We start from the raw sequence: 144179 nt of genomic DNA, 5'->3' as shown, positions 1-144179 counted from the left end.
CTATAGATTTTAGTATTTTAATCCTATAGTGTATGACTAATATCCACATATAAGTGAGTATATACCATGAGCATCTTTCTGCTTCTGGATACCTCACTCAGAGTGATCTTTTCTAGTTGCATCCATTTACCTGCTGATTTCCTTGTTTTTAATTGCTGAATAGTATTGCATTGTATAAATGTGCCACTATTTCTGTTTCCATTCCACGGTTTGGGGGCCTCTAAGTTGTTTCCAGATTCTGGATATTTTCAATAAAGCTGTTATGAGTAGAGTTGAGAAAATGTCCTTGTTGTATGGTTGATAATCTTCTGAATATATGCCCACAGTTGGTATAACTGAATATTCTGTACCACTATTCATAATTTTCTGAGAAAGCACCAGATTGATTTCCAAAGTGGTTGTACAAGTTTATATTCCCACCAGCAATAGAGGAGGGTTCACTTTTCTCCATAGAAGTCCAGCTTGTGTTGCAGATGATGTGATAGTATATATATGAATATCCCTAAAACTTCAAGGGAACTTCTACAGCTGATAAACATCTTCAGCAAAATGGCTTGATACAAAATTAAATTAAAAAAAAAACTGAAGTCCTCCTGTATACAAAAGACAAATGGGCTCAGAAAGAAATTAGGGAAACAAAACCCTTTCACAAAAGCCACAAATAACATAAAGTACCTTGGTGTGACTCTAATCAAGCAAGTGAACAACTTGTATGAAAAAAAAAGAACTTCAAAGAAGATATCAGAAGATTGTCCATACTACAGAATTGGAGGATTAACATAGTAAAAATGGCCACTCTACCAAAAGAAATCTAAAGACTCAATGCAATTCCAATCAAAATACCAGCACAACTCATTACAGACCTTGAAAGAACAATTCTCAATTTCATATAGAAAAACAAAACAAAACAAAACAAAACAAAAAACAAAAAAAACAGAATTGATTTTAAAAGAATGCCTGTAAAGTAAAAGATTTTCTAGAGGTATCTTCATCCGAGATCTCAAGTAGTACTATAGCGCAACAGTAATAAAAAATGGCATGGTACTGCCATGGCACCTGTACTTTAAATCTTAAAGGGGTGTGCATCTACTCATTAATCATTTTTATTAAATCATATCAAGAAGCTAAGGGGAAAAACAAATATAGGGGAATCAAATGCTGTCTCAGTTTTAGACCCAGTTTGAAGGTCTAATGCTTCCTTGGGCTATTGTTTCAGCTCATCAACCTTAAAACATCCATGGCTTTACTATTAATAGTGTACTTTTCTTAACTTTAAATTGTTCTCTAAGATTTTTTACATCAGAGCCATTAGCAAAAACATCTTCCCTGACCTTGTTAAACAATCTATTTTTCCAAATTCTTTCTAAGTATAATGGTCATTGCTAACAATCTACATCTATGGTTCCTTTCAAGGGCACTGGTTAATTCATTAATATGCTCCAGTAAACATGTGAAAGGAGATCAAGCATTGTTAATTTTAAATGCCAGTGATATTGCCCAGTGATGGGCTAGAAGCCTCCTTAGAGTTTTCATACAACTCATGTTATGAGGTATATGGGCATCATAAGGGCAACAAGCAGAGATATGCTACATGAGAGCACAAAGTCCTCAGGAAAATCAGTTCTTGGGATTATGCTTCTCCAAGACAAACTCATCATGCCTATGCTCACAGGGAGCCACATTCTATGAGTTCTACAGCTGTTTTACTGTTGCTCCTGCATGGCTCTTGACAGGAACAGGTAGCCAAAATAGTTTGCCTATGGATGAGTGAGAGGGGAGTGAGGTTAGCTCAGGCCCTGGGAAGGAGAATTCAGGGTATTTCATGGGCTGTGCTAGTCTGGAGGACCAGATAACATGGATAGACTGAAGGATTGCTGGGAGAAAATGGCAGGTAGTTTTGACTTGAGATGTTAACTATGAAACTCTGGCATTAGTTCCAGGTTCAAATCCTACTTCTATGGTAACATAATCTTCAGAGAGAGAAGCATGTTCTCCATTGGATAATGATTACCAAGTGAGCCCACAGGGAAGAAAGGTGGCAAAGACAAAGATTCTGTTTTTCTTTTCTTTGTATATATCTTCTTTCTTTTCTTTGAAGGAGGGTGGTTACCCAAACTGGACTCAAATTTTTGCTCTTTTGTTTTGTTTTTCTTACTATTTTTTATTTTATTAATTGTTTTTATTTTTCACAATTTATTCATTATATATGCTGATTGAAGGTCACTCTGTCAACTCCTACTTGTCCGACCCTCCCTCCATCTTCCCCCATCCCCTTTCCCTAGTCCACCCAAAAAGGAGTTTCTTTCCTCTGCCATCCAACAATACGTTATCAGAACACTACTAAGCTATTAAAGACAAAGATAAAATTCCTGCACTTATTTATTTTCCATAGGCCACTGTACTCACTTTAGAAGATTTCATACTATGAAGCTTGCCTACAACCTTACAGTGAACTAAACACTAAGTATAACTCATTTTAAAGAGTCCCACTCCAAGACACTGTTTGATTGACCATCTCACATCCAGAAACATGTGAAATTTGAAATGCTATGAAGTCTGAGACATTTTATCACAGGCATTTCAAACAATGTGGTTCTCTTGCTGCCTGTAGGGCTGTTTCCCACCAGCCCAGGAAGGCATGAGGGGAAGAAGATGAGTAGTATAAAGCTTGGAAAGCCCGCAAGCATAACAGTGGTCAGCCACTCTGGGAACCACCTCAGAAAGTAAGTTCAACTTTAATTCCAGAAAACAGATAACAGAGGCTTATATCCCTTGGGGAGTGCCTGGGATGCTCCAAGCATAGGTGTAGATAATTGTTTAACGCTAGGCAATTCAAGGATGCCCAATTTGCATTAAACAGCACATTCCTATTATATGAATAAGAACAAGGACACAGAACCAAATTATCCTATATTTGAAGGGAGGGGAGAGTTATCAGGGATCTGTGTCAAAGGCCATCTATCAAATTTGATTGGTGGTGTCAATGTCTAAATCTAATCCAGAAACAGAGTCATACATGGAAAAGAAAGCCTCCTCCCTCATATCTCAAAATTCAGTGTGGGTTGTGATGTTTTTCAATAGAACCCCTGGAACAATAGTTATGTGTACACAAAGAAACTTCTACAGGCTACCACTGTTGTGATACTCTCAGAGAACTTCCTGGCTGGTGTTAGTTCACCATTCCCTACACATTCATCCACTGGACTAAAAGTTTCTTGTGTAAAGTGAGGCAACTGAAAATAGTAAATATTGAGAATCAGGATTATCAAGAAGTCTTCCGTAAACAACTTATTATATAATACTGCTGCATGTACTTGATATTCATCATTCATTGTATTCTTTTTAAAAATAAGTTTATTTACTTTAAATTCCAACTGTAGTCCCCCTCCCTTCTCTCCCCCCTGTACTACCCTCCATTCCTATTGCCCCTATTCCCTTTCCCCTTCAGAAAAGTGAGGTCATTTCAAATTGAGCTAGTTTTTCAGTTCTGTTGGATCTCAGTGGACCAAAGAACACAAAGACCTTTCCACATTGCTTATACTCACAGAATCCCTCTCCAGTAAGGATACTTTTATGATGACGATGACTCTAGATTTGTGCAAGGCCTCACCATTTTAACACATTCATAAGTTTTCTTGTCAGTATGAATCCTTTCAAGATGATGAAGATTATAATGTGGAATGGTTTCACCATGTTTAAAAGCACTCACAGGCTTTCTATCCATTAGGATTTCTTTCATGAGTGTGAAGATGATTCTGAAGTCCAAAAGTTTTTTTTTTACATTGGTAACAGTCAGACAGCTTCTTTCCAGTATGTGTTCTTTTATGTATTAGGAGATGTTATGTACAAAGGCTTTGCCACATACTTATATTCATATGGTTTCCCTGCAGAATGTGTTGTTGTCTTAGGAGATTACTGTTACATGCAAAGGCTTTATCACACTAATTAACCTCAGAAGGCTTCTCTCCAGTGTGTGTTTTTTTCATGTTTTCAGAGACTACTCTGTTGTGCAAGGGCTTTATCATGTTGAGTATATTTATAAGGTTTCTTTCCAGTATGTGTTCTTTTATGCCGTATGAGATTACTGTTTTGTGCAAAGGCTTTACCACACTGGTTGCATTCATAAGGTTTCTCTCCAGTGTGTGTTCTTTTATGGCTTAAGTACTGTTTTCTGCAAAGGCTTTACCACACTGGTTACATTCAGAAGGTTTCTCTCCAGTGTGTGTTCTTTTATGCCGTATGAGATGACTGTTTTGTGCAAAGGCTTTACCACACTGGTTACATTCATAAGGTTTCTCTCCAGTGTGTGTTCTTTTATGCCTTAGGAGATTATTCTTCTTTGCAAAGGCTTTACCACACTGGTTACATTCATAAGGTTTCTCTCCAGTATGTGTTCTTCTATTGTTTATGAGATGCCTGTTTTTTGCAAAGGCTTTACGACATTGATTACATTTGTAAGGCTTCTCTCCTGTGTGTGTTCTTTTATGCTATATGAGATCAGTGGTATAGGGGAAGGCTTTACCACAGAGAGTGCATTTAGAAGGTTTCTCTCCAATATGACTGCTTTCATGCCTGCAAAGATAATTGGAACATGTGAAAGATTTACCACAGTCATTGCATTACACTAATAAATATATTTATCTATATGAATTTTGTAATTCAGTCTAATGGCAAAGAAGAATAAAATTTTAAAGTTTTATCACTTTATTTACTTTCATGTTTTTTCCCTTCATTATGGGTATTTTTGAAGATCCCTGTGATGGTAAGATCATTTGTTATGTGATTCACTATTATGGCATCATTTTTTTTATAACAGGTTTTCTCATATATATGAAGAGTATTGTAAGAATTCAGAGTTTTACCACAGCAGTCCTTTTCACAAATTTTTGTACTGTATGAATGACACTTCATTTACAAAGTGAGCCAGGACAAGCAGAAGAAGTTCCAAATTCCTAGTATTCATAGGTATTTTCAGCAGTATGACTTTGCTGATGAATTCTCAGTGAAGTTGCAAAACCAATTAACTGTTACCTTTTATCACATTCAGAAAATCTACTCAAAGTGGGGACTCTTACAAAATTAATTATTCTTGGAGAAGCACAGGTACACTGCTTCTTTCAATATTTCTATGCTCATGTGTCTTATAAACATTGTGACATATGATATACCAATTTAAATTACAAGAATAATAAAAGATTCCCACATTGAATTAACACTTTTTTTTTCTGTTGTTGTTCATCATAGACATGTCATATAGGGATTAAGGTTTCTCCACAATTATATTCTTGACTCTCATAAGCTGCTCCTTTCACTAAACTTTACAGTGTTACTACATGCAAAACCAATTAACAGTAACCATTTATCACATTCAGCAAATCTGCTCAAATTGGGGATTTCTACAAAATCAACTGTTCTTGTAGAAAGACAGGTACACTGCTTCTTTCAATATCTCTATACTCATGTGTCTTAGAAACATTGTGACATATGATATACCTATTTAAATTACAAGAATAATAAAAGATTCCCACATTGAATTAACACAGTTTGTTTTTGTTCGTCATAGACATGTCATATATGGATTAAGGTTTCTCCACAACAATATTCTTGACTCTCATAAGCTGCTCCTCTCACTAAACTTTACAATGTTACTGCATGAATATGAGTAACACTAGTTGTACTATGAAATGTTTGCTTACCAGAAGGTTTTGGACACATACTGATCACCTATTCAATGGGTATACCTCTTACAATATCTGACTAGATAGAATGAGACTAAACAGATTGGCAATTCAACTCAGTAGCTGTAATGTCTATATGATGTAAAGGGCATTTTCTGTTACAACATTATATTATTTTCTTCTATCTTAGGGGAGTGCCTTGCAAACACAAATCAGATACCTCACATTGAGGTACATGGAATTGTGAGATTTTAATGAACATCAGTACACTTAGAAGCAGTGCTCTTTTTGCACTGTTGCTTTTCTTTAAAACCTCCAGGACACAGCTATGCTGGTACATTCCTTTAATCCCAGCATTTGTGGAGACAGAAGCAGGCAGATCTGTGTGATTTTGAGAGCACACTGGACTAACAAGCAAGTCTAAGTTAAGCCACAGCTACACAGAAAAAAAACTATTTCAAAAACAGAAAATAAAAAGCAGCCAACAAAGAAACAAAAAACAAACTTTCAGGACACATTAAAATTTCTTAAGATTTATATCTGTATGAGTGTGCACATAAAGTTACCTTTTATTACTTGTAGAACTTTGAAAATGTTCTTCAATGGTATGGTCTTCCCAATTGTAGCCTAAAATAGAGTACAAGAAAATATATATTACTGGAAATATCATGTTATTATTAAAGCAAAACTTAAATCACTATCTTCTATGACCCTTAGAACTATGCCTGACTTATTCACCTCATTCTTCCTCATTCTCAATTGGAATTATAGAAAAGGATCAATAACAAAGTAAGACTTGTCTCCTTATTTTAAAAGTGAAAGAAAATTTGCTGTCTTACCTATAGCAGTGAGGTTTTTACAGGTCTCTAGCATCACATCTTTGTAGAGTTGTTTCTGTGATGGTTCCAGCAAAGCCCACTCTTCTTGGCTGAATTTCACATGCACATCATTGAAGGTCACTGAATTCTAAAATATGCCATGCATTTGTACAACAGAAAGAGTGGCAACAATATAAATTTATACTTCATTGGCAATAGAATCATATAATTCTAGTGCTGCTTCCATTTATTTTCTGACACAGAAGTGCCAGTGTTAGATAGTTGGGTTCTGTGCATCAGGTGAAGGAGGGGAGAAGAAAAAGCCTAAAGGTTAGATCATAAGGAAAACCAAAGGCATGCTTTGGAAACCTGTGTTAAAGGAGTTTCATTAGTTTGTAAGGCATGAATATGAATTAGACATTAGTTGGGTTCTTGAGTAATGTATGAATCATCTTCAGTTACTTGAGCAAGTAGGTCAGAACCCTGTCATGAGACAGGTGGAAGGAAAAAACACAGTCATCATATTTTATCTAGCAACAAATGAGATGTGGATATCAGGGAACAGTGAAAAGATGGGTGACATCAGTCAAAAGACTACATGGTACTGAATATCATGTTTTCACCAGGGCTTAGAGATGTGGCATATCAGTATATGAAAAGGGGGGCTCATATATTTGTGGAAGGGAAAGTGGACTACAGTGAATAGATGGATAACTATAATGTGAGTGGCAAGCAACAATAATCATAGCTGATAACATCATATTTCTGATTAACCAAACAAAAGAAAAGGCATACAACACACAATTATTCTTTGATCATTGTTTTGTACACTTTCCTTTCTAAATTATGTATAGTCTATAGTTTAAAATAAAGATTAAAACTTTTCTATTAAAAAATAAGTGTTAATATTATCACTAAGTCACTTTAGAAGAAAACTCAATAATGAGGTTTAACTGTGTCATATCTGAACTTTTTGAATAGGATATAGCTTTGGAGTAGACATGCCAATTAATGTGGACAAAGACAATCAGAGAAGAGAGTGAAATAGAAATAGAGAGACAGAGACATACAGAGAGAAATTAAGAGATGGACAGTACTAAGTACACAGCAGAGAAATTTATGAACAGTTACTAATGACAAAAAATGATGGACAAGCTGGCTGTATTCTGTCATGCCTTAAATTCCATCACTCAGGAGGTAGAGGCAGGTGTATCTTATTGAATTAGATGCCAGCATGATCTATGCAAAGAGTTCCAGGACAGCCAGACCTATATAGTAAGACAGAGCTTCCCCTAAAAGTCAATCAAACGAACACAAAAGATTGAAAGAACTGAGAGGTCTTTACTGAAGCTTCTACAAGGAATTATACATTCACTCCAGTTGTATTCATTTTCCAGAAATCTGCACTGCCCTAGCTCAAACTGAAACTTTAATAAGATCTTACTATAAGGGAATGCATGCTTAAACAGCTAAAAATAGAAAGATGAAAATATTAGTAATGTAAATAATGATCATAAGTAAGCAACATAAGGCAGGAGGGATGGCTCAGCAGTGAGGAGCTCTTGCTGCTCTTGCAAGTAATTGGTCTCAATTGTCAGTGTTTAACTGGGACCCACTACTATCAATTGCTATAAGTTCATGAGTTCTGAACGCATCTTTGGACTACTGTGATAATCAGGCACACAAGAGGTTCATATTCATGCATGCAATCAAAATACTCATATTCAGTAAAAATTAAAAACAGATCCCAGATTGCAGAGCTGATTGCATACTGTGACTAATCAGCAGGGTAGCAGAGACTGCACAGTGACAAATAGTTGGAACTGTTGGCCCCCAAACACCATTGACTGTGTTTACCAGGTGATAAGAAACCCAATGATGAGAAAAAAAAATTGGGTTCAACCTCAGAGCACCCAGCTAATCCCTGGAAAATTTCCTGGGCTGTTTAGGCAGGAGTAAGGTTTTCAAGCAAATAGACCCAAGAGGCATGTCCTGATCACCTTCCCGGCTGAACTGTGCACTCCAGGGCACCAGAGACTGGGATCCCCAGTCTTGAGAAAACCCCACAGGGAAGGAAGCAAGTGGATCTGACCTCAGGTCACCCAGTCTATCGCTGGAAAAGGTCCTGTAGACTTGTGGGTGTACAGCAGCCAGCCCTGAGTGGGGCTCCAGCTGCCAGCTCTGCGCACCTGACTCTCTGTCACAGACAGAACTGTGTGCCCCAGGGCACTAGAGTCTGGGTTTCTCTGTTGGAAGAAAATTCCACAAAGAGGGAAACAGCAGGTCCCAGCTTAGAGCACTCAGATGACCCCCACCACCACTACCACCACCACACACAGGAATGTTCTCAGGAAAAGTTCTCAGGTTCCTGCCAGTCACCAGCTTGGAGCAACAACTCACAAGCGAGTGCCTACGCACTCTACACACCCCCGAACAGTATAGACTGGGTCTTCCTGTAGGGAGAAAACCCAAAGTTGGGGGAAAATATCTGGCCCTACCTCAGGGCCAGAAACTTTTCTAGCCCAGAATTTCTGGTTATCCACAGGCTCCAGACTCTAGCTTCCTGCTGTACACATGAGAGTGGTGCTCGCCTGCCACTGATTACCACTTGGGTACTGGGGCACAGAGCTCCAAACTCAGACCTACAGAAGCCTGGGTTCCCCAAGATCAACCCCCAGATACAGCTCCAAAGGACAACCAGTTTTCCCTAACTAAACTGATTAAACCACAAGGCAACCAGGTTACAGCAGCAGCTTACTAAATTTACAGCAAGAAACCCAGCAGCAGGGCAGCTGTCTCCAGGACTTCTCTGGATGAGAGGATAGTCCCCTTTACTAACAAAGGCCACAATTACTATTCAGGTCTGCATGCCTGTGGTGAGCTGTGGCAATTCCTGAAAATCACCTGCCATTCAGTGACCATACCCAAAAAGCTGAGGAGGTCTCCTTTGGGAAAAATCATCTTCCTGCCAAGGGGATTTGACCCACAACAGGATTCCAGGAAGTAACAGAAACAAACACCCAATACCTAAGATAGCCAAATGGGTAGAGGCCTGTGTAAAGGCTCAACCAACAAAAGACAGAGCAATGTGGCATCTCCAGAACCCAGTTATCCAGGAGCAAGCAGCCCTGGATACCCCAGTGTAAATGAAATTCAAGAAGATGACCTTACATCTGTGCTTATGAACAGGAAAATAGAGGAAACAAATACACTGCGTAAAGATCTAGAGGAAGATAAAGTCAAACATATTATTTCCATCTGCAAAGAAATGGAAGAAGATAAAGTCAAACAGATTATGGACATCCAAAAAGAAATACAGGAAGTTGCAGCCAAACAATTGTGTCCTTTAGAGAGGAAATATTTAAATCACTGAAAGAAGTTAAAGAAACAGATGATTGTTCAAACAAACAGCTGAAGGAATTGAAGGAGAATACAGTCAGCAAGGTGAAGGAAATCAATAAAAAAGGCTCAAGATATGATGATAGAATTGGAAAAATTAAAGAAAACACAAATGGAGGAAATTGTGGAGAGAAAGGAGTTAGGAAAGAAAACAGGAACTACAGAGGTAAACATATCCAATATACTCTGAGAGATGGAAGAAAGAATCTCAGGTGTGAAAGACACAATGGAAGAAATCAATCTATCCATCAAAGAAAATGTTAAATCTAAAAAAATTTTGACAGAGACCATCCAAGAAATCCAAGACAACATGAAAAGACAAAACCTAAGAAAAATAAGAATAGAGGAAAAAGAAGATTCCCTCCTCCAAGACCCAGAAAATATTTTCAGCAAAATCATAGAAGAAAATTTCCCCAACTTAAAATAGAGGCCTGTAAGAATACAAGAGACCTACAGAATACCCAATAAATTAGACCATAAAAGAAAATCCTCACACCACATAATAAACAGTAAGTATACAGAACAAAGAAAAACTACTAAAAGCTTCAAGGGAAAAAGGCCTAGTAACATATAATGGCAAACCTATCAGAATCACACCTGACTTCTCAACAGAGACTATGAACGCCAGAAGTGTCTGACCAGTTATCATGCAGACCCTAAGAGAACACAGATGTCCGCCCAGGCTACTATACCCAGCAAAAGTCTCAGTCATTATAATGGAGCAAACAAGATATTTAATAACAAAAACAAATTTAAACAATACCTACCCACAAATCCAGAGGTACAGAAGCTCCTAGAAAGAAAACTATAACCCAGGAAAGCTAACTACATTCAGGAAAAGACAGGGAATAAATAATGTCATTATAGGAAAACTAAAAGTAACCAAGCACACAAGCACAGTATCACAACCAATATCAAAATAAAAGGAACTAACAGCCACTGCAGGTTAATTTCCCTCAACATCAAATCACTTAACTCTCCAATAAAGACACAGACTAACAGAATGGATACGTAAACAGGACCCAACAATCTGTTGGATACAAGAAACACATCTAAGTCACAAAGGTAGACATTACATAAGAGTAAAGAGCTGGAAGGGTCCAAGAAAATGGACCTAAGAAACAAGCAGGAGTAGCCATTCTAATATCAAATAAAATATATTTTCAACCAAAATTAATCAAAAGACATGAGGAAGGTCATTTCATACTCATCAAAGGAAAATTCTGCCAAGAAGTAATCACAGTTCTGAACATCTATGCCTCAAATACAAAGGTACCCACGATTGTAAAAGAAACATTAATAAAACCTAAACCACACACAGATCCCCATACATTACTAGTGGAGGCTTCAACACCCTACTCTTAACAAAGTACAGGTCAACAAAACAGAAATTAAAAAAAATATATATATATCTCTAACAGAGGTCATGAATCAAATGGACCTAACAGACATCTACAGAACCTTACACCCAAACACAAAAGAATTTACTTCTCAGCACCTCATGGAACCTTCTCCAAAATAGACCATATCGTTGGTCACAAAGTGAGCCTCAACAGATACAAAAAGATTGAAATAATCCCTTGTATACTATCTAATTACCATGGACTAAAGCTGGACCTCAACAACAACAGAAATAGTAAAAAGCCTACACACACATGGAAACTGGACAACTCACTACTAAACGACAGCTGGGTAAGGGAAGAAATAAAGAAAGAAATTAAAGTCTTTCTAGAATTCAATTAAAATGAAGACACAACATACCCAAACATATGGGACATGATGAAAACAGTACTAAGAGGAAAGTTCATAGCACGAAGTGTCTTCAATAAGAAATTTGTAACATCTCATATAATCAACTTAATGATTAATAATTATTAATTTACTTAATAATCAACCTAAAAGCCCTAGAAAAAAAGAAGCAGACACAGCAAAAAGGAATAGAAACCTGGAAATAATCAAACTCAGGAGTGAAATCAGTAAATTAGAAACAAATAAAACATTTCAAAGAATCAATATAACCAAGAGCTGGTTCTTTGAGAAAATCAAGAAGATAGACAAACCCTTAGCCAAACTAATGAAAAGGCAGAGAGACACTATCCAAATTAACAAAATCAGAAATGAAAACAGGGACAAAACAAAAGACACTGAGGAAATCCAAACAATCGTTAGGATTTATTTCAAAAGTCTTTATGCCACACAATTTGAAAATCTAAATGAAATGGACAATTTTCTTGGTTGATTCAACTTACCAAGGCTGAATCAAGACCAGGTAAATCAATAAAATATTTCTGTATCCACTAAGGAAATAGAAACATTCATCAAAAGTTTCCAATCCACAAAAAGCTCAGGGCCAGATGGTTTCAGTGAAGAATTCTACCAGACCTTCAAATAAGAGGTAACTCCAGCTCTCTTCAATCTATTCCACAAAATAGAAACAAAAGGAACACTACCAAACTCATTCACTGAAGCCACAGTCACCTTGTAACCTAAACCTCACAAATACACAACCATGAAAGATAATTTCAGGCCAATCTCCCTTATAAACATTGATGCAAAAATACTCAACAAAATACTTTGAAAACCCAATACAAGAACACATCAAATATATCATCCACTATGACCATATAGGCTTCATGCCAGGTATGCCGGGGTGGTTCAATATACAAAAATCCATCAATGTAATCTACCATATTAAAAAATTGAAAGAAAAAAACACATGATAATCTCCTTAGATGCTGAAAAAGCATCTGAAAAACTCCAGCATCCATTCATGTTTAAAGTCTTGAAGAGATCAGGGATACAAGGCACATACCTAAACATAGTAAAGGCAATATACAGCAAGCCTATAGCCAATATCCAGCTAAATGGAGAGAAACTTAAATCAATCCCACTGAAATCAGGGACAAGACAAGGCTTCCCACTCTCTCCATATCTCTTCAATATAGTTCTGGAAGTCCTTGCTAGAGCAATAAGACACTTGAAGGAGATCAAGGGGATACAAATTGGAAAGGAAGAAGTCAAATTATCACTATTTGCAGATGATATGATAGTATACTCGAGTAACTCCAAAAATTCTACCAGAGAACTCCTACAGGTGATAAACACCTTTGGTAAAGGGGCTGGATACAAAATTAACTCAAAAAAATCAGTAGCCCTCCTGTATACAAAAGACAAAAGAGCTGAGAAAGAATTTAGGGAACCAACACCCTTCACAATAGCCCCAAAGGACATAAAGTATCTTGGTGTGACCATAACCAAGCAAGTGAAAGACTTGTATGAAAAAAAATTTCAAGTCTCTGAAGAAAGAATTAGAAGATTTCAGAAGATGGAACTATCTTCCATGTTCATAGTTTGGCAGGATTAACATAGTAAAATTGGACATCTTACCAAAAGCAATCAACAGATTCAATGCAATTTCCATCAAAATACCAACAGAATACTTTGCAGACCTTGATAGAAGATTTCTCAACTTCATATGGGATGAAATGAAAGCAGTCCTTAGAGGAGTGTTAACAGCACTAAAGGCCTTCGTAAGCTATTGGAGACATCCCATACAATCAACTTAATGGCACACCTAAAAGCCCTAGGAAAAAAGAAGCAGGCAAACCCAGCAGGAGTAGACCACTAGGAAAAACCAAACTCAGGACTGAAATCAATAAATTAGAAACAAAGATAATAATTCAAAGAATCGAAGAAACCAAGAGGTAGTTCTTTGAGAAAATCAAAAACACAGACAAACTCGTAGCCAAACTAAGTAAATGGCAGAAAGATACTATCCAAATCCACAAAGTCTGAAAGAAAGATCTAACAGACACTGAGAAAATCCAAAGAACCATTAACTCTTATGTCAAAAGCCTATATGACACAAAATTTGAAAATCTACAATTCTCTTTAGATTCCACTTACCAAAGTTGGATCAATTCAGGTAAAGATATTAAATAGTCTTATAGTGCTTAAGACAATAGAGGCAGCCACCAAAATACTCCCAACCAAAAAATTCCAAGGGCCAGATCATTTCAGAGCAGAATTCTACAAGACCTTCAAAGAAGAGCGAATACTGATATTCTCCAAATTATTCCACAAAATAGAAATGTATGCAACATGAACAAATTCCTTTTGTAAGACCACAGTCACCTTGATGAATCCTCAAAGCTCCCCAAAAAGAAAGAGAATTTCAGACCAATCTCTTTTATGAACAATGATGTAAAAATACTCAATAAAATACTCGCAAATCAAATCCAAGAACATATCAAAGATATCATCCACCATAACCAAGTAATCTTCATCCCAGGCATGCAGGGGTGGTAAAGTATATGGAATCCATCAATGTAATCCACCATATAAACAAATTGAAAAAAAAACACAACAACACAGGACCAGTTTCTTAGATGCTGAAAAAGCATTTGACAACATACAACAGTTATTCTTGTTTACAGTCCTGGAGAGACCAGGGACAAAGGCACATATCTAAAAATAGTAAAGACAGTATACAGAAATCCTATAGCTAACATCAAACTAAATGAAAAGAAGGTTAAATCAATTCTACTGGACTCAAGGACAAGACAAGGCTACACACTCTCTCCAAATCTCTTCAATATAGTACTCAAAGTCCTATCTAGGGCAATAAGACAACTAACAGAGATCAAGGGGACACAAATTGATAAGGAAGAAGTCAAATATCACTATTCACAGATGACATGACAGTATACAAAAATGACCCCAAAAATTCTACTGTAGGAAATGCCTACAGTTGAAAAACACTTCAGCAAAGTAGCTGGATATAAAGTTAACTAAAAAACAAAAATCAGTAGCACTCTTGTATACAAAAGACAAATGGACTGAGAAAGAATTAGGAAAATAACACAGTTTACAATAGCCAGGAAAAAAAAAACAACATAATATATCTTGATGTTATCCTCACAAGCCAGTGAAAAACCTATATGAAAAAAAAAAAACTTCAAGTCTCTGAAGAAAGAAATTGAAAAAGATACCAGAAGATAGAAATATCTCTCATGCTCATGGATCAGTAGGATCAACATAACAAAAATTGCCATGGTACCAAAAACAATATACAGATTCAATGATATTCCTATCAAAATATCAAAACAATTCCTTAAGGAACTCGAGAAAAACAATTCTCAGTTTTATATGGAAAAATAAAAAAGACAGAATAGCTAAAACAATCCTGTACAATAGGGGATCTTCAGTAGGTATCACCATTCTTCATCTCAAGCTCTACTATAAATCAATAGTAATAAAAACTGCACAGTACTGGAATAAAGACAGAATGGTGGATGAATGGAATTGAAGTGAAGATCCATAAATAAACCCACACACCTATGGACACTTGATTTTCATCAAAGAATCCAAAACCATGCAATGGAAAAAGGACAGCATCTTCAACAAATGGTGCAGGTCTAACTGGAAGTCCACATGTGGAAAAATAAAAGTAGATCCGTATTTATCACCCTGCAGTAAACTAAAGTTCAAGTTGATCAAAGACTTTCAACATAAAACCAGATATGCAAAATCTGTTAGAAGAAAAAGTGGGAAAGAGCCTTGATGTCATTGGCATAGAGGATAACTTCCTATACAGAATACCAAGAGCACTGGCTCTAAAATCAACAATTAATAAATAGGATCTCATGAAATGAAAAGATTCTATGAAGCAAAGAACTTTGTCAATAGAACAAAATGACAACCTACAGCCTGAGAAAGACATTCTCCAACACTACAAACAACAGAGAGCTCTCTAAAGAGCTCTATAAATAACAAACAAAATATATAAATAGCGCTATAAATTAAACTCCAACAAACCAAATAATGCACTTTCAAACTGGGGTACAGAACTAAACAGAGAATTCTCTACAGAGGAATATCAAATGGTGGAAAACACTTAAATAAATGCTCAATATCCATAGTCATCATGGAAATGCAAATCAAAACTACACTGACATTCCATCTTAAACCCATCATGGCTAAGAAAAAAACCTGAAATGACAGCATGTGCTAGTTAGAATGTGAAGAAAGAGGAACACTCCTCCATTGCTGGTGGGAGTGCAACTTATACAACCACTTTAGGAATCAATCTGATACTTTCTCAGACAATTGGAAATAGTATTACTTCAAGACCCAGCTATACCATTCCTGGGCATATAACAAAAAGATGCTCCACCATTTAACAAAGACATTTGTTCAACTATGTTCATAGCATCTATATTCATAATAGCCAGAATGGTGAAACAACCTACATGTCTTTCAACTGAACAATGGTGACAGAAATTGTGGTATATTTACATAATGCAATGCTACTCATGTATTTAAAATAGGAAACCATGAAATTTTCAGACAAGTGGATAGAACTACAAATGATCATCCTAAGTGAGGTAACCCTGAAGCAGAAAGACATGCATGGTATATAATCTTTTGTAAGTGGATAATAGCCAGAATACAGGATAAATGTACTGCAATCCACAGACCTAAAGGAGCTAAATTAAAAGGAGGACCCTATGAAGGATGCTCAATTCTCATTCAAAAGGGCAAATAGAATCGACACCAGAAGTGACTAAAGAGAGGGAACAGAGTGAGAGCTTAACATACATGTCCTCTGAAAGTCTCTACCAAGCAGGGGATAAAAGCAGATGCTAAGACTCACAGCCAAACTTTGAGCAGAGCACAGGGGGGTCATAGGAAAGTCTTGGGGGATAGAAAGACCCATATCTGACAGGACCTCCATAAGAAGACCAACAAGGACAACAAATCTGGGGCCATTGGGACTTGCAGAGACTGATGGACCCACCAAAGACCATTCATGAAGAGGAACCAGACCTCTGCTCAGATATAGCTGATAGGCAGCTCAGTCTCCATGTTCAATCCATAGTAAGGGGAGAAGGTGCTGGCTTTGACATGGACTCTTTTGTCTGCTATTTGATCATTTCTCCTTGGTGGAGGGGGCATTGCTACACCACAGAGGAAGAGGATGCAGGAAGTCCTAGTGAGACTTGATAGGCTGGGATCAGATGGTAGGAGAGGAGGGTTCCCTGTATCTGAGATATAGGAAGTGGGATAAGGAGGAAAGAAGAATGGATGGTGAGACAAGGAAGAGTCAAGGGAGAAGATTACAATTGCAATAAGTGGAGAAATTATTTTTTAGTTTAATTAATTTATTTATTACAATGTGTTCACTTTGTATCCTTGCCATAGCCCCCTCCATCATCTCCTCCCAGTCCCACCCACCCTCCTTCTTCTGCCCCTATGCCCTTTCTCTAGTCTCCCAATTGGGGAGGAATGCCTTCCCTTCTAGCTTATCAGGTCTCATCAAGGATGGCTGCATCATCTTCCTCTGTGGCCTTGCAAGGCTGCACCACCCAGGAGGAGGTGATCAAAGACTCGAGTTCATGTCAGAGAATTAAAAAAAAAAAAAACAAATTTAAATTAAAAATAAATTAAATGTGAATAAAACAAACAAATAAAATTAAAAAAAAGCAAATACAACAGGTAAGAAGAGTGTCACACACCTACTATTCAATGACTCGGAAAGCTCAGATCATGTTAGTGTCATGAGTAAATGGCATCCTAAGAATTTAAATATACTCCCTGTCAAATTTCAAATGCAAGATGTTGATGAAGATCAACACAATAACCTATGCTTACATACAAAACAAAAGAAAATAAATACCTAAAACTCTATATTCCATGCTCAGCAGCCAATGATGGTGATGTTGATGCCAGGCATGTTGGCCTAGATTTAAGCCCAACACTTGACTGGAGTTAGAGTTGTAAGTTCAAAACTAGCCTGGTCTACATACAAACTTTCAGGAAATATCCAGGAACTCTGGGACATTATGACAACACAAAACATGCTGATAATCAGATTAGAAGAAGAAGGATGAGATCAAAGGTCCAGAAGATATTTTCAACAAAATCATACAAGAAAAAATTCTTAACCTAAAGAAGAAGATGTCTATGGAGGCACAAGAAACCAAGAAGCATACAAAACACCAAAGAGACTGGACCAGAAAATAAAGTCCACTTGGCACAGAATAATTAAAATACAAAACATGCATAACAAAGCAAGAATATGAAAAGCTGCAATGGAAAACAAAACAAAACAACAACAACAAAAACAAACCAAACTAACCAACTAATCAGACAAACCAAAAAAAAAAAAAAAAAAAAAAAGGCAGATCTATTGGAATTAATCCTGTATTCTCAGTAAAAAATGCTAGAAGTTGAATGGCTTAGACAGAGTGCTTCTGACTCTAAAAAAACTACAGAAGCCAAGACAAATTACTAACCATGCCCAGAAAGTTTCAATCAGCAAATGAAGAAAATAAGATGTTTCATGATAAGGTCAAATTTAAACAATATGTATCTAAAATATAGCCCAACACAGGGTGCTAAAACCACCACCACCAAAATACCAGGATTTACAATCACTGTTGATATCTTTTAATACCATTGACCCAAATTCACCAATAAAGAGACACAGGCTCACAAAAATGGATGATAAAACAAAATCCACCCTTCTTCTAAATACATCAAACACAGCTTCACATCAAGATAGACATTATCTCAGGGTAAAGGGTTGGAAAAGATATTCCAAATAAATGGATTAGAGTATCAAGCTTGTAAAGCAATTTTAATATCTAACAAAACAGACTTCAAAAACAACTAATCAAAAGATGGCAAAGGACATAACATATTGAAAAAAGTATCCAGCAGTATAACATTTCAATACTTAACATCTATGCCCCAAACATAAGAGCACCCAAGTTATAAATGAAACCCTTCTGCAGCTTGCATCACATCCTGGCCCTTATAAACTGATAGAAGACTTCAATATATCATGGACAGGTCCTCCTGACCATACGGAACAGAGAAATGTTCCACCTAACTAACATCAAAAAACTAAATATACCCAAAAGATGTTTACAGAACATCCATCCAAGCACAAAAGATTGTTCCCTCTTCTCAGCAACTCATATATTATTCTCCAAAATTGATGATATACTTGAACAGTGGAAGTCTCAAAAGATATAAGAAACTTGCAATGACCTTCTACATCCTATCAGACCACTAAAGTTTAAAGCAGCACATCACCAATAACAAAAACAATAGAAAGCTTACAAACTCATAGAAATTGAACAACTATCTACTGAATAAAAATGCATCAAAACTGAAACAAAGAAAGAAAATAAAGGCTTTCTAGAAGTCAATGAAATGAATACACAACATATCAAAACTCATAATACACAATGGAAGTGTTGATCGGAAGACAGTTCATACCACTGAGCACATTCAGAAAAAAAATAGTCAGAAAGATCTCTTAGTAGCAACTTAACAGCACACCTAAATACTCTAGAACAAAAAGAAGTAAAAATAACTAAAAGGAGTAGACAGTGAGAAACTACTGAACTGTGTCTTCACTAGTAAAACCGAATGTTTCCACAGGAAAAAAATGGTGGATCCTATCAAAATTGATAATGATTAGATTTGAATAGTAGAGATTTCCCGAATAAGCAGAGGTAACTGTTCATCAGACAGCTTGGTCATTGAATCAAAAAAAAAAAAATTATCAAGACTAGTGTTTTCTTCTTAAATAAAAAAGATACTTTTGTTGTTTCATATTAAAAAGAGTTAAGAGGTTTAAAATGTTTTAAGTAAAATGAAAGGTATAAACTTGTTTGAGTTGGAATAATTTGGAGTGAATATAACATATTTGAGCAGTGTGGTGATAGACAGTGCCTATAATCCCAGCAGAGACAAGCAGTTCTCTATTAATTAGTTGTTTTCTAAATTCAGGAGTTACAATGACAGGGTGTTGGTGGTTCATAGCCCTAATCCCAGCATTTGGGAGCCACATGCCTTTTACATACTACCTGGGGGGCAGAGGCAGGCACATAGGATTTACAGTGATTTTATTTAAAAGCTGCTTGTAAAAGGCAGGCTGAAAATGAAAGTGAATGCCCTTTATTACCTAGAAATAAATACACTTTAAGGTATATTTGTAAACGTTCACAGATTTTTTAACTTTAATTGAGATATTATACTTTTTCTATTTCCAAAAAAACATTTTGCCCTATAAAAAATATCACATGCCTAAAAAGGTATAATCTTCACCCCTGAATTAGGGATGGGGCAGGGTTTTGATTTAATCTTTTCAGGAGAATAAAATCATACAGCTAAAGAATATGGAGACCACTAGAAACATGAAATTTCTGAAGAAAATGACAGATCACCAAAAGAAAATGTCAAAAGAGGAGTAAACTGGCCAAATAATATAACTCACCTTCATGTTATCTCTTCTGCATTCTATAGACATAGTGCAAATTGTATTTATGTGATTGCTAAAGAACAATCCAAAACTCTATCTCATATCAGAAAAGCCACCTGGTAAGAAACAAAGGAAAACAGAAAAATAAGGGATGATTCTATTGTCACAAATCTCATAATCTGGCATGATGTGACTTCTGTACTTACCACAAACTTCAATAATCAAGAATGTGTACAGTGTTTGTGAAAGAATGAGGGGGTAAGAGAAAAAGCCAAAAACATAAGCCTAAAATATAGTCAAGTTTACATGAAAAGACATAAGGAAACTCTAGTATGAAAAATGTGCACTGGACCAGAGATACCTTTTATTTCTAACTAATACAAATTAATTGAACACAGATTCCACAATTGTTACAAGACAAACATAAAATGACACCTAAACTGTTATATTTCTGACCCCCCACCTACTACTAACCTCCTTTACAGAGAGTCCTTTTGCTCTGAAAGTCTCTTGGAAAATGGAGGTGATCATAAACCTGGGTTATGTCTTGCAGTCCCTCATGTCCACTTGTGAGTTTAGGCACAGCCCAGCCTTGCCAACACTCACACACAAAAAAAGTTGAAGAATAATTTAGTATCTGTTTCTTGCAGCATGGATTATGTCACAAGATGTGTAATCTGCCCTATTCACTTACCTAAAACCAGGCACACCTGACACTGACAAAATTTTGCATCTCAGAAAATCCTTTTGAACCCAGAAATTGAATTTCCCTGAATCACATCATTGTGCCCAGTGGTAGTTGAAAGGTGAAAAATAAATTAAAAAAAAAAATAAGCAAGTGTTGCTTAATGATGACCACCACCACTTTTTTTTTTTACCAGTTTCAAAACTATTTATAAAATTTGTTACACAAAACCATGTGTGGAATATAGCATGAGGCATTTCTAGAAATGAGACTTTCAGTTTTCTAATCTATCTATCCAATGCACAGCAAAAGCAATGCCTGGGTGTGCACACTAGATAGTGATACCATAAGCACCACAACTTTCTATTGCCCAAGCCACAGGGTCCCCTCCTCCTTGGACAGTCAACACTCAAGAAGGGTCAGAGGACAAGGATCTCTGCTGAGGTCACCACATGGAAAACAACAAAACCAGAGTCTGAACCACAGCCCATCTCGGTCAAAGCATATCAGGCTGTAATAGCTCAGCAGACCTGCTCTGCCTGGCCTGGGAACAATGGCCCCACACTCACCATGGCATGGGCTCTGCTCTCATTCACAGTTCCCTGCAGCTACATCAGAGGACAATCCCAGAACAAACCCATAAGCTACCTCCTACTGTTGTTCCTGACTCCTAGTCCCATGCAGACTCCCTCATTAGCTTGTACAATACAGCTGAGTCTCAGGACAGTAGTAGCTCTTCTACCAGTTGATCAAAGATCAAATGATGCAGATAGCAGAGGTATTCTAGCTTTGTCCCAACCCCTAGGGTCTCACAGAACCCTAGTGTTGTTATAAAAAAAATGAAAATCCCAATTGTTTGAGTTTACCAATACAGACCCAGCAGCTAGGTACTGGGGAGAAAACCTGCTAGTTCAGTAAGTCAGATAAAGCACACATCTGACCCTGCTACTCACCTCACATCTAAGAGGAAAAAGCTCCAAAAGCTCACCAGTTTAGATGACAGCTCGGGGGGGGGGATAGGCCAAAAGAACCCAAGGCCAAAGGCTTTCTAGCTCAAAGCTCAAAAAAGCCTAAAAGCTACCAATCTAAAACTCCTTCTACTTTTACACTCTGTCTTAAATGCATTTCAGCTGAAACTTCCACTTACTCTTTAATCCCTGTCAGCTGGTTTCTTGCTTTTCCTCTTGACCTAGGGTTAACATTATTAAATCCTGTGCACAGAGAGCTTTTGTATTAAAGGTATATTCTAGGGCTGACGGAACTACACCATAATCACCTGTTTACGATAAACAGAAAGTTCTTGGACTTAAGGTTTATGTTAGGGCTCAACCAGACCAAACAAAGCATAGCATTTTACAGTTAACAATCTAAGGGATCACACTGGGATCAAATATCCTGCAACACCCTCATCTTGGAAATTTTTTAAAATACAATCTTCCACTCTCCCAGGGCACCTGTTTATCTTCCAAGATACAGGTCATTTATGTTGCACATTCCATTACATACTCAGTGTGCAGTGCAGTCATCTCTACCTCATAGATGAGAAGTCCTTCAGCCAAACTTCAGTCAAAGCCAAACAGTAACAACTATTAAAGAAATAAGTAGCCATTAACTTGAAAGCAAGGAGTAGTTATTGAGAGCTCAATGAAAATGAAAAATAAAAGAAAAAGAATGTGGCTATTGCTAGGTATGTTGGAGTAGAAAGTTTATTATAGGTAGAAGAGAGAACATAGTCAGACACAGGAACTTCTGGGACAGTCTAGGGTTGACATTACCCTGAGAGATGTGAGAAGAGAGGAGAAAGGGGAGTGGAGAACCAAACCAAAATACAAGAGAGTAGATGTAAATGAAAAAGACCAGGTAACCAACACAGTTGGAATACATAAGGAAGGAAAGCTGGGAGGAAGGCAGCTCAAATTCTGGGCTAGAGATCTGGGTATGATACTCATACCTTGTAAAAGGTAAGGACTGAGAGGTGCTGGGAGGACCTGACAGTCACATCTGCTTTGATTTGTTAAGTAGGCACCTCAACCATTCATCCCAGCTTTTGAGACATAAGAGTAGAGAGAAATTAGGAGGTTGAAACTATTTCATTGTAATCTCAAAAATAATTTTTAAAAGTTTAAAATTGCCTTATGGTCCAATATTCTTCTGGGACTTCAGTTATGTGTTAGGGAATATCAATTATTACTCACACCTTTTCTCTTAGGTTGTGCATTTTCAAACACGGGGGAAACATACCTGTTAGGCACTACCACATCAGTTTCTCCAGAACTTCTGTGTTGTTTTAACTGGTTCAACTATAGAAATTTGCTTTCCAGAAAAAAGCTCAGCTCCTAATCCATATAGTTGATATTGTTGTCTGTGAATCCTCTGAAATGTCCAGTTTTCACTTTTACTGACTGTCTAAAATTGATTACCTGACTCATTGCCATCTTCCCTCCTTCTCCTCCCTTTTTGTGTTGTAAATACACCAGCTGCAAAGTAGGTCAGTGAACTCAATTCTTACACAGGTCCCTCTTTATTTGTAATTGCCCACCTCAAAAACAAACAAACAAAAGCAGGAATATGAGTGGACACTCATTCACTGGTCTCTTTTACTTCACACTGACCAGCCAGGGCCCACCTGAAAACAGTTGCAGGACTATGTTCTAGGCACTGGCAGTACAGGTTGCATTCAGTGTTCAAATAAAGTCTAAACTACATAACATGTGGAAGGCTGATCTACAGGAGACATTGCTTTAAAGAAAAACAAATAGCAAAGCAGTAGAGAAAAAAATGAATGAAATTCTTAATGACTGGGGATTATCAGAGAATATTAAGTAACAAGAGACTAGAGCAATGATGCATTAGCAAAATAAAATTTAACAATACCAATAACTGGCTTTTTTTCCCAGAGCTGAGGACAGAACCCAGGGACTTGTGCTTGCTAGGCAAGCTCTCTACCACTGAGCTAAATCCCCAACCCCAATAACTGACTTTTTAAAAGATTTCTTTATTTAGTATGTATACAGTGTTCTGCATGCATGTACACTTGCACACCAGAAGAGAGCACAAGATCTCATTATACATGGTTGTGAGCCACCATGTGGTTGCTGGGAACTGAACTTGTGACCTCTGGAAGAGCAGCCAGTGCTCTTAACCTCTTAGTTGAAAAACACACTTTGAAAAAACACAGGCCATTCTCTTGTAGAGGGAAAGCCATTAAATGATACTGTTTGATGTTGTCCCTGTGTACAATATTAGCTGCCGAGACCTGTAACCTTACAGACACAGATTTAGCCCATAACCTGTGTCTCAAATTTGAACTGACAGAACTGTGTCAATGAGGATTGCACATGTGGGCATAGGAGAGTCAAAATTCAACATTCACTGGATCAAGTTATCTGACCTAAACTGTACACCCACCAATCTGGTCTGTTTTCACTCACATTCATAAATTAATAAATACACGTTGGGAAGTTACAAATTAAACAAACAAACAAACAAACAAACAAAAGCCTCACTCTGCCTTCTAGATAATCCTGGTGAGCAAGCATGCGTATCCCGGGATCCTAATCTCTAACAGGCCTGGTTAGCATATAACTTATCTGTGGAGTGTTTTACAGACAGTCTTCCCTCAGTTAAATTCTAACTGGTACCATTCATTTCTCAAGAATAGTAAATTCTTTACATCATCAATTCTACTATTCTATATCACAGCTTAATATTGGAGTGCTCTCTGACACAGGGCACACCATTTACAAACCCCACAAAATTCAAATGGATCTTTTAGAACTGAGAGAACCTACCTGACACCACCAAAGGTCACCAGGAACTGGGCCTAAAAAAGGCCCCCTAAAGGTCACAAGAATAGTGACTCTACCATAAGATCAGCAGGAACTAGGCCATGGGTCACCAATTCCAAAAACAAGGTCATAAGATTCCCTACCCAAGGAACACCCTAAGGATAACCACAAGGATGGGACGGTATCTTATCTCAAAGTAGGGCATTTGTGCTGAGCAGCCCACTAACCTTGTAGTAGAACATTCAATGACACAGAAAATACCTAACATTCCTGAGGCCTAGAGATATCTTGCTCAATGTTAGTTATGTTAGCTAGCCAATCACTTTGTAAAAAGCTTGCCCTTGCTGAAGGTCACCCAATCTTGTAACTGTTAAACTGGAACTTCCTGGTCCTTCCTGAAACCTCAATCAAAACCCTGCCATGCAGCTGCTCAGGGCTCTCCTCTCTGATCCACTGTGTTGGTAATGATGGAGAGACCCAGCTTAAGCCCAAATAAAATTCTTTGCTCTTGCATATATGGTCCAGCTCCTGATGATCTTTGGTGACCCTAAGTGCTGGCCATAACATATGGGTTCTCATATTGGATCCCCAAGTCTCCCAAACACCCTGGGCACATGAAGCTGAAGAAAAGCCAGTAAGTAAGCACTCTGTCAGTATCTGTCTGTTTCTGTCTCTTTGTTTCTGTAGTTTCTTTTTTCAGGGCTTGAGGCAAAATGTGTAATCTGTGTGGTCAGAAAGGTTAGAGCTGATGCTTTGGACAGCTGTGGGCCAGAGGGGTCCTGGAAGACTTTCCAGACCCCCCTCAAATGGGCACATTTGTAAAGGTAATTGAGCAGCGAGTTTTCTGTGATCTCTGGACCTCAGAGAGGATGATTGTGCTCCTATCTGTAAAGGGTGGTAGAGTACCCAATTTTCTGTGATCTCTGGATTGTTGGACAAGGACAATGCAGGTATATCTTGCAGCAGAAATTCCCTGATATCCTACTTTCATTTTCTCCACTGCAGGAGTGGTGGAATCTGCTTTCTGGCTCTGTGTATTTTTCTGCTGCACAAGCAACTGGATCTAGCTGTTTGTGTCTTGTTTAACTGTTTTGTCCCTTGTTGCCAATTTTTTTTTTGTCTTTGGGACTAACTGAGGACATGGGACAGAATCCTTCTATCCCTCTAGACTTGATTCTTTCCTATTTCAGAGAAGCTTGAGCCATGCTCCACAAGTTCCAGTGAGAGTGGTGAGGAGGTGCCAAGGGATGGATACAGTATGTGGAGCTCCAGGCTTGGCACCTCTGCCAATGTTCTCTGGTTTCTGGTTTGGCAGAGCTTAGCCATTACTCTGGCCTGGGGTCTGGCAGAGCTTGGCCACTGCTCTGGACTCTGATCTGGCCGAGATTTGCTGCTGCTGTGGTCTCTGGTCTGGCAGAGTTTGCCTGGTGTTTAGACTCTGGTCTGGTAGAGATCAACAGATATTTTACTGCTTCATTCACTGGTCTGGCTGAATGCAGGACACCATTCCAAACTTGGTGTAGTTGGGTGGAGCCTGATTTTGGGGTAGGTCACCAGTTATGGAACAGGATAGAGGGCCCATAGAGAGACAGGCCACTGTTTTGAGTTTTGGTATTTTCTTCTTCTTCATTTTCTTTGCACGCACTGTATCCAGTACATTTTTTCTTGTGTTGTTCTTTTGTGGTTTTGTTTGCATGTGTTGGTCTCAGTGGGCTGGTAACCAAACAGCTGTGCTCCATGGTGACTTTGCCTGCCCCATCCTCCCAGCACTACAAGCTGGGGCACTTCTAGTCTCCAGTGGGAGCACACATTTCCCCATGGATGGCTGGGAAAGCTAAGTTGGAGAAGGGTCTGTGTGCAGAAAATCCTGTTGGGCTGGACCTCATTGCCTCTTTGCTTCTTCTCTGAGGTGACCTGAGGTTAGCTCTGGCTTGGAACAATGATCATCAAATATGCTCTTAACCAAAATGTATTGTGGCTATTACTATTATTTTTATTTGGTTAGGGTCCCCTGTAGCCCAGCATGGCCTGAAACTAAACAGCTATAAGATAACCTTGAATTTCTGATCCTTCTGCTCCACCACTTATCAACTGTGCTACATCTCTAATCCCTCAAACTTCTTTTTGAGCCATAGGTGACTTCAACTAGGAAGTGGACAGAACTCAAAAGGAGAAGGCTTGGCTCCACCGAGTTCCTGGGTCTGTGCCAGTGTACTGGCACTGTGCCAAGAATACTCACCTGCACTCCTTGTCACATGCCTTATTAGCTGGGGTGCTCTTCCCTGCATTGTTACTTAAGAGACTGTCACCTGAGAATCAAGCCAATTATTTTTTCAAGGTCCCAGACTGGCAACTAGAAGAATTTTGTTAGAAAATCTTAGAAATCACATGTATGATTGTGGTTTGCATGGGTGAGAAACCTTTGTCAATGTGCTCCCCAAAGCACTAAAGTACATAAGGGGGGAATAAATGAGGAATTAAACATGTCTGGGTATCTCCCCTTCCCCCCAAAAAATGAGTTCCTTTACTTAATCACCAGTGCAAGAAAAAAAATTAGCTAGAATGCATTTGGGTTTCAAGGTCTAGACGTGACTTTGCCTGCCCCATCCTCCCAGCACTACAAGCTGGGGCACCTCTGGTCTCCAGTGGGAGCACAGATTTCCACATGGTTGCCCAAAGGGGTTCTTTGGGCAATGCTTTCACAGAATTGCATCCATTCAAGAGAAATGTTTGTAAATTCACACTGAGTAAGGAAGGAATGAAAGGGGAGGGGAGGGGAGGAACATGTTCAAAAATTTCCTGGCAAGAAAACAGAAAGGAAAAAAACCCTGCTTAACTAAGTTCCACTTAAGAATTCTTAAGTTGTGTTTATGTGTACATCCTTTCATCATATTTACATGCATATACATAAATATTTACTCTAAAAGCTTGTTGAATAATGGTGTTTCAATGTCTTCCTCACTTTTCAATTGAATTATTTTTGGCCCCTAAATCCAAAACTAATTCTTATCAATATTTGGAGGTTTTGCTTGTTTTGAATGTGCGGTTTTATTTTCTTAGTTAATAGTGTGTACACAGTTCCTTACAAGCGGGTCATCATACTTGGGTCTCTAGAAATCTAATGAAAAACAATGAATAGTACTAATAATGTTAATGACCAAAGTGAAAGTAACTGAGTGCATTGTATAATTATCTCAGATGCTCTTTTCAAACAAGAAATTTTATGATGATTTTTTTTTTCATTAGGCACAAAATGCCTGTTAAGCTTAGGGCATGTTTACAACATTTTGTTGAAAACAAGGTTCAAGATGCATCCTGAAGTCATAACATCAAATGATGTACAAAGAGGACATAATCAGCTTTGCATATATGCTCTCCTAGGGATAGGTATGGCAGGTTGCAAAGCCCAGGACATTTTCTGAGGACCTGACCTCTCATAAAACCTAATGAAAACATAGATTCTTCCCAGAAAATGAACATGTACATAAAACCAACTATGTATAAAGCAGGTAAACAGTGAATGTCAGGAGAGGAAACAGGTTAAAAACTAACACAAAATAAATAGCATTGTTGCTGTATCTGTAATTTCTATCTTGTTTGGAAGGCTGAGAAAGATAGACTCTTAACCCCTGTATTTAATGCAGAGCATCCGCATGAAGAAAAGCAATGCTTTGCTTCTCCTGTTCCTTTTCTTTCTCCTCCTCCTCCTTCTTTACCTCGTACATATGAAGCAAATGTTCTACCTCCGAGCTGCATTTCTAGCTTCTGTACAAAACAGGTAGATACAGATAGTCTTTGCATATGATAAAGCCAGATGCTAAACCTCACCAAAGCTTAAAGGAAGTAATTTGCTATGGGATAAATGAAAGAGAACACAGATAAGGCAACAAGCATGGAGTTGGCTGTCCTAGTAACACCAGTCACAGAACAAGATAAAAAGACTTCAGGAAATGTTTTTTACAGATGGCACAATGGCTGGCATTAACAAATAAAATGCTACATGCTCCCATCCTTTAGGTGGGAATTCTGTATTACTATCAGATTATGAAGACTTTGTTCAAGGCATTTACTATTTAAAAGGTTATTTGTCCTTCTGCATATAGTTACTGTTTGTGAATTAGATACCCAGTACTGTGCTAAATTCTGAACACACAGAAAATGATTTATGCAAACACCATTCTTTCTCTATAAGCTTACATTCTTGTGGGGTAATCCACCATAAGCAATCCTATAGACCATGCATAGAAATATATACATCACTATAAAATCCAATATGAAACCTAAAGAAGAGAAAGAGGGATCTAACACCCCAGAAGGGATAAAGAATATATGTATTCAATGGCCCAGAGTTGAGAACATTTTAGTTTCATAGGGGAAATGAAAGAATGTGAATTTGTTTGGAATATAAATGGGAAGAAAGTAATAATAACAACAACAATAATAATAGTAATTGCTGGAGCCCACCAGCAGAGTCGAACTGTTCTTGGTTCAGGAGTGAGGATTGAAATTAATAAACCAACAGACAACACATGGGACCTTTCTGAGAGGCTCTACTGGAAGCTAGATGCCTTGCTTTATTTCAGACTCCTTTTAAGCCAGAGTTAAAGCACTTTAGTACAATGAGTTAAATTCACAAGGGGGTGAAACAAGTGGTGTGATTTTGACAAGGTAACCCACATGCTGTCTCAAATAAAAGAAGCTAGACTTGGAAATTCTTCACTAACTCCAGTGAAGGCCTGGAAAAAGCAGTCTTTCTGCTGAGACTTAAATATCAGAGCATCTGGTAAAACAGTGGTTCCCAAAAAGAAATAACAAAGATTAAAGAGGAAGCCAGAGGGGCTGAAGAGATGGCTTAGTGATGAAAAATACTTTCTGTATTTTTCTGTATTTTCTGTGAGGCTGGAGGGATTCCTTAAGAGGACTGGCTGCTTTTTGTCATGAGTTCAATTCCCAACAACCACATGGTGGCTCACAACCATCTATAATGAAATCTGTCGCCGTCTTCTGGCATGCAGGTGTATATGAAAACACAACATTGTATACATAATAAATCTTAGAACAAAGCAAAACATTCTGTACTTTTTTTTGCAGAGTTCCTAGCATGTCCATGGTGGCTCACAATCTTCTTTAGCTTCTGTTACAGGGAATTTGATGCCATATGGCCTCCTGGGATATAAGGCACACATGTGGTACACTTCTACACATACAAGTAAAATATTCTTATCACTCATCTACACAAAAGATAAAAATACCCCGTCAAAAAAAAAGAGGTCAGCAGGCGTGGTGACATACACTGGATCTCAGTGATTTCGAGGCCATCCTGGTCAACAGAGCTAGTCTAGTCCAGGCACAGCTACATAGAAAAATCCTGTCATGAAAAGCAAAGCAAAACTACAACCAACCAACCAAACAAACAAACAAAACAAAACAAAAAAGATCATAAAACAAGTGTGGTGACACATGCCTGTAAATGGAGCATCAGGAAGGTCAGGAATGAAGGTCATCCTGGACTATATGAAACTCAGTCTCAAAAACAAAACAGCAGCAGCAACAACAAAACAGCACAAGAATCTGAGTGCCTGAGATGCTTTGGGACATTCAAATCTTTTATCTTAATTCTTGGCTACATAGGAAGCTATTGAGGAGTGTAATTGTTTGAATGAAAATGACCTCTACTATCTCATATGTTTGAAAATCTGGTTTCCCATTGGTGGAACAATTTTGGAAAAATTAGTGTGATCTTTTTGAAGAGGTGTGTCACTGTGGGTCGGCTCTGAGGTTTTAAAATTCCACACCATTCTCAGTTAGCTCTTTGCCTCATACTTATAGATCAGGATGTAAGCTCTTAACCACTGTTCTCTCTGGTGCTCTGTCTGCCATTACTGTCTGCCACTATGGTCCCTGCCATGATATTCATGGACTTATAATCTGAAACTCTAAGTACCCAAACAACTGTTTCTTCTATAAGCTGCTTTGGTCATGATATCGTAGCATAGTGATAGAAAAGTAACTAAGACAAGTGGTTTGAAAATAGGATAGAAATGATTTAGTGTACACTTATCTCAAAGATCTTTTTGTCCTATAAACTTAATAGTAAGATTACAAAAATTTAAACATACACACACTTTTATGCACTGCCTGTGGATGGGTCCATATGGTCTTGTTCTTGATTCCCAGCATAACTTAAAGGGGAAACTTACACAATGTTCTGAGCCCTTGATTTCCTGCAGATCAAGTAGGAGGATGTCCTCAAATGCCTTGCCACAGGAACCTAGTTAGGTGGCAGGAACCTTGACTTTCAGATGGAGCAATGCATCTACAAAAGGAAAGTGATGGTATCTACATCATAAATCTGAAAAGGAGCTGTTGCTTGCAGCTCAGGCTATTGTTGCCATTGAGAACCTTGCTGATGGCAGTGTCATTGCCTCCAGGAACACTGGTGAGCAAGCTGTGCTGAAGTTTGCCACTGCCACTGTAGCCACTCCAATTGCTGCCCCCTTCACACATGGGACTTTCACTAACCAGATACAAGCAGCTTTCAGGGAGCCATGGCTTCTAGTGGTAACTGATCTCAGGGCTGAAACCAGCCCCTCACAGAGGCTGCTTAGGTCAACCTACTCACCAATGCCCAGTGCAACACAGATTCTCTGCACTATGTTGATATTGCCATCCATGCAACAACAAGGGAGTTCACTCAGTGGGCCTGATGTGGTGGATGCTGGCCCAGGAAGCACTCCTCATGCATGGCACTATCTCCTGTGAGCAGTCATGGGAGGTTATTATGCTTGATCTTTACTTCTACATAGACCCAGAAGAGACTGAGAAAGAGTAGCAGGCTGCTGCTGAAAAGGCCATGACCAAGGAGGAATTCCAGGGTGAATGGACTGTGCCAGCTCCTGAGTTCACTGTCGCTCATCCCGAGGTGACAGACTGGTCTGAGGGTATGCAGGTGCCCTCAGAACCCATCCAGCATTCCCAACTGAAGACTAGAGTGGCTAGCCAGACACTGAGGACTTGTCAGCAGCTACCACAGCAAAGGCCACTGATTGGGTTGGAGCCACCCCTGAGTGGTCCTGAGCTCCTCTGCAGAAACCTGTGCAAACAGAAAAGGTGGAAGGAAAATAAAGTTCCTAAAAGCTGAAAATATGCACACACACACACACACACACACAAACACACACACACACACATTTTACAAACAATAGTTTTGAGTGTTAGGTGTAATGGTACACTTCTATAATCCTGGCTCTCAGGAGATTGGGGCAGAAGGATGGTGAGCTTGGGCTATGTAGTGAGAACATCTCAACAATAATGACAAGACTACAACAACCAGAGATTGTTTTGAGGCTGGGGCATGTAACTCAGTGGTAAATCATGTGCTAAGCATGCACAAGGTGGTTCTTGGTTCCACTGTCATCTCCAGAATACCAAACAACAAAAGCAGAATATTGGGGCTGGAGAGATGGCTTGGAGGCTAGTGGAACTGGCTGTACTTCCAGAGGACCTGAGTTCAATTCCTGGCAAACACATGGTGGTTCACAACTACCTATACTGGGATCTGATGCCCTCCTCTGGCATGCAGGTGTATATGCATGTAGAGAACTCATAGACATAAAAAACAAAAGAAAAAAAAGAAAAAAAATAAGGGCCAGAGAGATGGCTCAGAGGTTAAAAACACTAGCTACTTTTCTAAGGGTCCTGAGTTCAATTCCCAGCAACCACACCCCCTTCTCCACTCCAGCATGCACACACACTGCACCAACAGAGTCAGCTTTGTGGAAACACACCCTGTTCAGGTGCTAGGGATCTGCACTCAGAGGAGCCCACATTTGTTCTAATGTTCTGCTAAAGCTTTTGAAATCTTTAACTTTTGAACAAGGGATCCTTCACTTTTGTTTTGCACTGGACTCTGCAAATTATGTAGCCAAGGCCTGTTTACCAAACAGAAACCTCTCAGTACCACTGTGACCACTGCAGTCCCAGGTACTTCGAAAAAAATGTCAAGACCCAATGGCCTAAGACACAGTCTGTCAGCCATCTCTGGATTTCTCTTTCCTGCACCCCAAACATAGTTCAAACTGAAAATGTGTGCTTGGTACACAAACTTTTTTTTCCTCAAAACAGGGCTTTTCTGTGTAGACCAGGCTGGCCCTGAACTCAGAGCGATCCACCTGCCTCTGCTTCTCTGAGTGCGGGCTCACAGGTGTGTGCCACTGCTCCAGGCTTACAGACTTAATTTTAAGATGGGTCAATATCTTTCTTTTTGTCTTTAGGTTTTCTATATAAGGGCTTGGAATGTAGCTCAGTTGGTAAAGTGCTTGCCTTGCATCCATGAAACCTCGTGTTTTGTACACACCTGTAATCCCAATAAGGAGGTGCAGTCAGGGGCATCAGAAGTTCAACATCATCTTTATGTGCTTGGCATTTTTGAGGCTAGCCTGAGATACGTAAAACCTGATCTTAAAAAATGAGTTTTACATATAAAAAACCATTTTTTTTTTTACATACATGGAACCAATAAACAGGGAAAAGGGTAAGGAAGGTATTATAAACTATCAAGATGGGAGATGACAATGAAGTGAGTGTGAAGTGGACATGTGGGAAGTAGGAGCAACAGGACTAAATGACAAATGTGGGATTGAGAGAAAGGCCAGTATTATGGGTAGCAGTCATTAAGATTCTTGCTTAGGCAACTGAGTGGTCTGAGATGTGGTGATGTAACAGGGAAATTTCCAACACATCTCTCAGTCTCCTTTGTTATGGGTCGTGAGAAGGTATACTTGGGGGGATCCCACAATAACAATTTTAAAAGTCACACACATTCATGTGGTGTCTCTCCCCTTCTGGTAGCTTCAGAGAACATGAGGGCAGTTACAGTGGGCCAACTCTGACTTCATAAAGAAGGACTTTCTTAAAGGGCTGGCTGTTAAGCTGTGGAATAGGCTGTCTCTGGAGGAAGTGAGATTACTCTTTACTGAAAAAAGTGGAGAAAGAGCACCCAGGGACATGACTGGGAAAATGTCTACAGGAGGTGTGGTGGGAGGTTTTGTTTGCTTTAATTATTTTGAAAAACAATCTACTCTTCATCACTTATGCTGACTCCTCCATCTGACTAGGAACCATTTACAAAGAAGGTCCTGAGTTAAACGACCCCCTCAGTTTCAGTTTTTCTAGCATGGCCCAGCCTAACCCGCTCAGACCCCTGCTGAAAAAGTCCACCCTGTCACTGGGAATATAGCTTAATGGTAGAAGGCTTTCCTAGCATGTATGAGACCATAAGTTCAATCACCAGCATGGAATCGGGAAGGGAAACACCCATAAAAGCGAACTAGTCAATCAGAGCAGCTGAGCTCATGACTCTGAGTTCACAGCTCTAGTCACTAGCTTTCTGCTAGTCATTGGCAGAGGGTGTATGTGTTGCACTAAGCACATTGGCAACATATACAACATGCTAAGGATCAAATCCCTCAGGGAATGATGTCCTCACAAAAATAATTTCTAAAACACAAGTTCTGAAAACTTCAGTCTTAATTTGGGTACATATTCAACTACTAAAACTTCATGATCATTAAGAAGTGACAAAGTAAACTCATACAAGTGTTGTGCCAGCCAAATCTGAAAACATCAGTAGTGGATATTTTGGGAACAGGGACTGTCTCTGACATGAACTGATTGGCCTGCTCTTTGATCACCTCCCCCTGAGGGGGGAGCAGCCTTACCAGGCCACAGAGCAAGACAATGCAGCCAGTCCTTATGAGACCTGAGAGACTAGGATCAGAATGAAGGGGAGGAAAACCACCCCTATCATTGGACTGGTGGAGGGGCATGGGTGGAGAAGGGGGGGTGCGTGGGATTGGGAGGGGAGGAGGGAGGGAGCTACAGGGGGGATACAAATTGAATAAATTGTAACTAATGAAAATTAAAAAAATAAAAATAAAGAAATAAAAAAAATAAACTCAATTGACTAGGATACTCTCTTGACTGGACAAAGAGCCCCATGAATTAATTCGCTTGCGCTTTCACAGCAGAACAACTTGGAAGTTAACACCTGCTTCAGCTTCCAGAGCTTTGAAATAGAAAAGTAGTGAAATTCGGGTGGGCGAGGCTGGGGGGAGGATACAGGGCCATTTCAGGAGGATCCCTGGGATGCCCTGATGCCCTGTTACTAGGAGGAACCCAACTCTTTTGGGCACTCAGAGGAAAGCCCAAGGTGAACGCCCCCAGCCCAGGAATCCCAGAAACCATAGGCACTTCTGAAGATTGCACAAGTCTTTTTCTGCCCCGCCAGCTCGGTGGCACGTTTCTAAAATCCCAATCTGCACAACATAAATGGAAAACGTGCAGCCAGAAAGCCTCGGTGGTGCAAATTACAAGCTTCCAGCAGAGGGCGGGAGAATCTTTGCTGCGCGGCCAGTGGCAAGCAGGCAGCAGAGAAAAGCAAGCTTTCCAGTGACCTCACGACCCTCCGTGCCCTTCTCCCCCCACTGCAAAAGGGAGAGAGAAGGCGCAAGGAAAGACCCCTGATAGAGGAAAATAAAGAATAGGGGAGGGGGGCGTTGAGGCAGAGGGCGGCCTCTAAGAGCTCCCCCTCGGAGCAGCCGCCCACTTCCTGAGCCGAGGGTCCAAGCGGCCTGGGGGAACCCGAAGGCCGAGCCCTCTCGGATGGGGCGGGGGAGGGGCGGGCGCAAGGCGCAGGGCAGGCGCAGTGAGCGCTTCCATTGTCAAGCCTGACGGAAGTGCCGTTGCTGTGGCTACAGAGGTTGAAGGGAAAACGCTGAGCTCCTCCCGGGCCTGGTGGGCAATGGCGGCGGCGAGGGCGGCTATGGGAACCCGCTTCCCGGGCGCGGTGGCAGCAGTCATGGCTCGGCTACTACTTCAACGTAGTAGGCTGAGACCGGGAGAAGCCAAGTAAGCGTGTCGGGCGGGTGCCGGCTCTGGACTCCTCTCTGCCCCCGGGCTCCGCCTCCCTCCTCTCCAGGGCTCTGCCTCCACCTTCGAGGGCTCCGCTTCCCTCTGCCTCGAGCTCTGCCTCCCCCACCCCCACCGAGCTACTCCTCCATCCTTGGGCTCCGCCTCCATCCCGGGCTCCACCCCTGCTCCCCTCGGGCTCCTCCCTCCGTCCCAGGGCTCTGCCCCCTCCCGGTTCCGGGTTCTGCCTCCATCTCCCGGGTGCTGCCTCCACCCCCCTGGGCTCCGCCTCTGCACCCGGGCTCCGCCTCCGCTCTCACTAGGCTCCGCCTCCGCCTCAGGCTCCGCCTCCGCCCCAGGGCTGTGCCCCGCCCCCCGCCTGCAGACTCCTCCCCCGTCTCCGCCTCTGGAATCCGCCTCCGCCCCCAGCAGCCTTCCAGTGGGCTAAGTGGTGCTGGGCCTGGCATCGTGGCTGGGAGGTGCGGAGGAGAGAGGGTTGGGTCCGGCGGTGGAGGAGCCGTCGGTCCACGGGTGTCGGCCATAGTGGAGCAGCTGAGCCTGGCTGGCTGTGGGCGTGTGTGAGGGACCCGCTAGACTGCGGTCGCCAGGCAAAGCAGGGGCTGTGCAGCTGGGGGCTGGAGGGCTGGGCGGGTCGGGAGAGCCTGTCTGAGTTCTGCCAAGAGCTTTTGTGGAGGATGCTGGTACCTGGGACCGCGCCCTCGTGCTGCCAGGGTTGGTAGGGCGGGAGTATACTCTGAGGAGTTTCTAGGATACCCTTGTGCTCTGCATCCTGAGGAAGAGTGATGCTGGGGCCAGTCCTCAAGGAATGGAAGTGCAGAGAGTCCAGTGCTGTCTCCTACCTGCCCTAGGGCGGGTAGAGTGGGGGAGCTTGGACATCCCAGTCTAATGAATGTACTGGGAAAGGCGACAGGAGCCTTGCACATTTCTAGGAACATTGTTTCAGAATGTATATGCCGGCGTTCCAGAATGAAATGCTTCTTAAATAAAAGACAACCAGCCAACCACTGCAGGTGCTCTTTCTCACTTAGCTTTCACATGATTTGATTGTTCTCTTTATTCTTCAGACTATTCTTATAAGTAACAGTTTGGCGGATACACTGCTGTTTATACTTTGATGGATTTGCACACCCAGGAGTATACTGGGTTCACACAGGCTTATTTTCTTATTTTTATATCTTTGTGTTGTTATGTATAGATAAGCGAGATGTAATAACAAAGTTACTGTAGAGCTGGGAAAAGTCTTTTATTTCAGGGTAATTCCAGTTTTACCCTTGCAAGGAATTTTAGCTACCAGCCATGCAGCCCCTTGTCTCTGGAGGTGCTTAGGTTGTGTTTGGATGATTGTCGGTCGTTGGTAGCACTAGAGTGCTGCTGTTCTACTCATCTCATTGTTCTTCCCCATACAATTTTATTTAGGTTTATTTTTTGAGACAAATTCTCTCTACAGAGCCCTGGCTATCCTGGGATTCCCTACATAGACCAGGCTGGCCTTGAACCTACAGAGATCCTCCATCCTCTGTCTCCCAAGCTCTGGGGTTAAAGACCATGTCCAGCTTCCCCCACAACAATTTTGAAACAATAACAAACTTGAAAAAAGTTCCAAGTATGGTACATAAATTGCTCTTTTACTTTGGACATTTTGAGAGGAAACTGCTGACCTGTCACTAGGAATGGTTTAGTGTCAATTTTACACAGTCAAGAACATTATTGTACTTAAGGACAGTGCAGTTATCAAATCAGGAAATTCACGCTGACACAGTACTCCATCTAATTTCATTTTGTTGACTATGTTATTAATCACTTAATTGTTGAAAGAAGTTGGTACATTTAAGTGTTGCATTGTTTCTTTATCTCATTAGTCTCTTTCAATATGGAACAGTTCCCTCATCTTTTTTATAATATTGTCACTTTTGATAAATACAGGTCAGTAATATTGTTTCTTCATAATTTATTTGTTTGTTCATTTTACATCCCACTCACAACCCCACTCCCTCCTCTCTTCCCTGTCTGACTTTCCCACCCACTTTCCCTATAACCCCCCAACCAACCCACCCAGACACATCAAGTTACATCAGGATTAAGTACCTGTGCTTTTACTGAGACAAGACAAGGCAGCCTTGTTAGGGAAATGGGATCCAGAGCGAAACAACAGAGTCCAAGTCAGAGACAGCACCTGCTCTAGTTGTTAGGGGACCCAACTGAGGACATGCAGCCCATCAGTTTCATATGTGTTGGGGGGCTAGGACTAGTCCAGGAATGTTCTTTTGTTAGAGGTTCAGTCTCTATGAGGCCCCATGGTCCCAGGTGAGCAGGCTGTGTAGGTCTTCTTTGGTGGCCTACCCCTCCACCTCTCTCAGTCCTTCCTCTAACTCTAACACAAGACTCCCAGAGTTCTGCCTAATGTTTGTTTGGCTGTGGGTCTCTGCAACATTTTCCGTTATCTGCTGGATGAAGCCCCTCAGATGACAGTTATGCTATTCTCCGGTCTACAAGCATAAAAGAGTATTATTAATAGTGTCAGAAGTTGGGTCTCTCTCATGGGTTGTACCTCAAGTTGTGCCAGTCATTGATTGACCTTTTCCTCAATATCTGTTCCATCTTTTATCCCTGCATACCTTATAGGCAAACAAATTTGGGTCGAGGGTTTTGTGAGTTGGTTGTTGTCCCCTTCCCTCCACTGGCTACAGGATGTGTCCACTTCAGTCCCAATATCCCTGCTGCTAGGAGTCTTAGCCACTCTCATCACCCCATATCTTACCAGGTGTCTCCAAAATTCCAGGTCTTCATCTTGTCTCAGAGATGTCCCAATACCAATGTCCCTTCTTTTCCTTCCTTCTTGTCCCCATTCCTACTTTCCCCACACCTGATCCCCCCTCCTGTTCCTCTTTTCACCCCCCTCCCACCCACTTCCTCTCTCCCTCCACTTCCCATGTCTCTGATATCTATTTTATTTCCCCTTCTTGGTGGGATTCAAGTACTTATTTTATTTGGGTCTGTTGGTTGTACCATGCTTATACTGTACAATACGGATATCCCAGGTTAGTTATTTTTTGCAGACTGTCTCTCAGCTCCCTGTGCTCTCATGGATTGATACATATGCTTGATTAAGGGTATCACAACATTGGCACACAGTGTGTCTTGTCAGGTGGTACATACTTTCACTTTCAGTGTCTGCCAGGCTTTTCTACTACAGTTAATACCCTGCATCCTCATGAGTACCATGTCACTCTGTGTCTTGGTCCTCATCAGAATGTTAATGCATTTGCCATACACTTACATCAATATGGATTCATGATTTATGTGCCTTCTGTAGTGGACTGTACTGTTATTGTTTGTTTCAGTCACCCCGAGCTATGTGACAAATGATTTATAAACAAAGGATTTGTTTTTCACAGTTGTAAATTCTGGAAAGTCCAAAGTTAAAATATGAAGTCTAGTTGGGGGCATGCTTGTCTACAGTCCTGTTCTAACTTTAATTTCAGTGGCCCAAAGGCCACATGATTTTATAAGATCTCTTTAATAAAGTTATGAACATACTTATAAGGACTTCACCTCAAGACCTGAGTACCTCCCAAAGATCTCATGCAGTTCCTTACTTTGGGTCTTAGGATTTCAACATAGGAATCTTGGGAGGAAGTAGATATTCAGACCATTTTGATGTTTAAATTGTTTTGTCATTTGACCAATGAGAGCTCATATATCTTGCTTCTGTGCCATTTTTCTTTCTTTTTTTTTAAGAGTTTTTCTTATTTATACAATGTTATGTCTTTATGTATGCCTGCAGGCTAGAAAAGGGTAGCAGATCTCAGTATAGATGGTTTTGAGCCACAGTGTGGTTACTGGGAATTCAACTCAGGATCTTTGGAAGGGCAGCCAGTGATCTTAAACTCTGAGCCATCTCTCCAGCCTCTTCTGTGTCTTTTTGACATGTCTCGTTTCCATCATTCTTTGAGCATCATTAGTTTTTTTTTTCTTTTTTTCCTCATATTTTATTAATTACACTTTATTTACTTTTTTCCTACCTATACTAGGGATTGTACATAGAAACACATATTTTCTCTCTCTTTCCTCTCCCTCCCTTCCTCCCTTCCTCTTTCCTTCCTCCTCCTTTCCCCTCTACCCCACTCAGCTATATGCCCAGCCTGTTTTCTTTTTCTGTAGCTGTTATGATGGCTAACTGTGGCTGTCATGTTGACTAAAAGGAGAGGAAGGAACCTTAACTAAAGAATTGCTTCCATCAGATTGGCATAGGGGTACAGACATTTTTTAAATTGCTAATTGATGTAGGAGGGCCCAGTCCATTATGGATGTACCTTCCTGCAGGTGGATGGTACCATTCCTGCAGTGGGTGGTACCATTCCTTCATGTGAAGCTGGGCTGTATAAAAAAGGTAAACTGAGCAAGCCAGTGAGTGTTGTTTCTTCTTGGTTTCTGCCTCAGTCCCTGCTTTGAGTTTTTGTCCTGGCTTCTCTCCATGGACTGTAAGCAAGATAAACCCTTTTCAAAGTTGCTTTGATTAGTGTTTATAACAGAAACAGCAAAACAAACCGGGACAACTGTTAAACCATGGAAAAACAGTGAATAAAGTGACATAAGTAAAGCAGGTTTTAGTTTCATAAGGTGTACATTTTACCTTAGGAAAGAAAAGCACAGAACTTAATATAATATTCAGTAATTCCATAAAAAGAAGAATGGCTTTGTGTTGTATTCTGTAAGTAGAATTAGGATAAATAAGTAACTTGTCCACCAGAATTAGCTCTTTCAGGCAGAAAAAACAAAACAAAAAAAAAACACTGTTTTAGTGTTGAAGTCTACAGAATCCCTGCTAAAGATTTTCAAAGCCTTGTTATTCCTTCTTAGCTACAAGTACTAATGAGGTAACACCTTGGGAAAATGTGGCTTTACTGGAAAACAGGCTAATGCCTTTGATTGCAGACTGGTGGCCTAATCGCCTTTTTTTCTCTCTTAGCAAGTTGTATGACCTGTTCACTCACATTTGACTGTATCTCTGTGTAGACTTGGATGTTGACTGACCCATTCTGCTCCGCCCTTAAATTCTTATGTTCTTTTGGTTAAAATCTTTGCTTAACTGCTTTCCTTTCCTTGCCTTCTTCTGTTCTTTGGTTCTGAGGTGGATTCAGGGCCTTACTAAGGGTGTGATGTGCCACTGAGCTCTGCTCACTCTGCATTTCTACTTAGTTTCAACTCAACTATGTAGTTTTTTGGGGGGGCATTCCTGGTGCATATAATTCATTTCTGTATTAGGGAAATAGTATGTTTTTGCAAAATCTTAAAGTGTGCTGTCTATCTCTTTAGAGATTGTCACAGTAAATTTGTTTCTAAGGACTAGTACAGGCACTTCCTAGTTTAATAACATGAAACTCTAGTCCTCTAAAGTTGACAGGGCAAGGAAAGCCCCCGCTTGAGAAATGTTGGCTTGACCTTGTGACTTCAGTTTTATTTATTCAGTGCTCTCTTAGAATAACACATTTATTTAATATTTTGGCCCAAGTCTCCCTGAACCAAATAACCTTCTCTTTACTTTCTGAGAAGTGCTGAAGCAAGGCTGGAACACTGACATAAGATTTTCTAAATGGTGAAAATGAATGGGTGATGAAGCCAGAGAATAACTTTCATGTCAGTTGCACAGTTTGTAAGGTATTGCTTACTCCTTTGCAGACTATGATCTCTTAAAGGGATATTATCTTACTTATTTTATTGTCTGCTACTATATGATAAAAGTCATATTCAACATGTCTGACAGTATCTAGACACTACAGAAGGGCCAGCAGATAATTCCATTATTGTCAGGTTTCTCTAAGGTTCATTTCCTGGATCTCATATTCTGGCCAAAGATGAGTTTGATTTTTGGATGATTGATGGTGGAAATATGTCTGAGGAGATATTTCATTCCCTACTCTTTTTTTGGAAGTACTTGGGATTGAACCCAGGGCCTTCTGGATACCAGGCAAGAGCATTATCACTGAGCTGTAGCTCCAGATCCCTTTCTCTACTCTTAACAGCACAAACTGGGCTATAACAAAATTATCACAAGAAGGGATTCATAAACACAGTGGAATAGGATGGGTCATCTTTTGTTTTGTACCTGTTTGCCACCCATTGTCCCAACTTTGAGAAAACCTTGATGTTATCTGGAAACATTCTCACAGCTTTCATGGACAGATCATAGTTCAGCTAAACAAGCATCATAGTTTCTATTTTTAAGGGAAAAGTAATCTTTATAAAATAATGAATTTACATTTTAATTGATGTAATATTTCTTCTTTTGATTTTAATCTGAAAAAATAATGATTATTCTATACGCATTAAGTTAGTTGATAAAGATTTTAAAAATTTGAGTCTAGATGCACCTAGATTAAAGGCTGATTATAGATAGCCCTTATATTATAGATAGTATAGATAAGTTGCAATTTTGAAACTTTGGAAAATTGACCTATCCTTTTACTTTTACTCCCTTAAATTACAGGCTTGAATATTCCATTAATGTCAGGTAACATCAAGGTTTTTATCATCAAGGTTTTCTCATATATATATGTATATATATATATATATATATATTCAAGCCTGTTACATATATATATATATATATATATATATATATATATATATATTGTTTCCTGTTTAATCCACCCTTTCCCCTAGCATGCTCCCACCACCACCAGTACAGCGATGTTACAGGAATATCTTTCACATTTCTTAAGTACTGGTGGTTTTCTATCTGTGGACCAGATAGAAAAAGTAGAGTTGAATTGTTTGGTTGGATAGTAGGAATATTTTCCAGTTCATGAGATGTTTCTTGACCATTTTACAACAACAAGAAATGTTCATGTACCCACCAGGAAATCTGAAAGTTGCCTCTTTCTGTCCCACACCCTAGCCAGGAAGAAGTGTTTCTCTCCTCCCAGAGAGAAGCATGCTGAGTATAAACGGTAAGCTCATTGATGCTCAGGTTATTTGCAGATTAATAATGGCCAGCCTTAGATTAAACAGAATAGTTGGTCATCAAAGTATTTAATTCAAAGGCCAAAACAAAGAACTCTTTTAATTTTTTAGTACATAGATTCATTGTAGTAACTATTTAAATGTATAATTCTGTACTTGATCGTATCCAAAAAACTGAGAAACATTGTTACATATATAATTCTAATGAAATCAAATGATAAAATCACTCTGTACTTGTGGTGATGAGGTTTGAAACTATTGAAGACATTTTTAAAGGACTCAAAGAAATTGTATGAGTAGTTGATAATGGTTGATAAGTAAGCCTCAACCTGGGGCCTTACTCTCCTTCTAAGGAGTCAAGATTACACACTCTGCTTTTCCTAGAATTCCTGCCTTGTTGTTCTTTTATTTCCATGGCTAGCTTAGTGGAGATAAAGTGGTATACATTATACTTGCTGACTCTTAGAAGATCCTGAGTTTTTGTATACATTCTTATATATGTGCATTCAAAGATATGTTTTTGTATTTATTTGCATGTACATTGATGTGTATTGTTACTTTACTTTTTATGAAACAAGGTCATAGTATCTTTCCCTTTATGCACCCTGTACTAATTGAATATTTGATACTTTTGATATAATATATGTTACACAATAGCATTAAGGTTTATGGAAGTGTCTGATTATCATTTAAAATATATAAAGTTTATGTCTAGGGAGGTTGAAAGTGTGGGTTGAATCCATGTGGTCTAAACTTGATTTCTAGTTTTGCCTCTGAATACTTCTGAACTTAGACAGGTTAGCATATTTGTTCTGTTAATGCATTTATAAAACAGAGTAATAGTGGCTAGCAATATTTACCTCCTAGACTTATTGCAAAGATTGAGTTAATTTCTATAAGTGCTTAAAAGCATATCTGGATCACAATTACTGTATAAGCTTTAATTCACAGAAGTGGAACTGCGGGGCCACATAATAAATGTTTCACATGGAAATCTATAAAGTTTATGCCTAGCATTGTTGGTTTAGGGAGCATGTACTTTGGCCTCAGATAAACTATCAATACTTATTGTTTAGTACTATTCTCTGAGCACAACAGACACTATTTTTATCAGAACAGTTGTGACTATATAGAAACCCCTAAGATTAGGCTCAATAACAGTTGAGGTTCTCTCATAGGATTTAGAGAGAGCTGGTATTGAGGGTCATTGTAGGTCTTCGATCTACTTGAACTTTACTTTTGTGTAGGGTGATATACGGGTTTATTTGCATTTTCTACCTGTAGACATCTCGTTAGACCAACACCATTTGTTGAAGATGGTGTCGTTTTGTTTTGTTTTTTTTTTCATTGTATGGTTTAGGCTTGATGGTCAAAAAAATCAAGTATCTGTAGGTGTGTGGGTTCATTTCTGGGTCTTTAATTTGATTCCATTGAGCCTCTAGTCTGTTTCTATGCCAGTACTAAGCTATTTTTATTACTGTTGTTCTATAATACAGCTTCACATCAGGGATGGAGATACCTCCAGAAGATATTTTATGGTACAGGGTGGTTTTAGATGTTCTGTTTTGTTGTTGTTGTTCTTTCATATGAAACTGATAATTTTTCTTTCAAGGTCTTTAAAGAACTCTTGGTATTTGATTGGAATTGCATTGAATCTGTAGATTGCTTTTAACAGGATGGCCAGTTTCACTGTTAATCTTACCGATATTAGCATGGGAGATGTTTCCAACCTTCTGATTTCCTCTTTAATTTCTTTCTTTATCAGAGACTTGAAGATTTTTCATAGAGATCTTTCACTTGTGTGGTTAGAGTTTTACCAAGGTACTCTATGTTATTTATGGCTATTGTGAAGGGTGGTATTTCCCAAATTTTTTTATCAGCCAGTTTGTCTCTTGTATACAGGAAGCCTTCAGATTTTTTGAGTTAATTTTATATACAGCCACTTGCCTCAAAGTGTTTATCAGTTGAAAAAGTTCTCTGGTAGAATTTTAGGGTTTCTAGTGCATACCATCATATCATCTGGGAATAGTGATAGTTTAACTCGTTCCTTTCTGATTTGCATTGCCTTGATCTACTTTAGTTGTCTTATTGCTCTAACTAGGACTACAAGTACTATGTTGAAGAAATAGTGGAAGAATGGGCAGGCTTGCGTTGTCCCTGATTTCAGTGGGATTCCATTTAGTTTGGATGTTGGCTATAGGCTTGCTGTATATTGCTTTTACTATCTTTTGTGCCTACTATCACTGATCTCTCCAAAACTTTAAACATAAAGGGGTGTTGGATTTTGTCAAATGCATTTTCAGAATCTATGGAGATGATAGTGTTTTTACTTATTTTTTTTTCTTTCAGTTTGTTTGTATGGTTGATTACATTGATGGATTTCTGTATATTGAACCACCCCTGCATGCATGTGATGATCCCTACTTGGTCATGATGGATGATATCTTTCATATGTTCTTGAATTCCATTTGTATTTTGTTGAATATTCTTTCATCAATGTTCTTAAGCAAGATTGATCTAAAGTACTCTTTCTTTGTAGGGTTTTTGTGTGATTTAGGTATCAGGGTGACTGTGACCTAAGCAAATAAGGTTGGTAGTGTCTCTGTTTTGAAAAGTCTGGTTTGATTCTGATAGATCTGCCTTTATATGTTACTTGGCATTTTCCCCTTGCCACTTATAAGTCTGTCTTTGTTCTTTAGATTTAGTGTTTTGATTATTATATGGCAGGAGGAATTTCTTTTCTGGTCTAGTCAGTTTTGTGTTCTGTAGGCCTCTTTTATGTTTAAGGACATTTCTTTCTTAAAGTTGGAGATTTTTTTTCCTATAATTTTCTTGAAAATATTTTCTGGGCTTTGGAGCTTGGAATTTTCTTTTTCATCTATTTGTATTATTCTTAAATTTCTTCCTTTCATGGTGTTCTTGATTACTTGGGTGTTTTTGAAAAGAATTTTTCTGATATTATGTTTCTTTGAGAGGTGTGTCGATTTCTGTAATTGTATCTTCAGCATCTGAGATTCTCTTCTCTATCTCTTGTAGTCTGTTGGTGATGCTTACCTTCTTAGTTCCTGATTTCTTCACTAAGTTCTTCAACTTCAGGGTATTCCGTTTGTATTTTCTTTATTGATTCTAATTTCATTTTCATGTCTTGTACCATTTCCTTTATCTCAATATGGATTTCTGGGTGACCAACATGGCCTCCATTTTTTCCTTTCCTTTTTATGTGCCTTGAATCACTGCATCATTACAGATTTCATATAATTTTCCTGTGTTCCTTCTGCAATAGAACATCCGTGGAATTTCAGAGATTCTGGTACACCATGATGTTACGGTTTTTGTTTCCTGTGTTCTTAGGCTGGCCTCTAACCATCTGGTTGTATCTAGGCTTGACTGTTTAAGTATATGTATTAATGAAATTACACACTTTGGAAGAGTCAAAAATTATTAGTATCATCAAAATACAATCATTTTACAGACAGGCATTCTAACTTTATATGATTTTTCCATGGTTATTAAGAATTCAATATATACTACATATTTTATTATGAAATATTATTATATGTCTTCAGTCAAAATTCTTTGTGTCTCTAGGATTAACATATAAAGTTAACTATATATTAATAAACATGTGTAGTCCTCTCCACTCTTCAAAACTTTCTGATTTCTCTGTGCATGAAGCTTTCTGACTGTACCTGAGTAAAGCACATTCATCTTTAAAGTATGCTGTGTTTTTCGCATGTGTTAGACTCTAAGGTTCACAGTCTTAATGATTTTGCATTTTCACGTGGACTTTTAATAGGTTAAAAGTTTTAGGAATTGATAATCTTTGGAGAAGAATATAAATTTCACGATGCTTTTTTTACATTACAATTTTTTAAATATTCTTTTTATTATTATCATTTAGTACAATTTATTCAAATTGTATCATGGCTGTGGTCCCCTCTCTCATCTCTTTCCAATCCCACCCTCCTTCCAACTTCTCCCCCTATGCCTCTCCCCTACTCCACAGATGGGAGGGTCCTCCTCACCTTCTGTTTGACCCTAGCCTAGCACTATATTTTATACAAGTATTCCTCCTATTGTTGCACACATATTATTACAGTTTTCTACCTTCTCTCTTACAGCAATCATCTGTCTATCTATCATCTATATCACGTATCTAGTACACCCATATACACACAGACACTTGGTTTGAAAATCTGTTATTTCTTCCAAACACACATGGTTCAAAAATTGTTCAACACAAAGTTTTAAAGTCAAAGGTAATCCTATTTTAAAAATGGGATAACCAGAAAATTATTTGTAGGGGAATATAGAATGTCAGAGAAACACTTAAAGAAATGCTCAACACCCCTAGTCATCAGGAAGATGCAAACCAAAGTGACCCTGAGATTTTCCCTTATACCCATCAGAGTGGCTAAGATAAAAAACTCAAGTAACAATACATGCTTGTGGTCACCCTCAGTTACAGACTGAGCTTGAGGGCAGCCAAGCTATTTGAGACCCTGTCTCAGAAAGAAGGAAGGAAGGAAGGAAGGTAAGAAAGGAAAAAAGGAAGGAAGGAAGGAAAAAAGAAAGGAGGAAAGAAAGAAAGAAGGAAAGAAAGCAGGTAAATTAGTGCTCAATGATGAACAGAGCAAGTAGCAGAAGAGAGGATGTACTCGGCTATAGGCTTAGCAGGAGCTGGGCACAGCATCCTGGCTGGCACAGTGTGGGGGTCTTAGGCAGATTCAGTAGTACCCAGTGCAGGGTGAGCACATGGTGTGTCCACTGCTCTATCTATCTTTCAGTCTGTCCTTCTGAATTTTTGAGTAGATTTATTTTATTTATCTTTGGGTGTGGGGGTATGCATGCCTGGCAAAGACTAGAAGAGGGTAAGAGATACCCAAGAGCTAAAGGTGATTGTGAGCCACCTGATAAAGGTGCTGGGAGTCCATCCCAGTCCTCTGCAAGAGCAGCAGGTGTCTTAACCACTGAGCCATCTTCAGGCCAGTTCTCTGGCTTTTGGTGGGACAAGAAGTTGGAAACAAACATGAAGCCCAGTGTGATCTGGAGCTCACATCCTCCATCAGCTTCCTGTCCTGGAATTACAAGCCTGTGCCTTCATGCCCACCAGCCTCTTTCTTGGATGGTTTCAGGCCCTCATTTTGTGTCCCAGGACACTGATGAGAGATAACAGTTAACCTGACTTTAACCACATGTCCCTGAGGCCGTACAGACAGAGTGTTTCTCCAGGGTGTGTTCTTTTGTTTTCAGAGACTACTCTGAAATGCATACATTTAAATACATTCATAAGATTTCTCTCTAGTGTGAATTCTTATATGTACTACGAGATGACTGTTCTGTGCAAAGGCTTTACCACATTGGTTACATTCATAAGGTTTCTCACCAGTGTGTGTCCTTTTATGTATTAGGAGGGCGCTGTTATTTGCAAAGGCTTTACCACATTCGTGACATTCATAAGGTTTCTCTCCAGTATGTGTTCTTTAATCTAGTAATAGAGTACAATTATTTGCATAGGCTTTACCACAATGGTTACATTCATAAGGTTTCTCTCCAGTATGTGTCCTTTTATGTCTTAGGAGATGACTGTTATATACAAAGGCTTTACCACATTGATTACATTCATAAGGTTTTTCTCCAGTGTGAGTTCTTTTATGTATCAGCAGAGAACTGTACCGTGCAAAGGCTTTACCACAATGAGTACATTCATGAGATTTCTCTCCAGTATGGGTTCTTTTATGTTTTAGGAGCCAACTCTTGTTTGCAAAGGCTTCATCACATTGATTACATTTGTGGGATTTCTGTCCAACATGAATTCTTTCATACATTTTAAGATCACTATTATATGCACAGTGTTTACCATATTGGTTAAATTCATAGAGCTCCTCACCAGTATGCATTCTTTTATATGTATGGCGATTACTGTGATGTGCAAAGGCTTCAGCACATTGAATATCGTCAGAGGGTTTCTCTCCACTATGACTGTTTTCATACCTGCAAAAATAATTGCCATATAAGAAAGCTTTACCACACTTATTACACTGATCAATCTTTTTCTCCATGTCAATTAATTTTTCAATTTGGTGTAAAGGTATGGAGGAATTGAGGTTTCATCACTTTTTACATTCATGGTGTTCTCCTTTACTATGGGTTGTTTTGCATATTTGCAAATACCTGTAAAAATATTTGTTGCCTGGCTTACATTTATATTAGATTTATCTTCTAGAAGATGGTTCAGCACATATTTATTAAAAATTACAAGATCTCAGAGCTAAAACACACTGACTGGCTTCATAATTTACCCATACTATGTGCTGTGCTAAATTTGCAAAGATAACTGGAACAAAGAGAAGAATTTCCACATTCTTAAAACTTGTATTTTCTGCTGTACGAGTTTCTAAGTATTCCTAATGAGGTTGAATAACCAATTAATTGATGTTGGGGTATATTGTGTGTAAGTGTGTCAGTATATGTGAATGATGATTCCTGAGCCAGTAGAGAGAGCTAAGTCCTGGTCAGATCTTAGTACTGTTCTTTCTATGGCCCATCATCTGTCATATATTTTGCAAATATTTCACCTTTTTTACTTGTCTATTGGAAATAATAAAGAGCTAACGACTGATAGCAGGGCACAAAATGGGGGGCAGAACTTCTGAGAGAGGTTTGCTAGAAAGAAGAGAGTAAAAAACAGGTGATTCACAGCAAGACACTGAGGTTAACATAGACATGAACTGAAACAAAGAGGTAGAGTTGGCCTTGTAGCAGGACACCATGCTAGGTTTTTTTTTTTGATAAGGGAGATAGAGGGTTTGTGATCTGCCCAACTAAATTGCCTAAGCTTTATTGAAATACCTCTGTGTCATTATTTGTACTGCTGGCAGGTATGAATGTCTCATATAAAGCATAACAGGTATAACTGTTTAAAAATCTACTCAAAATGGGGACTATTATATCTTTTAGTTGTTCTAGGAGGTACATTGCTTCTTTCAATAGCCACATGCTAACATGATTTGTATTTAATGTTATCTATGATATACCTATTAAAAGAAGAATAATAAATGACATGGTTTCATGTTGCATTCACACATTTGATTTCTGTTCATCATAGACATGTGCTATAGGGATTATGGTTTTCCACAACATTCTTGACTCTATAAAATTGCCCTTATCAAAAAACTTAGCAATATTACTACAAGTATATGAGTAACCCTAGCTTTAGTATGGACTATTTGCTGAGTATGTTTTGGACATACTTTCATCACCTATTTTCTGAATACCTTTTGCAATAACTGAGTTGTAAGAGACTAAACAAACTGCAGTTCTACTGCGTAGCTCTAATGCGGGTATGATTTAAATGGATCTTGGGTAAGGTATAGTTTCCTTATGTTCTTTCTTAGAGGGGTGCCTTGCAAACACACATCAAATACCTAACATGAATGTACTTAGTTTGGTAACAAGATAGTAATCATCAATATATACATTTAAAGCAGTTCATTTACACTGTTCTTTTTCTTTCAAACTTCTAGGACATATTAAAATTTTCTCAAAACCATATCCAAATCAGTTTACACATGAAAGTTACCTTGCGTATCTTCTAGAACTTTGACAATGGTCTTCAATATTCTGATCTTCCCAATTGTTGCCTAAGAAAGTACCAGGAAATGTATTATTTATTATTGAAAATAAGGCAAAATTCAGGTCATGATCTATGGTCAATCAAAGAACCATTTACCTCATTCTTCCTCATCGTCAAGAGAAATTATAGAAGTGCATCAATAACGAATAAGGAGTTTCCCCCATATTTTAATAAGCAAAGAAAATTCACTGCCATACCTATAGCAGTGAGGTTCCTGTAAGTCTCCAGCATCACATCTTTGTAGAGATTCCTCTGGGAAGAATCCAGCAAAGCCCACTCTTCTCGAGTAAAGTTCACATGCACATGATTGTATGTCAAAGCATTTTAAAATAGTGACACAAGTGCACAATAGAAAACATTAAACTGACAACACTGGAAATGTATACTTCATGTACAACATAGTCACATAACTCTGTTTTTTCCCACTTATTTTCTGACATGCAAGTGCTGATATATTCACCAACTCCTTTTAGAAGGAAACTGAAAAGTGAGGTTTACCTCTCTAATTTCTTCATCCCTTAATAGGATGTAGACTTGCAGGAGAAATGCCAATAAACAGACATGAAGAAAGCGAGAGAATAAAGTGATGATAAACAGTAATGAGCCTACATCAGAGACATGGTATAAACAAGTCCTAACTATAATAACAAAAGGTAAGCTGGGTGTATTTTCTCATGCCTTTTATTCCTGAAACACTCAAGAGACTGTCACAGGTGTATCACATAGAATTGCATGCTAGACTGGTCTAAGCAATAAGTTCCAGGACAGTCAGGGGTATATAATAAGAATCTGAAAATTCTGCAAAATTTAATCAATCAAACAAAAAAGATAGAGATCTTTCTCAAGTTTTTACAAAGATTTATACATTCTCTCCAGTTTTGTATACATGTCTAGAAACCTGAAATGCCTCATTTTAAACTGTAACATTCATTCAATATTTCTAAAATGAAACATATGTTTGAACAATTACAAAGAGACAGATGAAAATATGAGCAATGTAAATGTTGATCACTGAGAGGCAACATAAGGAGCTGGAGCTATGGCTCAGTGGTTAGGAACACTGTGTGTTCTTTCAGAGGACCCAGGTTCAATAACTAGCACCCACATGACAGCTCATAGCTCTCTGAAACACCAATTCAATCAATCTGACACCCTTACACCAATGCATACGAAGTTAAATTAAATTATTAGAAATAAATAAATAAATGTTAGTTCCTTTTATTGTGGAGTTGGTGGTGTTACTGTGATTCGTTGCTTGTTTTCTTTTTTTTCGTTGTGAAGTTATCTGTATCCTCTGTTTTCTTGAAGTCCTAGCTAGAGCAATAAAACACCTGATTCTCCAGCTGTACGACAGAGCAATAGTAATAAAAACTGCATGGTACTGACATAGAATGGTGGATCAATGGAACCAAATGGAAGATGCAGAAATAAATCTACACACCTACAGATACTTGATTTTTGATAAAGAAGCCAAAATAATACAATGGAAAGAGGACAACATCTTCAACAAATGGTGGCAGTCTAACTGGATGTCTACATGTAGAAAAAATGCAAATAAATCCATATTTATCACCCTGCACAAAACTAAAGCCCAAGTGGATCAATGATTCAACATAAAAACAGACACACTAAATTGATTAGAAGAAAAAGTGGGGAAGAGCCTAGAACTCATTGGCACAGGAGAGTACTTCCTGAACAGAGCACCAACAGCACAGGCTCTAAGATCAACAATCAATAAATGGGCTCTTATGAAACTGAAAAGCTTCTGTAAAGCAAAGAACACGGTATCAGAACAAAACGACAGCCTTCAGACTGGGAAAGGATCTTCACCACCTCTATATCTGACAGAGGGCTAATATCCAGAATATATAAAGAACTAAAGAGGTGGAAAAGCAACAAATCAAGTAATCCAATTAAAAATGGGGTATATAGCTAAAGAGAGAATTCTCTGTAAAGTAATATAGAATGGCATAGAAACACTTAAAGAAATGCTTAACAGCCATAGTCATCAGAAAGATGCAAATCTAAATGACCCTGAGATTTCGCCTTACACACATCAGAATAGGTAAGATCAAAACTCAGGTGACAGTACTGACAACACCTGCTGGAGAGGATGTGGAGAAAGGTAAACCATCCTGTATTGCTGGTGGGAATGTAAACATGTATTACCACTTTGGAAATCAATCTGCACTTTCTCAGACAATTAGGAATAGCACTAACTCAAGATCAAGCTATACCACTCCTAGGCATATAACCAAAATATGCTCAAGTACACAACAAGGAAATTTGTTCAACCATGTTCATAGCAGCTTCATTTGTAATAGCCAGACCCTGGAAAAAACCCAGATGTCCCCCAATGGAAGAATGATACAGAAATTATGGCACAATTGCACAATGGAATACTACTCCGCAATTACAAGGAAATTTGAAATTTGCAGGCAAATTGTGGGATCTAGACAAGATCATCCTGAGTGAAGTATCCCAGAAGCAGAATGACACATACAGTATATGCTCACTTATAAGTGGATACTAGGCATAAAATATAAGATAAACATACTACAACCCATATAACTAAAGCTAAGCAAGAAGGAGGACCCTGTGTAAGATGATCAATTCTCACTCAGAAAGACAAATTAGATGGACATTGGAAGAAGGAGAAAACAGGAAACTGGACCAGAGCCTATCACAGAGGGCCTCTGAAAGACTCTTAACCAAATTTTGGGCAGAGTGCAGGGAATGCTATGAAAGAGGGGGGAGATAATAGAACCTGGAGAGGACACGTGCTCCACAAGGAGAACAACAGATCCAAAATATCTGGGCATAGGGGTCTTTTCTGAGACTGGATACTCCAACCAAGGACCATTCATGGATATAACATAGAACCTCTACCCAGATATAGCCCATGGCAGCTCAGTATCCAAGTGGGTTCCCTAATATCCAAGAGGAATAGGGACTGTCTCTGAGATGAAGTCAGTGTTGGGCTCTTTAACCACCCTCAGGGGGAGCAGCCTTGCCAGGTTACAGAGGAGAACAATGCAGCCAGTCCTGATGAGACCTGATAAGCTAAGGTCAGATAGAAATCCACTTCCCTATCAGTGGACTTAGAGAGGGGAATGGGCGAAGAGGAGGGAGTGAGGGTGGGATTGGGAGAGAATGAAGGAGGGGGCTACAGCTGGGATCCAAAGTGAATAAACTGTAATTGATATAAAAAAATCAAGATTTAAATAAATAAATAAAATAGGCAACATAGGGCATAAGAGATGCCTCAGCAGTGAAGAGGTCTTGTTGGTCTTGCAAATATTTGGGCCTGATTGCCAGTACTTACATAGGTAGGGATCAGAAACCATGCTGTAGGTGGGTTATGGGTGACAAAAGTCCACAAAGAAACCTTGTAATCAAACTCCAGAGACAAGAATGAAAGATGCAAATCTAACTTTATTATCTAATATAACTGCCTTTAAATGACTGAAAGCCTAATCACACCATTCCATGCTAGCTTCAATTAACAGTAATAATCAAATAGTTTGGTACAACTGTCAGAAAATGTGAGAGTTGTGGGGTGGCAAGTTCTTTAGGAGATTTCCATAAAGAAGGGAAAAGCATCATCATCTTAGCCTTGGATCCCTCTGAGATTTCACTAGTGAGCCAGGCGTCCCTACTAGATCAATATTATGTGCACTGAGTTCCTGAAGCTTCACTCGCCATTCCCTATGGGCCTCCTAAAGGCTTACCTTGATTTAGCCCTCCCATAGGAGCTCACACCTATCCATTATTCCAATTTCATGAGTTCTGGGCCATCTTCTGATTACTGTGAGGAACAGGCACACATGAGGTACTTATTCATATATATATATATATATATATATATATATGAATATATATATGAATATATATATGTGTGTGTGTGTGTGAGTGCAAAATAGTCTTATTCATTCAAAAAATTTCAGAACAAGCATAAAAAGTACTGCAATCATACATTTCTAAAAGTTCAAGCAATATTAATGTCATAATGAAGATCAATAAAAGAGCATATGTTTGACACGTATAATACCTACATTCCAGGCCTATCACATAATAACATTACAATGAAAGAAAAAGGCCAGGCATGTGGGACCACAACTAATCCCAACACTCTAGAGACATTTTAAAGTGGATTTATAAGTTGAGGCCTGCCTGGTCTACACACATACTTACAGTACAGACAGGACTACTAAAAGGAACTTTGATTTAAACAAACAAACAAACACCACAAAACAAAATAAAATAAAACAAAACAAGGCCTATATACCCTAAGGAAAAAGAAGCAGTCATTAAAAGTATCCCAAACAAAATAAAAATGTTCCGATCTAGAGTGTTTTGGCACAGAATTCTAACACAATTTCAAAGAAAAGCTAGTACATATACTCCTTAAACTATTCCACAAAATACAAATAAAAGGAAAATTGCTAAAATCATTCCATTGGATCAAAGTCACCCTGATAACTGTATAGCATAAAGACACAACAGAAAAAGCATTTCAGACCAATCTCCTTTGTGAAAGTGATGTAAAAATATTCAATATAATATTCACAAACCAAATCTAAAAGCACAGCAATAACGCCACCCACCAAGAGAAAGTAGCCTTCATCTCAGTGATGCTGAAGAAACTGAGGATGGAAGGGGTGGCTCCATTTTGTTTCTCAGACTCTGTCTTAAGTTGACTGACCTTGGAGTGACTTGACCCCCACCTTTGGGATCTGAAAAGGGCCACATAGCTCTCCACCCTGCAGGTTGTCATAAGTGCCACAAAATGTGTTAATGATGGGTCCTCAGTGTCAGGTATCATAAATGCCATAGAATGTGTTCATGCTGGGTCCTCGTTGTCAGGTATCATAAATGCCACAGAATGTGTTAATAGGTCCTCCACTCCACCCAGCAGGTTGTCATACAGATATCTTAGATATCTGTCAGTTTGGCCAGGTGGCTTGGAACAATTTGCCTAAAGGACATTTCAATCACTGAACCCTCCCCACCCACCCAAAACTTTCCCTTCCCTGTAACTGCAAGGTTTGGAATTCACTGCTCACTATTTTTCCCTTTAAAAATTTTGCCTTCGTGAGACTCGAGGCCTCACTTTCTAACCTGCTGTATCATGGGAGATTGGTGGCCCTAGCTTAAGTTTGAATAAAGATCCTCATATTATTTGCAACAGACTCAACTCCTAGTGGTCTTTTGGGGTCTCTCAAATTGGGCACAACAATGCAGGGATTGTTCAACATATGAAAATCCATCAATTTAATCCATCTTATAAACAAACCGATAGGGGAAAAACACACGATCATCTCATTAGATGGTGAAAAGGCCTTGAAGAAAATCCAACATCCCATTCATGTTAAAAGATTTACAGGGATCAGGGACACAGAATTTAAACCTAAACATAATAAAGGCAACACAGCAAGCCTATAGCCTGCATCTGAATAAATGGAAAGAAAGTTAAAGCAATTCCACCAAATTCCTAGACAGAGCAATAAGACAATGGAACGTGATCAATGAGATAGAAATTGGAAAGGAAGAAGTCAAAGTATCACTATACGATGACGATATACTAGCATACATAAGTAAATCAATAAATTCTACAAGAGAACACCTACAGTTGACAAAAACTTTCCACAAAGCAGCTCGGAACAAAATTTACTAAAAAAATCAGTAGCCCTTCTATATACAAAAATTACATGGGCTTAGAATGAAATTAGAAAATCAAGATCCTGAACAATAGCCCCAAACAATATAAAATATTTTGGTATATCTTTAACCAAGCAAGTGAAGCCCTGCATCACTAGAACTTCAAATTCCTGAAGAAGTAAATTGAAGACGGTATCAGAAGAGAGTAAGATCTCCCAAATTCATGGATCATACAATTATTATTGTAAAAAAAATGGCCATATAACCAAATGCAATCTACAGATTCAAAGCAATTCCTAACAAAATTCTAACAGAATTATTTATAGACTTTGAAAGAGCAACCATTAACTTCATAGGAAAAAAGAAATGCAATATAGCTAAAACAATTTTGTACTATAAAAGAACTTTTGAGGTTATCAAACTCCATAATTTCAAGCTATAATACAAAACAATTGTAATAAAAATTGCATGGTATTGGCATAGAAACTGACAGTTTGATCAATGGAATCAAATTAAAGACAGAGAAATAAACACATGTTCCTACAGAAATTTGATATTTGATGAAGAAGCCAAAAAGATACAATGGAAAGAAGCTTATGGAACAATTGGTGTTTCTCTAACTTGATATCTGCATGCAGAAGAATGCAAATGCAGCTATATTTATCACCCTGCAGAAAGTTCAAGTCCAAAAACTGTAACATAAAACACAATAGAAGAGAGAGTGGAGAATAGCCTTGATATAGAATTTGTACAGAGACACGTGTGTGAATCATACACTGACAGCTCAGACACTAAGATTAACAATTAACAAAAGGGACACATGAAAGTGAAAAGCATCTAGAAGGCAAACAATACTATCAATAAGACAAATGGCAGCACACAGACTGGGAGAGGACCTTCACCAGTCCTACAGCTGCTTGAAGAATAATATCCTTAAAGAAATGAACAAATTAGACACAATGGAACCAAATAACCCAATTAAACAATGGCATATAAAGCTAAACAGAGAACTCTAAGCAGAGGAAGTGCTAATGGCTGAGAAGCACTTAAAGAAATATTCAGTGTCCATAATCATCAAGGAAATGCAAATCAAAGGATTCTTCATTTCAATTTTACACTTGTCAAATGGCTCAGATCATGAAACTCAAGTGACAGAATATGGTGTTGATGAATGTGGAGTAAGGAGAACACACCTCCAGTGCTGGTGAGAATGAAAACTTGAACAAACACTTAGGAAATCCATCTAGATGTTTCTCAAAAGAAAAATTAGAATAGACCTATGTCAATACCTATATGCCTCAATAGCTATACTACTGAGGGGAACATATTCAAAAGATGATGTACCATACCACAAGGACACTTGCTCAACTATGTTCACAGCAGATTTATTTGTAATAAAGAGAAACTGGAAACAACCTAGACATCCTTCTCCTGAAGAATGGATAAAGAAAATGTGATACAGTTACACAATGGAATACCAATTAGCTATTAATAGCAAAGACTTTATGCAATCAGCAAGAGAATGGATGGAACTAGGAAAGATTTTTCTAAGCGAGATAATCCAGACCCAGAAAGACCCACATGGTACCTACTCACTTATAAGTGGAAATTAATCATAAAGTACAGGATAATCATGGAACAATCCACAGACCCAGTGAAAGGAGCAGAAAGGGAGGATGTAGGAAACTCACTCTGAAGACAAAATAAGATAAGTATCTGAATTAAATGGAGGGAAGGAATAGGGTGGAAGAGGGAATGGATAGGGTAATAGGGATGGGTATCAGGTATGGGGAGAGTAGAATGATGAGGGAACAAGGAGAGAAAATAGAAATCAGGGTGGGTGAGTTTCTGGGTCATGGGAGGCTTCTGGGAGTTTATGGGAGTGGCCCTAGATGAGAAGCCCAAGCAGCATGGGATAAGGAGCCTGAAGTTGCCAAATGAGAAATATAATATGCTCTGCAAAATCTCAAATTCAAGATGTGGGTAAAAATCAATTCAGAATAGTTTTGATATGTACAAATAACAAATTTCAGGCCCATCAGGCAATAATATATTAAAAAAACAAAACAACACTACAAAGACAGGCATGTGGGCCCACATATAACCCTAGCACTCCAGATCAAGATTCAGTTGGATCTCTAAGTCTAAGGCTTGCTTGATTTACATACCTACTTACAGGACACATAAGACAACAGAGAGATACTTATTCTTCAAAAACAAAAACAATAAAATTAATAAAATAAAACAACAGTGACAATAACACCTTAGAAAATGGGAACAGTCATTAGAAGTCTGCCAAACACACACACACACACACACACACACACACACAGGCACTGGGCAAGATGATTTTAGCACAGAATCATACCCGATTTTCAAAGAAGAGTTAATACCAATACTCATCAAAATTTTTCACAAAATACAGACAGAAGGAACATTACCAAACTCATTCTGATGGCAAAGTCACCCTGATACCTAAACCACACAAGGACTCAACAAAGGACAAGAATTTCAGACCAATCTCACTTACAAACATTGACACAGATATATCCAAAAAAACACAAACCAAATACAAGAATACATCAAAGATATACGCGATGAACAGGCTTCATCTCAGGGATACAGCAATGGTTCTGCATATGAAAATCCATCAATGTATTCCACCATATAAACAAATTGAAAGAATAAAATCACATGATCAGTTCATTACAGGAGAAAAAGCCTTTGACAAAATCCAACACACCTTCCTGTTAAAATACTTGGAAAGGAAGAATTCAAAGTATCACTATTCACAGAGGATTTAATAGTATACATAAGTGACCCAAGAAATTCCTCCAGAGAATTCTTACAGTTGATATACACTTCCCATAAAGTGTCTTGGAACACAATTGATTAAAAAGATTATTAGCCCTTCTGTATACAAAAGAAAAAATGGGCTGAGAATAAAATTTGGGAAACATCCTGAACAGTAGCCACCAAGAATATAAAATATTTTGTTGTAACTCTAACCAAGCAAGTGAACGACCTCTATGACTAGAATTTCAGGTCTTTAAAGAAACTGAGGAAGATATCAGAAGATGGAAAGATCTCCCAAAATCATGGAAAAGCAGAATTAACATAGTAAAACAGGATTCTTAACAAATGCAATCTACAAATTCAATCCCATTTCCTACCAACATTTCAACACAATTATTTCCAGACCTTGAAAGAGAAAACATTAACTTCATATGGAAAAATAAAACACCCTTGATAGCAGACCAATTCTATGCAATTGAAATAAAGACATATAAATAAACCCACACTCCTACTGGAACTTTATTTTCAACAAACAAGCCAAACCCATACAATGGAAAAAAACACAGTATCTTCAACAAATGGTGGTAGTATAACTAAATATCATGTAGAAAAGTGCAAATAGACCCCCTTTGTATTACCCTGAAGTCCAAGTAGATCAAAGACCTTAACATAAAACCATAGATTCTAAATTATTTAGAAGACATGGTGTAGAAAAGTCTGGAACTCACTAACACAGGAAACAATAGAAAAACAACAGCACAGGCTCTAAGATCAACAACTAATAAATGGGATCTCAAGAAACTGAAAAGCATCTGTAAGTCAAAGGACACTACCAATAGAACACAAAAGCAGGCAACAGATTGGGAAAATATCTTCACTAACCCTACATAAGAAAGAGAACTAATATCTAAGCTATACAAAGAACTTAATAAATTAAATACCAACAAATCAAAAAATGCAATTTAAAAATGGGGTTCAGAGCTAAACTGCAACTTCAACAGAGGAACCTTGAATGGTTGAGAGGCACTTAAAGAAATGATCAAAGTCCTTACCCATCAGAGAAGTAGAAATCAAAATGACTCTAAGATTCCATCATACACCACTTAGATCAAAAACTCAAGTGACAACGCATGCTGGTGAGGATGTGGAAAAAATGGAACCAATAATAGAGGCAACCTGAGACCCAGTTTACACCAGAGAGCCGGCTAATGAAATTGTAAATATTCTTTTGCTGTGCTTGTAGAAAAGAGCCTACACATGCCTGTTATCTGAGAGGATCCACCCAGCAGCCAAAGAAGACAGATGCTGGAACTTGCAAGTAAGCATGGGGTGGACTTCCAAGGGTCTTATGAAAATACTGGGGAAAAGATGGAAGAAACTGTTCAGGACAGGATGTCACAAGAAGACCAACAAAGACAAGTAACCCAGACCCAAGGGAAACTTACAGGAAATGAGATATCAGCTAAGGAGCAAACATTGTCTGGACCTAGGCCTCTTGAACTCATATGCACTATGGTGCCTTGGTCCATGTGGGTTGAGTGGCAACTGGAGGGGGATATTTTCTAATATTAACTGTATTGCCTGGTTTTAGGTCACCTCCCTCTGTTGGGGCTGCTTTGCCTGGCCTCAGTGGATGAGGATATGCTCAGTCCTGATGTGACTTGATGTATTTTGGAGGGATGAAACAAGAAAGGAGGACTTCCCTTTTCTGGGAGGAGAGAGAGAAGGTAAAGAGAAGGGTGATGGTGGACTAAGAACAGAGGAAGGAAGGATCACCCTGGGGATTTAAAATTAAAATATAAAATATTTATTTAATTTAATACACTCAGAGGGAGGGACAGCAGGATTGGGAGGGGCCATGGGAGCGGGCTGCAACTGGGATACAAAGTGAATAGACTGTAATCAATTAAAAGAAAAAAAGAAAAGAAATTACTACACTTTTCAAAAAATCCAGAGACATACTGGCAACATGGCCTTGACCAGCATATAAGACTGGTCAAAATAAACACCCAAAAGTGTCATCAAGTTTTCACATATCTGTCATGGCCTAAGAACACATAGTCACATTACACACATATAACATGCTTTTATGAAATAAATATCATTGTTTTTACATTGTCTAGCACCTGTAGATATCTCTCTTACAAGGCAGAACTTCAGCATGATTTGCCATATAGTAACAAATGAGAACATAAAGAAACATATAACTTCAAATAATACATACATACGAATATGTATGTATGTATTCTTTTAAGCATTTTAGTACTAACAATTTTAAAATATTTTGACAAAACAGAACACAGTGGGGGTATATCTTCCATCCTTGGACTTGTACTCAAAAGGCTGACACATGAGAATCAAGATTTCAAGTGAAGCCTTGACTAATTACTAACATCCAAGACATATTTGAAAACAAAGATCTTAGAAGGAATCAGTCCCCAATTATTAATTCTTCCTTTCTTAATTTCTTAGAACATGAGCAGAATAAGAGAGATCTAGGGACAAATTACCACACAAATGAACTCTAGCTTAATTTTCCATGGAGTTTATTTTCCACTGAAATCCTATGACATCCACTTTTTCTGTATGCACTACACTCAACATTATGACCTTCCAGGCCATACAGGAAGAGCCAGTTAAGCTCTGAACTTTTGTCTTCTCAAGACCTGATATTTTCCACATTCCTCAAAGAAGACATTCTCAGGTCAGTCCAGGAGCAAAGTCAGTTTTGGCATACCTTTTTTCCTCTTAACTTGCTACTGTACTGCTGTGATTGAATTCCTTAACCATAAACATCTCAGGTTATCAGTGGGATTACTTGTTTGGTCCTCTCAGATCACAGACCATCATTTTGGAGGCCAAAGACAGAAACTCAAGTTTCAAGAAAAGTAAGGCAAAAATATGCCAAATATTGTTTCTTGCCTTGCTCTCTTGTTTCTTTATAGTCTCATGCTCAGCTAGCTTTCTTATCCAGCACAGGGCCACTTGCTTAGGGATATTGCCACCCTTAATGGGTAGAAATCATCACTCAACACAATCTCTCACTTACATAGAAACCAGCCCTTTTTATCATTAGTTTATTTCTTTTTTTCACTTTATATCTTGGTTGCATCTCCTCTCCATCTCTCCTCCTGGTGTCACCTTCCCACCCTCTTCCCAATTCCTCCTTCCCTTCTTCTCTGGAAAGGGAAGCCTCCACATACCAGTTCTCAGCACATCAAGTTGCATACAAACTAAATGCATTTTCTTCCACTAAGGCCAGTGAAGGCAGCCCAGCTAGGGCAAATTGATTCATAAACAGGCAACTGTGTCCATGTTACAGTGAACAATTTCAAATGCTAGGTGACCAACATGGAGACAAAGCTCCCCATCAGCTAGATATGTGTAGGGTGTATTTTTTTGGATGGTGGCAACCAGCAATTTTATGATGCCATGCTGCCAACTGAATTTAGCATGTGAAAAAAAAAACCCTCAGAATTCTCAGCAGGATTAAGAAGAGATGTTACACACAGACAAAATATGATGTCTGTACTGACTGTATAGCAAAAATAATGAAGATTGTGCACAATATTTGTGAAAGAATAAAGTAAAAATGCCAAGAACATAAGCCAAACAATCTAGTCAAATATCCATCGATATACCTAAGGAAACCCAACCAAGAAAAAAAAATGTGAAGCAGAACCATGTTAACTATGATTGTATACATATAAAAATTAAATAAACGCAAATGTCACAACTCCCATGAAAATAACTCAAAGTGTTCAAATTACCCTCTAGGTACTACTGACCTGTTTTTTTTTAAACATAGCCCACATGCTCTAGACATCTCTCTGTAAATGGAGGTCACCAGAAAGGTAGTCTATGGTGCTGCAGCCCCTCATGGCCCCCTAGTGATTGCAGGCAAACCCAATTCCCCTGATATTCATAAACAAAACAATGTTAAATAGTAATTTTATGCCTGTTTCCTACCACATCTATTACAGCACAAGATGTGAAATCTGACCCATCTAACTATATTATACCATGTGCACTTGAGACACATACGTTATTTACAACCTCCATGAAAATAACTCCAAACAAACCATATACTTAAATGTTAAATGGCAAGGTCAGAACTTGGAAAAGATACTAGAAACTTGGCCTCTCTGAGTTTGCATCCTACCAAAGACATTTCTACATTCAAGCCCCTGCTGCAAATACTTTGTGAACATGCAGCCCCAAAGTGTATATGGAGGCAGCCTCCTGAGCCCCAGTCTTCTCCAAGCAGTTCATTCATTTTGCTCTTCCATTTTACTAGCAAGAGTAAACTAACTTCACATTCCCAAGCTTGCAGCGCCATCTCCCACCCAACCCCTTGAAACATTTTCCTAATTATCAGTTAACTGGTAAAACTTGCTGTTACCTTAACCGAGGTGACTAAATTGTCAAAATATATCGCTTACAAAGCCCTGCATTACTATGGACAGAGGACACGCTTCTTTGTTGCTTTGTCACTTGAGCTCCGGACCACATATCGAGAGATATAAATTAAGGGCCTTGGATTCCAGACTGAATGTCTTGGAAAACACATAAAGGCCTTGAGCCCAGCGGCCTGGATCAGCACAGCCTCCAACAGAAACTTCTTTGTCTCACAACGTTAAAATCTGATTGGATGACCCCAGCACTCACCAAGGGTCCCTCTCCTTGTGGATTTAGCCCTTTAAATATACAATAACGCTTACCCCTGGGCACCGTTCAGATCCTGAACTGGCCGCCTCCCTGAGCTCAGAAAAATAAAGCTCTCATTTTAACCTTCTGTTCAGAAAAGAATTTTCACTGTTCCCAATCCGAATCCAATATAGTCGATATATCAGATGCCCCGCTGTGTTCAGGGCTAGGAAAAGGGACCTCTCCTGTGGCTGATTCTGACTGCCCGTTCACACACAGCCTCAGGAAGGATCCTACACAGCTGCTCCTGCTGTTCAGCCTCCTGATTCACCAGGTTGGGGGCAGAGGCTACACACTCACCATTTTGCGACTTTGGAAGTTGTCTGAAATCCCCGTAAAACACACAGCAGCAGCGTTCATACAAGAGCACACCAACAACTCGACCACACTCAGCTACAGAGCGAACATGCAGCTTGGCACCAGGGAGAACCCACCTCTTCCTCTGACTAGAGAGATGGAAGCATCTGATTGGCAAGTGAGTCTTGAGTGACATGAGCACCTCCTTTAGGGTTAGAGTGTACTAAAGGGACAAGGCTTAGTGATTCCTAACCCACGCTTCCCTTTTAGTAACAAACCTTTTTCAGATCTGCAAAGATTTGCATTTCATCATCATTTGTGCCTGTCCTCCCCTAGCCTACTCTCTGTCCTCCAGCACTCAGGATGCAATTTCCTTCTACCTTCCAGAATCAAGGTCGATAGCTGCAAAACCATTACTCAACCTGTAGCAGAGTTAACTGTCTGTCCTACAGGTGGAAGGGTGCCAAGAATTTTAAGAATTAAAGGGAGATTTTAGAAAATGCAAGGAGATTTTTGTTCTGGAACATCATGCTGGGGTCAGGTAAACTGCAGCCACTTTTTCTCCTGGAAGATAAGAGACAACCCTGGAGGAAAAAAAAAAAGGAGGAAAAATATAGCATTTTGGAGTTCCAAAATCACGTAAAACGTCTTCCTCGATAGGAAGATGAAGAAAACAGAAAGCTGTATTAGTGAAGGCTCTCTACATGAAAAGAACTGATAAAATAAATTTCTCTGTATGTATGTAGTTCTCAGGCAGGTGAGCCTCTGCCGCAATGCATCTTGGGACCATTGGTACTTCCCTGAGCCAGGAGCGCTCCAAAGTGGGAAAGGAACGGATAAAGGTCGATCTGTGACTAGAGGCTTTGTGTTTACATCCCCGTGGTGGGGGTCAGGGAGATGGCGGAACGTGGAGAGGTGGGGAAGGAGGGTGACCCCGGAGCCTCCACACCCTTAAGTCTGCTCTCGCAGGGCGGTGAGGAATCAAAGCCAGAAGTGGCGGACTTCAGTGATGGTGAGCCAATATCCAGACCGTTTTTCCCAGGTCAGCATCCTTCTTATCCCAAGCTGTTTGACAGAGTTCCACATCACACTCACACGCGGGGTGGCTGCAGGGTTCCCCAACTCCCTCCTCCTACCCACCGCCCGCTGTCCATTTGTCTGTCTGCTAGGAGTCCTGGAGCAACTCCTGCCTGGGGCAGAACCGCAGGCATGGGGATGGCGGGAGAGAGGAGCTTCCACCAAGCCTGCAAGCACCCTGTGGGAGATTGGTGCACCCCGACCTCACCCCTAACCCTCGGGGGTCTTGTTGTGCACTACCTTGTATAGGGTGTTCTGGCCCCCTCTCCTGGTTTGTGGATGCACAAGCAGGCAGAACACTATAAATAATGTGTAGTGTGCTGGGGGCTGAGTAGGTAAGGTGCTCTTTCATTAGCGGTTAGGTTGTTGGGAACTTAGCACACAAGGATCCTGCCACCTCTGCTGGCCTGAAAGCATATATTCATGCTGAGCAATGAATAGATAGTGCTTAGAGTGCTGGGCCTGAGTAAATAAGGTGCACTGTACTTAGTGGTTATGGTGCTGGGGACTTAGTTCATAAGGCTCTAGCCACAGCTGCTGTCCTGGACGCGTACAAACATGGGCAAAGAGAAAAAGTAAGAGGTGGAGGAAGGAAGAAAAGAAAGAAAGATGTATGTGTTTGTTTTGTTTTGTTACAGAAAATCAGCCAGCTGATTGAAACGTGGTACTATTTGGTGTTTATTTGTTGAACTTGAACCAACGTACACAGGAAAATGTTCAGGTATTCTGTAGTGATAAAAGGAATTAATGTTTTTCTGCATGGTGAATAAAATATTTTCAGCCAGAAGGAAGTTGTGGAACATGGCAAAGTAATACATTATATTTACACACTGTATCAAATAAAAATGATTTGATGAACCTTTTCAGAGGAAGCTTCTCATATTCAAGAACAAGAAACGTCCCTCTCTTAAAGCATTTTCTCGAGGCACCGACACTCTCCCAGTACCTAGGGGATTGACAATTTTGATTGCTCACCTCCTGCTGTCCTACGTGGAAATCATACACCATACCTAGTAAATGGGAATGAGAAGGGAAAGGGAAGGGATGGGATAGGGAAGAAAAGGAAAGGGAAAGAGAAGGGGAGGGATGGAAATGGAAGGGATGGGAAAGAGAAGAGAATAGAAAGGAAAAGGAATAGGAAGGGAAAGGGAAGGGAAGGAAAATGAAAGGAGAAGGGAAAGGTAAGAAATGGGAAAGGGAGGGGAAAGAAGAAGAAAGGGGAATGGAAGGGAAGAGAAGGGAAATGGAAGGAAAGGGGAAAGAAAAGGGAAGGGAACACAGGGAAGGGAAGTGAAGGAAAGAGAAAGGGAAGGGAAGGGAAATGGAAAGGAAAGGGATCAGAAGGGGAAAGGAAAAGGAAGGGAAATGAAAAAGAAGAGAAAAGAAAGGGAAGGGATTGCAGAATGGATGAGATGGAAAAGCAAAGTGAAGGAAAAGGAATAGGAAGGGGAAGGTAAGGGAGGGGACTGGTGGGAAGAGAAAGGGAAAGAAAGGAAGTTAAGGGAAAGGAAAGGAAGGAACAGAATGGGAATAAAAAGAACAATGATTTTAGCTCTGTGGTAGTGTACATGCTTAACATGGGTGAGGCACTGAATTCAATCATCAACACTGAAGGAAAAGGGGAGCAGTGCAAGGGTAAAATTGTACAACATGGGTTAATCTCAGGGTATGAATCAAAGTGGAAAATAAGCCAAACATTTTTAAATGTCTGATTCTATTTATATGCCAATCTACAAACAACAAAATCATACATACAGAAAGCAGATCTGTAAGCAGGAGAAAACAAGGACAAAACACACTGCAAAAGAGCATTATAGGGCATTTGTTTTGTTTTTCAAGACAGAACCTCTCTGTTTAGACTTGCATATCCTGGGATCTCTTTGTAGACCAGCCTGGCCTCGAACTCACAAAGATTTGACTGCAGATACCTCCCTGAGTGTTGGGATTACAGGCATGCACCACCATGGCCTACTTCATAAGAGTACTTTCTATAGGGAAGAAAATGTACAATATCTTGGTTGTGGTGGTGATTGTACTAGTTATATAATTGCTTAAAACCACTGAACTGTTTGCCCTATTTTTCACACAAAGTTTATGCTTGAATAAACCACAAAAATCGTACAAAAATATAACAGTAAAAAGTATACACTTCACACTTCAGATTAGAATGTATGCAACAGTCTGAGTTCCATTTAAAAAACCAAAGGAAAGAAAGAAATCTTCCCTTTGTTCATGTGGTCAGAGAATGGCCAAAGCCAAACACATTGTATCAGAAACTGTGGGTCAAAGTTGAAGGAACAAACTGGCCTTGAGCATTAAGATGGAAAGGGAGTGAGGGTGAAGATGCCTAAATGTGAGGTCAGAGCATGAGCAGAATGAGAAGAATGTCCACAGAAACCATCATAAACACAAGCACCATTGTACAAGCAAGTATTGTAGACCCTGTGTGGTGGCTTCCTAACATGGGTTCTTAGATCCAACAGGGATGGAAGTGAGGAAGGAGGATAAGAAATGAAGAAATAGCCTCAGTAGGGAGAGAAAACGAGTCATTATAAACAACAGCAAAAAAATAAAATAAACAAGATATGTGTGTGCAAAGCCTGATTTCTCACTGTTTGAGAAGACATGAAAAATGCAAATGCTAGATTTCTGGGCTGAAATCAGAAGTACTGAATTAGTTCACAGTTTTCAATGTACAGAGACAGAAATATACATATATGTGAAAATATGGATAAATATATCCTCTACCTCCACATGAAGAGAATCTGGGAATACTTATAACCCAACAGTGATAATGATGCTAGCAATGAGAAATTAGCCTCTGCTGGGAGAAAGCAGGGATCCCTAGAGGAATAGTTGATTACAGGGCCACACTTGGCATTTTGTGTAAGCAGCCCCATGTCAGAGGCTTAACACCACAAAGGAGAAGAAATGGGTGTGCATGTATGCCAGAAATACCATAGGTCAAAAAGTAATGATTCTCAAAGAATGAGTTCAATGAGTTCAACCTGAGTTCAATTCCCAGCAACCACATGGTGGCTCATAACCATCTATATCTGCTACCCTCTTCTGGCCTACAGGCATACATGCAGGCAGAACATTGTATAAATAATTAAAAAAATCTTAAAAAAAGACACTGGAGCCAGATGTATGAGCTCTCTTTGGTCCTATGACAAAACAATTTAAATATCGAAATGAATGGTCTGAATATTTATGTCCTCCCAAAATTTCTATATTGAAGTTCTAAGACCTAAAGTAACAGAACTGCATGAGATCTTTGGAAGGCACTCAGGTCTTAGAGGTGAAGTACTTATAAATAGGTTCATAACCTTATTAAAGAGATCCTATAAAATCATGTGGTCCTTTAGGCCACTGAGATTAAAGCGAGAACAGGACTGTAGAAAAGCATGCCCCCAGCTAGACCTCATATTTTAACTTTAGACTTTTCAGAGTTGACAACTGTGAAAACTAATGCCTTTGTTTATAAATCATTTGTCACAGTAGCCCCAGCAGACTGAAACAAACAACAATACAGTCTACTACAGAAGACACATGAATCATGAATCCATACTGATGTAAGTGTGGCAAATGCATTAACATTTTGATGAGAACCAACACATAGAGTGTCAAGGTACTCATAAGGGTGTAGGGTATTAACTCTGTAGCAGAAAAGCCTTGCAGATACTGATTACAAATAATCAAAGTAAAATTATGTACCATCTGACAAGACAGTGTGTGCCACTGTTGTGATATCCTTGCCTAAATATATATATATTGTTCCATGAGAGCAAAGAGAGCTGAGAGACAATTTACAAAAATAACTAATCTGGGATATTAGCCATTTTGTACAGGATAAGCATGCTACAACCTATAGACCCAAATAAACTAAATAGCATGGAGGGGAAATAAAATAGACATCACAGACATGGGAAGAGGAGGAGGAAAGGAGGTAGATAAAAGAGGGGGTGAAGAGAGGAGCAGGAGGGGTTTCAAATGTGGAGATAAAGGTGAGGGCTAGGAGAGAAGGGAAATTGGTGTTGAAGCATCTCTGAGACAAGATGAATACCTGGAATTTTGGAGGTGCCTGGGAAGATATGGGGGTGACCCTGGATGAGACTCCTAGCAGCAGAGATATTGAGACTGAAGTAGACACATCCTGTAGCTAGAGGAGGGAGGGGACACTAACCAACTCTTAAAACTCTCACTCAAATTTGACCACCTACAAGATATGCAGGGATAAAAGATTGCACAGAGATTGAAGAAATGGCCAACCAATGACTGGCACAACTTGAGACCCAACCCATGGGAGAGACCCAACTTCTGATACTATTAATGATACTCTGCTATGCTTGTAGACAGGAGACCAACATAACTGTCATCTGAGAGGCTTCATCAAGCAGATAATGGAAAAGGTTGCAGAGACCAACAGCCAAACAAACATTAGGTAGAACTTAGGGAGTCTTGTGGACGAGTTAGAGAAAGGATTGAGGGAGATGGAGGGGTAGGATACCACAAGAAGACCTACATAGCCAGCTCACCTGGCTCACCTGGGACCATGGGGCGTCACAGAAACTGAACCACCAACAAAAGAACATTCCTGGACTAGTCCTTCCATTCTACACATATGAAACTGATGGGCTGCTTTTCCTCGAGTGGGTCCCCTAACAACTAGAACAGGGGCTGTCTCTGACTTGGACTCTATCACCTCCCTCTGGGTCCCATTTTCCTAGCAGGGCTGTCTTGTCTTGCCTCAGTGAAAGAGGACGTACTTAATCCTGATGTAACTTGATGTGCTAGGTTAGGTTGTTTAGGGGTGGGGTGTTATAGGGCAAGTGGGTTGGAGGGTGGCACTGGGAGGAGAGGAGGGAATGGGGTTGTGAGTGGGATGTAAAATGAACAAATAAATAAATTAATGAAGAATGCAGCCAGTTCGGATGAGACCGGATATGCTAGGGTCACATGGAAGGGGAGGAGGACCACCCCTATTCATGGACTTGGACAGAGGCATAGGAGGAGATGAGAGAAGGAGGGTGGGGTTGGGAGGGGAGGAGGGAGGAGGGAGGAGGATACAACTGGGATACAAAGTGAATAAACTATAATTAATATTAAAATAAAATTTTAATTAAAAATATATATCTGACACTTAGTTATCAAAAGTGACAAGATCATGAAAAAGATGAGGGAACTGTTCCATACTGAAAGAGACTTAGGAGATAAAGAAACAATGCAACACTTAAATGTACCAGCTTTTTTCGACATTTGTGTGAGTAATAACATAGTCAATAAAACCTACATTAAATGGAATACTATGTCAGCGTGAATTTCCTATTTTGATAACTGCACTGTCATTATGTAGGACAACGTTCTTGTTTGTATAAAACTGACACTAAACCACTCAGAGTGACAGGACATAAGGTCAGCAGCTTCCTCTCAAAATGTCCAAAGTAAAACAGCAATTAACTGTGTACCATACTTGGAACTTTTTTCAAGTTTGTTATTGTTTCAAAATTGTTGTGGGGGAAGCTGGGCATGGTCTTTAACCCCCGCACTTGGGAGGCAGAGGAAGGGAGATCTCTCTAGGTTCAAAGCCAGCCTCATCTACATAGGGAATCCCAGGACAGCCAGGGCTCTATAGAGAGAATTTGTCTCAAAAACAAAACAAACAAACAAACAAAAACTAAACTAAACTAAATAAAATTGTTGTAGGGGGAAGAAAAATGTAAATAAAAAACTGAACAAAATTAAAAACAAAACTGATTCCAAAGACTATCAATCAGCAAAACACAACCTAAGCACCTCCAGAGACAAGGGGCTGCAGGGCTGGTAGCTAAAATTCCTTGCAAGTATAAAACTGGAATTATCCTGAAATAAAAGAGCTTTCTCAGCTCTACAGTAACCTTGTTATTACATCCCGTTTATCTATAAATAACAACACAAAGAAATAAAAATAAGAAAATAACCCTGTGTGAACCCTGTATACTCCTGGTTTGCAAGTCCATTAAAGTATAAACAGCAGTGTATTTGCCAAACTGTTCCTTATAGGAATATTCTGAAGAATAAAGAGAACAATCAAATCATGTGAAAGCCAGCAGTGTTTGGCTGGCTGTCTTTGATTTAAGAAACATTTCATTCTGGAACGCCGGCACATACATTCTGAAACAATGTTCCTAGAAATGTGCAAGGCTCCTGTCACCTTTCCCAGTACATTCATTAGACTGGGATGTCGAAGCTCCCCCACCCCACCTCACGCCCCGCAGAGGCTACTGGAACTGCTGCCCAGGGGCTGAGGCTGAGCCCAGAGAGGCGGAGGCGGAGCCCAGAGAGGCGGAGGCGGAGCCCGGAGGGCGGAGGCGGAGTCCGGGAAGAACGGAGGCGGAGCCCGGGGGAGCAGAGGCGGAGCCCAGGGGAGGAGGCGGAGACGGAGCCCAGAGAAGGAGGGAGGCGGAGCCCGGGGAGGGCGGAGGCGGATCCCTCAGGCGCCTGCCCCACAACCTTACCTGGCTTCTCCTGGTCTCAGCCTACCACAAGGAAGTAATCCATTAGCCGAAACACGACCGCCGCCACTGCGCCCAGGAAGAGGGTTCTGGTCGCCACCCTCGCCGCCGCCACCCACCAGGCCCAGGACAAGCTCAGCGTCTTTTCTTCAGCGACTGTAGCCATAGCAACGGCGCTTCCGTCACGCTTGACACTGGAGGCGCGCACTGCGCCTGCGCTGCGCCTCACGCCATCTCCTGCCCCGCCCCACCCGAGAGGGCTCAGCATTAGGTTTCCTCCAAGGACGCTGGGACCCACAGCTCGGGAAGAAGGTCGCCACCGAGGCCGAGCTCTTAGAGGCCAGCCTCTGCTTCAACGCCCCCCTCCCCATTCTTTATTCTCCTGGAGCAGGGTCTTTCCTTCCGTCTTCTCTCTCCCTTTTGCAGTGGGGGGAGAAGGGCGTGGAGGGGCGCGGGGTCACTTGGAAAGTTTGCACTTCTCTGTCGCCTGCTTGCCACTGGTCTCGCAGCAGATTCTCTCGCCCTTGGCTGGAAGCTTGGAATTTGCACCGCCAAGGCTTTTTGCCGCACGTTCCCTGTTTATGTTGTTCAGATGGGGATTTTAGAAACATGCCACCGAGCTGGCGGGGCAGGAAGAGAGTTGAGCAATCTTCAGAAGCGCCTATGGTTTCTGGGCTGCCTGGGCTGGGGCGGTCATCTTGGGCTTTCCTCTGAGTGCCCTAGGGAGGTGGATTCCACCTAGGAACAGAGGATCCAGGAATACTCCTGAAATGGTCCTGTCTATCCCCAGCAAGCCCTGACCACCTGGGGTTCTTTGTCCAGTCTAGAGATTATCCTAGTCGATTGAGTTTATTTTTTATTTATTTTTTTAATTTTCATTAGTTACAATTTATTCACATTGTATCACCCCTGTAGCTCACTCCTTCCTCCCCTCCCAATCTTGCCCACCCTTCCCCTTCTCCACCCATGCCCCTCCACCAGTCCACTGATAGGGGTGGTTTTTCTCCCCTTCATTCTGATCCTAGTCTATCAGGTCTCATCAGGACTGGCTGCATTGTCTTCTTCTGTGGCCTGGTAAAGCTGCTAGGGGGAGGTGATCAAACAGCAGGCCAATCAGTTCATGTCAGAGACAGTCACTGTTCCCAAAATATCCACTACTAATGTTTTCAGAGTTGGCTGGCACAACACTTAGATGAGTTTACTTTCTCACTAATAATGATCATGAAGTTTTAGTAGTAGAATATGTATGCAAATTAAGACTGAAGTTTTCGGGACCTTTGGTTTAGAAATTATTTTAGTGAGGACATCATTTGCTGAGGGGTTTTATCCTTAATATATTGTATATAGTAGATGCCAATGTGCTTAGCACAACACCTAAACCCTCTGCCAATGACTAGCAGAAAGCTAGTGACTAGAGCTGTGAACTCAGAGTCCAAAGGGTCATCAGTTCCTTCAAATTTCTATCAGTGCCTTCAAATTTTTCTCAAGCAATTGGCACAGTGAATTCAGGTGGCACTAACCACTCTGGTGACTGCAGGGAATTTGAAACTCCTCCAGGAGTTTCTCTCATCCAGGAAGGGTTTGGATGAATTCCTCCGCAAAGGTTCCTGGGTGTGTCTGAGCTTGGAGAGCATCTCTGGAGAGGAGAAGAGGGTCTTCCTTTCCTCACCCTTAGTGTCTCTCATCATTTACCTGTGCAGGCCTGACCTGGGCGCATTTGCCATTTATAAAACCATGAGGGTGTGCATTTGTGGCCTGTGGTCTCCTTAAATGCCATAATCACTATGACAATATTCTATCCTATTCTAATCTGATTACTATAATCCTAGAGAAACTTGTTTTTTTTTTCCAGAGGTCCCGACCCAAACGTGAAGTTGTTGTCATATGCAGCCGATATGGGGGAAGGGAATGGGGTGGAGTGGGTAAGGTTTGTCTATGCTGTGCTCAATGCAAGATTTCTTTGCCTGATAAGAAACAGAGAATTCAAAAAAAAAAAAAAATTCTCACCGCTGGCTGGGGAAAGCAGTGGAAGTTGATTGTTTTGTTTTTAATGGCTGAGTATTATCGTTTGTGTGAATGTGCCACGGTATCTTTATCCATTCTTCAGTTGTGGGACATCTAGGTGGTTTCCAGATTCTGGCTACTACAAATAAAACTGCTATGAATGTAGTTGATTAGGTGTCCTTCTTGTAGTGCCTCTTTTGGGTGTATATTCAGTAGTAGTATAGCTAGGTCATCACAATTTTCTGAGAAAAAGCCGGATCGTTTTCCAAAGTGCTTGTAAAAGTTTACACTCACACCAGTAAGGAAAGCTTGTTCCCCTTTGTCCTCATCCTCACCAGGATGTGCTACAATTTGAGATTTTTGATCTTAGCCATTCAGACTGGTATGAGGTGGAATCTCAGAGCCATTTTGATTTGCATTTCTCTGATGATGAGGGAAGGTGAGCATTTCTTTAAGTGCTTCTAAGGCATTCAAGATTTCCCTGTTGAAAATTCTTTATTTAGTTCTGTGCAAATTATTTAATTGGGTCATTTTTATTGGAGTTTGATTTCTTGAGTCCATTCTATAGTTTGGATATTTGCACTTTATTAAAAATAGGATTGATGTCTTCTTTTCCTAATGTGTAGACTGATATTTAGTTTCATTCATAGTGTTTACTCCTTATAGATCTGTTGGTGTTCTGTTTAGGAAGTTGTCTCCTGTACCAATGAGTTCAAGGTTCTTTCCATGTTTCTCTTCTAACAGATTTCGTGTGTCTGCAGTTATATTGAGGTCTCTGACCCACTTGGATTTGAGACGTTTTTTTCAGGAAGAAAAATATGTATCTATTTGCATTTTTCTACATGGAGAGATACAGTTAGACCAGCATGGTTTGTTGAAGATGCTGTCTTTTTTCCTTTGTACGGTTCTGGCTTCCTTGTCAAAAATCAATTGACCAAAGGTATGTGGGTTTATTTCTGGGTCTTTGATTCAATTCCATTGATCAACCAACCAGTCTATCTCTATGCCAGTACCATGCAGTTTTATTACTATTGCTGTGTGTTGTAGCTTGAAGTCAGGAATGTAGATAACTCCAGAAGTTCTTTTATTGTCTAGGACCGTTTAAGCTGTTCTTGTTTTTTTTTTTTGTTTGTTTGTTTTTTTATTCTTCCATATGAAGTTTAGAATTGTTCTTTCAAGATCTGAAAAGAACTGTGTTGGTATTTTGATGTGATTGCATTAAATCTGTAGATTGCCTTTGCTTAGATGGCCATTTTCACTATGTCAATCCTATGGTTTCAGGAAATTGGGAGATCTTTCCATTTTCTGACATCTTCATTTTCTTTCTTCAGACCATTGAAGTTCTTTTCATGCAGGTCTTTCACTTATTTGGTTAGAGTCATACCAAGATACATTATAGCATTTGTGGATATTATGAATGGTGTAGTTTTCTTAATTTCTTTCTCAGCACACATATCCCTTATGTACAGGAGGCTACAGATTTTTAAAAAAAAATAATCCTGTATCCAGCTACTTTGCTGAAGCTGTTTATCAGCTATAGGAGTTCTCTAGTGGAATGTTTGGGGTTGCTTACATACACTACCACCTCATCTTCAAATATCAATATTTTGACTTCTTCCTTGCTGATTTGTATGCCCTTTATTTCCCTTAGTTGTCTTATTGCTCTAGCTAGAACTTAAAGTACTATATTGAAGAGGAACAGAGAGAGTGGACATTCTTCTCCTGTCCCTGATTTTAGTAGAATTGCTTTGAATTTTTCTACAATATTTCTACAATTATTTATTTTGATGCTTGCAATCAGCTTACAGTATATAAACTTTATTATGTTTAAATATAGACTTTGTATCTTTGATCTCTCTAAGATTTTCATCATGATGGGATGTTGAATTTGGTCAACAATATTTTCTCCATCTAATGAGATGACCATGTGATTTTTTCTTTAATTTTTTTAATGTGGTGGATTACATTGATGACATTTTGTATGTTGAACCATCCCTGCATCCCCATGATAATGTATATGATGTGTTCTTGGATTCAGTCTGTATTTTGTTGAGATTTTTTGCATGGAAGTTCATACATGAAATTAGTCTGGAATTATCTTTCTTTGTTGGGTCTTTGTGCTGTTTAGTTGTCAGCATGACTGTGGCCTCATAGAATGAATTTGGCAATGTTTCTTCTGTTTCTATTTTGTGGAATAATTTGAAGAATATCTGAATTAGTTCTTTTTTGAATGTCTTACAGAATTCTGCACTAAAACCATCTGGATCTGAACATTTTTATTGGTTGGGAGATTTTTGATGATTCCTTTTATTTTCTTAGAGGTTATTAGACTGTTTAAACTTTTTCCTGATCTTGATTTATCTTCGGTAGGTGAAATCTATCCAGAAAATCATTTGTTTACTTCATATTTTTAAATTTTGTGGAATACAGGCTTTTGAAGTAAGTCCTAATGATTATTTTGGATTTCCTCATTGTCTGCAGTTATGACCCCTTTTTGTTTCTGATGTTGTTTATCTGGATACTCTCCCTCTGCCTTTCAGTTAGTTTGGCTAACGGTTTGTTTATTTTGTTGATATTTTCAAAGACCCAGATTTTGGTTTTATTGATTCTTTGTATCAGTCTCTTTTTTCCAATGGACTGATTGCAGCCCCAAGTTTGAATATTTCCTGTCAACTGCTCCATGTTGGTGTGTTTGCTTCCTTCTGTTAGAGAGCTTTCAAGTGTGCTGCTAAATTACTAATTTGGGATCTCTCCAATTTCTTTATGAAGGCACTTCATTTATCAAAATGCTGTGAGCTTTTCTCTTAGGATTACTTTCATTGTGTCTCATAAGCTTTGGTATGTTTTGCCTTTATTTTTATTGAAAACTAAAATGTCTTTTATTTCTTCCTTTGTTTCTTCCATGATCATGTGGTGTTTCTCTTGTTGAAGTCTAGCTTTAATCCATGGATGTCTAATAAGATTCATGGAGTTATTTCAATCTTCTTATATCTTCTGAGGCTTGCTTTGTGACTGATTTTATGGTCAAATTTGGAGGTTTCCCAAGCCACTGAGAAATGTTCTGTATATATCTGTTAGGCCCATTTGATTCAAGATGTCTGTAAGTTTATTTATTTCCCCACTTACTTTCTGTCTTGATCTGTCCTTTGGAGAAAGTCTGTGCTGAAGTCTCTGACTATTAATGTGTGAGATCCAATGTGTGATTTAAGCTTTAGTAATATTTCTTTTATGAATGACACTACCCTTACATTTGCATCATAGATGTTCATTATTGAGTGGTTGTAGTGGTGGGTTTTTCCTTTAGTGAGTATAAAGTGTTCTTCCCCATCTCTTTTGATTAATTTTGATTGAAAACTTATTTTGAGACATGAAAATGGCTACTTCATCTTGTTTTTTTTGGGTCAATTTGCTTTCAAAGCTTTTCCAGCCCTATACTCTGAGGTAAGGGCTATCTTTATGCATCATTATTTTTTAGTGTAATCACCCACACCTCAGAACACTCTCGATAATATCCCTAATGACCTATCTATCAAGGCACACACTCAGAAGAATTTTCTACAAGACAATAAACAGCCAACACCCTTTCCTAAGATCCAGAGAGAGAAACAGAAGTGAAGAAATTAAACATCATAAACCTAAAATAGACAAGTGCAGATAGCAACAACTAGAATCACAATTATCCCAAACCCAGATAACTAGACACCAGAGTGAAATAAAAATCATTAACACCCAAGACAGCAAATCACCACAACCCTACTAGAGGAGACCCTGAGGAATTCAATATAGCCACAGAACAAGACAATGATTTCAAAACATAGATAAATCAAGGATATAGCACAGGATATATATAAAACCTCAATGATGTCTGTGAAAACAAAAAGTGAAATAAAACACTGATGATAGTTGAAGACACTTTATTACAAAAGGAATCGATAAAATGAAAAACTGAGATATATCTAGAAATAAAAAATGGCTGAAGAAGTCTATCAAAAACTCAAGTGATAAGCCTCACCAACACAGTCCAAAACATGACAAAGACATTCTCATGACTAGAGAAAATACTATTCCTTAATTTCTCATCCATCAGATTCTCTAATTCTTGATTTTACTGAGGTCTTTAATCTATTTTGGTGAGTTTTGTTCAGAGTGATACATAAGGATCTTTTGAATTATTTTATGTGCACACTTCTAGTTTGACCACAACAATGTGGTGAAGATGCTGTCTTTTTTTTCCAGTGTTTATTTCAAGATTTCTTATTTTAAAAATATTAACTGTCCATAGGTATTTGGATTTCTGCATGGGTTTTTCATCTCACCATCGACCAAAGTGTTTGTTACTCTGCCAGTACCATGCTGTTACTACTATAGTTTTTAGTTCAATTTAATCTTTGGATGGGTGATCCCTCTTGAAGTTCTTATTTAGGATTGTTTTAGGTTTCATGGTTTGTTTGTGCTTCTATTTGAAGCTGAAAATTGTCCTTTCAACATCTGGTAAGAATTGTCTGGAATTTTGATGAGGATTGCACTGAATGTTAATGTTGATTGCATTTTTTTATGATGGAGAGTTTTACTGTATTAATCTTAGTTGTCAATGAGTAGGGGAGATCTTCCTAGCCCTTGCCCGGGCATAAAGATAAACCATCTTCAATATTACAGCAGATAACTTAAAATCTTCTTCATAACAAAGGACCGCCATCATTCTGAAAATGAAGAAGTGTAAAAAAAGCTAAAATACATTCACCAACTACACACCCAAATAAATTCTAATATTCAAATGAATAAATAAGTCAAAAGAAAAATTAGATATCAAGAAAATATACAATACGAATAATACACAATATAATTCTAAATAAAGAATTCTTTATTACTATTATTAATTACAGTTTATTCACTTTGTATCCCAGGTGTAGCACCCTTCCCATCCCCTCCCAATCCCACCCTCCTTCTTCTCCTATGCCCCTCCCTCAATACAATGATAGGGTACGACCTCCTCTCCTTCCATCTGACACAAGTCTATCAGGTCTCATCAGTACTGGATTCGTTGTTTTTCTCTGTGGACTGGTAAGGCTGCTACCCCCTCATGTGGAGGTGATCAAAGAGCCAGCCCATGAGTTCATGTCATGTCACTATTTGCAGATGATATATGATAGTATACCTGAGTGACCCCAAAAATTCTTCTACAGCTGATAAATGCATTCATCCAAGTGCCTGGATACAAAATCAACTGAAAAAAAAAATTAGTAGCACTCCTGTATACAGAAGACAAAAGGGCTGAGAAAGAAATTGGGAAAACAACACCCTTCACAATAGCCACAAAGGACATAAAGTACCCTAGTGTAACTGTAACTAAGCAAGTGAAAGACTTGTATGAAAAAAAAAACCTTCAGTCTCTGAAGAAAGAAATATAAGAAGATATCAGAAGAGAATTCTTAAAGAAATAATTCAAATGGCTGAGAAACATTTAAAGATATGTGCAACATTGATAGTCACTGAAGAAATGGAAACCAAAAGTAATTTGAGGTATGGTCTAAAGAGAGTCACAATGGCTAAGAATATTCAGACATTGCTAGTAGGAGTACCAAAATGTATAGCCACTAAGGACATATTTGTGGCTTTTCCTCAGCAATATGGAGAATGTTCTGCCTCAAGAACCAGCTATACCACTGTTGGGTATATATCCAAAGAATCTTTCATCCTTCCATGGAGACATTTATGCAAACATGTGTATGATTGTTTTAATCAACACTGCCAGAAATTGAATAAAACCCAGATGTCCATAACAGAAGAATAAATAAAGAAAATGTGGACATTTATACAACAAAATAGTACTCAGTCATTTTACAAAGTAAATCATGAAATTTGAAAGAATATGCATATCTGCAAGCAAACTAGAAAAAAATCACACTGAGTATATAGTAACACAAGTTCAAAAATACAAATATTGCATGTATCTTCTCACATGTTAATATTACTTTTTTTACTGTTTGGGAGAAGGATTTTTCTTAAAAAGGTAATAGCACAATTGTCTAGCATGAACTTTATAGATGACAGCATTGTTCTGGCAATGTCAAAAGGCTGGACATGCCTGTCTGGATTCTCAGGCATTTCTTTTTTTTTTTAAATATATTTTTTAAATTTTTATTATTATTATTTATTACACTTTATCCACGTTGTATCTCCCCATAAGCCCCTCCCTCCTCCCCTCCCAATCCCACCCTTCCTTCCCTTTCTGCATGCATGCCCCTCCTCAAGTCCACTGATAGGGTAGGTCTTCCTCTCCTTCTTTCTGATCTTAGACTATCAGTTCTCATCAGTAGTGGCTGCATTGTCATCTTCTGTGGCCTGGTAAGGCTGCTCCCCCCTCAGGGGGAGGTGATTAAAGAGCAAGCCAATCAGTTTATGTCAGAGGCAGTCCCTCTTCCCATTACTATGTAACCCATTTGGACACTGAACTGCCATTGGCTACAGCTGTTACTTTTAAAGTGAATGATAAGCAATGTACAGTATATTAAACCATGTAGGATACACACAGAACAAGTAACTAGATCTCTTTAGGACAGGTCAGTAAAATAGTTATTTATAGATGGAGAATGGGCTCATAAAGAAGAATGGGTTGGAAGTGGGGAAGAAAGAGGACATTAAGGAAAGTAATATGAAGAGAGACAGCAAATATGAAATGTCAATTGAATGTTACTGTAGTAACCTAATAGAGCAGGAGCTTCCTAAAATATATACATATCTGAAGGTGATCCAAATGAAATAATATGAGAAAGTCACAACAGGATGTCACTTGTCATCAAAGAAGAATGGGTTATATCTACTTGAGGTGGTGGGCAAAGGAGTCTTATTGGAATGCCCAAACAATGCAAACTTTGATCAGTATTATAATTTGCTCTCCATAAATTCACTGCAAGTCTCTATCGCTGAATACATCACTTACACAACTCATTAAACATAGAGAAATTAAGCTGGTGCCTACATAGAAATTTCACTGTGTAGGTATATTTATCTATATCTGGATTGATATAGATAGATAGACAGATAGATAGATAGATAGATAGATAGATAGATAGATAGATAGATTGATTGATTGATTTGTGTGTGTAATCACTATATATATATTTAAAATTCCAGTAACCAAATTTTGTAAGATTATACATAGGAGACATCAATTAATTATTTTGTTTGTTTATATATAAGAATTAACATTACATCATTTTTTTCACTTTCCTACCTTCAAAGCCTCTTGCATTTTAGCTCTTTTGAAATTTCATGGCTGCGTTTTTATGAATGAATTTTACCTATGTTAGGTATCAAAATTTTATTTGCATTATATTATATATATCATATTATAACAATAATATATAATAATACCATAAAATTATATCAGTAGTAATTATGATAAATAGTATTGCAGTAAAGTAGAAAAAGTATAGGGAAAATTATTTTTCTTTTTGGTTGTTGTTATGAGACAGTTGAGTGAATCTCAGAGCTTCTGCTGCCAGGTTCAAAACTGAGTTCATATTCATAGGCCCTAAAGCCTACTCCTACCCTGATTCTTCAGGTGATTCATATTTGTCTTTTAATCAGGAAAGAATGTAAAGAGTAAAGTGGCTGATACTTTAAACTAAGCACACAAGTCGTAAATGTGTTACCTGTCATGACTTAAATTGACTATGAGAAGCTTGCCCCCTCTTTTTGTCCTGTACAATTCTGAATTTGGTGCCAAACATCCAGGAGGATGTCTGAATGCAAAAGCTGAGTTGAGAGCCCTGAACCCAGGTGTCCTGCATAAGGCTGAATCACTAGTGTTTACTTTCTTGGTCAAAACCCCATGTCAAAGTATGACAGAAATCTCCTTCTTCAGCCCCCCATTTCCCTCCTGTAGTCCACTGATGAGGAACGTCCTCCTCCTCTACTATCTTACTGTAGCTTATCAGGTCTCATCAAAACTGTCTGGATCTACTTTCCCTGTTGCTTAGTTTATCCACCTTGACTGGTGGAAGTGATCAAAGAGCTATCAAAGTGATCAAAGCGTGACTGTCCCTGCTCCCCTTCCAAGGAGAAATCAAATGTTCAAACTATTTTCACAACAGCAATCAAAACCAAACAAGCTGTTTTTGGATGAACTACAATTTTGTCTCAGACTCTGGTGCTCTCCAAAGTCACTGTGGACCATGATGAAATCATTACAGGTTGTTGATGGAAGAAAGAAAGAACCAAACATGTTTTTAACCCACATAGTGGAACCAGGTGCAGAGCTCCAGGGCTATGGGATTCCAAGAGTACATGGATGACAGGGAAATAGAACAATAAAAAGACAGAAAATTCAGAGCAAGTCTGGCTACAGCAACAGAAATATCTCAGTACTGTGACCCTCAGTTGTCTGGAATTTGCTACAGTGTTTGCACCGACCTGTTATGAGAACCTATGGCTATGCACAGACTGAGAGACTGAAGCAACAGTAGGAAGCAGCTGTAGCATACAAAGCCTTCTCTGACATTGTTGAGGTCTGAGCCTGTTCCAGGACGTAAGCCAATAATCTCCCTGGATCAATCTAGATGCAGGAGACTGTCTCTTTGTAGTGAAGAGCCTAAATGTTCCTTTTTTTGCTTTGTCTCATCCTACTCCAGCAACCTGCATATACATCACCCCATAGCAGGATGTCTCAGCTCAATTGTTTTCATTACCGGGAGCCTAGCAACTACACGGAGGCAGACATAATCCTTGGTACATTTATCCCCTTTCGCATCCTACTTGATCTACCCCAAAATGTCCAGAACCTTTTTGACACTGAACCAAGTCCTCTATGGAACAACTTTCAGTGAGTACTTTTTTGAATGTGCTATGTTTGTTCTGTCTACAAGATAGTACATTGCCTGCTAAACACATGTAATTCCATTGAGGATTATGAACTAGTTCCAGAACAATGTGATAAACAGTTTGACATTTTCCAGCTTCATTGTGCATCTACAAACATTTCCACTTCTCTTTGTTATGTTTCCAGTAAGAAAGAAATCAGGAAGAGAAACCACCAACTTTTGTGTCTGCTCCATGGTGTGATTACATAGACAAACTTATGTTTTTTTTTAACTGATGCTAATATGTCAAGATAAGTTTCCATTCTTCTCAGGTCTATTTGGCCATCTAAATGTGTTATGTTTGAATATCTGTTTCTTTCAAGAATTGGAGAGTTTCTGCTAAAGTGAACTTGAATATCCCTATGTCCTCAGTACAAATCTTAGAATCTCCAGTTTCATGTGTTCTGGTTTTAGTATATTTAAAGGAACTCAGTGTTTAGAGACTCGTCATACTTATAACTAATTTATTTTACATTGATATTGTAATGTAATGTTATGAAATTCATGTCATTCATGCCCACATTCTGTCCTCTGCTTAGTTAGCTGTGCTGGAAACCCAGTGTTCTGTGATATGATTGGAGGTTTTATGATTTTCATTTCCAACCTTTCTATCTGTCTTTCTCCTCCCTCACAATCTCAATTTTGTCTTATGATTTGTCTTTTATGGTAGTCAGTCTTTCCTGTGTATTGTTGTTTATTCTATCCCTCATCCAAGTTCTCATGGAGAATGTTGATTCTTGTCTGAATGCCTGGTTGAATCCATTTATTGATTCTGTCTTCTTTTCTGTTGTTCATCTCTTTACTTTCTGAAGTATTTATCTACCACTTTATCTCTCTGAGAAACTGTGAGTTAGGTTGCTGATTTTTTATGATATTGTGGAGGAGTCAGTAGGCTTTTTCATATTCCTGGTTTTTGTTGATGCTATAATTGGTACATGTGTTCATTTGAACATCAGTTTTGGGATTAGGATGGTCCTTTGCTGAAAAGTATCTTTTGAATCCACAATACATATTTCCTCTCTGAGCAGGAAACAAACATACTAGCCTAAGATCCTGGTAGTTGTATTGTTGTGGAGTACTTTAATAGGAAAAAAAATCAGGATTCCTAATTTATTTTGAAAATAAAGAACTCGTAGGAATGCTTTCACAAGATAGAGAAATCATTGATCAGGAGCCGAATGCAGCTGGAAAGAGAAGGAATGCCAACACAGGAGGAAGGAAAGTACCCATCTTCAGATATAGACAGTAGATAAAAAGACTGCATTGTTAGTTGACAGAAGTCTTAATCTAGATTCTGTTTGACCAAAAACAGTCAACAAGTGTCTGTAAACAATTAGAGTAGACTGATGCTTTACAGATAAGCTTGGGCAACAGAAAGGATGGTTCTGGACTAAAAATTAACAGCCTTTCCTCTCTCTGAATGTGTAATGGCAGGTAAGATTTCAGCACAATAAGAAGCATTGAAGTATATCTTCAGCAGGAATGTAAGGACATTAAAAAGTCTGATTCAGTAACTATGAGAAGACTAGCCAAGGCTTTCCCCTGGTGGTTTTCATAGCATATCAGAACTCCACTGATTCATATTTTAAAATCAGAAAGTTTAAACTCTTTAAGTCTCATTTTTTACATACTTTAAACCACTTTCTCAGATTTTTATACCTTGCATTTACATACCTTAAATCCCTTTCTTAGACTTTCAAAATTTACATCAACTTTAAAGTGTCTGTTTCCAACATCCAGGCATTTAAACAGAGACAGATTGGTTTGAATACTGGGAGAAATGATTGACAAGCCAGTTCTTTTAAAGGAAAGAACGATAAAATGTAAACTATTAGGTATTAGTAGCTTCAGTTTGAATTTCATTTAAATCTAATTTTGTGAGATTAGATTTTTTTCAGTGTGAAGCCAGCAAGGTAATATCTTCTTCAAAGGAAAATCTTGTATCTGTAGAAAAGAACAAGGCCTGACTTTCATGTATGATATGGACTGACCATGAAGCTGCAGCATTGTTCAGCGGAGCTGCCTAAAGTTTCATAACATCTGTTAAACTTTTATAATGACAACCTGCTATGAAAATGACAAGAGATCTGAGATGGGTAAATTTGAGCAGGAAGTATAATCCAAATGGCCTCTATACCAGTAAAAATGACAGAGATTTAATGGATACCTGGGCACCCAGTCTGGGATCCTCCATGGCATTTTCAAAGACTATGTAGGGACCAGAGGTTGACGGTCTTTGTATGTCACACAAAACAACATTGTCTTCAGCTGCCACACAAGGCATCATGAGCCTCTAATACCAGACTTGTGAGGCTTGAGAGATTTTTTATGGAGCAGGAACTTGGGAAAAATAACCTACCTTGGCCATGCAGAGTAGAGAATTTAATTCAACCATGTCCCTATTTTGGACAGAGATTTATTGTTGGGTGAAATATGTGGCAATTCATGGTTCAGTTGTCAGCATTACCACAGTTGAAATATGATCAAAAGAAAGGCCATTTCTACCTATCTTAGCAACCGATATGTGGCAGAGAAATCATTTTCATTGCATTCCTTAAATCCATACTCAGGAGAACTCTCTGAGGGCTTGGAGAGAGAGCATCTAACTTATTATAATATTTTTCACTTGAATATTTTTCATTACTTAATTGAATTTACATAGCCTAAGATCCTGGTAGTTGTATTGTTGTGGAGTACTTGAATAGAAAAAAAAATCAGGATTCCTAATTTATGTTGAAAATAAAGAACTCGTAGGAATGCTTTCACAAGATAGAGAAATCATTGATCAGGAGCCCAATGCAGCTGGAAAGAGAAGGAATGCCAACACAGGAGGAAGGAAAGTACCCATCTTTAGATATGAACAGTAGATAGAAAGACTGCATTGTTAGAACTGATGCTAGCTTTTATTCAAAGCGGTCTATCTATATACAGATTCCTGGGCATCTTTCTAAACCACAAAGAGACACTTTAACACTAGGAGTGCATATAAACTTGTTAGAAATTTTTATAAGTGAGTATGAAATTGAATAATGACAAAAGAAAAGGATATGAAGCCCTTGCTTATATTCCTAGTGAACACCTTAGTGACTCTTCTGTAACCCAGTGCTTCGATGTGCTGAAACATCATAAGCACCTATGTATTCAGTACTCATCTGATACAAACATGTGATATTTTATGCACACAATGTACACCAAAAAACATTAGGAACACTTAAACTTCTGAGAGTTTAGGAGAAGTTCAATGATGTTCCTGGGTTGCCATAGGCTTATTCACACAAGATTTACATGTCACAAGAAAAGTCAAAGGCTAGGACCTCTAGGTTCCTATATTTGACAAAGACTTTTTGAGAAAAAATGTGCTGACAATACCCATCATTCTGTTCTTCTGGTTTAGATTCCTTTGGAGAAACTATCAATATTTGCTGACCTTATACTTTGCCATTGAAGAGATCAATAAGGACTCAAGCCTGCTTCCCAATATGACCTTGGGTCCCCACATCTACAATGCCTTTAATTCTAACAAAAGAACCTTGGAGGGCCCCCTGATGTGGCTGTCTGGAAGGAGTGAATATATCCCTAACTACAAGTGCAACACTCAACATAATGCTCTAGGAATCATTTCAGGAACCAAGCCGGAATTTTCTGCTGCAATTGCAACACTTTCAGAGCTCTACAATCTCCCACAAGTAAGTTAGAAACATATTTTTAAGCATAATCACATCTTAGACCTGACCAAAACAAACAAACCAACAGAATACAATAACAGAACAAACACAAGAAAACAGAGAAATGGGTTATGTTTAGTGTAGGCAGATTTCAAAAAGCACTGAAGGAATTATTTTGATATGGCAATAATTAACAGATGACAGAGTGTGGTAAAAAGCATGGACAGCAAATTCTGGGAATTTCTAAGCAGATCACTGAGTAGTATCCATGATTCTATCTCCAAACAATGGATGATGTACTGTGGATACACAGTCTGCATTTGATCATAAGTCAAATTCTACAACAAAGATACCTAAATATGCAATCTAGCATATAAACATCTTAAAATTCCTATGGTTGTCAATACCTTACACATGGAAAAAGAAAGTCGAGGACATGTAACTAAGTTTGGATCAATGTTTAATGCCATCACTGATGAAAATTTTTCAAGGAATTAATGATATCATTCAGGAAATAGATCTCAGAATAGCACCCACAAAGACCAACCACTTAGCTATATCGTTGCAATTGACTCATCCAAGGCTACACTGAAGAAATGCATCTATCAGCAGGCGTTACTACAAATATAGAAAATACTTGGTGAGCACAAGAGTCAGAAATAATCAAGATTAAAAACCCACCTGGTAACTCTCATTGTTATCATTCAGTTAAACAATTTGTAAATGTGTTTTAACCTAATGTAATAAAAAGTAAAAGACAATAATTTAATCGGTCTGAGTTTTCTCTCTATCAAATCTATTGAGAGGGATGATACAATAACCTCTGGCAATGTGGCCCCAGATCTTCACAACTTACCCAATTTTTTTAAGTTTTTTAATTTTATTTTTCTTATTAGTTTCTCTTCATATCACATAAATCTTTCGCCTTTTAACTTACACAATTTTAACTTAGGAAACTGAATCTCTAAAAACTTTGTTAGTCTCTGTATTTGCTTTCCTAAAAATGAAGGTTCTCGGAAATATGGTGTTATGTGACAAGAAAGTACCTGTTAATGCTTTATGCAGTTTTTCTCTACATGAGATACTTTTTGGCATTGTTATTGCAACAAGAGATAGCTATCATGCCTTTCAAAGCCAGTGAGCTGCTTATTGTTTACTTATTGGCAGCTTCAGACACCTTAGTAACTTTGGAGCCTATAGTAGTTGTAAAAGACTGTACTCCACCACATAATTTAGGGACAAGCTAATCTCACAGAAGACATCCTCCTTAACAATATTCATATTAACCCTCATATTTGAATAATGAAGTCACTTCCTTACTCAGGGTGATGATTCCAAATACCTGAAATTCAGAATCACTTTTTTTTTCTTTGCTTCTTCAGGTCACATATGGACCATTTGATTCCGTGCTTAGTGACAAAGATACGTCTCCATCCCTTTATCAGATGTCTACTAAAGACAGAGGTCTAGCCCAAGGGCTGATCTCTTTATTACTCCACTTTGCCTGGAAGTGGATGGGGCTCATTGTGTCTGATGATAAGAAAGGAAGGGAGTTTCTCTCTGACCTGAAAGTAAAGATGGTATCAGAAGATATCTGTGTAGCTTTTACACAAAAACTCCCTGATAATTTGAATCATAATGTAAAATATGATTATGGTTTGCTGAACTTGAAACAACATACACGAGTAAATGTGAATTTATTCTATGGTGATATAGATGACTTGTTGTTCTTCTGTGTACACATTCGTATCTTTTTATTCAGAAAGAAGGTGTGGATCTTTGCAAAGCCACACTCAACATACTTAGAGTCTATAATAAATAATAAGCATACTATGATGAACCTATTCAGTGGAAGCTTCTCATTTTTAAAGAAGAGAACTATCCCTGGCTTCAAGCAGTTTCTTGAGGCCCTTACACCCTCCCATTACCCAGGAGATGTTTACTTCTCTAAGTTCTGGATTGACAATTTTAGTTGTTTACCTCCTGCTTTGCAATGTGGAAATCATAAACTTTGTCCAGTGAATATTTCCCTAAAGACTAAGGAGAAAATAATTGATATGATGACTATTTATGAGCCAAGCTATTCCATATGGAGTGCAGTGTATGCAGTGGCCCATGCCCTGCATAAAATGCTATTGAGCAAAACTGAAATGGGATCTAAAGAAGACAGAAACACAGACTGGCTTCTACCATGGCAGGTGATAAGCCTCACCCATAATCAGGGGAAGCTTAGAACCTCATATTATTAGTAAGTAATTTGCTGTGGTCAGGCCAATAAAACATTTTCATCTTACAATTAAAAGTATAATGGATTACTTGGATTGCTGCTTTTCAGCTTCTTTAGTTCTTTGTATATACTGGATATTAGTCCTCTGTCAGATAAAGGGTTAGTGAAGATTCTTTCCCAATCTGTAGGCAGTCGTTTTGTTTTGATGACGGTATCCTTTGCTTTACAGAAACTTTTCAGTTTCATGAGGTCCCATTTATTGATTGTTGCTCTTAGAGCCTGTGCTGTTGGTGTTCTGTTCAGGAAGTTGTCTCCTGTGCCAATGAGTTCTAGGCTGTTCCCCACTTTTTTTCCCAATTGATTTAGGGTATCTGGTTTTATGTTGAGGTCCTTGATCCACTTTGACTTTAGTTTTGTGCAGGGTGATAAATATGGATCTATTTTCATTTTTCTGCATGTAGACATCCAGTTGGTCCAGCACCATTTGTTGAAGATGCTGTCTTTTTTCCATTGAATGGATTTGGCTTCTTTGTCGAATATCGAGTATTCATAGGTGTGTGGATTTATTTCTGGGTCTTCTATGCGGTTCCATTGATCCTCCTTTCTGTTTCTATGCCAATACCATGCTGTTTTTATTACTGTTGCCCTGTAGTACGGCTTGAGATCAGGAATGGAGATACCTCCAGATGATCTGTTGTTGTACAGGATCGTTTTGGAGATTCTGGGTTTTTTGTTTCTCCATATGAAGCTGAGAATCTTTTTTTCAAGGTCTGTAAAGAATTGAGTTGGTATTTTGATGGGAATTGCATTGAATCTGTAGATTGCTTTTGGCAGTATGGCCATTTTCACAAGAGCTAAACAGAGAATTCTCGACAGAGGAATATCAAATGGCAGAAAAACACTTAAAGAAATGCTCATCCTCATTAGCCATCAGGGAAATGCAAATCAAAACAACCCTGAGATATCACCTTACACCCATCAGAATGGCCAAGATGAAAAACTCAAGCGGTAACACATGCTGGAGAGGTTGTGGAGAAAGGGGAACCCTCCTCCACTGCTGGTGGGAATGTAAACTGGTACAACCACTCTGGAAAGCTATCTGGCGCTTTCTAATACAAATAGGAATAATGCTTCCTCCAGACCCAGCTATACCACTGCTAGGTATATACCCAAAGTTTGTTCAAGTACACACAAAGGACATTTGCTCAACCATGTTTATAGCAGCTCTATTTGTAATAGCCAGAACCTGGAAACAACCCAGATGTCCATCAACGGTGGAATGGGTACAGAAATTGTGGTATTTTTATACAATGGAATACTACTCAGCAATCAAAAAGGAGGAAATCATGAAATTTGCAGGCAAATGGTGGGATCTAGCAAAGATCATTCTGAGTGAAATATCCCAGAAGGAGAAAGACAAACATGGGATATATTCACTTATATAGACCTATAAGATATGATAAACATAATGAAATCTATACACCTAAAAAAGATAATCAATTGAGTGGACATGGGATAAGATGATCAATCCTCGTTTAGAAAGACAGATGGGATGTGCATTGAACGTATGACAGGAGTCTACTGAGCACATCGGAAAGACTCTAACTAGCAGTGTTTTCAAAGCAAAGACTCATGACCAAACCTTTAGCAGAGTACAGGGAATCATAAGAAAGAAGGGGAGTTAGTCTGTTGGGGAAAGGATAGGAGCTCCACAAGGACCAAATATATCTGGGCACAGGGTCTTTTCTGAGACTGACATTCAACCAAGGACCATGTATGGATATAACCTAGAACCTCCACTCAGATGTAGCCTGTGGTAGCTCAGTAACCAATTGGTTTCCCAAAGTGAGGGGAACAGGGACTATTTCTAACAGGAACTCAATGACTGGCTCTTTGGTCTCCCCACCCCCGAAGGGAGGAGCAGTCCTGTTAGGCCACAGAGGAGGGCTTTGCAGCCAGTCCTGAAGATACCTGACAAAACAGGATCAGATGAATGGGGAGGAGGTCCCCCCTATCAGTGGACTTGGAAAGGGGCACAGTGGAGATGAGGGAGGGAGGGAGAGACTGGGAGGGAATGAGGGATCGGGACACAGCTGGGATACAGAGTTAATAAAATGTAACTGATAAAAAATAAAATAAAAAATAAAAAATAAAAAATAAGTCACACAGACAATAAACCACGCTTTCAAGATAAAAAAAAAAGTATAATGGAAAAAGTTTTAAATTTCTCTCCATTTAGTTTGATGTTGGCTATAGGCTTGCCATATTTTGTCTTGTGCCTTGTATCCCTGATCTCTCTAAGACTTAGTTAAACATGAATAGGTATTGGATATTGTCAAAAGCTTTTTTGGCATCTAGGAAAACTATCGTGTGGTTTTTCTCCTTCAGTTTGTTTATATGATTGATTACAATGATGGATTTCTGTCTATTGAACCTGCATGCCTGAGATGAAGCCTACTTGGTCATGGTGGATAATATCTCTTATGTGTTCTGGGTTTGCAAGTATTTTATTGAGTATTTTTGCATCAATGTTCATAAGAGAGATAGGTCTGAAGTTCTGTATTTGTTGGGTCTTCCTGAGATTTAGGTATCAAGGTGACTGTGGCTTCATGAAATGAGTTTGGTAATGTTCATTCTGCTTCTATTTTGTGGAATAATTTAAATAGAACTGGAGTTAGCTCTTTTTGAGGTCTGTAAATTTCTACACTGAAACTCTCTGGCCCTAGGCTTTTTTGTAAGGGATACTTCTGAGACTGCTTATATATACTTGGGACATATAGGACTATTTAATCTATTTGGCCAATCTCTACTTAAGTTTGGTAATTGGAAACTATTAAGAAAATTGTCCCCTTCATTTAGGTTTTCAAATTTTGTGGCATATAAGCTTTTATAGTAGACCTAATGATTGTTTGGATTTCCTCAGTATCTGTCATTATGTCCCCTTTATAGTTACTGATTTTGCTGATTTGGACACTTTCTCTCTGCCTTTTAGTTAGTTTGCCTAAGGATTTGTCTATGTTGTTGATTTTTTCAAAGAACCAGCTCTGGGTCTCATTGATACTTTGAATTGTTTTCTTTGTTTTTAATTCATAGATTACAACTCTGAGTTTGATTATTTCTAATTGTCTACTCCTCTTTTGTGTATCTGCTTGTTTTTTCCCCCTAGGGATTTTAGGTGTGTCATTAAGTTTCTTGTATGAGATGTCTCAAACTTCTTTCTGGCAGCACTTTGCACTATGAACTTCCTCTTAGCACTGCTTTCCTTTTGTCCCATAAGATTTTATTACTATCGCTCTTTAGTACAACTTGAAATCAGGGATGGAGTTACCTACAGAAGTTCTTTTATTATACAAAAATGTTTTAGCTATTCTTTAGCTAATTTTTTGTTTTTGTTTTGGCGTTCTATATGAAATTGAGAATTGTCCTTTCAAGGTCTGTGAAGATTTGGGTTGGTATTTTGATAGTAATTGCATTGAATCTGTAGATTGTTCTTAGTAGGATGGCTGTTTTTACTATGTTAATCCTACTGATCCATGAGCATGGGTGATATTTCCATCTTCTCATATCTTTTTTCAGTTTCTTTTTTCAGGGATGTGAAGTTCTTGTAATAGAGGTCTTTCTCTTGCTTGGGTAGTTACACCAAGATATATTATTTCTGGTTACTGTGAAGTATGTTGTTTTCCTAATTTTTTACAAGCCAATTTATCATTTACATTCATGTGGGCTATTGATTTTATAAGTTAATTTTACAGCAGCCAGTTTACTGAAGGGGTTTGTCTACTATAGAACATCTCTGGTAAAATTTTGTGGGTCACTTATATATACTAGTGTATCATCTGAGAATAGGGATATTTTGACTTTTTCCTTTCCAATTTGGACCCCTTGATCTTTTGTAGTTGGATTATTGCTCTAGCTAGAACTTACGGTACTACACAGAAAAGATATGAAGAAAGTGGACAGCCTTCTATTGTCCCTGACTTTAGTGTAATTGCTTTGATTTTGTCCCTATTTAATTTGATTTTGGCTATCGGCTCGTTGTTTTATTACCTTTATTATGTTTATGTTTGGGCCTTGTATCCCTGAGATCTAGAGGGCTTTTATCATGAAGTCATGCTCGATTACCTCAAAGGCTTTTTTTTTTTTGCATCTAATGAGATGAACATGTTTATTTACTATTTCTTTCAGTGAATTACAGTGATGGATTTAATTATGTTGAACCATACCTGCATCCCTGGGATGATGCTTACTTGATCATAGTGGATGATTATTTGATGTGGTCTTAGACTGGTTTTACCAGTATCTTACTGAGTATTTTTGCACCAAAGTCCGTAAGGGAAATGGGTTTGATCTTTTCTTTCTTTGTTGGGTCCTTGAGTGGTTTAGGTACCAGTGTGACTATGGATTTATAGGATGAGTTTGGCAATGTTCCTTCTGTTTGGTTTTGTACAATAGTTTCTAAAGTATTGGTGTGAGCTCCTCTTTGAAATTCTGGTAAAATTCTATGCTAAACCCATCTGGTTCTGAGATTTTGTTTTGGTTGGGAGACTTCTGATGACGGTTTCTATTTTCTTAGGTGTTATAGGACTCTTTAACCTGCTTACCTGATCTTGATTTAACTTTGGTAAGTGAAATCTATCAGGTAAATCTTCCATTTAGATTTTTGAAACTTGTGGAATAGTCTTTTGAAATAATATATAATGATTCTTATGAGTTATTCCTTTTCATTTCTGATTTTTTTTATTTGGATACAGTCTCTCTGTTTGTTAGTTTGTTTAGAGGTATGTGTATCTTGTTGATGTTCTCAAAAAAAACAGCTCTTGGTTTCACTGATTCTTTGTATTGTTTCCAATTTTTCTGATACTGATTTCATCCATGAAAATGACTACTTCCTGATGCCAGTTCCTCTTGGTTGTTTTTACTTCTGTTTGTTCTAGAGCTTTTACATGTGTTTTTAAATTTATATTGTAAGAATTTGTTAATTCTTTTTAGGAAGGCACTTAATGCATTGAAACTTTTCCTTAGCACTGTTTCATCGTGTCCCAGAAGTTTCAGTATGTTGTCCCTTCATTTTCATTGAATTCTAGAAAATCTTTAATTTATTTCTTCCCTGACCCAGTGGTCACTGAATTGTTCAGTTTCCATGATTTTTTTAGGTTTTCTCTTGTTTCCACTGTTATTGATATCTAGCTTTAATCCATGGTAGTTTGATATAATACAAGGAGTTATTTCAACTTCCTTGTACCTATTGAGGCTTGCTTTCTGACTAAGTCAATACGCACTTTTGGAAAAGCTTCTGTGAGGTGCTGAAAAGAAGGTATATTCCTCTTTGGGGGAAAAATTCTGTATATGTCCATTAAATCCATTTGATTTGTGTTTCTGTTAGTATAATTGTTTCTCTGTTTAGTTTCTGTCTTCGTGATATGTCCTTTGGTGAGTATGGGGTTTTGAAGTCTCCCTCTATGACTGTGGAGGTATTAGTCTATGATTTAAGCTTTAGTAATGTTACTTTTACAAATGTAGGTGCCCTTGTATTTGGACCAATACATTCAGAATTGAGACATCATCTTGGTGGATTTTTGCTATCATATGTATCATTTTGCTATGATATGTGTCCTCTCATATCTGTTTTGAATAAATTCAGTTAAAATATTACTTTATTAGATATTAGGATGGCTTCTTTCAACTTGCTTCTTGGGTCAGTTTCCTTGAAAAACATATTTCCAGCCCTTCACTCTGAAGTAATGTCCTCCTTTGTTTTTAAGTTGTGTTTTTTCTTTTGTATGCAGCAGATTGATGAGTCCCATTTCAGCATCCATTCTGTTAGTCTTTGTCTTTTTATTGAGGAATTGAGTCCATTGATGTTGACTGATATTAATGATTAATGATTGCTAGTGCCTGTTATTTTGATTTTTATGATTGCAGCAAGTTTTTGTGTTTTTTTTTTTTCATTTGTTATTGCAGCAGCAGTGTTATTTATTTTCTGTTATTCTCTGGGTGATGTTTACTTACTTTGGTGGGGGTTTTCATTCTAGTATCTTCTGTACAGTTGTGAAGCATAGACACATACAACATAACATTTTCAATTCCACAGCACGGCCCCACTTGCTGTGAAGTCACTACAATTGAAGCCTTAGTAACCCGGTCCACCGGGTGCTGCCATTTTGGTCCTCTTCAACTCTACATCTTCTAAATGGAAATATTTTTTTTTCTGGTGCTGGAAAGACACAGGACTTTTTTCCAACTAAGGACATGCTACATACTATACTATCTTCCATCTCATAGACAATATTTCTACTTGTGTTCACTGGCTCTTGTATTATTTCTATGGGGAATAGTTTTAATCTCACTAAACAACTGGGAAGACAAATAAACAAAGCACTTTCAAAAAGAAAGCCATGGTAGAGAGAGGGAAAATGAGCTCCTCTTTAAAGTCAGCCTGTGTTGGCCACTCATATCATATGATGTCTCTCTTCAGCTGCATCCATTTCTGAGGAAAATTAAATTTATAAATGCTGCTGGAAATAAAATAAGCTTTGATGAGAACAAGAATATTAGGGAAACATATGATATACAAAATTTTATTGCATATAATTTTCAAAATGCATTACTACTTAAAGTGGGAGAGTTTGTCTTCAAGAGTGCACAAGATCAAGGCTTTTTCATCAATGAAGTTCTGATTCAATGGCCAAGCAAATTAAAACATGTCTGGAAATTTTTCAGTATTTAATTTGAAGGGAATTAATTGTAAAGAATTATAAAAATTGATTGTGTAATAATTCTTTGAACTTTTAAAATGATTGTGAATTTTTAATTTCTTATGTCTATTGTGACTATTAGCTTGTGTGTGGGTGTTCATGCACCCGAGAACATGTGCTTCTTAAATCCCAGTCAACCGTGGTTATCTTCTTCAGTTGCTGTCAACTTTATTTTTATCTGTGAAACCCTTACTTTCTGATTTTGCTGAACTCAGTGGACAGAATTACCTAGGTTCTCTCTTTGTCTTCATTATCATAAAGTTTGGATTACAGGCCTATTTTTCTGTACCCAACTTTTCTTCCATCTTTTCATCATGATCAAATTCATATTTTCCTGCTTATGTGGCATGCATGTTAAATACTAAAACATCTCTTTAGTTCTGTTTGATGACATTAAATCAGAAATGAACTAATATTTCAGAATTACATATATGTATATACATACACATATAAATATACATACAAATGCACACATAATGTCAGCTAATTCCTTAGCTACAATTAGATGAATTGAATTTGAATGTTTGTGTTGATTCATAATGCAGTGAATGAATGATTGAGTGCTCATGGTTATATAAAGGCATGTATGTGTGTTTCTATATGTAAACACACACATGCACACAAAGTTCTGTAAATTTTCGCATCTTAATTATAAAGGCTAGCTGATGCTCAAGCATCCTTCCATTCACATAACTCATACTCAAGCATATCAATAATTTTACAAGGATGTGAGCTAGCATAAATAATTAATAAATTATGGATTTGGACACAAGACATTTCTCTAAGCAATGTATATGAGCTGCCCAATATGTATTTCAGGAACTGAACTTATATTTCATTTCAAGAGCTATGTGCACTCTTAACAGCTAATCCAGTTATCCAGAAACACATTCCTGTTAATATGTACATATTCATTAGACAGAAACTGCCAAACCAGGGCAGAAAAGAGATCTAAGATAAAAATATTTCCTGTCCTACAAAATTTCTAACGTATAACAAACTAAAATTGCACTAGGATTTTATTAGTTATGTTATAAAGAATGCAACTGGTGAAAGTCCCATTTGATGACATCACTAATGTTTGAAAAGAAAGGCATAAAACAACCCCTAACATTGGGAGTCAAGGGTAAGAGTCACAGTAACAGATTATAATTCACCAATGGCCGAAACATTTTCATGAGAAAATTGAACTTCCTTTTGCAGCTGAATCAGAGTGCATGGGTGTTACTATAAGATTGGAAATATAAAGGTAGAAATAAGTGTGCTTGGAGGCAAGTTTTATGATTGGATACTTGTCTTAAAATCCAACTGTCCCAAAATTCATACAATAAAATAAGTTCTGGCTTTCTGCCTCACAGAAGAGGATATCTTGATGTCCAACACATTTCACACAGGATAGGCAGTAGTGAGTCATAGTTTGGTCACCAAAAAGGGATGTTGAACATTTAGTATTGGAAAGTGTGGTAAGTTGAAATCTCCATTCTACATTCCCACATTAAAACCTCAGAGTTCCTCATAAACAAATGCAATTTCCATAGGTTACGTGTATTTAGCCTAAACTATTTTAAAGTGATGTTCGATACCGTGACCAGTTTTTCTGTGTTGTTTTCAGACTCCTCTATCTGTATGTACACAGAGCTGTGGTCCAGGATTCTGGAAAGTTCTACAAAAAGAAAGGCCGGTCTGCTGTTTTTCTTGTGCATTTTGTCCAGAGCAGCATATTTCTAACCAGACAGGTAGAAAAATAATACTTTTACTCAAACTGCTTGGGAATGCAGAGGGGGAAAGTTAAGAAGTGACCTTGGTGTCATAATGTAGTGCTGTTCCATATGTCTCTAACACTCATCTTTAAATCCATTAATCATTGCTGAAACCACACAATGTGTGAATTTAGAGTGGCAATTCTCATGCTATTGTGTCATATGCACCCTACTTTCAAAAACCAACCTTTGGGTGCACGGAATGACCATCTCAGCTCTTGCAGTGTTCCATGTTATGAGCTCTCCATTAATTGTGAGTTCTCCAGTTGTCCAGGATAGATTTGTATTTCTGTGATTAACAAACCTAATGATTCTTTCTTCAAAGTAACTCCAGGAAAACTACATATCTGATTGTTTCTGAATGCACAAGAAACTGAACTGCATTTACAACACAGTTGTTATTTTCAGTATCAACAATAGAAAAAAGCAAGTCTTTGTAAATGAAAACATGGCTGCCTTTTTAGGGTTGTGGTCAACTGTGTGATAACATATATAAGTAAAATCATATGGAATGAGCAGGTTGCATTTTTATATACAAACACACACACCAAGACAAACACATTTAATGAGAAAAGAAAGAGCCTATGTATTTGAGAGTGAATAAATATAAGGTGGGTCTGGGAGATGACTTAGAGAAATGAAAAAGAAGAGGCATAGTGAGGTAATTATATTATTTTTTAAATGAAAATTTTTACAGAAAAATAAAAAGTCAGAAAGAAAATACATTAATATAATGATGAGAATCTATTTATTCTATTATAAAGGCCAATCCTTAGACAACCATAATACAAACAGAATTTTTTATGTATTATTGGAAATGATCAAATGTTGAAAATTAAATGTTCTTTATATTCTAAGATCTAATGCTATCATAGGTTAAATTCCTTGCAGAGTGACAGATGACTTCAATTCCTATGTTAAAAATATATGGAGAGAGCAGAGAGCCTTGCCTTGTCCCTGATTTCAGTGAAGCTTACAAATCAAGCTTACAAAGCTTACAAATGAAGCTTACAGTGAAGCTTACAAATGAAGCTTACAGTGAAGCTTACAAATGAAGCTTACAAATGAAGCTTACAAAGGTCATGAATCAAATACCTAATAGAAGTCCTCAATTGGGATTGATTTGTGTTTCTCTCTGTTTAGGTTAATGTTGGCTAGAGGGTTGCTGTATATTGACTTTACTATGTTTAGGTATGTGCTTTGTGACCCTGATCTCTCCAAAATTTTATACATAAACAGGCATTGGATTTTTGGAATCTATGGAAATGATCATGGAATTCTTTTCCTTCTGTGTGTTTATGTGGTGGATTAAACTGATGGATTTCTATAGACTGAACCACTCCTGCATGCCTGGGATGAAGCTTATTTGACAGTGGTGGATGATATCTTTTATGTGTTCTTGTATTTGTTTTGCGAGTATTTTACTGAGTTTTTTTGTGTCCTTGTTCATGATGGAAATTGGTCTGAAGTTTATGTCTTTTTTGGGTCTTGACTGTGATGTGACTGCGTCTTCATCGAATTAATTTGTTAATGTTCCTTCTGTTTCTATTTTGTGGGATTGTTTGAAGAGTATTTGTATTTACTCTTCTTTGAAGTCTGGTTGAATTCTGAGCTGAAACCATCTGGCTCTGGGCTTTTTTGGATAGGGACTTTTGAAGACTTCCGCTATTTCCTTGGGTAAGATAGGATGTTTTATTTACCTGATCTTGATTTAACTTTGCTAAGTGGAATCTACCATGAAAATTGTCCGTTTTATATAGATACTAAGTTTTTGTGATGTATAGACTTTTGAAGTAAGACCTAATGATTCCTTCGATTTCCATCTTTCTATCACCCTTTTCCTTTTTTATTTTGTTCATTTGGATAGTGTCTTTCTGACTTTTAGTTATTTTGGCTAAGAGTTTGTCTCTCTGGTTGATATTCTCAAAGAATCAGCTCTTGGTTTCGATGATTCTTTGAATCATTTCATTTCTAGTATATTGATTTCAGCACTGAATTTGATTATTTCCAGCCCTCTACTCCTCTTGGCCCTGTCTACATCTTGTTGTATTATTCATGGTCTTCCAGTTGTGTTATTAGATTGCTTGTAGGAGATGTCTCAAATTCCTATATGAAGGCATTTAGTCTATCAATTTTCCTCTTAGCACTGCTGGCATTATGTCCCATAAGTTTGGGCATGTTGTGCCTTAATTTTTATTGAATTCTAGGACATCTTTAATTACTTTTTTATTTCTTCCATGACACCTGTTATTGAGTAGAATTGTTCAGGTTCCATGTGTATGTGTAGGCATTTCGCTCTTTCTGTCATTGTTGAGGTCCAGATTTAGAACATGGTCGTGTAATTGGATCCAAGGGATTATTTCAGTCTTATTGTATGTGTTAAGACTTGCTTTTTGCCTGAATATATGTTCAATTTTGGAGAAAATTCCTTGATTTGCAGAGAAGACATATTTGTGTCTGGGTGACCATTTTTTAGGACTTCTATTAGGTATTTGATGCATGACCTATGTAAGCTTCATTATTTCACTGTTTAGCTTCTGTGACAATGATCTGTCACTTGGTGAGAGTGAGGTCATAAAGTTTACCATTATTACTGTGTTGGGACTGATATGTGATTGAAGTTTTAATAATGTTTCTTTTACAAATGCAGGTGCCCTTCTATTTGGGGCATAGTTGTTCAAGATATTGTCCTCATGGTGGATTTTTGTATGATGAGGACAACATATCCTTCACTTCTCTTTTGAATAATTTCATTTGGAAGACTATTTTATTAGATATTAAGATGGTAGTGCCACTTACTCCTGGGTTCCTTTTGATTGGAAAACCTTTTTTTAGCACTTTACTCCAAGGTAGTGTCTATCTTTGGGGCTGAAGTGTGTTTATTGTATGCAGCAGAATGTAGGATCTTGTTTCTATAACTATTCTGTTAGCATGTGTCTTTTTAATGGATTGCTGACTCCATTGATGTTGAGAGATACTGGTCATCAATGAATTTTGGTTCCTTTTATTGTGGTGTTATTGCGGATAGTGTATTTATGTGCTTGTTTTGATTTTTCTCTTTTTTTTAAAGGATTTATTTATTATGTATACAGTGTTCTACCCGCATGTACACCTGCATGCCAGAAGAGGGCACCAGATCTCATTATAGATGGCTGTGATCCACCATGTGGTTGCTGGGAATTGAACTCAGGAACCTTTAGGAAGAACAGCCAGTGCCATCTCTCCAGCCCAACTTCTGATGTTATCTATATCGTGTATTTCGTGGGTGTAGGTGATCTCATTGGGTTGGAGTTTTCCTTCTAGTAGCTTCTCAAGGTCAGGGATAGTGCACAGACATTGTTTTAACTTAGTTTGTCATGGAATATCTTGTTTCCTCCATCTCTGTTGATTATAAGTTTTGCTGAGTACAGTAGTCTGCTCTAGAATCTGTGGTCACTTCATGTCTGCATGACATCTCCCCAGGCCCTTCTGGGTTTCATAGGCTCTGTTGGAAAGTGTGGTGTGGTCCTAATAGGTCTGCCTTTATATTTCACTTGATCTTTTTCCTTTGTGCTTTTGATATATTTTTTCTTCATTGTGTAGATTTATTGTTTTGATTATCTTATGGCAAGATAATTTTCTTTTCTGTTCTAGTCTATTTAGTGTACTGTAAGCCTCTTGTATGTTTAAGGTTATTATTTCTTAAGGTTGGAGAAATTTTCGTCTATGATTTTTATTAAAAATATATTCCGTACCTTGGAGCCTGGAATCATCTGTTTAGTCTATTCCTATTGTTCTTAGGCTTTACATTTTCATGGAGTCCTTGAACTTTTCTGATTATACGTTTTCTTTGAGAGATAGATCAGTTTCTTCAATTGTATTTTCAATGCCTGAGATTCTCTCCTCCATTTCTTGTATTTTGTAGGTGATGCTTATCTCTATGGTACTTGATCTCTTCCCTACATATTCCATCTCCAGGATTTTCTGTGTGTTTTCTTATTGATTCAAATTCCATTTCAATAATTGAATATTTTTAATAATTTCTTTCACCTGTTTAATTGTGGTTTCTTATATATGATGGCCTCTCTTTGTTTGCCCTCTATTTCTTTGAGACATTTGTTCTTTTCTTCTTTATGCGTCTCTAATAACTTCATAAACATAGATTTAATGTCCCTTTTCTGTGTTTCAGCTGTATTAGAATATCCATTGCTCTCAGGGGTGGGTTCTGGTGGAGCCAGGATGTCCCAGTTTTTGTTGACTGTGTTTCTTTACTGGCCTTTGGCCATCTGGTTCTCTGTAGACTTACCTGTTTCTTCCTGGAAACTGTACCAAAGACTGGATCCTCCTGCTTTTGGAGTTTAGAGTAGTATTCAGGAAGATGTCAAATGTACAGTTGCTCAGGAATGGATACTGGCAGTTCAGATGCCAGCATCTTGAAGGGCAGGACACATGGCAGTGTATAGACACATAAACATGTAGGGACTGGTGAACTGAAGGACAAGGGTGTGCATGCACTGGAACCATGAATTTTAGAGTGCAGGTACTGGTGGTCATCTTCAAGGGGCAGGTGCCTCAGGTTGTATCCGGGGGATTCCTCAGAATAAAGCTGGGCTGCTGCTTACAGGCCTGCCCCAAACTGTGATCCCTGTACTCAGATTCCTCTGAGCTCTGCCTTCTTGGATCTGCCATCCCTGTAATTTTATTGTTCACATGGTGTCCACAGGGTGACCAGTAAACAGTAGCTTGGTGGCTTAGATGCTCTCCCAGTAAACCTGAAGCTGCCCTACAGGGAGCAGAAGAGATCCAAATTCTGACTTCTAGAGCAAACAGTTCCTGGATATGGGGATCCAAACTCACTGGAGTATATGAAGGGGCAGGTGGCCCAAATTTTGTTACTCCTGATTCTGTGAGATGGCCACAGAGGGCCTGTATCAGATGGACTCCATTTCTTGGATGACCTGTTCAGAACAGGAAGCAGCAAAGTTGATTCTGTGGATCTGGCCACCTGTCCATACACTGGTCTCAGAGTCTCTGCATCTCTGCCCCTCAGATAAGGTGCACACTGGTCTCCACCATCTTGGATTCTCCTTGTTTGAACTTTCATCCTTTTCTTTTTTGGTGGGAGCCTTTTGTAATTTTTTTGAATTTACACTTGGGTCTATTTAGGTCTAATTAGGTTGCTGAATTGTTGTTGAATTCAACTTTGACTAATGGTTGCTTGAACAAATCTAAAACTTATCCATCTCATGACCACTTTTAAGCTGACTAGAATATAGTATGTTTTAAACATATTTCCTTAGAATATTCTGAATTTCGTTGAATTCTGTAATAAAGTTTTTCTGTAATTTCTGATTCTGTTAATTTGAGTACTCTATTTTTTCCTTAATTTACTTGAGATATAGGTCTGTCAATTTTCTTTATCTTCAGAAAGAGACAGCTCTTCCTTTGGTTAATTCTATGTATTGTGTTCTTTGCTTCTGTTTCACTCATTTCTATTACAAAGCTATTATTTCTTTTTATTATATTATTAATTAATTCGTGTACTATCACAGCATCTGCTCACACCTCTCCTCTCAGACCCTCCCAACCCAATGTGCCCCTCCTCCCTTTCTTTCCATAAAAAGAAGTCCCCCATGGATATCAACCAGCCTTGGCATATAAAGTTGCAATAAGAATAAGCACAACTTCTGTTATTGAGGCTACACAAGGCAGTCAAATTAGGTGACAAAAGAGTCAGAGAAAGCTTTGGTCTTGCTCTTAGGTGTCCCCATAAAGACAAAGCTGCACAAGTGTTATATATGTGCAAAAATCTCATATCTGTCCCTTGCATGCTTTACTGTTGGCAGTTCATTCTCTGTGAGCTTGTGCCGGGAGCCTTTCTGTGGGGCAATCCCGAGCATGGAAAGGAGAGGTTTTTGCCTACAGGGTGCTCCAGAGAGCTGATGAGGTGTCAACGATGAGAGGGAGTTAGTCAGCTGATGTGGTCAGTGGAATCTAGCAGCTGACTTATAACATTAAGACCTTTCTTTGGCTCTGACTTATTGTTGACAAGGCTCTTCTTGTTTGTACAAGTTTCACAGTACAAACACAGATTAATGATTATACAAGTGGTACAGAATGGGTGTTTGATTTTTTTTTCATTATCCAGGGATAAAAGTTCTGTTACAATTTAAAAAGTACACACAAAACATATTTGATTATCATTATTAGCCCTATAACTCTACTTTAAAGAATCCAAAGAATGTCTCCTTCACAGAAAACACATTTAATATGTGAAAGCCTGCTTTTAGGCTGGTATTGTTTGCACTATGAGTGTAGTCCAGAGAAACAAAAAACACTTTAACTGGTCTTTTTATGCATAGCAAATACAAAGAAATATCTCCTTTTACTATATGTGTCATTATCTATGCTACAAACTAGAAAAAGTTTATTTAAGTCAATCTTATTTACTAAGTTTTATTCCATCAGGAGTGTATCCTCTGTGAACTTCTATCTTTAAACTACATTTTCAGGGAGCTCTAAGCCTATAATAAAAGATCTTAAACCTATACATGAATCTCCAGGCCTCACAGGGTATGCATATTACATTTGTTTACCCTGCACCAATATAATATTTAGGGGCACATACCCCAAGAAAACTCCTGAAATAATGGTCTCATCTCTCTATCTGCTTAACTCTGCTTAACAATTTTCAGGGCATAAAGAAGATTTTCAAACAGTGGACAGATAAAGTTAAGTTTAGTATTTTCATAAGGCTCAGGTCTCATTAGGGCTGGCTGCATCGTCTTCCTTTATGACCTAGTAAAGTTGCTCCCTGTTAAGGGAAGATGATCAAAGAGCTTGTCACTGAGTTAAATTCAGAGGCAGTCCCTGTTCTCCTTACAATGCAGCCAGCTCTGACAAGACCTGATAGGCTAGGGTTAGAGGGAAGGGAAGGAAGACCTCCCTATCAGCAGACTTGGAGAGAGGTATGGAAGGATATGAGTGTGGGAAGATGTGGAAGGCATGAGCAAGGGTGCTACAGTTAAGATACAAAGTGAATAAACTATAAATAATTAAAATACCTAATTAAAAAAGACTCAGACATAATTTTTATGTAGAAAAAAAAAGAACAGAAATTGAATCAAAGTGCAGAAAGTCCCCAGTAATGTAGCAAACAATTAAAAAAAAACCAGAAGTTAGTCATAGAACAATTGTAACAATCTCAGCTTTGCTGGAATAGCATCAAGGAACTATACTGGCAAATGACTCTCAACAATTTCAGTGAATATGGCTCTGTCATTCTCCCTTTGTGATAAAACATTTTGGTAGATTTATGGTATTTATGACATGCAGGTCATTTTTCAGTCTTCAGAATATTACTGGAAGAACAAGAGTGAAAATTAGAACAATTCCCAGGATTATTCTGGAATTGATAATGAAAGACAAAGAGTCCTGTCCTGAGTCAAAGGATGTCAAAGACTATAGAAATTTATTTGAAACTTCCACAGCTGAGATAGGTAATTATTGGTCTGAGATTATAGCTGGAGTTTGTTGATGCAAGGGCTGTATATTTACCACCAAATCAGAACTGTTTCATGGGTCATGGAGGTGAGACCTAACATATTCCCATGTTACCTTAGAAAAATTATAGGAGTGGGATAACAAATATCTACTGAAACAGTGAGTAACAAGAAAAATGAGAAGAATTCATGATGGTGGAAACAATGAAGTATATTTATACATTGATGTCACCAAAATACAATGTACACATACTTAGAAACTCAACGTGTAAAAAAAAAGATTTGAAGGCTCACTTGACAGTATTACTTTATCTGAATAAAGTAAAATAGATTTTACTGTCCTTGAGAAACAGTGATAAGCTGCTGAGAAGAAAGCTTATTTTTGATTAAACAAGATAAACAGTAAAAATGTGAATTATAAAGATTTCATGTACTTGGCAGTAACAGGAAGCAGAATATACCAGAATACACACATCACTGGAAAACACTTTAAATGTGCAACAAATAGATATTTATATAAGGTGAAATGTTGATCCAATTTCTCCATACAGACCAGCAGGAGTGCATCACTTGCCCAAGTCATGAGTACCCAAACCCTGAGAGAAACAACTGTCTGCCCAAGGCAGTGACCTTCCTTTCATTTGAGGATCCTCTGGGCATGGCGCTGGCATGCACAGCTATGTGCTTCTCTGTCAGCACAATTGCAGTTTTGGGAGTCTTTCTCAAACACCGAGAATCAGCCATTGTTAAGGCCAATAACAGGACTCTCAGCTACACCCTGCTCATCTCCATCCTCCTCTGCTTCCTCTGTTCCTTTCTCTTCATTGGACGCCCGAACACAACCTCCTGCATACTGCAACAAATAACATTTGCATTTGTGTTCACCTTGGCTATTTCCACCATTTTGGCAAAAACTATAACTGTAATTCTGGCCTTTAGGGTCATGAAACCAGGGAGAACAATGAGAAGGTTGTTTGTCTCAGGCGTCTATAATGCTGTCATCCCCATCTGTGTCCTGATCCAATTTATTCTCTCTGGAGTCTGGCTGGGAACCTCACCTCCTTATATTGACACTGATGAACACTCTGTACATGCTCATGTCATCATTTTATGCAACAAGGGCTCAGTTACTGCTTTCTACTGTGTGCTGGCTTACTTAGGGACCCTGGCCTTAGGCAGCTTCACTGTGGCTTTCCTGGTAAGGAACCTGCCTGACACATTCAATGAGGCCAAGTTCCTGACATTCAGCATGCTGGTCTTCCTCAGTGTCTGGGTCATCTTCATCCCTGTCTACCAGAGCACCAAAGGCAAAGCTGTCATGGCTGTGGAGGTCTTCTCCATATTGGCCTCTAGTGCAGGGCTGCTGGGGTGCATCTTCTTCCCTAAGTGCTACATTATTCTCTTAAGACCTGATAAAAACTCTTTGAGATGTATTAAAAATAAAAAATTATCATTTTGATATATTAGTTTTCTTTTTACTAATAAAACCTATTAGTATACTAAAATTAAATTATTTTAAGTAACTTTTAAGTAACTTTTTTAAGTAACTTAAAGTAACTTTTTTAAATAACTTAAAGTAACTTTTTTAAGTAACTTAAAGTAACTTTTAAGTAACTTTTTTCTTAAATGTATATTTAAACAAAATAAGAGCCCCTCACTTTGTAGAACAATCACAGACATTCTATTTTAGAATAGAAGCTGCTGCTGAATACACATTTTAGTAAGTTATGCATGTTTTTTATTAATTTTTGGACAATATACATATTCAAAATGTAATTACATGATAGTAATTGAGATAAATAGTACATGAACAAATACTTGTTTTCTATGTTATTTTGTGGAGTATACAGGGCTTTCAGTGATATCTGAGATTTTTCTATAGACGAGGCATGAAAATCAATTTCTGGAAAGGGGTCCATGGTGTGTCTTTTTTTTTTCCAGAGATGAGGACTGAACCCAGGGCCTTGTGCTTGCTAGGCAAGTGCTCTACCACTGAGCTAAATCCCCAAACCCTCCGTGGTGTGTCTTTTAAACAGGTTGAGCCATTCCAGAAATCAAAGTAGAGAATTTTCTAAACAGAAATTATAAATCTGCTGCCTGACTCTGCTCTCTTTTCTTTGACATACGTAAAAATGACTTGACATCCCACTCTACAAGTACTTGCTCAGTCACCTTCATTGCTATTCTGTCCACAATAGATAGGAAATGAAAACTCATAAATATGTTTATCATGATAAATATCATACATATAAAGAGATGTAAGTAAAAAAAAATAATTTAGGTAACCCATATCCAGAAGACAAATATCTTTCATTCTCTACTCTGGGGCATCTAGCTCCAAATGTTGATTTGTGAGTATTCATCATGGAATAACTATAGAAACAAGAAGGCATGGTGGGTAAGCAATACAATGGCAGATACAATTGATCCGATTGGGATAAACCAAGGGAGGTACTCTAATTATGAAGGACGATAAATATAAAAGAAGGAAGTGGGTGAAATAATAGCAAATTTTTTAAAGAGTTTTAAGCAATCATACTGTGAATTATCTACATAAAATCCCTATAATACATGTAAGTCCATTCATGAATATAAACATGTTGCAATCTAGATATTTTCAATAATGCACACAGATAAGTATAGTTCACCACTGACCAAATTTTATGCTACTGCTATCTAACCTGAAAACTACAGTCCATTTCCAGCCTGAAAAGATGTTTTTTGTTCGGTCTGAAATACCTGAAAATAACATGATACAGGAGGAACTAGGAAAATGAAGAGGTGCCATGCTCACTCCTGAAAGTTGAATTTCCACCAAGTGTCAGATTCTTGGAGCATAACTTTATAGTTATTCTCAACAATATATAAGACATTATTTTTCAACAATACATAAGACATTGAAGACATGGCATGCATGCTTGTGGGTACTCGTGTTCCCCTTAACATTCACCATAGTCCACCTAAAGAGGAATGTACACACCAATCCAGCCATACACCTTTCACTCTCCAATGCTAACCTTCCTACAATATTTGCTGGTGCGCTGGTGGCACAAATTTCATGGAAGTGACCAATTAATATTTGGTTGAGTTTCAGGAGGCCCACTCCATGAAAAGGAACCTTGATCCAACATGGCTTGGGTGGCCAGGAGCCTGCATCTACACAGGCCAGAGACATCAGAGAAATGTAAATGCTAAAGGAGCACAGCCATAATCACAGATCGATGCCTTACTCAGCCATCATAGAAAACTTCTTCCTGCAGCAGATGGGAACAAATACAGAGACCCACATCCAGTTGATTTGCAGACAGTGAGAGGCCTTGGACCATTCCACCCTAAATGAGATGTCTCCAGCCATTCCCTCCCCTAAGGGCTCAAGGAACTCTGTGCAGAGTGTAAGCACCAGAGGGGATGAAGGACACGAGGGTAACAAGGTCTTTTAAACACAGCAGGACCAACACACATATGAATGCACCCTGACCCACAAGCTAGCTTTCTATCACATTCCCCTGTTGTGGCTACCTTGCCATGCCACAGGGGAAGAGGATGCACTGAGTCCTGATGCAACTTGATATGGTGGCATGGGTGGGTGGACACAGGGGAGGGGTGATCCCCTTCTCTGAGGAGACAAGTGAGGGGTGATAGGGGAAACAGGGAGTGTAGAACTAGGAGGAGAGGAGGGAGGGGTCTATGACAGGGATCTACAATGAATCAGTAAAAATTAAAATAATAATAATAATAATAATAATAAATGATGGGGCTGGAGAGACATCACATAGTTTAAGAGTGCAGGCTTGTCTTCCAAAGGTCCTGAGTTTGATTTCCAGCACCCATGTGGTGGCTCACAAACATCTACAGTGAGATCTGGTGCCCTTTTCTGGTATGCAGGCAGAATACTCTACAAATAATAAATTTTCAAAGAAAAAAAATAATACACCATGGATCATCAATAAAGTTCCCCCTCCCTCCAAAAAGAACACTCACTAACTCTTTAAATTATACTAATAATAAATTTTAAAGTTAGTTTTCTCCAAGGGGCCACAAACCAGACTAACCAGTTAGCCCCCTGAGCAGCAACAGATGGCAACAGAAAAATTCAAGGGTATATTTGTGGGTTGTCAAGGCTACCTGGCAGAGTGACACATTTTAATATTTTATTAAATGTGGGAGATATGTGATGTATATAAAGTTTGGAAATGTAAAAATGTGATAATTCCCCCCCCCACGCAAAGAGATAAATGTACCATCTGCTTCATTGTTCTCACTTTAGGAGCCCAAGCCTGAAACCCCAGCATTCAGAAGGCTGAGACAGGAGTATCATAAGTTCAAGGCAGGCTTAAAAGCTGCTGTTTACTCATCCATCCAGTTTGATCAGCTAAGGCAGCATACAGCTTCCTAGTGGTCATAGGTAAGAAATAGTTATCATCCTGAAAACACAATGATAAATTTATTTCACCACTTGGTGACGTGAGCTCTTGAGATGAACTCAGCAGTATTTGTTCAAACTTATGTGTGACCATAGTAAAGAATCATTAAGACATTTCTTAATGTCTTATACATTCATTTATATTTTAGAAAATTTATGGAACATGAGCTAAAACAAAGTGGGACCAGGGTTGGGCTCAGATAACAAGAACATTGGTTGTTCTTCCAAAGGTCCTGAGTTCAATTCACAGCAACCACATGGTGGCTCACAACCATCTATAGTGAGATCTGGTGCCCTCTGGTGGCTTGCAGGTGTACATGTAGGCCAAACACTGTATAATGAATGAATGAATGAACAAATAAATGAATGAATGAATAAATAAATAAATAAATCAGAAGAAAGGAAGGAAGGAAGAATGAGTGAAATAATGATGGGACCACCAACAAATTAATACCATAAATTTCTTCTTAAAAATGTGTCTGGCAATGTGATCCTCCTGCCTCTGCCTCCTGACTGCTTACCCTACAGGTATGTTTGCTCATACACCTAGCCTAGAAATTTCAGTTCAGATAACATAGTCTGAAGAAGAAGCCCATTTTTTTTTGTCAAATATCACCAAATAATATTGAAATATTGATGAGAAACAGCAATTGAAGCAGTTGAGGCAGGAACATGCAAGATGCTGGAATAGATATTTTAAAGTCTCAGCATGCTGGAAAGAGGATTCTGTCAGGTTTGATCCAGCATCTCCAGTGTCCAGTCCTTTTGTTCTGCACACATATAATTTCTCACAAACATCATACAGTTCTAAAATTATGAATGTATGAAATGTGCAGGATGAAACTAAACTGTAAGCCAATTTTATCTATGCCAATTTAAATAATGGCATAATGAAAATTTTGAAGATATTATAGCCAAGGATTTATTGGCCATGTATGGTTGATGTTTTGACTGGAGACATTATTTTTTATGTCTCAGTCAGGTTGAGAGTTGTTTCCATGTAAAGGGATCAGCAATATAAGTTACCATTATTATTGAACATACAATCATTATCACGTTGAAATAAAAACAAGGTTGGATAAATCAAAGTATCTTTTTTGGAGTCTTGGATAAGTGTTGCATTAGGCCAAGCTGCTACCTATCTCCTGAGAGGTCTCCCATTAGAGAGACAAGCTGGTTGCCTTGAGCAACAGAAAAGGAATGTTTTAGGTAAACTTTATATAAACTCCTTTTTAATTTAGAATTTAAGCATACCCTAGGTATCCTGTACCTGTTTAAAGGTTTAGGCCTAGGTTTTTATATATGCTGTAGCTATTTGTCCTATCCCCCTTTTTATATAGAATGGGGAGTTATGCCTTTATAGCCAAACTTTATTTAAACTCCCTCTTACCTTTAGCATTTAAGCATACCACAGGCATCTTGTACCTCAGTTTTACATTGGTTGTGACTATTTCTTGGCTTGCCCCCTTTTTTTACACAGGATGGGCCTTTGTAGCCAGACTTTATATAAACTCCCTTTCTCCTTTAGCTAGGCATCTTGTACCTGGATTTTTACATTTGTTTGGGCTACCTTTGGCCTGCCCCCTTTTTGATATGGAAGGAAGGAGGGAGGAAGGAAGGATGGAGGGAAGGAAGGAAGGAAGGAGGGAGGGAAGAAGGGAGGGAAGGAAGGAGGGAATGAGGGAGAGAAGGAAGGAGGAAGGGAAAGGGATGGGAGGGAAAGAAGGAGGGAGTGAAGGAGGGAGGGAGGAAGGAAGGATGGAGGGAGGGAAGGAAGGAGGAAGGGATGGGAGGGAAAGAAGGAAAGAGTGAAGGAGGGAGGGAGGAAGGAAGGAAGGATGGAGGGAGGGAAGGAAGGAGAGAAAGAGAGAGAGAAAGAATTCCCAGGCTGCCCCATTTCTTGTGAGTTATTTCGAGACAGGGTCTCTCCATGTGGCCCTGGCCAAGTCTCGGACTTGCTCTGTGGACCAGGCTGGCCTCGAACTCACGCATCCCCGAGCTCCAGAATGCTGAAGGAACCTACTCACCACCCTCCCCTCCCATTCCCTCTCCTCCCTCCCCCAGCCAGCAGCCCCCACCAGGTTTGGACTCACTTGGCAGTGTAGATGCATTCGAAGGCTAGCGTCCCGGTCCTCTGGAAGCTCCTGCCATTGTGGGTCTTGCTCTCGTGTTCCACCTTGTGGGCGAAGAATGCTGCTGGGGGGTGGGGCGGGGAGGTGAGGAGAGGGTCACAGTCAGACACACTCCGGGGGTGGAGGTGAGGACGGGGGTCTGACCTATCAAATGTCTCCCCAAGACTTTAAGATGCTTTCTGGATTCTGGAGGCCGAGGAGGAGGATAAAGAGAAGTACGAGGAGAATGAGGAGGAGGAGAAGGAGGAGAAAGAGGAGGAGAAGAAGGAGGAGGAAGAGGAGGAGAAAGAGAAGGAGGAGGAAGAAGAGGAGGAAGAGGAGGAGGAGGAGAAAGAGAAGGAGGAGGAAGAAGAGGAGGAAGAGGAGAAGGAAAGGGAGGAGGAGAAGGAGGAGGAAGAGAAGGAGGAGGAGAAGGAGGAGGAAGAGAAGGAGGAGGAGAATGGATGAATGAATGAGTGAATGAATGAATGAGTACACAGAGGGCTGAAGGATTTGCACACAGGGTCAAGTCCATCGGTCCTGTTGCACGGAGCCCAGAGGGAAGGAGCGGATAACACATCATTATCATTATAACATACTAATAACATGTTAAGTTGGTTCTGTATACTGTCACATAGCTATTCTTGTTAATCATTTCATAAATTTTTGTGATAGAATTTTGGGGAATTGTAATCCATATTATTACGTCATCTGTAAAGAGTGATAGTGTTGGTATAATGTTCAATCAAATGCTGCTTTCTCCCCCCCCACACTCTCTGGTTTCAATCTAGATATTGCATTGTGATACTTACCATAAGCATACTGTGTAAATTGCTTGTAAACAGGCCAAAATAAAACAACTAGCCACAATGTACAATGGGAGGATCCAGAGGACAGGAAAGAGGGGATGGGCCAGAGGTGAGTGGGAGGAGAGCTGCGAGAGGAGAGCTAGGAGAAAGAAACAGGAAAGAGAGATCTTGGAACTAAAAGCAAGTATAATGTGGGAAATCTAAATGTTAGGAAACTATGAGGGCTTGGAGGTTTAGGATGGAGTAACAATTGCCCAGCATTGTGTTCTAGGTTAACTAAATAAGCCTAGTCTCTGTGTGGTGATTTGGGTATACAGCTGTTTAGGATAAACAGCAAGCTTTACCAGAATATATATCAATAGTAAATATTAAACACCATCTACAACATGATAGTTTGAATTCTACTTTCCCTATTTATATTCCTTTACATTTTTTTAATTGTCTAAACTAACACTTTGCACAAAATATTGAAAAGGAGTGGGGGTGGTGAGCATAGATGACAAACTTCTGATCTGAGTAAACTAGCCTAAACCTTTTCTCCATTAGTGATGATTTGGATGCAGGTTTCTCACCTATACCTTTATTGTGTTGAGAGGTGTTGCCGCTAGCCTTACAACTTTTGAAACTTTTATGATAAAGGCATTTGGATTTTTTCACAGATTTTTTTTTGTTTTTTTGTTTGTTTAAGCTATCGGGATGTTCATGTGATTTTTTTGATTTTTGTTTATACGTCATTTATGTGGTTTTCATATTTATTGACTTATGCTGTGCCATATCAGGGATAAGCAATTTGTTCAGAGTGGAATTCAGAAATGAAAAATCAGAATTTAAAGGGGAGACCTAACAACAGACACTGAGGAAATCCAAACAATCATTAGGTCTTACTACAAAAGACTATATGGCATAAAATTTGAAAATCTAAATGAAATGGACAGTTTTCTTGATAGATTCCATCTACCAAAATTAAATCAAGATCAGGTAAATATATTGAATAGTACTATCTCCCCCAAGGAAATAGAAGCAGTCATCAACAGTCTCCCTTCCAAAAACAGCCCTGGGCCAAATAGATTCAGGGCAGAATTCTACCAGACCTTCAAAAAAGTGCTAACTCCAATTCTTTCCAAACTATTCCACAAAATAGAAGCAGAAGGAATATTACCAAACTCATTCTATGAAGCCACAGTCACCTTGATACCTAAACCACACAAATACCCAACAAAAAAAGAGAACTTCAGACCTATCTCTTCTATGAATATTGATGCAAAAATACTCAATAAAATCCTTGCAAAACAAATCCATGAACACATCAAAGATATCATTCACCATGGACAAATAGGCTTCATCTCAGGCATGCAAGGATGGTTCAACATATGGAAATCCATCAGTGTAATCCACCACATAAACAAATGAAGGAGAAAAACCACATGATCATCTCCTTAGATGCCAAAAAGCATTTGACAAAGTCCAACGCCCATTCATGTTTAAAGTCTTGGAGAGATCAGTGATACAAGGCACACACTTTAACATAGTAAAGGCAATATACAGCAAGCCTATAGCCAACATCAAACTCAACGGAGAGAAACTTAAATCAATCCCACTGAAATAAGAAACAAGACAAGGCTGCCCACTCTCCATATCGCTTCAACATATTACTTGATGTCCTAGATAAAGAAATAAGAAAACTAAAGGAGATCAAGGGGATACAAATCAGAAAGGAAGAGATCAAAGTGTCATTATTCACAGATGATATGATAGTATACACGAGCGACCCCCAAAATTTAACCAGAGAACTCCTTCAGCTGATAAACACCTTCAGCAAAGTGGCAGGATACAAAATCAACTCAAAACAATCAGAAACCCTCCTGTATACAAAAGATAAAAGGGCTGAGAAAGAAATAAGGGAAACAACACCCTTCACAATAGCCACTAATAATATAAAGTACCTTGAGGTGACTCTAACCAAGCAAGTGAAAGACCTGTTTGAAAAAAAACAAACAAACAAAAAAAAAAAACTTTAAGTCTCTGAAGAAGGAAATTGACGAAGATATCAGAAGATGGAAAGTTCTCCCATGCTCATGGATTAGTAAGATTAGCATTGTGAAAATGGCAATCCTGCCAAAAGCAATCTACAGGTTCAATGCAATTCCCATCAAAATACCAACTCAGTTTTTACAGATATTGAAAGAAAGATTCTCAGCTTCATATAGAGAAACAAAAAAACCCAGAATCTCCAAAAAAATCCTGTAAAAAAAATTGATCATCTGGAGGTATCTCCATCCCCAATCTCAAGCTGTACTACAGAGCAATAGTAGTACAGGTAAAAACTGCATGGTATTGGCATAGAAACAGAAATGAGTATCAATGGAACTGAATAGAAGACCCAGAAATAAATCCACACACTTATGAATACTTGATTTTTTACAAAGAAGCCAAAACCATTCAATGGAGACAAGGGAAAAAGAATGGAATTGGGAGGGAATGAGGGAGTGGGATACAGCTGGGATACTGAGTTAATAAAATATAACTAGTAATAAAAAATTAAATTAAATTAAAAAAGAAATAAAGAAAATAATTCAAAGAATCAAGGAGACTAAGAGCTGGTTCTTATAGAGAATCAACAAGAGAGACAATCATTAGCCAAACTAAGTAAAGGGCAGAGAAACTATCCCAATCAGCAAAATCAGAAATGAAAAGGGGGACATAACAACAGCCACTAAGGAAATCCAAACAATCATTAGGTCTTACTACAAAAGTCTGTATGCCACACAATTTGAAAATCTAAATGAAAGGGACAATTTTCTTGATAGATTCCATCTACCAAAATTAAATCTAGATCTGAATAAACCTATATCCCCCAAGGAAATAGAATCAGTCATCAAAAGTCTCCCTTCTACTTGGTTTCAGCTCAGAATTCTACCAGACTTTCAAAGAGCTAACTCTAATTCTCTTCCAACTATTCCACAAAATAGATATAGAATGAACATTACCAAACTCATTCTAGGAAGCCACAGTCACCTTGATACATAAACCCCACAAAGACCCAACAACAACAACAACAAAAAGAAGAGAACTTCAGACCTATCTCTCTTATGAACATTGATGCAAAAATACTCAATAAAATACTTACAAAGCAAATCTAAGAACACATTAAAGATACCATCCACCATGTCCAGGCTAGAGCAGTAAAACAACTAAAGGAGATCAAGGTGATACAAATCAGAAAGGAAGAAGTCAAAGTATCACTATTCACAGATGATATGATAGTATACATGAGTGGACCCACAAATTCTATCAGAGAACTAGTACAGCTGATGAACACCTTCAGCACAATTGCTGGTTAGAAAATTAACTAAGAAAAAAATCCCAAGTCTTCCTGTGTACAAAAGAGAAGTGAGCTGAGAAAGAAATTGGGGCAACAACAATAGTCACCATATAACATAAAGTACATAGTCACAAATAACCTAAAGTACATCGGTTTAACTCTTACCAAGCAAGGGAAAGATCTGTATGAAAAAAACTTCAAGTCTCTGAAGAAAGAAATTGAAGAAGATATCAGAGATGGAAAGATTTTCCATGCTTATGGATCAGTAAGAATAACAGCAAAAATGGTCATCCTACCAAAAGAAATCTAGAGATTAATGCAAATCCCATCAAAACAACAACACAATTCCTTACAGACTTTGAACGTACAATTCTCAACATCAAATTAAAAAATTAAAAGAGAATAGTTAAAACAACCCAGTACAATAAAGAACTTCTGAAGTTATCTCCATCCCTGATCTAAAGTTATACTATAGAACAATAGTAATAATAATGGCATAGTACTGGCAGAGAAACAGACTTGTGGATCAATGGAATTGAATCAAATACCCAGAAATAAACACACACACCTACAGACAGGCAGGACTAAGTCCAGAAATTTATACACTGAATCCCCACAGTGTGTCCTTCTCCTCATCAAGCTACTTAAGACCTCCATCCCATGGTACTACAGCAGAGAATCTCCACTTCCACTCTCAAAAGACTACCATATAAGTGTTCTGTTTGAGAGAAAAATCCTGCTTTTGGAAATGCCTGTCTGTTCTCTTTTAAGTCCATATCAACTGCATCAGTCCTGATCTAACAGACACTACAACATGCACTGAGGAAAGCAGAGAATCATAGGTTCCTATTTTAAAAGTCTTCATTCAACTAAGCATTTAGATGCAAAAAATAAATGGGTAGAGTTCTAAATGTATAAAATCTAACAACATTAAATCAAGATGAAATAAATTATTAAAACACACATAACAACCAAGATAGAAATGGTAATTTAAAAATCTCTCAATTAAAAGAAAAAAAAAAGAAAAGCCTAGGTCTAGAGATTCAGCATGAATTCTACAAGAGTCTCAAAGAACTCATTGCAATACTCATCAAAGTATCCCACATAAGGGAAAAGGAAGAAACACTTCCATATTTGTGTTAAGACACCAGCAGCTTTATCTTGATTACAAAAAATCAACTTCTGAAAATTAATAACACAACCTAATATTGTGTTAACTAATTAATAAATCATGTTATAAAGAACTTCTATACAGGTACTCAGTTATCCGTACAAGAGAAATAGTCACTTACCTAATACATTATGACTGGAAGCCACGATTACAGATTATGTCATTATTAATGTCAAATATTACTGATTCCCATAATACTAATTATATAGTATACAAACATTCACATTTTATCTTTTATTTCCTTATCATTGACTGAATGAAAAGTTCAATTTACTTGCTCAACAATCATCTTGATATCCTATTTGAAGGTGATTTCCAAGTGTAAACGGGGCCTAGTTTATATCTTGTTGGTTTAAAACCCACACATTACACTTATCACTAACACGTTGAGATACGGCCTAGACTCATGAGCACTGTCTGTGTTCTAAAATTTAATGATGGGAGCACAGTTTTGATTTCACCTTCATCAGACCTTACTAATAATCAATAATCTGTGAAAACAATTAGTTTTCAGTTACTGCTGACTTTAGGACAGGCTATTTATTGTCCACGAAAGGATTTTCTTATGGTCTTTTGTCATATAGATTGTATTTTAGGTGAAACGGTTGCTTTGGATGTGATGCCATACTCTATGTCTCATGGCATTGGACATATTCCATGAAATCATAAAAATTTTGATTATTGAACTTGCTATATTTTTTTCATTGTACATTGTTTTTTATTTATTATTTTTATATTAATTACAGTTTGTTTACTTTGTGTCCCAGCTGTAGCCCTCTCCCTCATTCCCTCCCAATCCCACACTCCCTCCCTCATCTCCTTCCTGCCCCTCTCTAAATCCACTGATGAGAGAGGTTCTCCTCCCCTTCCATCTGGTCCTAGCTTATCACGCCTCTTCAGTGCAACCAAGGACCATGAATGGATATAACCTAGAACCCCTGCCCATATATAACCCATCGCAGCTCAGTATCCAACTGGGTTCCCTAGTTAGGGGAACAGGGACTGTCTCAGACATGAACTCAATGGCTGGCTCTTTGACCTTCTCCCCAAGGGAGGAGCAGACTTGCTAGGCCACATTAGAGGACATTGTAGTCAGCACTGAAGAAACTTGCTATATTTTTACACTATGTATACAGATATCTTAGAGAATTTCATCTCATACTAGGAAAATATTTGTTGAAAGACATTCAAATTTAATGTCTTCAAATGAGTGCTTTCAGTCCCCAAATCATGAAAGATATAAATATATACACATACACTTTGACAGAATCTTTTTTCCATTTTAATTTCTACTTTCAACTATAAGATGAAAACGTTTTATTGGCTTGACGGCAGTGAATTACTTACGAATAATATAAAATCCTGATGCTTCCCTTGCTTATGAGTGAGGCTTACCTGACATGGAAGAAGGCAGTCCATGTTTCTGTCTTCTTTAGGTCCCATTTTAATTTTGCTCAACAGCATTTTATGGAGGGCATGGGACACTGCATGCACTTCATTCCATATGGAATAGCTGGGCTCAGAAACGGTCACCACATCATTTTCTTCTGGTTTAATCTCTATAGAAATTGGGTATGGGTCATGATTTTCACATAGCAAAGCAGGGGGTAAGCAATCAAACCTGTCAATCCAGAATTTATGGAAGTAAAATCCCCTGGGTACTGGGAGAGTGTAGGTGACTAGAGAAAGTTCATTATGCCAGGGATAGCTCTTGCCTTTGAATATGAGACATTTCCTCTGAAAAAGTTCATCAAGTCATTCCTAGCTGATACAGACTCTAAATAAAATGTGTTGGTTTGCCATGTTCTACACCTTCCTTCTGGTTGAAAATATTTTATTTACCATGTGGAAAAACTGCAGTTACTTATATGATGACAGAATACCTGCACATTTACCTATGTATGTTGGTTCAAATTCAGCAAATCAACAGCAAATAGTACCCAAGTTTCAATTAGCTGCCTGTTTTTCTGCACAACCACACAGAACTTTCTTTCTTCCTTCCTCTCTTCCTTCCTTCCTTGCTCCCTCCCTCCCTCCCTCCCTCCCTCCCTCCCTCTCTCTCTCTCTTTTTCCTTCCTCCTCCATCTCTTTTTCTCTTTGCCCATATGTATATGCCTTTAAACCAGCTGAGGTGGCCAGATCCTTCTGTACTGAGTCCCCAGCACCCTAACATTTAAGCCCAGTGCACCTTACCTACTCAACCCCCAGCCCCCCCTTGCTCGTGCACAGGCGGGCCAGCAGAGGGCGCCAGAAAAACATATATAAGGTCCTGCACAGCCTTTTCCCTGGGCGTGGTGCACCCATCTCCCCCAGAAAGCATGCATGACTGGTGGGAGCAGAGGACTGTGCTCTCTTCCCGCCATCTCTCTGCCTGCGGTTCCACCCCGTGCACGAGCCGCTCGGGGACTCCAGGAGGATGGATGGAAAGCGAAGAGTGGACAGAGGTGGGAGGCGGGGAACCCCAAAATCCCTCCTACTCCCCTTCCTCCCCTCCCCCACCCCACATGTGAGCAGGACTATGAGTCCATAACTGCTTGGGATAAGAAGATTGCTGACCTGGGAAAACCCTTCCGGGTAGCAGTGCGTCTCTAGCAGAAGTCCCGCCCCTTCGGGCTTCGCTTCCGGTATCTGCCCCGCATAGAGTGGAGACTTCCAGGCTCGGAGGCTACGAGGCCGCCCCGCCATCTCCCTGGCCCCCGCCATGGGGATGTAAACACAAACCCTCTAGTCACAGATGGACCTTCATCCCTTCGTTTCTCGCTGGTCACGGAAGTCCCAACGGTCCCAAGATGCATTGCGGCAGACACCCACCTGCCTAAGAACTACAAACATGGCTTCTGAGCAAGGACTTCTGGGATTCTGAGAACTACAAAAATGGCATCCAGGCGGCGCGATGCATCCGGGGATTGCTTGTAGTCACGAGTCTGTGTCTCTCCCTGTAGGCTGCCTGAACTGTGGCCCAGGAGTTGCCTACAGATCCCAGAATCCCCTGCGTGCTGTTCCCACCATCGTAAGCCTTTGTTCCTAAGCTTCTCACCTGGTGGCTTGGCTAGGAGCCTGGAAATAGGCTCTGGAAGCATCTTCTAGGTGCTGCAGGACGCAGTGGCACATCTTTGTCCTCAGACCTTACACAGCCTTTCCCCTGGTTCTGGTGTCTGTAAATCTCTCTCTCACGCCATACTGTTCCTGGCATCACAATTGGGCAGGAGCTTTGTGACGTCTACTCCTCGCCCCCTGTCCCATAAGCTAACACGCTTGGCTGTTGTTTTTATTGCTCCTGTTACTACATTAAAATGCCCAGTCCCTGGTAGCTGAAGAAGGGGTCCTTGGGTCTCCTTTAATTATGTCAGGAGCTAATCTCAGAACAAAGGGCCCCCTTTTTATAACCCTTTGAACTTTTGGCTAGATGCTGTATTTTTTTTTTTTTTTTTTTTTTTTTTGTAAGGGAAAATGAAGTGGTCAGTTTTAGTTTTCCTCCTTAGCAGCCGTGTAGCCAGTCTCTAATTATAGAGAAGAAATACTGGGCTTCCTCCCCTATTTCTTTTCCTTTCAATCATCCTTCGTGGTCAGTTTCCTGGATTGGCTTGCAAACCTTAACACTGTAGTATAGTTAAAACATTAGAAACACAAAATCTTAAAAACTGTTATTAAAAGTTGCATTGACAAAGATCAAGTAACTTACACATACTGCAAGCCTATTAAATAATACCAAAGTATTTGACATAAACTTTAACATAAGAAGGAAATCAAAAGATATACTCTAACTCCCAAAACATAATTGTTAGTCAAGATGTTATAGTCAGCAAAGGTATGACCAAATTGAAGGAGGAGTATTCTTTTATGGTAGAAAACTTATTAAAAGAGTTTTTATGTACAAAGACAGCTCTATAGACAAAATTAGCTAAAGCAATAAAATAACTAAAGGAGATTAATGGGATACAAATTGGTAAGTAGGAAGTCAAACAATCACTAATCACAAAAGATATGATAGTATACACAAGTGACCCCTGAAAATTCTACCAGAGATTTCCTACAGCTGATGAACATGTTCAGCAAAGTAATTGATACAAAATTAAATTTAAAAAAATCAGTAGTCCCCCTGTATACAAAAGAAAAAGGCTGAGAATGAAATTATATAAACACCCTTCACAATAGTCACAAATAAAATAAAATATCTTGCTGTAACTCTAACCAAGCAAGTGAAAGACATGTATGACAAGAACTTTAAGTCTATGAAGAAAAAAAAAAAAAAAAGAAGTGGAAAGATTTCCCATGTCCGTGGCTCAATCTTTTTTCATACACCTGGTTACCTGGTTGTTACCTGGTTATGTTTTTATAAATAAAAAGCCTAACTTAGAAACAAACCAGCATCATATTCTGGCTCCTGATTGCAGATTATGGTCCTGAATGGTCAATTTTTGTTTAGCATTCAATAACTTCCATCAGTCTGAGTTTGGTGTTTGAGTGGTTAGTGTATGGCTATTCCTGAACCCATAACACCTCCACAAGTACAGGTGCAAATGTGAAAATTCTGCTACCTTTTATGTAATCTACCCCCATTATACCTTCTAGAACTGGGTAAATACCCATTGGATGAGTTAGAGGAGCACTAGACCTATTGTAATTTGGGCATTAACCAAAACTCTATTAAACACCTGACCTCCTGAGGCTCCTACTTTATGTGAAGTGCTACAATATTTCTTGGTATCTCCAGGAATCCATATTAATTCAGAACTAGCATATAATAGATAGAAAAAAATTGAGTTTTTTCTTTACCCTTGTATGAAATTATGCTTTTGAAAGGTAGTAGATGTCGGGAAGGACTGCAGAAAGGCTAAAAGTAAAACTTTTAGGGGATTTGTCAGGCTCCTTTTGCAGGAAAACATTGTATTTCCTTCATTCAAGAGGTTCTCGATTCATTTACCACTATCCCACACCCTTAAAATCCATTCCTCAGATTTCAGTTTGCCATCACTCAGCTTTTTTTAAGCAATTGAGCACATGGAGTCTTTGCACAAGATGAACATGAACTGAAGGCAGTTAGCAAACTTTTCCTTAAGGTGTTTTCATCACTGAACTTGGTAGTGCACTTCTAGACACGTTCCTGTGTGAAAGCAAAATAAATAATGCAGTATATTTACATGAGCTTAAGCTTGTTTAAGCAATTAAACTCATGGTCTTTACACAAAGCAATGACAGCTACACCTGGAAGGCAGAGGCCATCTTGTTTAACACACACTTTCACCTTTCTGTGAATTCTGAGAATCAAATTTATGTTGTCATGTTTGCACAGCAAGAACATTGATTATCTAGCTGTCATACATATCAACTTGCTACAAAACTACTGCACTCTGTTCTTGTCTTTAAAAATTGTGTAAGAATGAATTTAAAAAGTAACAGAGCAATTACTGTTGCACAGGAAATGAAGAAATAATCAAATTTACATAAGTAAGGTTTATTGCTTATTATTTCAATTAAGGACTAAAATAAAAAAAACAAGATATAGAAGAAAAACTGTGGGAAACTGTTCAAATAAAATGCTTGATTATTGGCTTGCATTTACATATAAGAAGATTGATTCTTGGCCTATTCTTGTTCCCTGAGGAATTTCAGAGTGAATGCTCCATGGATTCATTATAAGATTCATTATAAAAAAGTGCAGAAGAGAGAGGGTAAAACAAGATGGTAGTGATCTTCCTGGGTCAGAGGGGACAACCTGTTGACAGTTTCATATAAACTTAAGCAGATACTTGCCCATGATCTAAGAATTTTTCTGTTCTGTTGCTCTCCTTGTGAAGTTCCTGTTCTCTCCAGCTCTTACTATTTGAACACAGGGAACTTCACAGAGACTCATACTCCAACCAAGGACTTTTCATGGAGATAACCTAGAACCCTGACAATGCAGCCACTTCTGATGAGAACTGATAGACTAAGATCAGAAAGAAGGAGAGGATGACCTCCCCTATCGGTGGACTTGGGGAGGGGCATGCATGCAGAAAGGGGGGGTAAGGTGGGACCGGGAGGGGAGGAGGGAGGGGCTTATGGGGGATACAAAATGAATAAAGTGTAATTAATAAAAGTTTAGGAAAATAATTTTTCTGTTTTAACCCAAGAAAAATAAATACATGCCAATATTCAAAGATCCTGTCCAATATCTATTTTATTCTGAATAACCAAAATCTGGAAACATAAATAAATATCCACCAACTGATGAATGAATGAACAAACTGTATTTTACATCTCAGTATAAACAAACAATGATATTGCTAAAGCTGGAGATGCAGCTCTATTGATAAGAGTGTTTGCTTAGCATGTAGTATGCCCCAGATTTCATTTCTAGGTTCACAGAAACTGGCCTTGATGGTATACAAGTATAATCATAGCACTGGTGATAAAAGCAGGAAGATGAGAATTTCAAGGTCAAGGTCTTTGACTACATCATAAATTTGAGGTTAGCCTGATCTATACGAGAAAGTGTAAATCAGCCTTCACTGAGAGAAAGCAGGGATCCCTAGAGGAATAGTTGATTACAGGGCCACACTTGCTTAGTGTGTAAACACCCCCATGTCAGAGGCTTCATAACACAAAGGAGAAGAAATGGCTGTGTATGTATGCCAGAAATATCTTGGGTCAAAAGTAGTGATGCTGAAAGAATGATGGAAATGGAACATGTCAAAAAGACACAGAAGGGGTTGATGAGATGGCTCAGAGGTTAAGAGCGCTGTCTGCTCTTTCAAAGGTCCTGAGTTCAATTCTAGTAAACATATGGTGGTTAACAACAATCTATAATGAGATCAGTTACCTTCTTCTGGCCTGCAGGCATACATGCAGGCAGAGCACTGTATACATGATAAAATAATCTTTAAAAAAAAAACACAGAAGCCAGATATATAAGCTCTCATTAGTCAAATGAAAAAACAATTTAAACATCAAAAAGATCTGCATATCTATGTCCTCCCAAAATTTCTATGTTGAAGTCCTAAGACCCAAAGTAACAGAACTGCATGAGGTCTTTGGGAGGTACTCAGGTCTTGGAGGTAAAGCCCTTATAAATAGGTTCATAACCTTATTGAAGTGATCCTATAAAATCATGTGGCCCTTTAGAACATTGAGTTTAAAGTGAGAACAGGACTGTAGAGAAGTATGCCCCCAAGTAGACCTTATAATTTAACTTTAGACTTTCCAGAGTTCACGACTGTGAAAAGTAAAACCTTTGTTTATAAATCATTTGTCACTTAGCCTTAGCAGACTAAAACAAACAGTAACAGTCCAGTCCACTACAGAAGGCACATAAATCATGAATCCATATTGATGTAAGTGTATGGGAAATGCATTAACATTCTGATGAGGACCAAGACACAGGGTGTCAAGGTACTTATGGGGGTGCAGCGTATTAACTGTAGTAGAAAAGCCTGGAAAACACTGATTACAAGTAATCAAAGTGAAAGTATGTACCATCTGACAGGTACCGTGTGTGCCACTGTTGTGATACCCTTGTCCCAGTTTATGTATTGATCCATGAGAACACAGAGAGCTCAGAGAGAGTCTATTAAAATAACTAACATGGGATATTAGCCATATAGTACAGGATAACCATGGTACAACCCACAGACCTAAATAAACTAAGTAACATGGAGGGTAGAAGAGAGGATACTTGAATCCCACTAAGAAGGGGACAGACATGAGAAGTGGATCAAGAGAGGAAGTGGGTGGGAGATTGGGGATGAAGAGCAGAACAGGAGGGAGATCAGGTGTGGGTAAAGTGAGAATGGGGGTGAGAGGGCTAGGAGAGAAGGGAGATTGGTGTTGAGGCATCTCTGAGACAAGATGAAGACCTGGAATTTTAGAAGTGCCTGGGAAGATCTGAGGGTGACCGTACTGAGACTCCTAGCAGCAGGGATATTGAAACTGAAGTAGACACATCCTGTAGCCAGAGGAGGGAGGGGGACACCAACCAACTCAGAAAACTCTCACTGAAATTTGACCACCTACAAGATATGCAGGGATAAAAGATGGCACAGAGATTGAGGAAATGGCCAACGAATGACTGGCACAAGTTGAGACCCAACCCATAGAAAAGACTCAACTTCTGATACTATGAATAATACTCTGATATGCTTGTAGACAGGGGACTAGCATAACTATCATCTGAGAGGCTTCATCCAACAGATAATGGAAACAGTTGCAGAGACCCACAACCAAACAAACATTGGCAGAATTCAGGGAGTCTTGTGGAAAAATTAAAGGAAGGACTGAGGGAGCTTGAGGGGTAGGACACCACAAGACCTACACAGCCAGCTCACCTGGGACCATGGTGACTCATAGAGACTGAACCACCAATTAAAGAACATGCCTGTACTAGTCCTAGGTCCCCTACACATATGAAACTGATGGGCTGCTTGTCCTCAAGTGGGTTCCCTAACAACTAGAGCAGGGTCTGTCTATGACTTGGACTCTGGTGCCTCCCTCTGGATCCCATTTCCCTAGCAGGGCTGCCTTGTCTTGCCTCAGTGAAAGAGGAGGTATTTAATACTGATGTAAATTGATGTGCCAGGGTGGGTTGGTTGGGGGCTAGCTTGGGAAAATGGGTGAGTGAGATGAGGGTGGGCCTAGGACGAGAGGAGGGAGTGGGGTTGTGAGTGCGATGTAAAGTGAACAAATAAATAAATTAATGAAGACAAAATATAATTGACCCGCAGTCATCAAAAGTGACAGTATCATGAAAAAGATGATGGAACTATTCCATACTGAAAGAGACTAAAGAGATAAGGAAACAATGCAACACTTAAATGTGCCAACTTCTTCAACAATTATGTGAGTAATAACATAGTCAACAAAACCCAAATTAAATGTAATACTGTGTCAGCGTGAATTAACAATTCTGATAACTGCACTGTCATTATGTAAGACAAAGTTCTTGTTTGTATAAAATCAACACTAAACCATTCTGAGTGACAGAGCATAAGGTCAGCAGCTTCCTCTCAAAATGTTCAAAGTAAAACAGCAATTAACTGTACATACTTGGAACTATCTTCAAGTTTGTTATTGTTTCAAAATTGTTGTGGGAAAGCTGCATGTGGTCTTTAACTTCAGCACTTGGGAGGCAGAGGAAGGCAGATCTCTATAGGCACAAGGCCAGCCTGGTCTACATAAGGAATCCCAGGACAACTAGGTCTCTGTAGAGAGAATTTGTATCAAAAAAACAAACTAAATAAAATTGTTGTAAGGAGAAGAACAATGTAACTGAAAACTGAACAAGATTAAAAACAGCTGATTCTCCACACTGGCAGTCTGGGTAAGACTATGTCTATAAGAGACCAAAAAGTGAAATGACATGACATTTTGGAGCAGCAAGAAGATTCTCTAAATACAGCCCACGGTCTTCTTTTTTTTATTGTGTATGTGTGTGGAGGAGAGAGTGTTCATGATGTGGGTAAAGGAAGAATACTAGTGAATACATGGGAAGGTCAGAAGACAACTGTGCAATCATTTTTGCCTTCCACCTTTTCAGGAATTCAGGGTTCAAACTCAGGTCTCCAGGCTTGCCCAGGAAGAGCCTTTATCTGCTAAGCCATCCTACCGACCTGCAAGTGATTCTCTTAAATGACCTCAATTAGGTAATAGTGAGAAAAAATGTGAAGGGTCCCTTCTCTTAAACAATTTCTTAGGGATGAATAAATAATAAAAAAGAGATGAGTAGAACATTAGTACAGTAGTGCTACCAACGACTAACAATCATCCAAACACAACCTAAGCACTTCCTGAGACAAGGGGCTGCTGGGCTGGTAGCTAAAATTCCTTGCAAGTATAAAACTGGATTAAACCTGAAATAAAAGAGCTTTCCCAGCTCTACAGTAACCTTGTTATTACATCCTGAGTATCTACACATAGCAACACAAAGAAATACAAATAGGAAAATAAGCCTGCGTGAACCCTGTATACTCCTGGCTGTGCAAGTCCATCAAAGTATAAACAACAGTGTATCCACCAAACTGTTCCTTATAAAGAATCTCTGATGAATAAAGGGAACAATCAAATTATGTGAAAGCTAAGTGAAAGAGAGCACCTGCAGTTGCTGTCTTTACTTAAGAAGAGTCACTTCATTCTGGAATGCCTGTACATAGGTCCTCAAACAATGTTCCTAGAAATGTGCACGGATCCTGTGGCCTTTCCAAGTACCCTGCTTTCTTTCGACCCGGATGTCCAAGCTCCCCTACCCTAGGAGCCCCAGGGCAGGCAGGAGGCAGCACTGGACTCTGCACTTCCTTTCCTGGAGTACTGGCCCCAGCATCACTCTTACTCAGAATGCAGAGCACAAGTGTATCCTAGAAACTCCTCACAGTGTGCTCCCACCCTCCCAACCCTGGCAGCAGGAGGGCGAGGTCCCGGGTACCAGCAGCCTCCACAGAAGCTCTTGACAGAACTCAGGCAGGCTCTCCCGACCTGCCCAGCCCACCAGCCCCCAGCTGGAATGCTCAGCTGAGCCTGGGAGCAGAGGCGGAGCCCGGTGGGGGCGGGGGCGGGGGCGGAGGCCGGGGCGGAGGCAGAGCCCAGGCGGTGTCCGCCTAACACCGTTACCTGGCTTCTCCTAGTCTCAGCCTACCACGATGAAGTAGTCCAATAGCCGATCCACCACCGCGCTTGGGAAGCGGGTTCCTGTCGCCAACGCTCGCCACCGCCGCCCACCAGGCCAGGGAGGAGCTCAGCGTTTTTCCCATCAGCATCTGTATCCATAGCAACGGCGCTTCCGTCACGCTTGACAATGGAGGCGCGCACTGCGCCTGCGCTGCGCCTCGCGAAAGCTCCTCCCCCGCTCCACCTGAGTAGGTTCTGGTTCAGGACTCTGTGAGGCCTGAAATTTCTGAAATCTTACTATTAATTTGACAGGACAAAAGGATCTTTGAGATAAGTATCCATCAAAGCATTTCTTTCCTGTTTTTCAAACCCCTTGTCTTAGTTACTTTTCTATCACTGTGCTAAGATATCATGACCAAGGCTGCTTACAGAAGAAACATTTGGTTGGGTGCCTAGAGTTTCAGAGGGTAAGTCCATGACCATCACGGCAGGGACCATGGTGGCAGACAGGTATGGCAGGCAGAGAACCAGAGAGAACAGTGGCTGAGAACTTACATCCTGATCAAGTATGAGGCAAAAGAGCTAACTGAGAATCGTGTGGGGTTTAAAAACTTCAAAGCCCACCCACAGTGACACACCTCTTCAACAAGATCACACTTCCTAATTTTTCCACCAGTGGGGGACCATATTTTCAAACATATGAGTCTGTAGGAGTCATTTTCATTCAAACAACTACACACCTCAATAGCTTCCTATGAAGCAAAGAATTAAGATAAAAAACTTGAATGTCCCAAAGCATCCGAGGTACTTAGATTCTTGTGCTGTTTTGTTGTTGTTGCTGCTCTTTTGTTTTTGAGGAAGAGTTTCATACAATCCAGGTTGACCTTCATTCCTGACCTTCCTGATGCTCCATTTACAGGCATGTGTTACAAAACTTGATATATGAACTTTTTTGTTTGGTTTGTTTTGTTGTTGTTTTGCTTTGCTTTTCAAGAGAGCATTTCCTGCAGCTTTGTCTGGACTGGACTAGGTCTGTAGATCAGGATGGACTTGAACTCACAGAGATCCAGTGTGTGCCACTAAGCCAGCTGACCTCTTTTTTTTATGGGAGTATTTTTATCTTTTGCGTAGATGAGTGATAAGAGTATTTTACTTGTATGAATATAAGTGTACCACATGTGTACCTTATATGGTAGGAACTTGGCAAAAAATAAAATAAAAAAAGCAGAGAATGTTTAGTTTTGTTTTAAGATTTATTATTTATTATGTACATAATGTTGTGTTTGCATGTACACCTGCATGACAGAAGAGGGCGCCAGATTTCATTATAGAAGGTTGTGAGCCGCCATGTGGTTCCTGGGAATTGAACTCATGACCTCTGGAAGAGCAGCTAGTGCTCTAAACCTCTAAGCCATCTCTCCATCCCCACAGAAAGTATTTTTCATCACTAAACCATGTCTTCAGCCCCTCTGGCTTCCTTTTTAATCATTATTATTATTATTATTATTATTATTTCTTTCTTTTTCCCTATTATATTCCAAACAAATTCACCTTCTTTCATTTCCCCTACTGAACTAAAACGTTCTCAGTTCTGGCCCTTGAATACATATATTCTTTATCCTTTCTGGGGTGTTAGGTCCCGCTTACTTTTCTTTAGGTTTCATAGTGGATTTTATAGTGATGTATACATTTCTATGCATGGTCTATAACTTTGTTTATGGTGGATTACCCCACAAGACTGTAAGCTTCTAGAGAAAGAATGATGTTTGCATCAATCACTTTTTGTGTGTTCAGGACATAGCACAGTATTGGGTACCTAATTCACAAACAGTAACTATCTGTGGAAGGACAAATAACCTTTCAAACAGTAAATACCTTTAACAATGTCTTAATAATCTGATAGTAATACAGAATTCTCACCTAGAGGATGGGGACATGTAGCATTTTATTTGTTAATGTCAGCCATTGTGCTTTCTGTAATAAACTTCTCCTGAAGTCTTTTTTATCTTGTTTTGTTACTGCTGTTAATAGGACAGCCTCCTCTATGCCTGATGCCTTCTCTGTGTTCTCTTTCATTTATCCCATTACAAGTTACTTCCTTTAAGCTTTAGTGAGCTTTAGCATCTGGCTTTATTATACTCAAAGACTATCTGTATCTGCCTTTTTGTACAGAAGCTAGGAATACAGCTCAAAGGTAGAACATTTGCTTCACATATAGGAGATAAGAAAGGAGGAGGAAGGGGAGGAGAAAAAAGGAACAGAAGAAGCAAAGCGTTGCTTTTCTTTATACAGATGCCCTTCCTTAAATACAGGGGTTAACAGTCTTCCTGTTTCTGACTTCCAAACAAGATAGAAATTTCAGATACAGCAACAGTGCTACTTATTTGGTGCTAGTTTTTAACCCAGTCACTCTCCTGACATTCACTCTGCAAGTGCTTTATATGTAGTTGGTTTTATGTACATGTTCATTTTCTGGGAAGAATCTATATTTTCATTAGGTTTTATGAGAGATCACATCCTCAGAAAATGTCCTGGGCTTTGCATCCTACCATACTTATCCCTAGGAGACCATATCTGGAAAGCTGATTATCTCCTCTTTGTACATCATTTGATGTTATGATTTCAGGATTCATCTTGAACCTTGTTTTCAACAAAATGTTGTAAACATGGCTTTAGCTTAAGAGGCATTTTGTGCCTCATGAAAAAAAATCATCATAAAATGTTCTGTCTGAAAAGAGCATCTGAGTTCATTGTACAATGCACTCAGTAACTTTAATTTATTCACTAACATTATTAGTACTGTTTGTTGTTTTTCATTACTTTTCTAGAGATCCAAGCATGATGACCCTGGTGTAAGGGACTGTGCACACACTGTTAACTAAGAAAATAAAACCACACATTCAAAACAAGCAAAACCTCTAAATATTGATAAGAATTAGGTTTAGATTTATGGCCCAAAAATAATTCAGTTGAAAGGTGAGGAAGACATTGAAACACCATTATTCAGCAAGCTTTTAGAGCATATACATATGTGTGTGTGTGTGTGTGTGTGTGCAAATAAGATGAAAGAACGCATGCATAAACACAACTTAAAGAATTCTTGGGCACACACACAAAAATTGGAACATCATTAAGCAGGATTTTTTCCTTTCAGTTTTCTTGCCAGGGAGATTTTGAATATTTTCCTTCCCTCCCCTCCCCTTCATTTCCTTCCTTGCTCAGTGTGAATTTACAAACCTTGTACTTGAATGGAGTCAATTCTGTGAAAGCATTGCCCAAAGGCCCCCTGCTACCTCACTTCTAGATCTTGAATAAAAAATGCATTCTAGCTATTTTTTTTCTTGCACTGGTGATTTTTCTGGGGGGGGGTAGACACCCAGACATGGTGAATTCCTCATCTATTCCTCCCTCCTATCCTGGCTTATGTCCTTTAGCACTTTGGGGAGCACACTGACAGAGGTTTCCCACCCATGCAAACCATAGTCATAAATGTGCTTTCTAAGCTTTTCTAACAAAATTCTTCCAGTTGCCAGACTGAGACCTTTCCCACAAAAGAATTGGCTTGGTTCTCAAGCAACAATCTCATAAGTGAAGCCAGGCTAATAAGTCATGTGCCAAGGTGCTCAGATGGGTACTCTTGGCATGGTGCCAATACACTGGCACAGACCCAGGAGATCAGTGGAGCCAACACTTCTCCTTTTGGGTTCAGTCCACTTCCTAGTTGTAGTCACCTATGGCTCAAAAAGAAGTTTGAGGGATTAGGGATGTAGCTCAGTTGATAAGAGGTAGAGCAGAAGGATCAGAAATTCATGGTCGTCTTATAGCTGTGTAGTTTCAGGCCAGGCTGTGCTACAGGGTATCCTAACCAAATAATAATAATAGTAATAAACAGAATACATTATGGCTAAGAGCATATTTGACGATTATTGTTCCAAGCCAGAGCTAACCTCAGGTCATCAACTTTCCTCAGAGAGGAAGCAAGGAGGCAACAAGGTTCAGCCCAACAGAATTTTCTGCACACATACCCCTCTCCAACCAAGCCCTCCCAGCCTACCATGTGGAAGTGTGTGCTCCCACTGGAGACCAGAGGTGCCCCAGCTTGTAATGCTGAGTGCATGGGGCAGGCAAAGTCACCATGGGGCACAATTGTTTGGTCACTGGCCCACTGAGACCATCACAAGCAAACAAAACTACAAAAGAACAACACAATAAAAAATGTACTGGGTACAATGTGTGCAAAGAGAATGGAAGAAGAAGAAAATACCAAAACTCAGAACACTGGCTTGTCTCTCAATGGGCCCTCTATCCTGTTTCGTTAGTGATGTCCTACCCTGAAATCAGGCTCCACCAAATTACACCAGAGTTTGAAACGGTAACCTGCATTCAGCCAGACCAGAGAATGGAGCAGCAACATATCTGTTGATCTCTACCAGAACAGAGGCCAAAGCACCAGGCAAACTCTGCCAGACCAGAGACCACGGCAGCAGCAAATCTCTGTAAGATCAGAGTCCAGAGCAGGGGACATGCTCTGCCAAACTCGAGGCCAGAGTAGTGGCTAAGCTCTGCCAGACCAGAAACCAGAGAACATTGGCAGAGGTGCCAAGCCTGGGGCTCCACATACTGTATCCATCCCTTGGCACCTCCTTGCCACTCTCACTGGAGCCTGTGGAGCATGGCTCAAGCCTCCCTGAAATGTGAAAGAATCAAGTCTAGGGGGATAGAAGGATTCTGTTCCATGTCCTCAGTCAGTCCCAGAGACAAAAAAAAAATGGCAGTGAGAGTCAAAACAGTTAAACAAGACACAGACAGCTAGATCCCATTGCTTGTGCAGCAGAAAAATACACAGAGCCAGATAGCAGATTCCACCACTCCTGCAATGGAAGAAATGAAAGTAGGATATCAGCAAATCTCTGATGCAGCAGCTACCTGCATTGTTTTTGTCCAAAGATCCAGAGATCACAGAAAACTGGGTACTTTACCACACTTTACAGATAGGGGCACATTCATCCTCTCTGAGGTCCAGAGATCACAAAAATCTCAGTGCTCAACTCCTTTTACAGATTTGTCCCTTTGAAGGGGGGTCTGGGAAGTCTTCCAGGCCCCCTCAGGCCCTCAGCTGTCCAAAGCATCAGCTCTAACCTTTCTGACCACACAAATTACACATTTTGCCTCAAGCCCTGAAAAAAGAAACTACAGAAACAAAGAGACAGAAACAGACAGATACTGACAGAGTGCTCACTTACTGGCTGTTGTTCACCTCCATGTGCCCAGGGCATGTGGGAGACTTGGGGATCCAATATGAGAACCCATATGTTATGGCCAGCATTAGGGTCACCAAAGATCAACAGGAGCTGGACCATATATGCAAGAGCAAAGAGTTTTATTTGGGCTTAAACTGGGTCTCTCCATCATTACCAACACAGTGGATCAGAGAGGAGAGCCCTGAGCAGCTGCATGGCAGGGTTTTGATTGGGGTTTCAGGAAGGACCAGGAAGTTCCAGTTTAACAGTTACAAGCTTGGGTGACATTCAGCAAGGGCAAGCTTTTTACAAAGTGATTGGCTAGCTAACATAACTAACATTGAGCAAGATATCTCTAGGCCTCAGGAATGTTAGGTATTTTCTGTGACATTGACTATTCTACTACAAGGTCAGTGGGCTGCTCAGCACAAATGCCCTACTTTGAGATAAGATACCTTCCCATCCTTGTGGTTATCCTCAGGGTATTCCTTGGGTAGGGAATTTTATGACCTTGTTTTTGGAATTGGTGACCCATGGCCTAGTTCCTGCTGATCTTATGGTAGAGTCACTATTCTTGTGACCTTTAGGGGACCTTTTTTAGGCCCAGTTCCTGGTGACCTTTGGTGGTGTCAGGTAGGTTCTCTCAGTTCTAAAAGATCCATTTGAATTTTGTGGGGTTTGTAAATGGTGTGTCCTGTGTCAGAGAGCACTCCAATATTAAGCTGTGATATAGAATAGTAGAATTGATGATGTAAAGAATTTACTATTCTTGAGAAACGAATGGTACCAGTTAGAATTTAACTGAGGGAAGACTGTCTGTAAAACACTCCACAGATAAGTTATATGCTAACCAGGCCTGTTAGAGATTAGGATCCCGGGATACACATGCTTGCTCACCAGGATTATCTAGAAGGCAGAGTGAGGCTTTTGTTTGTTTGTTTGTTTGTTTGTTTGTTTAATTTGTAACTTCCCAACGTGTATTTATTAATTTATGAATGTGAGTGAAAACAGACCAGATTGGTGGCTGTACAGTTTAGGTCAGATAACTTGATCCAGTGAATCTTGAATTTTGACTGTCCTATGCCCATATGTGCAATCCTCATTGACACAGTACTGTCAGTTCAAATTTGAGACACAGGTTATGGGCTAAATCTGTGTCTGTAAGGTTACAGGTCTTGGCAGCTAATATTGTACACAGGGACAGCATCAAACAGTATCATTTAATGGCTTTTCCTCTATAAGAGAATGGCCTGTGTTTTTCAAATTCAGTATTCCTATGTGTTTTTTTCAACTAAGAGGTTAAGAGCACTGGCTGCTTTTTCAGAGGTCACAAGTTCAGTTCCCAGCAACCACATGGTGGCTCACAACCATGTATAATGAGATCTGGTGCTCTCTTCTGGTGTGCAAGTGTACATGCATGCAGAACACTGTATACATACTAAATAAATAAATCTTTTAAAAAGTCAGTTATTGGGGTTAAGGATTTAGCTCAGTGGTAGAGCGCTTGCCTAGCAAGCACAAGTCCCTGGGTTCGGTCCTCAGCTCTGGGAAAAAAAAAGCCTGTTATTGGTATTGTTAAATTTTATTTTGCTAATGCCTCATTGCTCTAGTCTCTTATTAGTTAGTATTCTCTGATAATCCCCAGTCATTAAGAATTTCATTCATTTTTTCTCTACTGCTTTGCTATTTGTTTTTCTTTAAAGCAATGTCTCCGGTAGATCAGCCTTCCACATGTTATGTAGTTTACACTTTATTTGAACACTGAATGCAACCTGTACTGCCAGTGCCTAGAACATAGTCCTGCAACTCTTTTCAGGTGGGTCCTGGCTGGTCAGTGTGAAGTAAAAGAGACCAGTGAATGAGTGTCCACTCATATTCCTGTTTTTGTTTGTTTGTTTTTGAGGTGGGTAATTAGAAATAAAGAGGGACCTGTGTAAGAATTGAGTTCACTGACCTACTTTGAAGCTGGTGTAGTTACAACACAAAAAGGGAGGGGAAGAAGGGAAGATGGCAATGAGTCAGGTAATCAATTTTAGACAGTCAGTAAAATTTTGGACATTTCAGAGGATTCACAGACAACAAAATCAACTATATGGATTAGGAGCTGAGCTTTTTTCTGAAAAGCAAATTTCTATAGTTGAACCAGTTAAAACAACACAGAAGTTCTGGAGAAAGTGGTGTGGTAGTGCCTAACAGGTATGTTTCCCCCGTGTTTGAAAATGCACAACCTAAGAGAAAAAGTGTGAGTAATAATTGATATTTCCTAACACATACCTGAAGTCCCTGAAGAATATTGGACCATAAGGCCATTTTAAACTTTTACAAATTATTTTTGAGATTATAATGAAATAGTTTCAACCTCCTAATTTCTCTCTACTCTTATGTCTCAAAAGCTGGGATGAATGGTTAAGGTGCCTACTTAAAAAATCAAAGCAGATGTAACTGTCAGGTCCTCCCAGCACCTCTCAGTCCTTACCTGTTACAAGGTATGAGTATCATACCCAGATCTCTCACCCTGAAGTTGAGCTGCGCTCCTCCCAGCTGTCCTTCCTTATGTATTCCAACTGTGTTGGTTACCTGGTCTTTTTCATTTATCATTTACTTTCCTGTATTTTGGTCTGGTTCTCCACTCACCTTTCTCCTCTCTTCACACATCGCTCAGGGTAATGTCAACCCTAGACTATCCCAGAAGTTCCTGTGTCTGACTATGTTCTCTCTTCTACCTATAATAAACTTTCTACTCCAACATACCTAGCAATAGCCACATTCTTTTTCTTTTATTTTTCATTTTCATTGAGCTCTCAATAACTACTCCTTGCTTTCAAGTTAATGGCTACTTATTTCTTTAATAGTTGTTACTGTTTGGCTTTGACTGAAGTTTGGCTGAAGGACTTCCCATCTATGAGGTAGAGATGAATGCACTGCACACTGAGTATGTAATGGAATGTGCAACATAAATGACCTGTATCTTGGAAGATAAACAGGTGCCCTGAGAGAGTGGAAGATTGTATTTTAAAAAATTTCCAAGATGAGGGTGTTGCAGGATATTTGATCCCAGTGTGATCCCTTAGATTGTGAACTGTAAAATGCTATGCTTTTTTTGGTCTGGTTGAGCCCTAACACAAACCTTAATTTCAAGAACTTTCTGTTTATCATAAACAGGTGATTATGGTGTAGTTCCGTCAGCCCTAGAATATACCTTTAATACAAAAGCTCTCTGTGCACAGGATTTAATAATGTTAACCCTAGGTCAAGAGGCAAAGCAAGAAACCAGCTGACAGGGATTAAAGAGTAATTGGAAGTTTCAGCTGAAATGTATTTAAGACAGAGTGCAACAGTGGAAAGAGTTTTAGCTTGGTAGCTTTTGGGCTTTTTGAGCTTTGAGCTAGAAAGCCTTGGGTTCTTTTGGCCTATCCCCCCTGAGCTGTCATCTGAGCTGGTGAGCTTTTGGAGCTTTTTCCTCTTAGATGTGAGGTGAGTAGCAAGGTCAGATGTGTGCTTTATCTGCCTTTCTGAATTAGCAAGTTTTCTCCCCAGTACCTAGCTCCTGGGTCTGTATTGGTAAAATCAAACAATTGGGATTTTCATTCTTTTATAACAACACTAGGGTTCTGTGTGCCCCAGGGGTTGGGGCAAAGCTAGAATACCTCTGCTATCTGCATCATTTGATCTTTGATCAACTGGTAGAAGAGGTACTACTGTCCTGAGACTCAGCTGTATTGTCCAAGCTAATGAGGGAGTCTGCATGGGAATAGCAGTCAGGAACAACAGTGGGAGGTAACTTATGGGTTTGTTCTTGGATTGTCCTCTGATGTAGCTGTAGGGAGCTGTGAATGAGACCAGAGCCCATGCCATGGTGAGTGAGGGGTCATTGTTCCCAGGCCAGGCAGAGCAGGTCTTTTGAGCTATGACAGCCTGATCTGCTTTGACCAAGATGGGCTGTGGTTCAAATTCTGTTTCTGTTGTTCTCCATGTGGTGACTTCAGCAGAGATCCTTGTCCTCTGACCCTTCTTGAGTGTTGACTGTCCAAGGAGGAGGGGACCCTGTGGATAGGCAGTAGAATGTTGTGGTGCTTATAGTATCACTATCTAGTGTGCACACCCAGGCATTGCTTTTGCTGTGCATTAGATAGATAGATTGGAAAACTGAAGGTCTCGTTTCTAGAAATGCCTCATGTTATATTACACATGGTTTTGTGTAACAAATTTTACAAATAGTTTTGAAACTGGTAAAAAAAAAGTGGTGGTGATCATCATTAAGCAATACTTGCTTACTTTTTTTTTAATTTATTTTTTACCTTTCAACTATCAATGAGCACAATGGTGTACTTCAGGGAAATTCAATTCTTGGTTTCAAAAGGATGTTCTGAGGTGCAAAATTTTGTCCGTGTCAGGTGTGACTGGTTTTAGGTAAGTGGATAGGGCAGATTCCACATCTTGTGACATAATCCATGCAGCAAGAAACATATATTAAATTATTCTCCAACATTGTTTAGTGTGTGAGTGTTGGTGAGGGCTGGGCTATACCTGAACCCATGAGGGAACATGATGGACTGCAAGCCATAGCCTGTCTTTATGATCACCTCCATTTTGCAAGAGACTTCTAGAGCAAAAAGACTCTCTGGAAAGGAGATTAGTAGTAGCTGGAGGGTCAGAAATACAACAATTTAGGTGTCACTTTAAGTTTGCCTTGTAGGAGTTCTGAAATCTGTGTTTATTTAATTTGTATTAAATTTAAAAATCAAAGGTATCTCTGGTCCAGTGCACATTTTTCATGTTAGAGTTTCCTTAGGTCTTTTCACGTAAACTTGGGTATATTTTAGGCTTCTGTTTTTTGGCTTTTTCTCTCACCCCCTCATTCTTTCACAATCACTGTGCACATTCTTGATTATTGAAGTTTGTGGTAAGTACAGAAGTCACATCACGCCAGAAGATTATGAGATTTATGACAATAGAATCATCCCTTATTTTTCTGTTTTCCTCTGTTTCTTACCAGGTGGCTTTTCTGATATGAGATAGAGATTTTGGATTGTTCTTTAGCAATCACATAAAGACAATTTGCACTCATGTCGGTAGAAGGCAGAAGAGACAAAATGAAGGTGATGAAGGTGAGTGATACCAGTTGGCTAGTTTACTCCTTCTCTTTTGACATTTTATTTATTTTTATTTTTTGGTGATCTGTCATTTTCTTCAGCAGTTTCATGTGTTCAGTGGTCTCCATATTCTTTAGTTGAATGATTTTATTCTCCTGAAAGTATTAAATCAAAACCCTACCCCAACCCTAATTCAGGGGTGAGGTTCGTTCCTTTTTAGGCATGTTATATCTTTTATAGGGCAAAATGTTTTTTTTTTTTCATTTTTAAATAGAAAAGTATAATATCTCAATTAAAGTTAAAAAAATCTGTGAAAGTTTACAAATATACCTTAAAGTGTATTTACTTCTAGATAATAAAAGGCACTCACTTTGATTTTCAGCCTGCCTTTTACAAGCAGCTTTTAAATAAAATCACTGTAAATCCTGTGTGCCTCCCTCTGCCTCCCAGGTGGTATGTAAAGGGCATGTGCCTCCAAAATGCTGGGATTAAGGCTATGAACCACCAACACCCTGTCATTGTAACTTCTGAATTTAGAAAACAACTAATTAATAGATAACTGCTTGTCTCTGCTGGGATTAAATGCATGATCTATCACCACACTGCTCAAATATGTTATATTCACTCCAAATTATTCCAACTTAAACAAGTTTATACCTTTGAATTTACTTCAAACATTTTAAACCTCTTAACTATGTTTAACATGAAACAACAAAAGTATCCTTTTTTATTTAAAAAGAAAACTTTAGTCTTTATTAAGTTAGTTTGGACTGAATGACCACACTGTCTGATGAACAGTTACCTCTGCTTATTCAGGAGATCTCTACTATTCAAATCTAATCATTATCAATTTTGATAGAATCCACCTTTCTTTTCCTGTGGAAACAATCGGTTTTACCAGTGAAGACACAGTTCAGTAATTTCTCACTGTCTACTCCTTTTAGTTTTGTTTACTTCTTTTTTTTTCTAGAGTATTTAGGTATGCTGTTAAGTTTCTACTAAGAGAACATTCTTATTATTTTTTCTGAATGTACTTAGTGGTATGAACTGTCTTCTGGTCAACACTTCCATTGTGTACTATGAGTTTTGATATGTTGTGTATTTATTTCATTGACTTCTAGAAAGTCTTTAATTTCTTTCTTTATTTCAGTTTTGATCCATTTTTTATTCAGTAGAGAGTTGTTCAATTTCTATGAGTTTGTAAGCTTTCTATTGTTTTTGTTATTGGTGATGTGCTGCTTTAAACCTTAGTGGTCTGATAGGATGCAGGAGGTTATTGCAAGTTTCATATATCTTTTGAGACTTCCACTGTTCAAGTATATCATCAATTTTGGAGAACAATATATGTGTTGCTGAGAAGAGGGAACAATCTTTTGTGCTTGGGTGGATGTTCTGTAAACATCATTTGGGTATATTTAGTTTTTTGATGTTAGTTATCTGGACCATTTCTCTGTTCAGTTTGGTCAGGAGGACCTGTCCATTGGTGAGAGTGATATATTGAAGTCTTCCCCTATCAGTTTATGAGGGCCAGGATGTGATGCAAGCTGCAGAATGGTTTCTTTTATAAACTTGGGTGCTCTATGTTTGGGGCATAGATGTTAAGTATTGAAATGTTATATTGCTGGATTTTTTTTAATATGTCATGTCCTTTGCCATCTTTTGATTAGTTGTTTTTGAAGTCTGTTTTGTTAGATATTAAAATTGCTTTACAAGCTTGATACTCTAATTCATTTATTATGAATATCTTTTCCATCCCTTTACCTGGAGATAATGTCTATCTTGATGTGAAGCTGTGTTTGATGTATTTAGAAGAAGGGTTTTATCATACATTTTGTGAGCCTGTGTCTTTTTATTGGTGAATTTGGGTTACTAGTATTAAGAGATATCAACAAACAATGATTGTAAATCCTGGTATTTTGGTGGTGGTAGTAGTTGTTTTAGCACCCTGTGTTGGGCTACATTCATAGATACATATGTTTAAATTTGTCCTTATCATGAAACATCTTATTTTCTCCATTTGCTGATTGAAAGTTTCTGGGCATGGTTAGTAATTTGTCTTCATTTCTGTATTTTTTTAAGAGTCAGAAGCACACTGTCTAAGCCCTTCAACTTCCAGCATCTTTACTGAGAACACAGGATTAATTTCAAAGATCTGCCTTTATTTATTTCTTGGTTGTTTTTTGTTTGTTTTGGTTTGTCTGTTTGATTGGTTGGTTAGTGTGGTCTGTTTTATTTTATTTATTTATTTTTCTGTTGCAGCTTTTCATATTCTTTCCTTGTGCTGTATGTTTAGAGTTTTGGTTATTCTGGTAAGAGGACTTTCTTTTCTGGTCCAATCTCTTTGTGTTTTGTATGCTTCTTGTGCCTTGATAGGCATCTTCTTCTTTAGGTCAAAAATTTTTTCTTGTATGATTTTGCTGAAAATATATTTTGGACCTTTGATCTCATCCTTCTGCTAATCTGATCATTACCATGGTTTGTCTTTTCTTAATATCCCAGAGTTCCTGGATGTTTTGTGGTAGAAACTTTAAGATTTAACATTTTCTTTTACACATGTAAAAGACATGGCATCTAGATGACATCTATGTCATCTTTTTTTCTGTTCTTTTTTACTGTTGTTTTATTTTATTTTCAGTCATGTTTGCTTTTTATAACCTTTGCTGTCACTTTGTAGACCAGGCTGGCCTTGAATTCACAATGGTCCAGTGGTGTCTTCTTCCCTGAGTTCTGGTATTAAAGGAGTGTACAAACACACCTGTCTTTCATTTCTTCTATTTGTTTTCAGTGCATATATTTCTATCTTGATCTCTGTTTGAGTATGAACCTTGCCTCTGTAGTTCCTTGTTATAGTCTTTAAAGTTTTGATTTTCAGGACTCCCTTACTTTATGTTTTTTTTTTTAAATAAATTTCTTTTGGTTTTCTGAGGCTGGAATTCTCTGTGTAGCATTGGCTCTCTTGGATTTGCTTTTTAGACCAGGCCGGCCTCAATGTCAAAGAGATCTATTTGCCTCTGCCTACTCAAGTGCTGGGATCAACAGTGTGCACCACCATGGCCAACTTTTTTGTGCTTTCTTTATTGCTTCTATTTACATATTTCCAGAATGTGTTTCATTCTGTCATTCTCTATTTGGGAGAGGCCTGGAGATCAGCTTCCAGATAGAGAATGGTGGTTCCATTTCTCTGAAAGGCAGCTAGACCACCTTAGGGCAAAATTCATGTTCACTAGGCTGGAATGAGGAAAGAATTTTCTATTGACTCTTACAGGTAGCTAGCTCTTTTAGAATTAAATAACCAGTGGTAGTGGAAATATGGGTGTTCCAGAACCTATGACCATACCAAAATCTTACCATTCTCAGTTAAGCTGCTGTGCCTTGCTCTGAAGACTTTCACCTCAGAGGTACAGGTGAAAGTCCATGTTTGGTTGACTTGCAACCAAGACATAGGCCTGGTGAGACCCAGTCCAGTGAGGCCTAGGTCAGAGAGCAGGCCCAGAGGGGGATAAATGATGAATATCAGGGGCAATGATGGAAGGCTGATGGTATCAGGTGGCATAAATCCAGCCAGCATGCATGCACCCTCAACTTGTTTATTTGAAGTCAGGGATTTATAAACCTTGTGCAGAGGGAAGGATTTTGAGGATAAATGTCTAATTTACTGGGGTCTAGGGGTCAAGGATACTTGGCTTACATATAGTGATACCATGCCTCATTTTGGATGCAGCAGCATGGTCCTATCACAAGAAGGAGAACTCAATTATCCTATATGTGGAGAAAAAATCTCTGAGTACAGTTGAAAGTCACTGCTGAAGACAAAGATCCTCAGCAGGGTGATCCATTTCTAGGAATTCCCAGATGCTTGTTTGAGCAGTTTTCTTCATAGGAAAGGGTTTGCCTAATAATCTACCCTGAGGGCTATGTGAGGCTCTTCATATGACCCAGGGTCATATAGATCAAGAGGAAGATTTTTAGGCCCTTCACTGAGAAAACACAGTTCACATCACAGACTGAATGTAAAAAAGTGGCTATCCAGAGATGTCAGACTTCACCCTAATCCAGCAGAGCCTCATATCCCTCAAATGTTTGTTGTTTCATGGCTTTATTTAAGGAATTTATTGGTTTCCTCCAATTGTTTGATTATATTTTGCCTGGATTTCTATATGGAATTTATTCATACCACATACCACAGCACATACTGAATATACAAACATAGCTGAAAGCACAAGAAAAATATATTAAAACAAACTACATGAAGATGATATTGGTTGTTGAAGTAATTAGTGCAAAAAAGATGTTTAAGCATATAGTACAAACTGTTTCTTTAAAATTCTGCTTTCTTACACTTGGCTTGAGAAATTTACATTTTCTTACACTGATGCAGACATATATCCAATCATCAGTCGTAGAAAATAATATGGTTTCCAAGTGATCATAATAGATATCCTTTTCTTTATCATAAGAATATGAGATCATTTTATTAGTCAAAATCATTTATCTAATACTGAAACATTTGTGTGCTTTAATGGAATCTCTTTAATTGGAATAGCCCTCCACCTCCAATACACATTTTATTGTTGCCAAAGGAAATAACCATATTGCACAAGTTGAGTAATGGCCAGTGATTTCTTTGATTTTGATTTTAACTATAATCCTATTGTATTTGCTTATAGGACTATGTTATATTTATAGGCCTATCTTTGTGTTTGCTTTGGACAGGGGTGCCATGTATATTGTGTGATTTGATTAGTTATAATCTAACTATATTGTTTCTCTTGAAAGTCATAGACCTTCACATATTTTCGCCTTCTGAAAATTTATTATATTATGCTATAATTCCTTAGTTTTTGTTGATTTGGAGACTTGCTTTAGAGAAACAGTTTTACTTTTCTCTTCTTGATCTTAAAGGCTTGCCTCTCCTCATTTCTTGGTATATCTGTGTTTTCAAGTTGTTGCAATCATCAGTGTCTCAGTTTTTGCTTTTTAAGTGACTGATAGAATTGACATATTGTTTTTAGGCTTCTAAAACTTTCTCCTATATTGTTGTCTCTTTGTACTTATTAGCTTCAGTTGTCAACATTTCAAAGCCTGCAGTCATTTGAGGGAGCCTCAATAAATGGCATGCCCTCATCAGAGAAGCTGGTTGCTCTATCTGTGAGAGATTGTGTTGATAGATGATTGATGTGGGAAGGCTCTTCCAATGAGAGATGCAATATCCCTAAGCAAGTGAGCCTGGGCTGTATAGGATAACTACCTGAGAATGAGACAGTGATGAAGCAAGAGACAAACCCAGGAAACATTTGCCCATGGCTTTTGCCTTAATTTTCTTCAAGCTTGACTTTCTATGCTAAACTCCCAAATTGATGGACTGTGATCTGAGAGTACCAAACTAAACCTGTAAACCCATTCATGACCTGAGATGCTTTTAGTTAGGGGATTTAGTCACAATGACAAAGAAGCAAATTAGAACAAAAAGTTATATGCAAAGAGTGATTTTGCTGCTGGACAGAATCTTGGAATGTTCTCTTTTTAAGGACTGTGGAAAACATCAGGATTTAAGATGGCAAAAGCATTACAAAACTGTACACAGAGCTTCATCAGCTGTTCTGGTCGGACCTAGAAGATCAGAATATTCAGAGTAACGCAGACAGAGGAAGTCAATGTCATAAGATTTCGGTGGACAAAAGACTCTATGGAAAATTAAGCTAGAGGTCATTTGTGTGATATTTTAGCTGCACATAATACTTATTCTGCCCATGCCTTGAAATTGGGTAAGGCAGAATTTAAAAAAATAATAATGGATGGGATTTCTTAGATGAAATATTGAATCTATTGAATGGTTATTATTAAAGAGAGATTCAGGACCACAGACAAAGAAAGAGACAAGTGGAGCAGAAATAAATGTAAAGTCTTTGGTTTGTAGAGAAAAGCAGTACTAGGTAGTTTCAGATGGCAGTCACGTGAAGAAACAGAGGCAGAATTTTTCAAGGAGATTAACACCATCAAAGAAAAGGTCCTAGCTCTGAATGTTAAGCCTAAAATGATATTCGTAGAGTAAAAGCCTTCCTGCTAATTCTTCTGTTAATGGAAGGAGGACTCAAAGTGATTCCTAGTGCCAGGAATAAACTTCTTATAAAGCCTGCTCCAAATGGTCCAAGTGTGGCATGGTCCATCCCAATTTTGAATCCAAATTGACAGGCTCACCCGTGTTGTGCTTTTTCTGGAAACAAGAAAGATGCAAAATTTAACGTAATAGATTCTTTGTGATTTCTATTCAGCACTGTGCCAGCCTTCTGTGTTTGGCAGAGTCAGATCACCAGTAAAGATACTGTAAAGATTCATTGTATTAAGCAGTGAGGGTGAAGCCTGAGTTGCATCTTGACACTACGAGATGTTGAAAAACGTAAGTTATGAGATACCTGTCATAGAGTGCTGCCTATAGGGAGTGGAAGTAACCAATCTGAGAGATGTATGAGACATTGCATAGATAGGAACCTCTAAGCCTTTTGAAACAGCAACAGGATTTGCTGTCTTCCTTGCTGGTCTTGTTTCCTTGGAACAGTCTTCCCTCACTATGTATACATTCCTCTCTACTGGAATGAGAAGGGGTATTCTGTGCATCTATGTAGGATTGATGTAACTTGCTTCTGATGTGGCAGTCAAGAGATTTTCTTATATGTCAGAAGAGACTTTGGACATTTAAACAGTGTATGAATTATTGCCAAATTTTAGGATCACTGAATTTAGACTACTTTTTTATCATGGGATGGTCATAAGCCAATAGTGAATTTGGTCAGAAATTATTTGATTGAATCAAAAAAGCTCCCAGAGAAGATGATGTTTCTCGTTTTGACATTGAATGAAAAATTTTCTGTCCTGAAAATCAGTATGTATACCAGGTAGGTTTTCCACTTACAGGTCTAACTCCAGTTGAGTTTGGGGTAAAATTTAGGCTAACATGCCTGGCATCAATAACATCATCATTGGCTGCTGAGTCTGGAATGTAGGGTTTTGGATTTTTTATTTTGTTTTGTTTTGTCTGTGTAAGCATAGGTTTTTGTGGCTATCTTCATCCACATCTTGCATTTGTAATTTGCCAGAGAGTATATTTAATTTTTTAGGGGCATGTATTCATGACATTAACACTGAGCTTCCTGAGTCATTGAATGCAGGAGTGTGACATTCTTCCAACCTGTTGTTTTTTTTTTAACTTTATTCATTCATTTTATTCACATTTTTATTTAACTTTTATTAATTACACTTTATTCATTTTTTATCTCCCCATAAGCCCCTACCTCCTCCCCTCCCGGTCCCACCCTCCACCCTCCTTTTTGCATGCATGCCCCTCTCCATGTCCACTGATTGGGGAGGTCCTCCTCTCCTTCTTTCTGATCTTAGTCTATCAGTTCTCATCAGAAGTGGCTGCATTGTGAGGGTTCTAGGTTATCTCCATGAATAGTCCTTGGTTGGAGTATGAGTCTCTG

General features: G+C 38.7%; 1 protein-coding gene across 1 annotated transcript; it reads right to left on the bottom strand.

Moving 5' to 3' along the window:
- Nucleotides 1-47812: 47812 nt before the first annotated feature.
- On the bottom strand, nt 47813-71370 carry LOC110543760 (zinc finger protein 120-like). The gene is given in 5 exon segments (XM_060376588.1): nt 47813-48530; nt 50119-50179; nt 50370-50496; nt 63637-63729; nt 71233-71370. Coding segments are annotated over 5 exon segments (1137 nt in total).
- Between the last annotated feature and the right edge of the window lie 72809 nt (nt 71371-144179).

This window comes from Meriones unguiculatus, assembly GCF_030254825.1.
Source record: "Meriones unguiculatus strain TT.TT164.6M chromosome 13 unlocalized genomic scaffold, Bangor_MerUng_6.1 Chr13_unordered_Scaffold_51, whole genome shotgun sequence".
Classification (NCBI taxonomy): domain Eukaryota; kingdom Metazoa; phylum Chordata; class Mammalia; order Rodentia; family Muridae; genus Meriones; species Meriones unguiculatus.
The sequence above is the reverse complement of the archived record's forward strand: the minus strand, read 5'-3'. Positions and strand labels throughout refer to the sequence as shown.